General features: G+C 57.7%; 6 protein-coding genes across 26 annotated transcripts; 4 read left to right on the top strand and 2 right to left on the bottom strand.

The window, feature by feature from the left end:
- Window positions 1–14,352: 14,352 nt before the first annotated feature.
- Window positions 14,353–15,525, top strand: ISG15 (ISG15 ubiquitin like modifier). The gene is made up of 2 exons (XM_047870346.1): window positions 14,353–14,501; window positions 14,971–15,525. Exons 1-2 carry the CDS (start codon window positions 14,499–14,501, stop codon window positions 15,439–15,441), a joined length of 474 nt encoding a protein of 157 aa, XP_047726302.1. The 5' UTR covers window positions 14,353–14,498; the 3' UTR covers window positions 15,442–15,525.
- A 2,290-nt stretch (window positions 15,526–17,815) lies between these two features.
- On the top strand, window positions 17,816–52,633 carry AGRN (agrin). 6 transcript variants are annotated; one of them, XM_047870339.1, is made up of 37 exons: window positions 17,816–18,142; window positions 20,372–20,633; window positions 33,156–33,203; window positions 37,910–38,125; window positions 38,205–38,429; window positions 38,516–38,740; window positions 38,904–39,110; window positions 40,179–40,397; window positions 40,473–40,667; window positions 40,760–40,960; window positions 41,044–41,192; window positions 41,283–41,388; window positions 42,155–42,271; window positions 42,354–42,518; window positions 42,702–42,845; window positions 42,951–43,075; window positions 43,151–43,256; window positions 43,337–43,690; window positions 43,771–43,908; window positions 44,348–44,475; window positions 44,607–44,721; window positions 44,807–44,926; window positions 45,060–45,416; window positions 45,605–45,797; window positions 45,967–46,182; window positions 46,599–46,720; window positions 46,914–47,048; window positions 47,263–47,359; window positions 47,454–47,618; window positions 47,739–47,850; window positions 48,081–48,092; window positions 48,310–48,426; window positions 48,568–48,760; window positions 48,842–48,929; window positions 50,165–50,389; window positions 50,872–50,975; window positions 51,321–52,633. In XM_047870339.1, exons 1-37 carry the CDS (start codon window positions 17,936–17,938, stop codon window positions 51,476–51,478), a joined length of 6,066 nt encoding a protein of 2,021 aa, XP_047726295.1. In that variant the 5' UTR covers window positions 17,816–17,935; the 3' UTR covers window positions 51,479–52,633. The 6 variants fall into 6 exon arrangements, with proteins under 6 accessions (XP_047726295.1, XP_047726296.1, XP_047726301.1 ...); XM_047870340.1 differs by having other exon boundaries at window positions 17,818–18,142; window positions 43,355–43,690; XM_047870341.1 differs by lacking the exons at window positions 17,816–18,142; window positions 20,372–20,633 and adding exons at window positions 31,603–32,520; window positions 35,673–35,792.
- A 2,912-nt stretch (window positions 52,634–55,545) lies between these two features.
- LOC125174008 (tyrosine-protein phosphatase non-receptor type 11-like) lies at window positions 55,546–67,941 on the top strand. 8 transcript variants are annotated; one of them, XM_047873716.1, is made up of 15 exons: window positions 55,546–55,607; window positions 61,267–61,389; window positions 62,461–62,658; window positions 63,283–63,469; window positions 63,552–63,671; window positions 63,881–63,994; window positions 64,149–64,245; window positions 64,501–64,580; window positions 64,966–65,121; window positions 65,341–65,472; window positions 66,204–66,358; window positions 66,463–66,530; window positions 66,691–66,839; window positions 66,949–67,040; window positions 67,175–67,941. In XM_047873716.1, the coding sequence occupies exons 1-15, from the start codon at window positions 55,594–55,596 to the stop codon at window positions 67,200–67,202; spliced, it is 1,713 nt and encodes a 570-aa protein (XP_047729672.1). In that variant the 5' UTR covers window positions 55,546–55,593; the 3' UTR covers window positions 67,203–67,941. The 8 variants fall into 8 exon arrangements, with proteins under 8 accessions (XP_047729672.1, XP_047729671.1, XP_047729668.1 ...); XM_047873715.1 differs by having other exon boundaries at window positions 63,866–63,994; XM_047873712.1 differs by having other exon boundaries at window positions 66,463–66,839.
- Window positions 67,942–68,687: 746 nt separating this feature from the next.
- Window positions 68,688–71,585, bottom strand: RNF223 (ring finger protein 223). Its single transcript, XM_047872098.1, has 2 exons — window positions 71,454–71,585; window positions 68,688–70,004 (listed from the first exon to the last, which is right to left on the bottom strand). The coding sequence occupies exon 2, from the start codon at window positions 69,993–69,995 to the stop codon at window positions 69,234–69,236; it is 762 nt and encodes a 253-aa protein (XP_047728054.1). The 5' UTR covers window positions 69,996–70,004; window positions 71,454–71,585; the 3' UTR covers window positions 68,688–69,233.
- A 103-nt stretch (window positions 71,586–71,688) lies between these two features.
- On the bottom strand, window positions 71,689–106,002 carry CC1H1orf159 (chromosome C1 C1orf159 homolog). 8 transcript variants are annotated; one of them, XR_007154954.1, is made up of 11 exons: window positions 102,582–102,685; window positions 87,478–87,579; window positions 87,310–87,398; window positions 85,422–85,497; window positions 81,489–81,671; window positions 81,112–81,177; window positions 79,517–79,651; window positions 78,025–78,178; window positions 76,301–76,539; window positions 73,866–73,937; window positions 71,689–71,818 (listed from the first exon to the last, which is right to left on the bottom strand). XR_007154954.1 is itself a non-coding variant. In XM_047872092.1 (11 exons), exons 1-11 carry the CDS (start codon window positions 102,640–102,642, stop codon window positions 76,442–76,444), a joined length of 1,236 nt encoding a protein of 411 aa, XP_047728048.1. In that variant the 5' UTR covers window positions 102,643–102,685; the 3' UTR covers window positions 75,343–76,441. The 8 variants fall into 8 exon arrangements, 7 of the variants coding, with proteins under 7 accessions (XP_047728048.1, XP_047728052.1, XP_047728053.1 ...); XM_047872092.1 differs by lacking the exons at window positions 71,689–71,818; window positions 73,866–73,937 and adding an exon at window positions 76,902–77,270 and having other exon boundaries at window positions 75,343–76,539; window positions 78,025–78,055; window positions 78,153–78,178; XM_047872096.1 differs by lacking the exons at window positions 71,689–71,818; window positions 73,866–73,937 and adding an exon at window positions 77,178–77,270 and having other exon boundaries at window positions 75,343–76,539; window positions 78,025–78,055; window positions 78,153–78,178.
- Window positions 106,003–115,603: 9,601 nt separating this feature from the next.
- LOC125173067 (uncharacterized) lies at window positions 115,604–117,653 on the top strand. 2 transcript variants are annotated; one of them, XM_047871865.1, is made up of 2 exons: window positions 115,604–115,714; window positions 116,204–117,653. In XM_047871865.1, exon 2 carries the CDS (start codon window positions 116,204–116,206, stop codon window positions 117,236–117,238), a length of 1,035 nt encoding a protein of 344 aa, XP_047727821.1. In that variant the 5' UTR covers window positions 115,604–115,714; the 3' UTR covers window positions 117,239–117,653. The 2 variants fall into 2 exon arrangements, with proteins under 2 accessions (XP_047727821.1, XP_047727820.1); XM_047871864.1 differs by lacking the exon at window positions 115,604–115,714 and adding an exon at window positions 115,736–115,854.
- Window positions 117,654–125,862: the final 8,209 nt, after the last annotated feature.

Below are 125,862 nucleotides of genomic sequence, written 5' to 3'. Positions count from 1 at the left end.
CCCGGGACTGGCGAGCCTTAGTCCACAGGCCTCCCGTTTTCCTCCGCCATCGCCAGTCCCCACCGGGGCCTAGGGTCTCATCTGACCTGCCACGCGCTTAGCCTCCCGGGGTCCCCACGGCCTGCACACCTCCTCAAGGCCTGTGACACAGTGAACACCAGCCCCTGGGCAGGACAGAGGTCCGCTGCCCAAGGTCATGAGGCAGGCAGGGTGGCGTCACGGGACATTTAAATGGTGACATAGAACCAATGAGGGTACTGCCGCAGGTAGAGGGATGTCACCAGTCACGCAGGAAGATGTAAGGATGTCACCTGGTCAGTCTGGCGATGCCACCAGATAACAGAGGTGATATCTCTGGTGAAGGTACATGGTGATAGCCCAGACAAGGGGATGTCATGGGGCTGGCGATGTCACATTGGTCTAGATTACCCAACAGCAAAGTAGGGCTCACAAAAAATGAGGAACAGTTACTAAAATCTGCTTATTTCAGGGGTGCTGGGGGCTCAGTCAGTTGACCGTCTGACTTCCGCTCAGGTCCTGATCTCGCCTTAGTGAGTTCCAGTCCCACATGGGGCTCTGTGCTGATGGCTCAGAGCCTGGAGTCTGCTTCTGATTCTCTCTTTCTCTCTCTCTCTCTCTCTCTCTCTCTCTCTCTGCCCCTTCCCTGCTCAAACTCTGTCTCTGTCTCCGTCTCTCAAAAACTAAAATAACACATTAAAAAATTGTCTCTTTCTCTTAAAAAAAAAAATGTGCTGTTTCAAAGTGACATAGTGGGAAAAACAGGACTATGTTTATCTTCCTGTTCCATATTGTTTTCATTCTGGGGGCTTTTTTGATGGGTTTTGTTCTGGTTTGGCTTTTTGTTTTTTGTTTGGTTTTTGGTTTTTTAAGATTTTATATTTAAGTAATCTCTACACCGAAGGCGAGGCTCAAACTCACAAACCAGAGATCAAGAGTCGCATGCTCTACTGACCAAGCCAGCCAGGTACTGTGATATTATTTTCATTTTGAATTATATTGCTGGCCTATACTCTTTCGAGTACTCAGAGTCTCCAGTCCACTGTGGCCTGATGGCAGTGTTGCCATCCATCCCACAGACATTTCTGGGGCTCACTGTGGGCCTGGCCAGCCCTTGGGGTGGGGGAAGCCTATCCTGGGGCTTCTAATCTGGTGGATGACAGGGCAAGCAAAATAATCATTCCTTTGGAAGTGATAGAAAGAAATGGGTGGGCTGCTGGGAGAGAAGAAATCTTTCTTTTCACCTCACGTCAAGGTGGGATCTTCTGGCGAGAATGCAGCTTTGCAAGGCCCCAGGGTGAGGGAGTGGCATCCCTAGACTTCGAAAGGGACCACAGAGGCCAAGGGAGGAGGGGAAGGGGCGGGCAGAGGCTTCTGGCTCCAGGAAGGATCTGAGAGCCTCAGGGGCCTTTTCTGAGCAAGGCTACGAGCCAAATGGCAGCTCGGAAAGGGTTCCCTCCACTGTTGTGGGTCTCCATAGTGAGTGTCGTTGGTGCTGCCCCCTGACCCAACACCCATTCCCGGGGTCCCACTTTGGGGTCCCATCCAGAGGCCTTCGTCCCATTCCGAGGCTGATTCTAGTCTAGTGCCAGGCAAAGATTGCCCCTGCCCTCTACCGATGCCCCCCACAGTCGGCCTGGGGTGCAGGGATGGGGCAGGGGGCAGCTAAAGTTCTCCCCACCACACAGTCGCACATGGGCACCCAGATGAGGCTACCCATTCCCCTTTCCGGCCTCAGAGGAGCATGCGGGAGGAGTGGAGGGGGCATTGGAAAGCCGCTGGGGTCAGGCAGGGTTCTTCCGAAGGGGACCCCACCCCCCCACCCTGCTAGCACGAAAAGCCTGGGAGCGTGATTGGTCCGGCGGCACAGGCGCGGCTCAGACTAGTCTTGCTGTCGAGGAGGTGGAGGTCCTGAGGATTCCAGAGGCCAGAAGCCCTCGGCGGCCTCGGTGGCCACTGGCGCCTCCTCCTCTTTCTGGGAGCGATGGAGGAAGCTGTCTCCAGGAGGACCAGATGTGGGTGGGGTCTGGGAGGCCCCTAGCCTCCTGTGGAGGCCAGATAGGCAGGGGATTCAGACTGGAAGGAGAGGCCTGAGGAACTACGTTTTTGGCCATTCTTTCCCTCACTAGTCGTTAGATGGGCTGACTTCCCTTCCTATACCTGCGTCCTCGCCTGTAAAATCGGTCATCTTTCTATTTATGCCAGGATTATCGGGAAGATAAATGAGACCCTATTCTGAAAGCGCGCAGCACGTAGAGAGAACTGGGTACATGTCAGCTACCTTGTTGTTACTTCCCCAGGGGAGCAGGTGGGAGACAACTGGATGAGGGGAGACCGAGGCAGGGGGAGACAACTGGAGAGAGGGGAGACAGGCAGGGGGAGACAACTGGGTAGAGGGGAGACCCAGGAAGGTAGAGACAACTGGACAGAGGGGAGACTGAGGCAGGGGGAGACAACTGGATGAGGGGAGACCGAGGCAGGGGGAGACAACTGGATGAGGGGAGACCGAGGCAGGGGGAGACAACTGGGTAGAGGGGAGACCCAGGAAGGTAGAGACAACTGGATAGAGGGGAGACTGAGGCAGTGGGATGCCTGTCCTCAGCTTCATCATGTGCCCCACAGTGCTCTCTACACTCTGAGCACGCCCTAGGCTCATCCTCAGACACTGGCCAGAGAGGGAAGCAGGCCCCCACCCAGGGTCTCCAGGGGCCTGTGTCTTGGCCTTCCCAGCCCCAGCCAGCCAGGAGCCCTCTCTAGGGCTTTTCCAACGGCCTCACCACCTACATCCTCACTGTGTCTTTCCCACAGGGCCGCACCCCCGCTATCTGTATGGTCTTGTCTCTCTGGGCCATTGTCCCTCAGACTGCCTCTGCAAGGAAGCACAGACTGGTGCCATGGAAAGCCCGCAAGGAGAGGTCCCATGGAAAGGCCTGGCGTAGGTATTGTAGCCAATAGCCCAGTCGTCTCAGCAAACACGTGAGTGAACCCCTAACCCGAAGTTGCCATGCCACCCACTTTATGTTTTCCCAGCTGCCCTGTGTGCTCTGCTCCAATTGTTTTTAACTTTTTTTAATAGTTCATTTGTTTTTGAGAGAGAGAGAGAGAGAGAGAGGGAGTGAGTGAGGGCAAGTGGGGGAGGGGCAGAGAGAGAGGGGGACAAAGGAACCGAAGCAGGCTCTGTGCTGGCAGCATAGAGCCTGATACGGGGCTCAGACTCACGAATCATGTCATCATGACCTGAGCTGGAGTCAGATGTTTGCCTGACTGAGCCCCCCAGGCACCCCTCTGTTCCAATTGTTGATTCACAGGACGGTTGTTTACTATGACATCTTGGGGTCATTTGCTACAGTAGTAGGAACTGGGATAGCTGGATGGACCAAGCCCTGGACCCCGGGAGAGGGGCCCTTTCCTCCCGCCCACCTCTTCCTCGCTGTCCTCATTCCCTATTTTCTTCAGCATTCTTAATTTTTTGAAGTTTATTTATTTATTTTGAAAGAGTGAGAGAGAGCTCGCGTGCGTGCACGAGAGAGGGACAGAGAGAGAGGGAGAAAGAAAATCCTGAGCAGGCTCTGTATCAGCACAGAGCCCGATGCAGGCCTTGATCTCATGTGAGATCAAGGTCTGAGCCGAAACCAAGAGTCAGATGCTTAACCGACTGAGCCCCCCAAGTGCCCCTCCAACCCTTACAGAGGCTCAGTGGTTTTGAGCCCTGGCTTTCCATCTGATGAGGTGCTTCTTGGAGCCATCAAAGGTCAGCTGTCTGTCTTTTGTACCCAGGCCCAAGTGGGCCAAACCCCAGGTGGCTGATGGTCCAGCGGGCATCTCTGGGGCCCTCTGGTGGTCGTGCGGAGTGGGGGGGGGGGGGCAAAGCAAGATAGTCAGTGTGGGAGTTTGTGGGGAAAGACAGAGGTATCTTCTAGGCCAGACCTGGGACTCCAGCCTTGTGGGCAGGAGGTCTCACATAGGCCACTGTGAGCATTCCACGTGACAGTATTCAGCCAATGTCCCTTGAGGGCCTGTGAAGTGCTGTCTACTGATAAACAGCCCCATCCCCCTCCACCACAAATTTTGACATGGGATTAACAACTGTATTTACACCCTGCCCCTCACATTTCCTCTGGCGCATGGATTCCAGAACATCAGAGACACCACAGACCACCACCTGCCCCTGTCCCTACCCCCCCCCCCCCCCCCCGCCGTGTACCCTCCTCTCCTGCCAAGAGGCAGCAGCCCATTGGCTCAGGCAGCTGGGACCAGAGCTGTCCAGTGACCAGGCTAGAACTGTTGCAGTTTCTCTCCTGCAAGGTGGGAGTTAGGGGCTGAGTCTTTTATTGGTGTTTGCTGGAATTGTAAAGTGACAGAGGCCAGGGCTGATGGGATCCAGGATGCAAGATAGAGGTGGGGGAAGCATAATGCCCAGGACCCAGGCAGAGGCCAGGAGCACAAGCTGTGGACGCTGTTTTAACATTCCAGGACGACCCTGATCTTCTGTGGCCAGAGGGGCATCTTCCTCCCTTACAGGACCTGGAACTGACACACCTTCCCTCAGCTCCCAAATACTGCCCCCCAGCACCCGCTGAATGACAGCACCACCCCCCAGCACCCGCTGAGTGACAGCACTGACCCCCAGCACCCGCTAAGGGACAGCACCGCCCCCCAGCACCCGCTGAGTGACAGCACTGACCCCCAGTACCCGCTGAGTGGTCAGGGTGTTATCAATGCTTTCACCCAAATCTGAGCACTGACACCTCTCTACATTTGGGAGGTGACAGGAGCCCCTCCAAGCTCTGTCTGCATGGGACGCTGCCTGGCCCACTGGCTCCCCCGGGTGCTGCTGTTCATTCTTCTTGGACCGCTGCACCTGGTGAGAGGTGAGCTTCCTGGTGCCTCCTCTTTGGCACTTCCAGACCTGTCTCTTTCCTAGCACAAAAGCCCCAGATTTGAACCTCATATCGTCAGATCTTAACTTGTTGAAGTTGTCTGCATGCCTGGGGGCTTCCCTAAAATCCTTCCTGTTTTACTCCTGATTCCCTGTCACTTTCCCCAACCACTCCTGTCGTAGTTCCTGGTGATCTCAGAATCCACGGGGGATTCTCCAACCTTCTGTACATCTCCCCTTCAGCAGTCCCGTCACCTTCCCAGCTGGCCACTCGCTCCCCTGGCCAGGGTCCTTCTCACAACTGCAGCCTCTCCGCAGTCTAACCTCAAGGCCCACATTCTCTGACGAGTTCCCAGCCTTGCAGCTCATGCCCTCCACTCCCCTTTAGCCCCGCCGAGATCTGCGGTCCTTGGATAAGACCCAGGTTAGTACTTTCTCATCCCCTGATGGCCTTTCCCTCCTCTGTATCAAGAGAGACTCTCCGGATCAGCCACTGTGCCTGCTCCCTAACCCTACGCCCCTCCTCTTGCTTCATCAGATTCACTCGGCCGAACCATAACCCATGTTAAATCCCAGCTATCTTTGTGTCTTTGTTCCTTCTCACAGTTGGTGGATCTGGGTGGTGCTGGTGGCTTCCCCAGGGCCCCACTCGTGCTGTCAGCTGAGGGTCAGCTAGGCTGCGAGGATACAAGTGGCACTATGTATGGACACGTGGGGTTGTGGTCACTGGGCTTCTGGCGCTCTGCCACGTGGCCCCATCCTGCCCAAGCCGGACCAGTTTCCTCACGTGGCTTGGCCAACGTTGCAGAAGGGTGAAGCGGAAACTCAGGGTCTCTTGAGGCCTGGGCTACAGAACTCACACGGTGAAACTCCTGCCAGCATTTCATCAGCTGAAGCAGGTCACAAGGCCAGCCAGATTCAAGAGGGAGATGCCGTGGCCGAGTTTCTCTATCGGTCACGTCAATCTTCCGACATCCTGTAGCTGCATGTGGCCAGAGAGGCACCGAGCCACTGATCAGCCTTGCCTTACGCTCTGGACCACGGGCCTCTCGTGGCTCTGATGCTGCCCAGGCGTCTTACGTTTCCTGGCCCCTCCCCAGCGTGCTCCTGAACAGCTCTGGCACACTTTTGGTCTCTCTCCCACAGTGCCTCCTCCCTGTCCTGCTCTCATCTGATATGGAGCCGAGGACACACAGGCCTGCGGATCACACGTCCTTTGGTTGAGCCCCGTGCTCTGCGTGTACTGGTGCTTCCTGCACGAGGCTGGTACCTGGCACCATCCCCTCTCTCTGCACCCTCAGTCCCTCTCCCTGTGCATTCATTCCCACTTTGCTGTTCAGGGTTAGGAAAGCACACACGGCATCAACTTATCAGGTCCCCACCTCACTTTCCATCTGCCACTGCTGCTCTGTGGCAAAGATCCCAGAGCGACCACCTACCTCGGGAAGCCATTTCCTCCCCTCCCTTCTCTGCAACTCTCTCCCGGTCTGCCAAGACCCTATGGACACCAAGCTCACCAAGGTCACCAGGATGTCCCTGTGGCTGATCTAGTAGTGACGAGGTGCCTACACATCCCTCACTGCTTCTCAGACCTGTCAACCCCCGATTGCCCTCCTGCCTCACTGCCACTCCTCTGCCTTTCTGATTTCTCCATGAGTCCTCACTCTCTCTGCGTGTCCCCGCTCCCTTGCACGCCTCACTGAGGCTCCTGCTGGTGGCACTCCAGTTGGTATCCACAGCCTGGGCTTACCCCTGAACCCCAGGCTGTATCCTTTACCTGATTTTAAGTCTAATAGGCATTTCGACTGCAACATGCCCGTAACCAAGTTCCTGATAGTGTCCTGTGGTGTTGGATTTTGACCGATGCTCTTAGTTTCACACCCAACCTGGAGTGCCCACCCACTAGGAGGCCCTGACCACAGGGGCACAGGTGAGGAGGTCAACCTCCCTCGGGACTACTTTTGACCTGCCTCTACCCTGCACAGCCCCAGCCTCTTCTCTCTGGCCCAGCCTCTCACCTGCACTGACTAGCAGGTGTCTTCATGTTCTCCGATGTAGCCTCAGGCTTCTGATGCCTCGTGAATAAGTCTTTACACTAATTTCTCTGTTTAGACAACCGGGGCGGGCAGTGTCTCTGCCTGGTGATTGGGCCTGACTGAGGCTCCTTGCCTCCTCTGCGTCTGACCTTTCTTGGGATTCTCAGGCCAGCATTCTGCCGTCACGCTTAACACTTGGAGTCCACTCCCCACACCGGCCCATCAGGCCCTACTGCAGCTCTAGCTCCCTGATATATCCGAACGCCACTTCTGGCCATTTGCTCTCCTGCCACTGACTGTGTCACCGTCACCTTTTGCCTGGATTTTCACAGAATCTCCTGATTGGTCTCCAGCTCCCTTCCTGACCCAAGGTCTTCATGCAGCACTTCATGCAGCTGTCCTGATGATCTTGTCAGGCCTGAGTGGAATCAGGCCAGGACCCTCCATGGTGAAAGCCTGGTGTGTTCAGTGGCCAGCCACATGCCCTACTTCTCTGCATCCGCTCTCCAGCCTCACTGCCTCACTCCCGTGCAGACACACTCCTGCCTCAGGGCCTTTGCAGCATCTGTGTCTCCGCCTGGGAGGCTCTTCCCTCCCTGAGGTGTTTACTCAAAGGTCACTTTGGTATCTCCTCTCTGCCTCCCCCGCTTCAGGACTTACACTCCCCCCTTTCCTGCTCTTTCTTCTTCCCGCTTATCCCTGTCAACAACGTGTGCCATCTGCACCTCCCCATCCCGTGTGATGTCTGTCCATCACACTAGAACATGAGCTCCATCTTGCCCAGGGTAGTACCTGGCATGTAGCCTTGTACTCCGTAAAGACGTGTTGGCCAAATGAATGAGTGACAGAGAGGATATCTCCCAACATCCAGACAATGATGCCATCTTTTCCCAAAATCAGTGTGGTGACCATTCCACTGGCATCCGAGCAATGGAGGGATACCTTCCGATATCTGATGTCAAAATATGATTTTCAAGGCAAAAAAATCCCAAAAAGCAAACACGACTTCCAGGCAAATGCAGAGCGAGCCCCTGTCCAGTGTCTGTTTAGCTCACCAAAGAGGAAACCAACAGGTTCCAAGAGGCTTTGAGGGAGGAGTACGGGTCAGTACAACACTGGCAGATGTCACATGGGGCGACAAGACTGTGTTTCTCCAGGATTGACGTCCCCTGTGTCTGGTGGGACAGATGTCCACACCGTATTAACTTGTAACTTCAAGGATATCGGCAAAGGCACCTCCAGAGAGACCTTCAAGGATAGGAAGGATCCTTGTGCCTGATTTCCAAGTTTAGGATAATTTTCTTAACGCTAAGAACTGGTGGCCTCTCCCCCAACCATCCCACCTGAGTCTCCTCCTCCCCACTTTGGCCCCAAGGCCCAGATCCCAACCAGGTAGAGTGAAGGATTGTGTGGTGTGGCTCAGGGCAAGGGCTAGACTTCGTGGGGTATCAGGGCTTTGTCTCCTGAGGCGAATTCTGCACAGAGGGAGGATAAGATGACTGATCTTTCCTTCTCTTCCCCCTCCCCACCTCTTCCTCTTCCATCGAAAGCGTGTGCGGAACGGGTCAGGCCCACAGATGCGTCCCATTGGGTTTTCTGTTTTGTGCCCTTCACCATCAGCCTTGGGTTGGTCGGGTGCCTGCTGCTTCCCTGCTGGGTCTGGGGTGAAGGGATGAAAGTGTCATTTAGTGGCAAGGGACGTCAGGGAGCCTGGTTGGGCACAATCCAAGCCCCTCCTCCCCTCGACGGTACCTCCAGCGCACCGGGCCCTGGGTCTCCACACTGCAGACTCCAGGCCTTGTTTTCACGTGGTCCAGAACTCAGAAGACTTGTCCCTAGCACACAGGCGGCCACATAGGATTACAGGGTGTGTCTGGGTCTTGGGGCCGTGTGGGGCAGAGTACAGGTGTGCTTCTTCCTTGCCCTCACCAGCTCCCGTGGGTTTGAACTAAGTCCGGTGCCCCCCACCTTGTTCCTCCCATACCACAGCTCCAAGTCACTGCCTCCCCAGGTTAGCACAACCCCTGCATCTCAGGTCTGCCTTCTACTTCTCTTCCCCGCCCCCCCCCCCATAGGCCATCCCTGTAGCAAAAGGAATCTTTCTCATCTGCAGACTATCGCTTGACTTCCCTGAGGACCAACCACCCCTATCCCAGAATCTGTTTCGGGGGAGAACCAGACATGGGGCTGTTTGAGTGTCCCTCTAGGATAGCTGGTCAGTGTGGGGATAGCAGCTTTATTTCCACTCTCTGTCCTCCACTGAGTCCTGTTTTCCCCGGACACCCATTACAAGGAGCTGTGGCTAGGAGAGGGATGTGTCCACCAAGTGGGTGGTGAGGCTCTTGCATGAGAAGGGATGGGGTCCAGGACAGTGAGCTTGTGGCCCGGGTCAGGGGATCCTCGGCCTTCCTAGCGCTGGGTGGAGAAACAGAGTGACACTTTTCCCTCAGAGCACGGAAAGGAGGGGCTGCCTATTTAATGAGCTCAGCCAGCAGATATTTACAACTAATTAGACTTCAACAATAAGTGGAAATTTGGCCCACCCGGTGTCTCTGACAACACTTTTCCTGGTCAGCCACGGTGACTAACAAGCTCTGTGCCACTTTCTCAGCAAGTCGTGGTGTGCCTGGGCTTCCAACATCTGTCCATCAGGAGGTCTGTGGGGGCAGCCCACCCTCATCATTCCACAGCGCATGACCTTCGAACTGTGACCAAAGGCCCTTAGCTAATCAGACGTCATCCAGGATGATCGTCTCAGGGAGCAGTGATTGGCCAGGTGGAAAGGTAGGGGAAAGGAATCAGATCTGAATGAGAGCAAAGATTGTTGTGTCTCATTAAAAGGTAAACTCAAAAATAAAACAAACTCAAAATGGATGAAAAGGCCTAAATGTAAGACAGGAAGCCATCAAAATCCTCGAGGAGAAAGCAGGCAAAAACCCTTTTGACCTTGGCCACAGCAACTTCTTATTCAACACGTCCCTGGAGGCAAGGGAAACAAAAGCAAAAATGAACTACTGGGACCTCATCAAAATAAAATCTGCAAAGCGCTGCACAGTGAAGGAAACAACAAAACTAAAAGGCAACCGACAGAATGGAAGAAGATATTTCCAAATCACATATCAGATAAAGGGTTAGTATCCAAAATCTGTAAGAACTTATCAAACTCAACACCCAAAAAAACAAATAATCCAGTGAAGAAATGGGCAAAAGACATGAATAGACACTTCTCCAAAGAAGACATCCAGATGGCCAACCGACACATGAAAAAATGCTCAACATCACTTATCATCAGGGAAATACAAATCAAAGCCACAATGAGATACCACCTCACACCTGTCAGAATGGCTGACATTAATAACTCAGGCAACAGCGGATGTTGGCGAGGATGTGGAGAAAGAGGATCTCTTTAGCGTTGTTGGTGGGAATGCAAGCTGGTGCAGCCACTCTGGAAAACAGTATGGAGGTTCCTCAAAAATTAAAAATGGAACTACCCTACAACCCAGCAATTGCACTACTAGGTATTTATCCGAGGGATACAGGTATGCTGTTTCGAAGGGACACATGCACCCCAATGTTTATAGCAGCACTATCGACAATAGCCAAAGTATGGAAAGAGCCCAAATGTCCATCAATGGATGAATGGATAAAGAAGATGTGGGGTATATATACAATGGAGTATTACTCGGCAATCAAAAAGAATACAATCTTGCCATTTGCAACTACATGGATGGAACTAGAGGGTATTATGCTAAGTGAAATTAGAGAAAGACAAATATCATATGACTTCACTCATATGAGGACCTTAAGAGACAAAACAGATGAACATAAGGGAAGGGAAGCAAAAATAATATAAAAACAGGGAGGGGGACAAAATGTAAGAGACTCTTAAATATGGAGAACAAACAGAGGGTTACTGGAGGGGTTGTGGGAGGGGGGATGGAGTAAATTGGTAAGGGGCATTAAGGAATCTACTCCTGAAATCATTGTGGCACTATATGCTAGCTTGAATGTAAAATAAATAAATAAATAAATAAATAAATAAATAAACAAATAAACAAACAAATAAAAGGTAAAGGTGGTAGATTTCCAACTAATAGAAGAGTCTGGGCTGTGAGACTAAAACCTCTATGAGATAAGAACTGTGGACATTCTTGGAAAGGTTTTTTTTATGGTTGCAGTTTTTAGATAGTCAAGGGTTTAAAAATAAAATCAAGTATGTTAAATGACTTGAAAGGTTTTAAAGGTTTAAGGAAGTTTAAGTTCGTTTGTAAATGAGACAAAATATTAACTAAAGGTCCCCTTCTAAGTGACCATTATAATTTCATAAGTAGAATATTAATGTTTGAGACTAGAACTTATATATTTGTGGCCATATTATTAGGTGCATACAAGTTTACAGTTATTTTCTTTTACCAGTGAACTCAACCTTTTATTGTTACCTTCTGTATCTCTGTGACACTTTGCATATAAAGTTTCTTTGTTGATATGTTAATAAAAGTGTTAATATGGCTACAACTGCTTCATTTTAGTTAATAGTCATGTGGTATGTTTCTTCCCATCCTTCTACTTTCAAATTTCTTGTATCCTTGTGTTTCAGGTGATTCCTGTCTTCTGTAAGCTACATAAAATTAGATTATTTTTAACCAGCCTGACAATACTGGTCATTGAGTCCCCCTGGATTTCAGACTTCTTGCCATTGTTTCAAGCCCCCCAGTCTGTGGTAGTTGGTTATGACAGCCCCAGGAACTGAGACAGGTTCTGTCAGTTTGCTTCCTTAATGACTTTGCATTTAGTTCCTCCTATCAAAAGCAGGAAGACAACTGGTGACAATGGGATGAAGTAACTAAAAGAAAAGGAAGAGTCTAGTGCCATTATGTCAGTATTAAGAAATCAGAAGACATTGGGGCACCTGGGTGGCTCAGTTGGTTGAGCGTCTGACGTCTGTCTGCTCAGGCTGTGATTTCACAGTCGTGGGTTCGAGCTTCGCATCAGGCTCTGTGCTGACCACTTGCTCAGAGCCTGGAGCCTGCTTCGGATTCTGTGCCTCCTTCTCTCTCTGCCCCTCCCCCGCTCGTGCTCTGTCTCTCTGTCTCTCTCAAAAATAAATAAACATTTAAAAAATTTAAAAATATATTTTAAGGGATAAGGAAAAGGGAATTAAAAAAAAGTTAACACATCCTACTCTCACCATTTTGTAACCTGTTTCATTCAAATAGTGTATCATAAACATTTTTCCATATTAATAGATACTTTTATGCAAAACAATTTTTTAATGGCTACATGTGTTTCCCATAGCATAATGAATCCATTATAGTATAGAGGGGAATTTAGTTAATCAATCCCATATTGTTGAATATTTAGGTTGTTCCCCAATTTTTGCTAATACAAATAGCATATAGCAGGCGTAAGTTAGCTAAAAATAAATAAAATTTGGGCAAATAAGAAAGTAAATAATTTTTGAAATAAAAAAAGTAAAAGAGTGGAAAAATAAATGTTGTGAATATAAATCTTTCCCATCTCATTTCCCCATTTTCACCACCTACCTCCCAAATCTCATAGGGCTCCAAAATTGTGAACACACAAAAACCAGAGGGGTTTAATTTTTCTTCTTTTTATTATTTTAAGTCTATATCTTGACTCATTCCTTGAATAAGTAATATTGGTATTGTAAAAAGAAAACCACAAATGTTTATTGAGATAAAGAATACAGAATGTGAAAATCTCCCCCATCTCCCCCAAATGACCATTATTAAACATGGTATTGATATCTTCTGATTTCTTTTTTTTTTTTTTTTACATTTATTTATTTTTGAGAAACAGAGTGAGACACAGCGTGAGCGGGGGAGGGGCAGAGAGCCTGTCAGCACAGAGCCTGACGAAGTGCTCGAACTCACAAACCCTGAGATCATGACCGGAGCCGAGTGGGAAGCTTAACAGACTGAGCCACCCAAGTGCCCCAATGTGTGTTTTTAGCTTTGTTTTTCTGAGGTGAAATTCACATAACAAAAATGTATCCATTTTAAAGTGTATAATTCAGTGTCAGTATATTTACAACGTTGTGCAACCATTACCTCTACCTAGTTCCAAAACATTTTATCACCCCCAAAGGAGGCCTCATATCCATAAAGCAATCACTTCCTATTCCTGCTCTCATCCAATGCCTGGAAATCCCTACTGGGCCCTGTGGATTTGCTTATTGTGGGCATTTCATATAAATAGAATCATATAATATGTGGCCTTTTGTATCTGTCTTCTTTCACTTAGCATAACGTTTTCAAGGTTCATCCATGTCGTAGCAGTTATCAGTACTTTATTCCTTTTTATGGTTCAGTAACATTCTATTGTAAGGGTGTATCATATTTTGTTTCTGCATCCAGCTGTTGATGGATTTGGTTGTTCCCACAGTTTCTACCTTTTGTCTATTGTAAATAGTGGTGCCATGAACATTTGGTTACAAGTATTTGTTTGAACACCTGTGTTCAATTCTTTTGGGCATATACCTAGGAATGGAATTGCTGGGTCATATGAAAATCCTGTTTAACTTTTTGAGGAGTGACTACACTGTTTTCCACAGTGGCTGGGCCGTTTTATATTCCATCAGCAATACTATGAGGGTTCCAATTTCTCTACATGCTCCTCAACATTTCCTATTGTTCTTTTTGAATTATTATTGTTATACTAATATATTATTATTATTATAGTTATGCTATAATAATGGGTATGACATAACATCTCATTGTGATTTTGATTTGAATCTCCCTAATGGCTTTTCCCTAATGGCTAATGAAGTTGAGCAGCTTTTCATGTGGTTTTGGCCATTTATATATTCTACAGAGAAATATCCATTCAAACATTTGTCCAATTTTTAATTGAGTTGCTTATCTTTTTATGGTTGAGTTATAAGAATTCTTTATATATTATGGACACTAGACCCTTATCTGACATATGATTTCCAAACATTTTCTTCCATTTTGAGAACAATCTTTTCACCTTCTGGATAGTGACCATTAGTTCATTTTTATAGAAAATAAGAGATACATCTCTTTCATTAAAAAAAAAAACTATCTGAAGAAATATTGTCCTAAACCAATGGTGATTATCTCTGGGTAGTTTGGATTGCCACTCTTTTGTTATTTCTGAATCACTTGTGGCAACGTGTTCCATACTTACTAATTTTGCAAACTGGTAAATGGAAAGTGAAAGTTCCAATCGTTAGCTCATGTTATTGTGACTTCTGTGCATCTTGTAAAGGACCTGAAGTGATGGGCATTTAGGGGGTTTCTGAATGCACACAGGGGCAGGGTCCCGAGTGCTGGGGCAAGTGGATAGTCCCGGCTTTTACCCTTGTCATTCTGTTTTGTTTCTGTCACTCACGGGGCACACCTTGGGAAAAGGAAACTGAAACTGAAGCTGAATTCAGCCACTGGTGAGGCTCTCTTCCCGACACTGCCCCCTGACGTGCACAGCTCAGGTTCATAAAAGGGCTGAGCCACAGGGGAGCTGGAAGCTGAGAGGCAGCCTCTTCGTCTGTGCCTGTGGAGGACCTGGTGCCAGAGCCTACAGCCATGGTGAGGGGGGGTTGCCAGGTGGGGGCAGGGGGGCTCTGTACCAGTCGATTTTCCCATTTCATCGCTGGGGTCTCCCAGGGGTGGAGCACTCACTGTGTGCCAGGCAAGTGGAGGTGCTCAGAGCTCCCTCAGGTCCCTAATCGTGCGGGGTGGTGGACAGAGCTCCTTCTGACGCCAGGGTCTGGGTCTTGGAAAGTGTGTTTTGCCCAGTGTTTAACCCTGAGATCCCTGGGCGTTGGCACAGAGGGGCATCTTCGTGGGTTAAGGGAGGTGAGGTGATGGTTGCGGGTTGGCTGCCTTTCTTCTGGAAATGCTCCTTGCTCGCCTCCAGCACCTGGGGTCCATTTCCTGGTGGGTGGGGAGGAGAGCAGCATCCCCAGCCCCTAGGAGCTTGCCCTGTGGCCAATGCCATGCATGCAGTGGCTCCAGGACTGATGCCAGGGTCTGTAAGTCTGTGTGATGTCCACAGGGCGGGGACCTGAAGGTGAAAATGCTGGGGGGTGAGGAGTTCCTGGTGCCCCTGAGAGACAACATGCTGGCGTCGGAGCTGAAGCAGCAGATCGCCCAGAAAACTGGCGTGCCCGCATTCCAGCAGAGACTGGCCACCCACCCTGCCGGCACAGTGCTGCGCGATGGGGTTCCCCTCCTCAGCCAGGGCCTGAGCCCCGGCAGCACGGTCCTGCTGGTGGTGCAGAGCTGCAAGGACCCCCTGAGCATCCTGGTGAGGAACCACAAGGGTCGCACCATTGCCTACGAGGTCCGGCTGACGCAGACGGTGGCTGAGCTCAAGCAGCAGATATGCCAGCAGGAGCATGTGCAGGCCGACCTGTTCTGGCTGAACTTCGAGGGGAAGCCCATGGAGGACCAGCACCGGCTTGGGGAGTATGAACTCACACCCCAGTGCACTCTGATCATGAATTTGCGCCTGCGGGGTGGGTGAGGCAGGACCAGGACAGCAGCGCGGAGGGCTGCCCACCCAAGTCCCTGACCAAGTGTGGGTAATAAAAGTTGACGCAAAATTAAACGTCTCCTTCCGTTTCTGCCCTCCTCCTTCCCCCAGCACCCCTCCCTTCTGCACCCCTACTGATGAGGCTGGGGGAGGGGCAGAGGAGGAAGTGGGATAAGGAGACGCAGGGTCACCGGGTGGTCACTAGGCTGCATTTGCCAAGTAAGTGAAGGCACAAGTCTAATGAGATCAAAATAGTGACCCACTCCCAGCCACTCCTCGGAGAAACTGAAGGTGTCCCCTCACCTTTGAGAAATTAAATTCTAGAGAAAGAAGAGACATATCTGTTGGCGTGCACAGCCTACCTCCAGGCTGAGCCTCAGTCAGCCCCTGCATAACTGATTCCCATCCCCCACATCTGGGTCAGCAGACAGTACAGGGAGGGAAAGGTGTGGTCAGGTTCTTACTAGGACCAGCACCCCTGGAAGTGCGCAGAGGGTGAGGCCCTAGGGCCTGCCTGGCTGGGTTGTGAGGCAGGCTCCTCCACCGGCACTCATGGCCCTCCAGAACCCATCAGCCTGCCCTGTCTGGCCTGCACGGGTCCAGGGAGGGGTGTGGGCAGGGCCTTGAACACACACATTACCATCTGGCAAGCTGCTGAATGGAGACTATTCTCCAACAAATACACCTTAATGGAGAGACCATGGCCAGCAGGTGAGGGGCCCCCCTGGAATGCGCGATTCCTTCAGTCCAATGTGGAAGAGCTTGTCTCAGATGGAGGGCACGCACCTAATTTGACACAAACTACACCTGCTTCCACGTAGACTGTTTCTCTCTATACCAATTTCCCAGGAATTCCACGGGAGCCAGACTGAGTCAGCTTTGGACACAGGCAAGATGGGGGGTGGGGGGAGAGATACAGAACATACCCATACGCTTCTCTGGGCTAAAGTCCACGACTCTGGGGACTCAGACCTCAGCCTTCAGTCTGTTCAGAGTAATTTGGCTGGAGACCCAGAAGCCCCTTTCTGGTCTGGGGGGGGGGGCGGGCAGGGAGGGGAGGGGGCGGTCTGTATCTGGGCTGAGAGACTTCTAGGTCTTGCTCATCTGTGACCAATATGTGTAGACAGGCAGCTGTGTGTATATACGCGGGAGGGGTGCTCTCTTGGTTCCAGGTTCATTTCCTGGGTCCCCACCCTCACCTCTTTGTCATACTACAAATTAGCAGGTGTGAGCATACATCCTTGGGGCCATCCTCCTTCCCTGAACCCCTCCCACCAGGGTCGGGGAGGTAAGGTACCCTCTCCCAGAGGGGCTACTTCCTGCATTGCTTCTGGCTCAGAGATCTGTGGATGGCTTGGGGTGAGGGGGTGTGCCACAGATTCAGCCCTGGACGGACAGAAGGGGTCTCCTCCCCCTCCCCCTCGATCTTCAGCTAAGCTAGGCTCCAAATTGTACTCTCTGGATCTCAGTTGATCCCATGTACCTAGACAGGCTGGCTGGAGAAGGGCCCACCGCGGGGCTGAGGAGGGGGCGTGGCCGGCCGTCCCCTGCTGAGCCGACACAGTCGCGGCTGGACGACAGAGGGAGCCCTCCGCTCTGCAGCCAGGCCGGGGCCGACCCGGGACCGGGCGGTGGGCGGGTCTGCGCTCCATTCTGACCAATCACCACAGCCACCGGTCCACATTGGTCCTAGCCGGCCGGGGGCGCGGCCTGCTGGGGCCGCCTCCTCGCCCGAACCTGCTGGGGGTCCCGGACCCGGGCGAGTTTCTGTCCCCAGCTCCCGAGAGGGGCTGTGGTGTGCCATCGAGCTGTTCCCGCCAGGGGAGGGGCGCAACCCTGCAGGGTCCGAGGGGCGGCGGGGCCCCAGGACCTGGCAGCCCCTTCCCGCGGCCAAGGAGCTCCCGCAGCTCTGGCCCCGGCGCAGCCCGGAGCCCCTTGGAAGTCCCGTCACGTCGCCTCCAGATTATGCATTAACCCGATTGCAGCCGCATTTCCTGGGCGGGGGTGGGGGTGGGGGAGAGACGCCCGCGCAGGAGGGGGAGGGGCGTCCACGGGGGTGCGCCGCAGAAGAGCGAGCACCTCCCGGGCCCGCCCACCACCACCCCCCCGTCCCGTCCGCCCTCCGCCCTCCGCCCTGGCAAGTCGCACCACCCACCTTGGCCCGACCCAGTCCGACCCCCGCCCTCCCACCAGCCCGGCCTCCGCCCGGCGTCGCTGTCCCGACGCTTTGTTCGCGGCCGGCGCGGGACGCTGGGCGCCGGGAGGGTAGGGGACCCGCGCGGGCTGGGGAGCTGGGCTGGGGGGGGGGGGGCGGGAGGGGGGAGAAGGGGCGGGGAGGGGGCGGGGCTGCCCCGGGTCCCGCCCCCGCGCCGCCCTCGCCCCCGCCGCCTCCCGGGAGCTGCGTCCCGTCCTGTCCAGTCCCGCTCCCGGCGCGGCCAGGCCCGCGCGCTCGCTCGGCCGCCTTCCGCCGTCGTCGGCCCGCGCCATGGCCAGCCTGCGGCCGCCCGGCCCAGCCCTGCTGCAGCCACTGCTGCTGCTCCTGGTCGTGGCCGCGCGCGCCCTGCCCCGCGCCGACGGGACGTGCCCGGAGCGCGCGCTGGAGCGGCGGGAGGAGGAGGCGAACGTGGTGCTCACCGGCACCGTGGAGGAGATTCTCAACGTGGACCCGGTGCAGCACACGTACTCGTGCAAGGTGCGCCCCCGCCGGGACCCCTCGCCCTCGCCCCAGAGAGCCCCTCCTGGAAGCCGGGGCTGGGGGCCTCTTCCTCCGCCAGCCTGCGCCCCTAGCCCGGAGGCCGGCCACCCCACCCCACTGGGACCCCCATCCCAGGCCGTGGGAACGGGCACCAGACGCTCCGCAGCTCTCGCTCCCGCTCCCTTGGCGACCGCCGGGCCCCCGGGTGGGGCGCGGGGTCCCGGAAAACTCGCGAGTGCCGGAGGGAAAGTTCCTGCGGCACCGCTGCGGGCCCACCTCGTGGTGCCAAGGCCCGGGAGACCCAATCGTGTCTGCCCCCACCCCCACCTCCAAACCCACCACCTTACTGGAAACAAGTGCGCCGTCCCCCCAGGGAAACTGTATGGCTACCGCACCCCCTCCCCATCAGCCATAGGAAAGGAACGGGGACAAGGAGAGGTGATGCCTGCTGTTTGGGGTGAAAGTGGGAATTTGGCCTATGGTCAGTGCTGTCACTACTCCCTCCCAGAGGCCTTTACCAGGGCCAGAGGGCGGCGGGGGGGTGGGGGGGGGTTCCGGAGAGAGTGGAGTGCACATAGAATCTCCCACCCCCAGGCATCCTGGCGGCGGGTGCTGCAGTGACTAGGTGTGGGGACAGGAGCAGAAAAGTGGGTGGAACCGTTGCTGAGCCTCAGCTGTGGAGGGGTGCAGGGACAGGTGCCCCATCCTGCTCCTGGGAGAACTGGATCCCCCTGGCCACAGGGGAGGGGTGCTGCTCGGCCTCTCCCTCAGCTGGATCTGGGAGTCTCCTGGGTTAGGTATGGTGGATTTTTCCCATAACACGTTCCTAGGGAGGACTCAGGGGATCCAGGGCCCATCCCCGCTCTGGCCCCTAAAACCACCTCCCTGACCAGAAATCGGATCATTCCTTCTCCATGGAGATGGGGGTGGGGGGGGGGGGGACAGCTTCTTTCAGATTGGCCTGTGTTGGCTACAGCTGGGATCCCCCGCCCAGCCCCCTCCCCTCCACCACGCCAGGGCACTTTGCCAAGTCCCTGCAGGATTTTCCCGACTTCCTCCCCGCTGCTCCTGGGTGTGGCTGGGGTGGGGGGAGGCGAGGAAAGCGGCCCAGTCCTCTCCCTGCTGGTTATCATCCTTCTGGAGCCTACTGTGTGTCTGGGGTTGGGAGGGATAAGGTTGGACAACTGGGCCACTGGAAGGTGGAGGGAGTCCCTAAGATGCTGCCTTCCTGAGGCTCCCAGCAGGGACCTGGCAGGTGGGCAGGCCACCATTGTCTTTCATCACCCGTTCCAGAGGTCTCAGATCCCCAGAGCTCCTGAGGAAAGGGGCTTCTTCTCAGGGAATGTGTGGTGGACTCATGTCCCCTGTGCATATGTCCCCACGGATCTGTTCCTTGGAGAACATCCCAGTATAGCCTGCAGCTGCTGAGACCCTCCTGTACCCACCCACCCCCCTCGCTCCCCGGGCTGTGGGCGTCTCAGGGCTTGGTTTGTCAGAGCAGGTACCCTCAGGGCCCCAGGAGTGAGAGTGTGTAGGGTGGGGCTGCCCTGTGCTGCCCAAACTTGATTTTGTGGTTCGGAGGCTGCCTTGACTGCATTCACTGTAGGAGCCCGGCAGGAGGAGGGGTCTTTCGCCTCCTGGGGTGTGTGGGGGGAGAGGGTGTCTTAGCCCACCCACAGGGCTGCAAGGAGCCAAGCTGGCCCAGAGCCCTGAGCTCGGGGCCCATGGCCCTTACACCCCATTGTCCATGTTCGCTGCTCCTGGCTGTCCCCAGGGGTGGGCCCAAAGTAGTGGTGGGTAGGTGGAGAAAGTAAGGACATGGAAAGCAGGCACCCAGGCCAGGTGGGTCCCCTTCCCATTTCCAGCCTGAGCTGAGATGGACATTATAGGAATTGGGGTGGCTGAGGTCAGTTAGACCTAGTGGGTGGGAGTGCTGCCTCCTGGGTGAGGGCACACGTCCTTCTGTGTGACACGCACAGGCTGTGGCATCCATCAAGGGTGTGTGCTTCCCTGCAGCCCCCTCCTGCGGGCTGACCCAAAGATCTACGCACGTCTCTGCCCGGGCTTTGAGTCTACTCTGGACATTTGGCCTGAGCAACTGAGGTGGGAAGAGAAGAAAAAGCCCAGGCGCCCAGTCTGTACTTGTTCCTGGACTCTGTGGCCTCCTCTCCCCAGTGGAAAGAGGATCACTGATACCTGCCCCCCCCCCCCCCATGTCCACCCCAGGTTCGGGTCTGGCGGTACTTGAAGGGCAAACACATGGTGACCCAAGAGAGCCTGCTTGATGGTGGCAACAAGGTGGTGATTGGCGGCTTTGGAGATCCCCTCATCTGTGACAACCAGGTGTCCACAGGGGACACCAGGATCTTCTTTGTGAACCCTGCCCCCCCGTACCTGTGGCCAGCCCACAAGAACGAGCTGATGCTCAATTCTAGCCTCATGCGTATCACTCTGCGGAATCTGGAGGAAGTGGAGCACTGTGTAGAAGGTATGTGGGGACTTGACCAGGGGCAGAGGGTGACTGAGGCGGGCAGGCTTGGAGGAGCTCCACATCATGCCCTGGGGAGCAGAGGAGAGCTTGCTGTAGGCAGGAGCGCATGTGTCTTGTGGTAGTCTGCTCTCCTTCCTTCCTCCCTCATCTCCCAGCTGAGTCTGGCCATCGCAAGGTCACAGCTCCGATCTCTGACATTAGCAGGGATCCCCACTAACCACCCCCGGTCCCACGGTGCCACCATCTTTTGTCTTAGGGCCAAGCAAGCCCCGGTCTTGGAAAGGGGACAGGCTTCCTCCTCTTCTGCTTACCCTCTCCCTCCTGGTCCTTTTCTGAGTGGGAGGAGGGGACCAGGTGAATGAACACCAGCTGTTTATGTTCCTGGAGAAGCCCAAACATCTGTCTGGACGGGTCCCAGATGTTGAGCAAACCCCTCAGAGTGGGGCATAGGGATTGGAGGAGGGGCTGCCCCCTTATGTGTTCCAAGAGGCCCGTCATTTCTAGAAGGGGGAGTTTGTGTGGGGTGGGGACTTCTGGGGGTTTGAGTGGGTGTGAAATGCTCTAATTGAGTCGAAGAACGTTTCCATGTCTGCTGTCCACACAGCACATGCCTATTCTGAATGGCCCAAGAGCTCCCCTCCCCCAGCCCAGCCTCTGGGAGGTGAGCTGGAATCACATGACCAAGGGCTTCCCTGCCGCCCCCCCCACCCCCACCCCGTTGCCCCAGGAGAGTCGCAGTTGGGGGCTGAGATCCTTTGCTGGGGAATGTGGCAGGGAGAATGTAGGAACTGCCCCTCGCCCCCACATCCTGTCTGTCCTCTCAAGGCTGCCTGGGAAGGGGTGCATCGGAGGGGGGTGGTGGTGGAAAGAACATTTCCTCCTCAGGGCAGTGGGAAGGGTCTGTGACTTCCTTTCTCGGGAAGGCAACCCTGTCCTCTGATTTGTTCTTTTGGCCAGCAGGGAAGTCCCACTTTCTATCTAACTTACTGCTGTGATGCTGGCTTGGTTTTTGCGGGATCCTGGATGGTGGTCTGAGAGGGACGGTGCAGGGGTAGGGGCAGGACCTGAAATGGGGAGCCCTGTGGCACTTTGCCCCCGCTATGATCATCTGTTCCTGAGCCTGCTCCAGGGTCCTGGGCCACAGCATCACACAGAGAAGCCGGCAGGGCTGTGTATTCCCGGTCCCTTCCCAGCACTGGCTCAGATGAGGGGGACCCAGCCTGGCCCCCTCACACCTTACAACCTTGCCCTGCTCTGGGTGTTTGTGTTCTGGGGGGAAAGATGGGAAGGTGGCATGGAGATGGGGCAGGCTGTGAGATGGTGATACCCAGTTTGGGGGATGGGTGGTGGGGGGGGGGGCTAAGGAGAGGCTGGAGAAAGAAGGGTCAGGGTACAGAAAGTCCCCTGTCCCTATAAGATAGAGAGAGTGAATTATCAACTCTACAGCTGGGCGGGTCCAGCCTGAGGGTCTGTGACTCAGTAACTGTGGCCTTCTGTGGGGTCAGAGGGCATGTGGTGGGAGGGCCACCCTGGGCAGAACAAGGTTTGGCATCTTGCCAAAGCCTGTTCTACCCATGGCAGCCCCTGGCTCTGTATATGCCAGGCTGGGCACAGAGACAGCTGGAGAGGAGGGTACCCAGGGAGAGCCCCCCAACCAGCACTGGGTGAGACTTGACCTACTGTGTGCCCTGGGCAGCCAGCACTCAGGTACCAGGCCAGGACCTGAGCTCCAGCTGGAGAAGGGGTAGTGCTGGACCCGTAGGCCAGTGTGCAGCAACTGGTGTGCACCCAGGAGGGGCTGAGCCACTGGACTCTTCCTGGGGTGGGCCTGCTAGGGAGGGTGGTCTTGGGAAGAGGAGACCCAGAGAAAGGCATTTGCTATGACTGTAGCTGGGAGCCTTGCAGGTGGAGCCAGGTGGAGGCAAGAACCTTCTGGGGAGGGGGGTGGTGTAGATGGAGGAGCTTGGGTTCCACTGTAAGGTGCCTGGGAAGTTTTGAGCTGGGCGACATAGATCTCTACTTTGAAAGCAAACCAGGGTGCCGTGGTGGGGGGAGGCGGGCGGGGCGGGCTGGGAGGGCCAGGTGCTAGGACAGGGTTGCTGCATCCCAATGGGCCAGGGTGAAGGGGTGCCTCCCCCTTGAGGCTCCGGAGGCCTGAGGCACAAGATCCCGAGGGGCTAGGGCCAGGCTTGGGCAAGTATTAATCCCGTGCCCACCTTTCCAAGCTGGGTGAGGGTGGGAGATTGGCCCGCCTCCTATTCTGTGTTAGGTAAGGACCTTGGACCCCACCCCAGGACTCCACCCTAGGTGCTCTGGGAATCAAGGGCCTCACCCTAGTGAGGGAGATGGATGGACAGGGCTTGAGCTAAGCTGACCCCTCCCTATCTGACTCTGACCCCATTCTGTTCCCAGGGGCCGCATTGTTGTCCCAGCCCCAGGGTGAAGCCTGGGCAGCCCCCAATCTGCGGAAGTCACCACGAATCCACCAGGTCCCACTGCGTGCAGGAAACCCCTATCCCTAGCACACTTCCCTCCCCAGTGCCGCCCTCCCCCCACTCCTAAAGGCCCAGAGCAGCCAAGGTGGGGGACAGTGTCCGTCCAGGCCCACCTCCTGGGGTACACCCTGGGCTTGCTCCCTCCTCGTCACTGCCTGAGCACTGCTCCTGGCAGTGTCCTGAAGGGGAACCTGCTGCCACAGCACACGCCATCTCTAGGACTTGCCTTTCTCAGTTCCTCCCCCAGGGCCTACAGGGTCTTTCTGACTCTGCCAGGTCAGGCCCCCTTCCCCAGCCTCCAGCCCCCAGGAAGGCTCCTCCTCCCCCTGTCCTCCCGCCTGGGGAACCACATTCCTGGCATAACTGAGACAGGTATGTGTCCCTCCCTGTGCGCCACCTTTGGGTGAGGGAGGCCTGCTGCTCCGGGGCAGCCTCTGCCAGAGGGAGACCCCTGCCCCCTGCTCTGTCAGGGAAGTAGCCTGGCCTCTTCCAGTGCCAGCTGCCCACGCACCGCGAGCCTGCCCAGGCTGGCAGCTGAGCAGGCATTTCCCCCAGTGCTCGGCCACCTTGCCCGGGCCTGGACACTACCCACACACACCCACTACTCTCCCCACCCTTGCCTCAAGAAGACTGGTCCTGGGGCTTCTCCTGTAGCCCCGGGGAGGGACATAGGCCTGTCTGAAGTCCTGGGGCCCTTGCCTCCCCACTAGGAGCCAAGAGCAGAGAAAGGAAGTGTTGTCTGCCCTTCTGGGGCCCTGGCACGGGGACAGGGTCAGAGTGAGTCTGGCATTGGCCCAGCCCAGCCCTGCCCTGCCCAGCCCTGAAGGGGGTCCTGGCAGCAGCAATCCCCAGCCCAACCTGGCAGGCCTGATTCTAGTGAGCACCGTCCCTTCCTCCCTGCCAGGCCAGCTGTCTAGGGCCTTAAGGAGGGCAGTGCTATTGGTCCAGTTGGAGAGGCAATGGGTCCTGGGCCCTCTGACTTCTTTCAGGCACTACAGGCCTTGGAGCTGGGTGTGGGTGGAGACACCCCCAGACGGAGACCAGCTCTCTACAGTGTGGGGGCAGGTAGGTGTTCAGGGGAGGGTTCTGGGCAGTTAGCTTTTGCATTCCGCCCCCCCCCATTCATACCCTACTCCCCCCACATTCCTCCCTGCTGAAGTGGGAGGTAGCTTCTCCCTGTTCCTCTCCTGCTCTCTTCTAGACTGGGTTCTCACCCCACCCCCTGCAGACCCCACCCAGTGTCCTCCTGAGCCCCTCCCCCAGGCAGGTCAGCCAAGAGGGCTGAGAGAAGGCAGGCCCAGACTGGAGGTTGCCTGCCCTATTCTCCCTTCTTCCCTTCCACAGCTGGGGGGAGGGAGTCTGCCCAGGTGGGGGATGACCCCCCCACCGTGCAGTCCTGTTCCCACCTAGGGAGTCCTTGGCAGGAAGTCCAGTGCTTCCGGGGCACCTGCTGGCTTTGGCTTTGATTTTAGTGTACCTTCGCTGGGGTAGTCCCAGGAGTGGGCTTTGCTAGCTGAAATGGACGGCTGGCTCTCCTGTTACTTCCCTGGGATGTCTCTACTTCGGCAGGGCTAAGCCAGTGAAAACAGCTCTTGGCTTTTTCCAGACCCACCCACCCCCTGGCTCCCCACCCAGAGAAGAGCCCCAGCCCCTGCAGACTGGAAATGGAAAAAAAAGGTTGTTTTGGAACTGTCGTGTTCTCTCCGTCTGTCTTCACTGGGCCTCCCCGAGCTGGGCCGGGCCGGACATACTCCTGTAGGGCTGGTTATGCCCTTGCAGCATCTCTGTGGGTGCTGGGACTCCTGTGCACAGATGAGGAAATGGGAGATCACCTGGTCAGCACTAGCTGGCCTAGGTCTGGCGGCTACCCGCCCACACCCTACCAGTCCTCACAGGCCGAGTGCCAGGGTAGCAGAGGGGAGCATGGGTCTGCCCCAGGGAAGTTAATGGGACAGGGGCCCAGACCTCAGCACCAACGGTCCAGCACGGCCTCCTCCATCCGTCCTGGCTGTGCTGCTTCCTTCCTGAAGGGTTAATCCCCCACCCCCAACCCCATGAGAATCAGAGCCTGCCCCCTATCACCACAGGAGGGTGGAAAACAGCTGTAGAAACAGGCCTCCTTCTCCGTACCCCGCCCCCCCCCAGTCCCTTGCCTCTGCCTGCGGGACCCAGACCAGTTGCACCACCCTGCATGCCCCCCATCCCCACAAGTTCTACCCTTGCCCAGAGGCCTGGGCACGGGGTAGAGAATGGACTCCCTTTCCTGTTCTGCCCTCCTGGCCCTGGCACTCCCCTTGCCACTGGAATTGGGGAATCAAAGCTCCCACTCAGGTCACTGAGGCCTGGCTGGGGCTGGGCTGGAGGCTGCAGGCGCTCTCACCACAGTTGCCCACATAGTGCTGTATACCTCAGAGTCCCAGGAAGTTCTCACTGGAAGCGCTGACTGATAAGAAAAAGGGGGCTCAGAGAAACAAGACAGCACCCCAGTGACAGTTACCCTAATGATAGCGACAGCTCAGTGAAGGAGGGTAACGTGCCCCCCATGGTTCTACACTGGGGCTTAAGAGGGGTCAGGTTCGAGCCTGAGGCTGTGGTTAGGATCTAGAGAGGGGGTGACCTAGGCCTCTGGTGGGGAGAGAAGCTCCCCTAGAGGGGCCCCTCTACCCAGAGCAGACCCTGAGAACTTCCTCTGAGGAAGATCCCCTGCCAGGGGCTGCTTATAGCTGGATCTGGGAAGGGGAAGAAGGCCCCTCCTGGTCAACACTCCCCCCCCCCACCCCCCACGGAGCCGAGGCTCTGGAGAGGGGGAAACTTCTGTCCTCACATGCAGCCAGCTGTTTCCAGCTGTGTGGCCTGCACACGTGTGTATGCGTGTGTTTGTATGCACGTGTGCCTGCAACCACAGACCTACTGATCTGGGCACACGAGACTTCTGGTCAGAGCCCCAGCTGGTGGCTTGTGGTTTCTGCCACCCTTGTTTCCCTGGGCTTGGCCTGGGGTGGGAGCCCTGCAGGTGGTCTGCCAACTGGCTGGTTGCAGGCAACCTTTGCTTGTGTCTCAGGGGCCTTAGAACAGGACCCGGCCTCTGTTTGCTATGGCTGTCCCATTTCTTGCCTGCTGCCCACCCTGTGCCTGGCAAAGACTGGGCACCTCGTCCTGCAGGCTCTCCTCTGGGAGTGACCACAGTGGTTTCTCAACGATGAGATGAAAGGGCTGTGGTCCCTGGGGGCCACTCAGGTTCACTATCCCAGCATGTGGCTGTGGGACCCTGAGTCTGACACAGGGCTCTGGGGGTGGCAGAGTAGTTAAGGAGTCAAGCTGGGCAAGGAGTCAGGAGGGGCAAGTCTGCATCTGGCCTAAGGTGGGCCTGAGTCTTCCCCCCTTCTCAGTCACCCGACCACCTGCCCTGGGAGAAGCAGACAGCCTGGCGCGGCTGCTGGAGGCACCTGCCCCTCCGTCCACAGATACGAGAGGCTCCGGTGCACATCTGGGAGAAGTAAAAGCACAAACAACTGGGCCAGATTGTTGCCTGTGCCCACCTGCCAGAGAAGAGGGTATGTCTCTCTCTTCCTGGAGGAGGAGGCAGTGAGGCTATGCCCGTTCATTAATCCATCCAGTGGTTCCTTCCTCATCCACACATCCATTCACAGCCCAGCACCAGATCCTCACTGGAAGGTGTGTGTGGGGGGGGCGGGGGTGGGGGGGTCCCTGGAAGAAGCTGCTTCCACCTGCACAGGCCCTGCTGGGGTCCTGAATGGGCTTCCCATGGAGATGGGGTGAGCTCGGTGTTGGGAGGTGAAGGCAGAGGGGCAGGGGTGTTCTGGGCAGAGAGGACAGCACCAGGTTCAGTGGGTGCAGGGCATAGCTTCAGTGAGGGGTGGGAGCAAGCCGCCATAGGCGTGGTACAGGAGAAAGGGCTGGAACACCAGAACCCATTGCTACAACCGGCTGGCTGAGAGAGCAAGCTGGCCCTCGCCCTCTGAGCCTGCGCCTTCCCAGACGATGACAGCACGCCTGCAGACCCCATTCCTGTCTGCAGCTCTCTCCTCTCTGGGGCTCCTTCTCTCCGCCCCTTTGTTCTCTGAACCTCTCTCTGCCTCTCCCCGCCCCACCGGTGTCTGCCTGCCACTCCTCTGCATCCTGACGCCAACCCAATCATCACCTTCATAAAGCACCGCCACTCAGACCTTGGTGCCAGTCTGTGCACCCCCCATGGTGCCCAGTTCAACACAGCCGGGCCCTCAGCAGGAACACTCCCTGACTCACCTGACTCTCCTGACTCACCACGCACTGTCCACACTTGGGTGGCTCCCTGGATCCCCCAGCTCTCCTTTCCTCTTGGAGACGGGCAAGGCCTGACCAAAAAGAGGGGGACTTGGAGCCGTCCTGGAGAAGAGGGACAGAGGGTGTGGATCAGCCCCACTCCATCCCTACCTTCTTTTCTCCAGGCACCTACTCTCCTCCACCTCTGTTCAGATGGTGCCCCCTGGTGGCTACAGCTGGTATCCTGGCAGGTGTGCAGGCCTTGAACTGGGCGCCCTCCCCCTGTCCTCCCCAGGCCTGAGGATCTGCCCCTCTGGCTCCTTATCTCCTACTCCTAATGCCCATTACCTTCAGGCTTCACCACGCTGGTATCACTTGGTCTTTTGTGGGCCTGGGCCCTGGGCCTTTGTAGTTGCCTCTGGAAGCTCTTCCTCCTGGTCTATGCAAATCCCTCTCCGCATCATCCAGGTCTCTGTAGATGTCATCCCCCAGTCCCTCCAATCTAGGTCACCCCCCCCCACACACACACACACACTGTACCCTCCCTGAGGGCAGAGAACCTACCTGACTCGGGATATCCTCAGCCTTCCCAGTGGAGGAGCTCAGACAGGCTAGTGCGTACAGGGCCTGGGGCACCAATAGCGATGTGTAAGGAGCGAGGGTTGGGCACAGAGACTGCTGGTCAGGCAGCTGGCGTCCAAGCATCCAGCCGTGCTGACCCCCTCCTCAAAACTGTCATTTAATGCCACCACCCTGCAGCGTAGACCGCCCAGCGGAATTGTGGGCCTTGCCTGGTAGCTGGGTGGGTGGGCACACAGCCCGCAGAGTCAAACATGGGTACCTCTGGGCTGCACCTGAGGTGAGACTCAGGCTTGGGCCTGACGAGGCCTCCTTCCCAGTGGCTGGCCCTGGGCCAGCAGCGGCATCCCGCTGTGAAGTGCCCATTGTCTGCTGAGGCCCCGGGAGAGGGAATGGCTGCAGCCTGAGAGCAGACACCAGGAAGCTGGGGCCTGGGGGTGGGGCCGCCCTGTCTGGTCCTCTTCCCCTCCCCCACCAGGGCAGCCAGACACCTGTGACTCTGGGCCAGCTAGGTAGCCTATGTTCTCTTGCTGCGCTCCACAGGCGGCTGCGCACCAGTGTGGTGCGCACCTCAAGATCCCCGGGGACTGGGGGGGACAGACAGACTGGAGGTGGCACTGGGGCAGGGGTGGGGGCGGAGGCCTCAGCATTAGAGGTGTGTTTGTGTGTGGGCATGTGCGTGTGTGTGAGACAGCCAGTGTGTGTTCATGCCGGTGAGTTGTACACTTGTACCACGCCCAGTGCAAACTTGAGGGAGTGCGTGTACTTGGGTCTCTGCTTGGGTGACACCTGGAACACCGAATGTGTATGTGCACATGTGTGCGGTCACATGTTGCTGTGTGTGAGCCCAGAGACCAGAGGGGCCAATCTCTGGCTCAGAATATCCTCTGTTCCTTCCTAGGGCATGTGCCTGAGTGGGCTGGTCAGGGCTGAATGATTTTGAGTCTGAAGATCCCAAAATAGCTCTGGTAGCCTGCACTCCCCTCCCCCTACTGGGTCTGGGGCCTCAATGGCCCTTTGTCTCTCTGAAGGCATGGAGCCCCTGTGGGGGGCTCAGACTCTGACTGGGGCCAGGAAGGACAGGCTGCCTGCTGGTTTCCCTTCCCCCAAGCCAGGCCCTAAGCTTCCCCCCGCCTCCCGCCCCCCACCGTGCTGGCTGGGTGGACCAGTCTCTCCCCTTCAAATGAGCATCTGAAGGCCAGCCCACTTGCCCACGGAGACAATCCCTTGCCAGCCCCCACCCACCCCAGGTTTATACTGATCCCTGGGCCTACCCCTCCCACACCCTGGTTCCTTTATGCCCCTCCTCCTGCAAAGCCCACCCATGAAACTGTGGCGGCAGCAGACAGGGTCCATGTGTGGGCATGTGAACATTGCTTGGGGTTTGACCCCAGCACTGTCCGTGGGTCCTCTTTGAGCCAAGCTCCTGGGGGAGCTGCAGTGACAAGTAAATGAGAAAATGTGTGAACTGCCTGGGCTCACTACACCAAGTCTTTGGGCTCTGACCCAAGCCCTGCCCTGAGAAGATAAAAAGTCAGACCCTGCCCTGGGTGCTCCCAGTCCAGGGTGACGTCCTGGGGAGCTGCCGGCACTATCAGTGTGGTAAGCATTGCCAAGGTCCCATGAGGTGAGGTAGAGGGTGGGAGGCACCCCCGAGGTGAACGAAGGTGGGCTGACCAGGGGCCGGGGTCTCCAGGTGGTTTGACGGATTGTTGCTCTGGGTCCAGTGCACTGTGAGGTGAAGAAACCACTTTGTTTATTGGCTTTTCCTGCAAAGTTTCCTCAGAATCTCAGGCTCCAGGGCTCTAAGAGGTTTGAAGACCTCCGCTGTTGGTGATGGGGGACCCTGACAGGATGGGCTAACCCTTAGATGGGCTAACTAGTGTGCCTAGCCACCGGATGGAAAGGAGTCGAAGGAGATGGACCTCATAGAACTGGGTGCTGGCTGGCAGGTGGCTGCTGTTGCTGAGGAAGTGGGGGGGGGGGTCGGGCAGAAGGTTGGGTGGAGTGTGGAGGAGCCTACCTGACCAGAGGGGACGGGGCGGGGGGGGGTGGTGGTGGTGGTGGTGGTTAAGAACATGTTTATGTCACAGAGGAATACATCGTCGGGTGGAGGGACTTTAGGGAGAGTCCAGTTGGAGGCTTGGTGGGAGTTGAGGCACTAAGACACCTGTTGGTGCCCTGGGGTGGTGTTACTCTGGATGAGTGGAGAGTTGGCACCAGGAAGGGCTTGTTCCAGGGCAGAGGAGCCCCACAGACCTGAGAGAGGACGGAGAGGAGACCTAAGAGTGACCAGGGCGGCACTGGTGGCTGTGGCAATAGCGGTTTGGCCGGAAGGGGGACCTGCTGAGTTCACTTACAAATAACCCTGGGGAGTCCTAAGTGCAGTGTGGGTGTAGGTCTGAGTGAGTGGGCGGGTACGTGAGTCTGTGGAGTGCGGGACTATGTGTAGATGGGTATGATTGAGCATGGGGGTGGGTGGGGGAGCACTGGTGCAATTAACATCTTTTCAGCTGGGATAGGGACCAGAAGGGGTCCTAGGATGGGGCTGGGGGGGGGGGGGAGGCCTGATCCCAAGTTGAAGAGGGACCCACTGTGCCTTGGAGGCCAAGCTTCCTCCCCCTCTCTCCTCAGAAAGGGCTGGCAGACTCTAAGAGAGGGACAGAGGTCACTGCAGAGACTCAAGGGCCTGCGACCAGGTCCAGGCTGGAAGCGGCCAGCCGTGGTGGGTGTGGCAGTGGGCGCTTAGGGGTTCCTCCCAGAGGACTGTGGGACGTGAAGGGATGGGAGTGCAGGGCAGTGAAGGTGTTGGTCATAGAGATCGCCACCAATGGGATCCTGGCTGCGGAGGGTGACTGGTGTGGATGGTGGGGAAGGTGCGCGACCCCTGCCCCCCTCCCTCCCCAACCGGGCAGGGGCTAGGAAAGGGGCGTCCTCTGGGGGCGGATGTGGACAGGCCTGACTCCGGGAAGGACCAGGCACCCCCCCCTCCCCCGCCCCCGGCCCTGCTGTGACGTCACGGCCCCGACGTTCCCTGGTGGCCTCTGGGGGGCGCTCCAGGCTGGCGGGACGGCGCCGGAGTCCCGCGATTATTTGCATAACACTTCTTTACAAGAAACTCATTTGCATGTTCCTCTCCACGGCCGGAAGGGAGGTGGGGGGCACGCGGGTGGTCTGAGGTGTTGCCACCAATTCCCGGGAGGGTGGACCCGTCTTGCCCCCTCCACCCTCCACGTTGGGCGCAGCCCGCTCCCCACCTGAGCGTGTACCTGGGGACCCTTCCCCCACATGCGCGCGCCAGGGCGGGGCCAGCACAGGCACACGCGCCCGTAGCGTAGAGTGGGGGCCTGCGTGCGGGCTTGAGCTGCGTGCGCTCAGAACGACCCTCCGGCCCTCCGCCGCGCCCTCGGCCGCTTACGCACGCGGTACGGCCCAGCGCAGCCGGGTGGGCGCGGAAGGGGACCCGCCCCGCCCCTGACCCCGCCCCACACCTTCTGGTTCCGCCCACCCGGTTCCGAGCCGGGCCCCCACCCCCCAACCCCCGCCCCGCCCCGGCACCTGCCTCCTCTCCCCCCACCCCTGTTCCTTCCCGGCCCCGGCCCCGGCTCCCACCTCACCCCCCCCCACCCCACCCCACACCCCAGCGCCCCCGCCTGCCCCTGCTGCTGCCCCCGCCCGCCCTCCCGTCCTCTTCCGCGCGGTCCTCTGCGCCGTGAGCCACGACTCCCCACGGACACCGGGGTCCCCGGAGGCGGCTTCCTTTGTCTCTGCTCCCCGCCCTCCCTCCGCGGCGCCCCTCGCCCCTCACTCACCGCCCCAGCCCCGGCGAGGGCGACGGAGCCGAGGCGCGGCCCTCCGCGCACCCGCTCTTTATTCTCTGCCTCCCGCTCGCTGCCTGCGCCGCTCCCGCCTCTGCTGGGGACCCGAGACCCTCCGCGCCCGGCCGCCCGCGCCTCCCCACGGGGTCCCCGGGCGAGGGCCCGCTCGCCGCCAGTACCCCTCGGGCCGGCCCTTCCGGGGTCGCCCGGCGGGCGGGACCGGGGGCTCCCGGGGGCTCCGGGAAGACTGAGCACGCCGGAGAGCTGCGGGCACCTACGACTACCGGGCTGTGGATACAGGGGGTGGCCGCTGGCGGGCCCTCAGTTTCTCCTCCGCCTCCCTCTGAGCCCACATTTGGGGTGCTACTCCGGGAGAATTTTGCACATCTCCCATTATGAGCCTCAAAGGCTGCGGAGGGGTCCTGGCTCTCTGGGCTGTGACCGGCGTTGAACTTTGAGAACAGAGCTGCTGTCCGCTGCCCCAGGGGACCCAGCATGGGAGGAGTTGCCCCGAAGAGGCCCAAGGGCGCCCCTTGAGCGACCCGCTCACCCTGAGAGTGGGGGCTGAGGAGCCCAGGGCCATGCCTCCACTACCTCTGGAGAGGGACCCGCGGCAGCAGCGCGGGGTCTCCCTGCTGGTGCGGTATTTCATGATCCCCTGCAACGTCTGCCTGATCCTGCTGGCCACCTCTACGCTGGGCTTCGCCGTGCTGCTTTTCCTCAACAACTGTACGTGGCTGCGGGCATGGCCACCCCCCCCCTCCCCCCCGGGGCCGGCTCGTGTGACCCTCCTTCTGCTGGCTGAGTTCCCCTGCCTCAGCCACCAAAGACTGGGGGAGAGGCAGGGTCAAATAGGGGCGACCAGCTGAGAGGTGGCTCCGATGGGCCATCTGCATCTTTTGGGGATCAGGATCAGGATGAGTCATTCTCTGGACCCCTGGGCCTGTCAAAGCTTGTCCTTGCGTTCATGGGGAGCTGACCCTCACCCTGAGCTGCAGAGACAACTCATTCTGGGAGCTGGGGAGGAAGGGAGCGGCTGAATGCACTGCAAGTGGGGGCTTTGGCAGGGCCTGGGGCTGGGTCCCTATGGGAATAAGAGGCTGCCCACACCCCTGCTGTTGGAGCCCCCTGTCAGGTGTCCAGCCACACAGCTGAAGAGGCAGAGAAAAGCAAGGGCCTCTGCCTTTGTCTGCCCACAGGCTTTGGCCAACCCTCAGGGCTCAGAATGGGGCCGGGGTGGGGGTGGGCATGGGCATAGAGGGCAGGTGTGGGTGTGCAGGGGTGGCCCCTCCAGACTGGGCAAAGGGACAGCTATGGCAAAGCCCGCTCAGTGAGGCCTAACTCAGACATTTGTTTTCTTCCAGACAAACCTGGGACCCATTTCACACCAGCACCTCCAGTGCCTCCGGACGGTGAGTGAGTGGGGGGCCTCCGATGGTGACAGGCTGCACTTGGGAGACTGTGTCTAGAGGGACAGTGGCACTCTTGGGGATCAGGAGCCATTCTTAGGGTGTGCACACCAGACGTATCAGGTGTATCTGGAACAGATGAGGCTGGATGAGGGAGCCTGGGTCCTTCCTGGGATATCACAGTGGTGGACGGGCAGAGGGCGTGTCGGGTCTGGAGTCCTTGGGCCTGGCCCTGTCCTGGCCGGGGACCATCGCACACAAGCATGTCCCCAACTTCTGTGGGCCTTGCACTTCTTGGCCAAAAATTGGGAATGAGTCCTGGGGCCTGCAGGTTGTAAGATGGGTCAGACAACATGTGCAGAGCAGGGGGTGGGTGTGAAGGACTAGTGACTGAGGAGGGATTGGAGGGCCTGTCCCTGAGACCGAACAGCCTGGGCTTGGCCTTCCTGACCCACTTTATGGGCTGGCCTCCCTGAGAGGCCTGCTAGTCTGTAGGCCACTGTAATTTAGCTAATACGGGAAGGGGAGGGGAGGAAGCTGTTGATGCCACCAGAGAGGGCGGCTTGGGGTCCCCTCCTTGGGTGGGGACATGGAGAGCTACCAGGTTTGCTGTCAGCACTGGGCCCCCTGCTGGGCAGGTGCCTGGCCACGTCCACGGAAGTCACACGTAGGAGGGTATCCGTACATGGGATGGGCTGTGGGACAGGGTCCTGGAGCTGTCTGGATTTAAAGGCGGGGCTTGGGTCGGGAGGCACCTTCCCCTCTCCCGGTGTCCCCAGTCTCCTCTCCTAAAGCGTGAGAGCTGCGGCTCTGCTTTACACACACCCTGGTCTTCCCTGCAGCCGCACGCGTGGGCCCCCACACCCACACTCTGGTCCTACTGCCCCCTTGGGGACAGCTACGTGCCACGGCCGTCCTCATCCCTCCGAGGCACACACACTGCGTACTTGTGGCCATGGGCAGGGCGTGGGGTATCCAGTCCATCCCCCACCCGAGACCAGGAGAGGAGTTGAATATACTCCAACCGGCGGTTATAAAAAGCCGCTGCCGCCTCCAGCATGGCACGCGTGAGGGAGCCCTTGGGCGTGCGGGGAGCAAGACTGCGCGGGGAAGCTGAGTGGCCGAGGAAAGGCTCCTGTAGGAGTCTAGCCTGGGGCGAATGCGGCAGGACACGTGGCTCGTGGGTATATGGGTGCCCTGCCTGCCTTTATGAGGGGCAGTTTATGGGGTGACTAAGGGCTAATACAGGCGTGGCTCGAGTGGTGCCTGCCACATGCAGGGCACGGCTGTTGTGATGAGCTTGCCAGCAAACACGTGTGCACGTGTGTGTGCTTGTGCGTGTTTTATGTCCTATCAAGAAACTTGTCTTGAGCCTCTGTGATTCCCTAGACCCGGGGGGCGTGGAGAGCAGACATGGGGACGGGCAGTTGTGGAGCTGTATCAGGGCTACGCGCAGGAGCAGCCCTCGCCTGGCCTGACGGCCTGAGCACGGGTCTGGGGAGGGAAACCATTTCAGCCTGGCCAGGGTGAGCGCCGTGAACTCAGGCTTCTGCTCTGCCCACGTCACATCACCAAAGGCTGTAACTGTGCTGGGAGCCGCGAGATCTACCCCCACTTTGCAGCCAGGAGATGGCCCCGGGTGAACCGCCACTCTGACAGCGGCGTGGGCTCCACAAGGTGGTGGCAGGTGGGAGCGCTGGGGCCGGACCCGCCTGTGTGACTTGGGAGTCAGTGCGGGAGCCTGAGCTTGATGGCCCCCAGAGGCACCCTGGCCTCTCCTCTGCCCTCAGCCACCTTCAGTCCAACAGCTGGTTCCAAGGACCCTGTCCCCGAGACGTCTCTGGTCTCTGCCCCCAGCCCCCTCACCTTGCAGCCCATCACCCTCCCTCCACCTGACCCAGTGCCCCAGCCTTGCTTATCACAGGTTAGCTGCCATTGTCAACACCACCATCGCCCACTAGTAGCTATCTTGGGGGGACAAAGCAGAACCCTGGGCTGTGGAGGGAGGGTGCAGGTCTTGGTGGGCAAGGAACGTGCTGGTCATCCAGGCGTAGAGGTCTTTGTCCAAGGGGTGGGAGCCTTGGAGCGGTCTGGCTGGACCGAGGGTGATCAGACGGAGAGAGGTCTCAAACCAAGGGCACAGACACATGGCAGGCAGCCCAGGAACCAGAGGTGTAATGAGGTGACGACCAAGTCTTTGCCACAGGGTCCAGTACTCTGGAAGAGACCTTGGTCGGTAGGTCCAGTTGAAGCCAAACAAAACGGGCCGCTGGATATCAGCAAGTGCCCGTGGATTCTGCCCGGGGGGTCCCGGGGGCCTTGGGCAAGAAAAATGAGAGGAAGGTGCTAGGGGAGAGTAGATGGAGTTGGAGGGAGACAGAGAGTAAAGAAGGCTTGCGGGTAGATGGGATTTGAGTTTGGTTTGAGGCGGGACAGAGCGGGGTGCTGATGTAACGACAGTTCTTGTTACAGTCCGCGTAGAGCTACGTGCTGGGCGCCCTCCAAGCCGCTGCAGATATTGGCCCCACGGTAACCCTGGGAGGCACGTCCCACTGTCCCCACTCACAGAAGGAGATACTGACGCATGGCAAGGTGATAACTTGCCCACAGTCGCCAGGCGGGTGAGGGCAGAGTTGGAGGCAGCCTGGCTCTGGGCTCTGCAGGAGCAGGGGCTCAGGTGAGGTGGGGAGGAGGAAGACAGGAGTGTCAGTGGGAGGGGAGTCCAGGTGGCTGCAGGGACTCCAAGCTGGGGTGTCCCTACCGGCCCCGCCCTTGCCTCAGGCCTCGGTTCACTCAGCCTGTGTGGGGTGGGGGTAGGGATGCCCAGTCAGACCCGGAGGAGCCTGGGGTGGGCTGTTGCTGTGGCAACAGCCGGCTGCAGCTCCCTTTGGGGCCCTGCCCTCCCCGGAATGGAGGTGCTTCCCCCTCCTGCCCCACTTCCTGAGCCTGCTGGGAGGTGATGGGGGGAGCCACCCCACCCTCTGCACCATAACTTATTAATGATAATTGGAACCGATTAAACATTCATCACGTCTAAACAGCTGCAGCCTATATCGGGCCTGCACTCGTGTGGGCGTGCAGTCCTGGTGGGGGTCCTGGTGGGGGTCCTAAGCAGTCAGCCTACCTGGGTCTTCTCAGGAGGACCTGTCTCTGACGGCTCTGGGTTTAAATGTCCGAGAGCCTTCATTCCTCCAGTCCAAGGGACTGGGGTCCCTCACCGGCGGGGTCAGGAGCCATACTTCCTGGGGCTGTTGTAGAGAGTAGAGGTTCAGCCACAGGGTGTGTGCTGGGCACGCAACAATAGTTTTTAACTACAGGGTTAGGAACTGAAGTGTTTAAAGAGGAGGGTGACAGATCTGCAGAGCCCCTGTGCTCAGCCTCCCAGAGGAGGTCACGGTGGAGAGTATTGGGGGGTGGGCAGCAGGACTGGGGAGGAGGGTGAGGACATTTACTGAGATGGAGGCCGCAGAGGACAGACGGGGGAGAGGGAGGTGTGTGAGCGCCCGAGGGACCTCAGAGAGAGACCCCGTCAGCTTTCAGCTGGGGAGGCCGGGAGGCTGGGAGGGCCAGGAACCCTGGAGAAGGCCCTATTGAGAACGCCATAGCTGAGGGACCCAGAGAGGTGTGGAAGGTTCGCAGGGTGGGCCGAGAAAAGCCCGAGAGGCAGAGCTTACGTGGAAAAGATGTGGGGAGAAAGGAAACCTGAGGCAAAGGCCTGGGGTCGGGGCCCCAGGTTCCTGGCCAAGGAGGGGCCCAGAGCCAGAAGGTGGAATGTGTGGCCTGACCCCGGATACTTCCCCCACACTTGCCTTAGGGGCGCCTGGGTGGCGCAGTCGGTTAAGCGTCCGACTTCAGCCAGGTCATGATCTCGCGGTCCGTGAGTTCGAGCCCCGCGTCGGGCTCTGGGCTGATGGCTCAGAGCCTGGAGCCTGTTTCCGATTCTGTGTCTCCCTCTCTCTCTGCCCCTCCCCCGTTCATGCTCTGTCTCTCTCTGTCCCAAAAATAAAATAAACGTTGAAAAAAAAATTAAAAAAAAAAAAAACAAAACCAGGTGACCTCAGGCCAGAGGTGGCAGGGGTTGGGCTACTTTGGGACCCTGGAGCAGCTGCCCCCAGGAAGGGGCCAGGACCGGGGCTCTGAGGAGTGGGTCATGGGTCAGATGAGGGGCTTTGATTCTGACGTGGAGGCAGGGTGGGTTCCTGAGCAAACCTGGAGCCGGTTCCCTGTGATGTCGTCCTGGGGGTTGTAGGTGTGTGGCTCTGTGTGTAGGGTCCCCACGGAGGTGGGTCAGGAACAGGCGGACTTGATTCCCTGGTGCTGGTGTGAGATCTGGGGGATGCCCCCCTCCACAGCGGTGGGGTTTGGGGGAGGGGGGCAGAGAAGGTTCTACCATGAGGAAAGGCCCTGGGGCTGGGGGGGGGGGGGGGGGGGGGAAGGGGACTGTGGTGGGTGGGGCTGGAGAGGGGGAGGGAACAGGTCCTGTCAGCGTGCACGGATGTGAGTGTGCACGGCCGCGATGGACACACATACGTACGTCTCCGCGCGTGCCAGCGCGGACGTGTGTGGACGTGTCCGTGGGGCCAACGAACGAACACACTGAGTGCATCGTGAGGTCTCTGCGGATGCGTGGACGTTGGAAGTGTGCACCGGGGCCCGGGGGGCCGGCAGAGGCCGGGCCCCGACCTTCCCTTCTCCCGTCCTACGCCCAGCATGCCGAGGAATGTTGTGTGGCTTTGGCGCCGTGTGTGAGCCCAGCGCGGAAGGTTCCGGCAGAGCCTCCTGTGTGTGCAAGAGGAGTGCCTGTCCGGCTGTGGTGGCGCCTGTGTGTGGCTCCGACGCCTCCACCTACAGCAACGAATGTGAGCTCCAGCGGGCGCAGTGCAGCCAGCAGCGGCGCATCCGCCTCCTCAGCCGCGGGCCCTGCGGTGAGTGCGGGCTCTGGGTGCTGCCCCAAGGGCAGAGGGGACGGCTTTGTGACCCACCCCCCCCACCCCCCCCCCACAGGCTCCCGGGACCCCTGCTCCAATGTGACGTGCAGCTTCGGCAGCACCTGTGTGCGCTCAGCAGACGGGCAGACGGCCACGTGCCTGTGCCCGGCCACCTGCCGGGGGCCCCCTGACGGCCCCGTGTGTGGCAGCGACGGGGCCGACTACCCCAGCGAGTGCCAGCTCCTGCGCCACGCGTGCGCGCGCCAAGAGAACATCTTCAAGAAGTTCGACGGCCCTTGTGGTGAGCCCTGCCCCTGGGCGCGTAGCATGACTTCTGCGTGTGCGTGCACGGCACAGCACCCTGACCTCCGCCCTCCTGCCCTCTAGACCCCTGTCAGAGCGCCCGCAGTGACCTAAGTCGTATCTGCCGTGTGAACCCACGCACGCGGCGCCCTGAGATGCTGCTGCGGCCAGAGAGCTGCCCTCCTCGGCAGGCACCCGTGTGCGGGGACGACGGGGTCACCTACGACAACGACTGTACGATGGGCCGCACGGGAGCTGCCCGTGGCCTCCTCCTCCAGAAAGTGCGCTCCGGCCAGTGCCAGCCTCAAGGTGGGTGGCCGCGGGCGGGCCCAGCCTTGCCGCTCTGTGTGACCTACATCCCTGCCGGCCCCCACACTCTCCTGCGCTCCTCCCTGGTGCCCACTCACCACCTCCTGTACGAGTCCCAAGGCGGCACTCTGGCCGGTCTGATCCCCTTGCTCTGCCCTCCCAGACCAGTGCCCAGATGTGTGCAGGTTCAACGCCGTGTGCCTGATCCGCCGGGGTCGCCCCCGCTGCTCCTGTGACCGCGTCATCTGCGACGGGGCCTACAGACCTGTGTGTGCCCACGACGGGCACACCTACGACAGTGACTGCTGGCGCCAGCAGGCCGAGTGTCAACAGCAGCGCGCCATCCCTGCCAAGCACCAGGGCCCGTGTGGTGAGCACCGGTGGGTGGGGCCCACGCTGCAAGCGGGCTGGTCCTGCATGGGTCCCTGCCGGCTGTCATCACACACCATCCGCATCCTGAGTCACACTCCTGCTGGGGTCCTGGGCGAGAGCCGGTGACGGGGGAGGCCTGGCCGGGGCTGCTGTCTGTCGATAGGCTCTGGGGCGGTGGCTTCTGTTCGGAGGGTGCCGGGAGTACCCAGCGGGGAGTGGGTGGAGCCGGGTGCCCGGCTCCCTGGTGCCTGCGTGGGGCCGTTCCGCCCTCCAGTCCCCTGGGCCCCGTGCGGGCAAAGTCTCAGTCAGGCTCAGGCTGCGTGGCGGCGGGCCGTGGAGGGTGGAGACAGCATATACTGCTGTGGCTCTGCCAACCCCCACCCCGTGTCCGTCAGTCGGTCTGTCCGTCTTTCCGCTCTCTCTCTCTCTCTCTCTCTGCGTCTGTCTTCTCTCCTCTGTCCTTCCTTCCCTCTTGGCTCCGCCTCTTGTGTCTTCCAGCCTGACCTGGCAGGATGAGGTACCGCGCCTGCCTCCAGGAGCCCACAGCCCGAGGTCTGCCCCCGGCACAGCAGGGAGGGGGGGTGGCTCGCTGCTGCCTGGCCTTGTGGTCCTCAGAGCAAGTGGACAGACACCTCCTCCCCCTTGTGGCCCTGGGTGTGACTATGGGCTGCAGACTCCTCCCCCCCGTGGGGAGAGAGCCCCCCTACCTGTGTGGGTGTCCCAGGGCTGCTGGTGGCCAGGGGTCAGTGACCCGGATGGCTGCGTAAGCCTGGCCTTCCCTCAACCCACGGCAGTGGGGGGCAGTCAGGAAGTTCCTGCATCTTGGGGGCGGCCCCTCCCTCCACTCACGCAGGGGGCCGAGGCTGTTTGGGTCTGTGTCCCTGTCCGCGTCTGTCGTGTGTCTGTCCCTTTCTCTGCTGTGTCCTGAGCATTTCGGCCCTTCTCCCAGTCCACCTCCCCTCTGCTGTCCCCACCCTGGGAGAGGGTCTGCTGCGTGGAGCTGGGGGCTTTGTGCATAAGCCCGGGGGAACAGGTGGAGCTCACTGGGTGCCTGTGTCCTCCCCAGACCAGCCCCTGTCCCCGTGCCTTGGGGTGCAGTGCCCGTTTGGGGCAGCATGTGCTGTGAAGAACGGGGAAGCTGAGTGTGTGTGCCAGCAGGCGTGTTCGGGCATCTACGATCCTGTGTGTGGCAGTGATGGCGTCACGTACGGCAGCACGTGTGAGCTGGAAGCCACGGCCTGCACCCTTGGACGGGAGATCCGGGTGGCTCGCAGAGGACCCTGTGGTCAGTGGCGGGCAAGAGGGTCTTGCTAGTGGGTTGTGGGTCCTGGTCGCCGTGGTGACGGAGCCCCTTCCCTAGACCGCTGTGGGCAGTGCCGCTTCGGAGCTCTGTGTGAGGCTGAGACCGGGCGCTGCGTGTGCCCCTCCGAGTGCGTGGCCCTGGCCCAGCCTGTGTGCGGCTCTGATGGGCACACGTATGCCAGCGAGTGTGAGCTACACGTCCACGCCTGCACACATCAGATCAGCCTGCGTGTGGTCTCGGCTGGACGCTGCCGTGAGTGGGGCCGTGGGGGCCGGCAGGCTGTGGTCCTGGGTCTCCCCCTCGGCTGGGGTCCACTGACCTCTGCCTGGCTCCGCCCTCCACAGAGACCTGCGGAGACACGGTGTGTGCCTTTGGCGCGGTGTGCTTGGCTGGACGGTGTGTGTGTCCCCGGTGTGAGCGCCCCCCACCCGGCCCCGTGTGTGGCAGTGACGGTGTCACCTACCCCAGCGCCTGTGAGCTCCGAGAGGCTGCCTGCCAGCAGCAGACGCGGATCGAGGAGGCCCGGGCGGGGCCCTGTGAGCAGGGTAGGCTCGGGGATGACCGGCAGGGGCTGCCGTGCACCCGCCTCAAACAGGACCCCACGGGTGACCCGGCCCCCTCCCCGCAGCCGAGTGCGGCTCTGGAGGCTCTGGCTCTGGAGAGGACGGCGAGTGTGAGCAGGAGCTGTGCCGGCAGCATGGCGGCGTCTGGGACGAGGACTCGGAAGACGGGCCCTGCGTCTGTGACTTCAACTGCCAGAGCGTCCCGAGGAGCCCGGTGAGCAACCCCTGCCCCCCAGCCTCCCCCGGCTCCGGGCGGGCCGCGGGGAAGTGGCTGTGGCCCCCCACGCTGACCCCGCCCTTCCAGGTGTGTGGCTCCAACGGGGTCACCTACGGCACCGAGTGCGAGCTGAAGAAGGCCCGGTGTGAGCTGCAGCGGGAACTGTACGTCGCGGCTCAGGGAACCTGCCGTGGTGAGTGGGCACACGGGCTCCGTCTGGGTGTGTGTGGCCTGTTCCCTGTGTGTGAATGTGCTTTGGTGTGTGTGCACACACGTGTGAGGCATGTGGGTAGGCACGTCCCCGTGAGCGCTGCGCGTGTGCCGTGTGGGGCGTGCGCACACGTGAGTGTTTTAAATGTGCGGTGTTGGCGAGTATTCGTGTTTGTGTAGTTGCAGACGTGGCCGTAGGGTGCCTATCAGTCAGCAGGTGCACTGAGCACCCACTGTGCGCCAGACTGGGCTTTGGTGCAGGGAGGCCGCGTGTTAGGGAGGCCCACGCTCTGGACACTTTGTTTTGGGGGAAGACTGACGGTGATCCAGTAGATACGTCACGTTTATGTACTTCTACGTGTGCACGAGTGCTCGTGGGTGTATGCGCGTGGACTCCTGCACGTGTGTGCACACGCATGTCTGCGGGGTGTTTGAACGCGCGTGGTTTGGGAGGAACGTTGGCAAATGTGCACACGTGCGTGTGTTTGTATGTGTGTATGCCAGTCTGTGAAAACATGCTACCCTAAGCGTGTTTGGTTCCGGTTGTGTGTGTACATACGTGACCTTGGGTGTTCTGCATGCTCTTGGTCCCATGCGTCCAGACATGTTTTATAAGTGGTGTGGTCCGAGCCCCAGGTACCCAGGTCCTGGTGGGAGTTGGCATCAGGGGAGGTTGAGGCGGAGTGGCCAGGCCCAAAGCGGGCATCAGGCAATGCGTGACATCTGAACCCTCTGCCCCCTTCCTGCAGGCCCCACCCTGGCCCCGCTGCCACCTGCAGTTCCCCCGCACTGCAGCCAGACCCCCTACGGCTGCTGCCAGGACAACATCACTGCTGCCCGCGGTGTGGGCCTGGCTGGCTGCCCCAGTGAGTATTTGACCCCAACACTGACCCCCAGCCGGGTGGAGCCATGTAGCTGCAGTGACCTTATCCTGCCCTGGCCTTGCAGGCTCCTGCCACTGCAACCCACATGGCTCCTACAGTGGCACCTGTGACCCAGCCACAGGCCAGTGCTCCTGCCGCCCAGGGGTCGGGGGCCTCAAGTGTGATCGCTGTGAGCCTGGCTTCTGGAACTTCCGTGGCATTGTCACCGATGGCCGGAGCGGCTGCACTCGTGAGTGACAGGGGCGACGGTCAGTTCCCAGGTGGGCACTCCCACCTGTCCACCTTGTCACTGTGTTCCTCGTCTCACCTGCTCAGACCCTGGCCTGATCCGCACCAGGCAGGAGCTGGGCTGGGCTCTGGAGCCAGTGGGGAAACCAGGCGTGGACCTCAGGTTCTTCCCCCTGCCCCCCAGCCTGCAGCTGTGACCCCCGGGGTGCTGTGCGGGACGACTGTGAGCAGATGGCAGGGCTGTGCTCATGTAAGCCTGGGGTGGCGGGACCCAAGTGCGGGCAGTGTCCGGACGGCCACACCCTGGGCCCTGCTGGCTGTGAGACAGGTGAGGGCCATGCCTGGCACTGACCTTGGCTCCCTTTGCTGCGGGTGGGGCCGTCATAGGGGCCAGGCCTCCTCAGCCAGCAGGGCCCCCCCGTGTCTGCCCCAGACTCCTTGGCGCCCGAGACCTGTGCCGAGATGCGCTGCGAGTTTGGGGCATCCTGCGTGGAGGAAGCTGGCTCCGCACACTGCGTGTGCCCAACACCCACCTGTCCAGAGGCCAGTGCCACCAAGGTGAGGGGTGGGGCATGTGGAAGGTGGTAGGAGAGGTGAGGGGCCTTCCCCCAGCATCCTTGCCCTGTGCCCCAGGTCTGTGGGTCGGACGGAGTCACCTACGGCAACGAGTGCCAGCTGAGGACCATCGCCTGCCGCCAGGGCTTGGACATCTCTATCCAGAGCCTTGGCCCGTGCCAGGGTGAGGCCCAACCCACCGCCCCAGAACTGACCGCGAAGGCCTGACACTGGGCTGACCACCTGACCCAGCCCTCCACTCAGACTCTCTTTTTCTTGCAGAGGCTATTGCTTCTGGTGCCCGCCCAACATCTCCTGCACCCGTGGCCACCTTGGGGCTCAACGTGAGCAGGGCGCTGCCGCCCCCACCCAGCGCCCTCCCCCTGACTCCCAGCAGTACCCCTCACAGCCGGCCCACTCCTCGACCCTCACCGGGACCTTGGACCACTGCCCGCATCCCCAGGACAACCACGAGGCCCGTGCTGACCATGCCCCCCACGGCCCCTGCCACAGCCCCCAGTCTCGCCACATCTGCCTTTGGCGAATCTGGCAGTGCCGATGGGAGCGGCGATGAGGAACTGAGTGGTGACCTGGAAGCCAGTGGGACGGGCTCAGGGGGTGAGCATGGGCCCAGGGATGTGGGGGACAGGGCCCAGGAGGGCCACCCCTGGGGCTAGGCTTAGACCGTCCTTTCCCAGGACTCGAGCCCCCTGAAGGTGGCAGCGCTGTGACCCCTGGGCCACCCCTGGAGAGGGCTTCTTGCTACAACTCGCCTTTGGGCTGCTGCTCGGATGGCAAGACGCCCTCGCTGGACACAGAAGGTTCCAACTGTCCTGGTGAGTGGGTAGCCGGGGGCTGGGGTGGAACGTGAATGGTGGCCTGGACACAGCCAGGAATGCTGTCTCCCCCCACCGCAGACAGGAGGCCTGTCCAGCAGGTGGGCCCTCAGGGTTTACAGTCTTCTGGTCTTGGCACACACACGTGCGTGGTCTCGGGGCTTCGGTGTAGGCATGCACACGTGTGGCCTCGGCCCTCACGCACGTGTGGGTGCCTAGGACCCCGTGGCTAACTTCTTTCCTATTGCAAGCCGGCCTCGGGCACTGCTCCAAGAAGTCTGCCTGGTAACTGCTGCCAGCCCTGCCCCGGGTCCCCACTAACCTCATGATCATCTGACTAACCACCACCTGCCCTGCACCCCGTGTGGCTTGCGGCTGGGGCCTGTGCCCATGGCCAGCTCAGAGGCCAGGCAGGGCCTCACTGCCCCCTCCTCCACAGCCACCAAGGCGTTCCAGGGTGTGCTGGAGCTTGAGGGAGTCGAGGGGCAAGAGCTGTTCTATACACCGGAGATGGCTGACCCCAAGTCAGAGCTTTTTGGGGAGACCGCTAGGAGTATCGAGAGCACAGTACGTATGGGGCCCACAGAGCAGGGCTGCACTTCCCTCCCGGGACAGACCCAGAGAAGGGCTGCAGCGGGAGGGCCTGACAACCCGGCCTGGGCAGCTCCCCGGAGCCTTCACCTGCTCCGCACCCACAGCTGGATGACCTCTTCCGGAACTCAGACGTTAAGAAGGACTTCCGAAGCGTCCGCCTGCGGGACCTGGGGCCTGGCAGCTCAGTCCGAGCCATTGTGGACGTGCACTTTGATCCTGGTGAGTTCCCTACCCTGGGCCCTCCCAAGAGACAATAGGGGCGCCGTGTGGGGCTCCACCGTGCTCAGTGTCCCCTCCTTCTCAGCCACGACCTTCAGGGCGCCCGACGTGGGCCAGGCCCTGCTCCGGCAAATACAGGCCTCTAGGCGCCGGTCCCTGGGGGTCAGGCGGCCACTGCAGGAGCACGTGCGCTTCATGGACTTTGGTGAGTGCCCAGTCTGGCCAAGTGCTGTGGCTTGCCTGTCCTGTCATCCCCTGCGGCCCCGAGGACCCTTGTCCCTGCTGGCCCTCCCTGTGCTCTGCCTTCTGGGTATCCTGACAGTCTCCGTAACCCTCAGACTGGTTTCCTGCGTTCTTCACGGGAGCCACCACGGGAGCCACACCTGCCGCCGCCACGGCCAGGGCCACCACTGTGGCCCACCTGCCTTCTGCTGTGACCCAGCGGGCCCTCTACCCCAGTCACACAAGCCGGCCTGTTGGCAGGACCACAGCCCTGCCCACGACACGCCAGCTCCCCACCACTGCCCCCCGTCATGTGCCTGGACGCCGGCCCTTGCCCCCAGGCACCCAGCAGCCACCAAGGCCCTGTGACTCCCAGCCCTGCCTCCACGGAGGGACCTGCCGGGACCAAGACTCAGGTGGAGGCTTCACCTGTAGCTGCCCAGTGGGCAGGAGGGGAGACACCTGCGAGAAGGGTAAGGGTCATTCACACTGGAGAGAGGCAAGGGGCAAGGGTCGGGGCTGCACCAAGCCACCGTCAGGAGTTGGGGGCTAGGCACCCCTGAGCCGGGGACAGGGCTGGGGATCTCCAGTTGGAGGAACGCGCGGGGTGGGGCCAGGGTCTCCTGCACCCTGCAGCCGGTCCCTCCCCGTCCCCCTGCAGCACTGCAGCCCTCACTGCCAGCCTTCGGAGGCCACTCCTTCCTGGCCTTCCCCACCCTCCGTGCCTACCACACACTGCGCCTGGCGCTCGAGTTCCGGACGTGGGAGCCACAGGGGCTGCTGCTCTACAATGGCAACGCCCGGGGCAAGGACTTCCTGTCGCTGACGTTGCTGGGGGGCCGCGTGCAGCTCAGGTGAGCACGCAGGGCTGCCTAGGCCGGGGTGGGATCAGGGCCAGGGCATACTGAGGCGGGGGTGGTCAGGAACGGAGGTGAGGCGGCTCAGGGTTAGGGTGGGAGGCTGAGGTTGAGCAGTGGACCTGACTCCTTTTCGCTGTGCTGACCGCCTGCTCCCATCCCCCAGGTTCGACACAGGTTCGGGGCCCGCGGTACTGACCAGCTCAGTGCCTGTAGAGCCTGGCCGCTGGCATCGCTTGGAGCTGTCTCGGCACTGGCGCCGGGGTACCCTCTCAGTGGATGGTGAGACCCCTGTTGTGGGCCACAGCCCCAGTGGTACAGATGGTCTCAACCTGGACACAGACCTCTTTGTGGGCGGCGTCCCAGCGGACCAGGCTTCTGTGTGAGCATCAAGGAGGGTGGGGTGCCCCTGATCCTGGAGCCCTGACCTTGGTCCTGACCCTTGACTCCTGTGGGTGGAAGGGTGAGCGTGGATGATGGCAATGACCCTGATTTGATCCTGATCCTGATCCTGATTCTGTCACCCCTGGGGTGGCATCCCTGAGGACCAGGAATGGTCCTGCTGGCTGCTGTGTTACCACCAAGGAGGGGCTAGGCTGGCCCTGACCTTCCACCTTGAGCCTTGACCCTCAACCCACTTCTTGGTTCTGTCCTCTTTGTGGGACTAGCCATCTTGTGAATATCAGAGGGGCTGGGGCTGGGGATCCTGGCTGACTGGGGGGCGGGGGGCAGTGTCACAGGGGGCTGTGAGGGAGGATGCCTTTGGTCTCTGGCCTCTGACCCTCATCTTGGCGGCAGGGTGCTCGAAAGGACCTCCGTCAGTGTTGGCCTCAAGGGCTGCATCCGCCTGCTAGACATCAACAATCAGCGGTTGGAGCTCAGCAGCTGGCAGGGGACGGTAACCCGAAGCTCTGGTGTGGGTGAGTGCAGGGACCACCCCTGCCTCCTAGGGCCCCGTGCCAGGCACTGCAGGCTGGTGTGTTCCCCTGTCAGTGCCCACCCGGCCGCTGTGGTGAGGGTGGAGCCTGGGCCGGGTGCTGGGGCAGAGGGCACAGCTGTGTGTCTGTGGGCAAGGGTTCAAGTCTCCTGGGACCCCTTCCTGTCTCCTTCCAGGTGCAACCTGTAGTGATGGCGAGAACCCCTGTGAGCCGAACCCTTGCCACGGGGCAGCCCCTTGCCGTGTGCTGCCTGAGGGCGAGGCCAAGTGCGAATGCCCCCAGGGACGAGGGGGCGCCCTCTGTCAGACAGGTGGGAGCACTGGGCTGTCAGGGCTGGGAGGAGGGTGGGGAGGAGGGGTTTTGGATTGAGCATTAGGGTGTGGGTTCGGTTTGGGGTTAGGATCGGAGGTCAGGCTAGTGCTAGGGCTTGAGTTAGGCCTGGGGCGCATAGATGAGTGGGGTTCCAGGGAACCCCGGGGGTCAGGGCCCAGCCCCCTGTGTGACTGCTCTCTTGTCTTGCACAGTCTCCAAGCAGGATTATCCCCGGCCCTTCCTGGCTGACTTCAGCGGCTTCTCCTACCTGGAGCTGGAAGGCCTGCATACGTTTGCGCGAGATCTAGGGTCAGTAGGGACAGAAGGGGTGGACGAGGGGGAAGCGTCCCGCCAACCCCGTCCAGCCATTGAGACGCCCCCACCTGACCCCGCGTGACCCCAGGGAGAAGATGGCGCTGGAGGTGGTGTTCCTGGCCCGTGGCCCCAGTGGCTTGCTCCTCTACAATGGGCAGAAGACAGATGGCAAGGGGGACTTTGTGTCACTGGCGTTGCATGATCGATTCCTGGAGTTCCGCTATGACCTGGGCAAGGGGGCAGCGGTCATCAGGTGCATCCTCTTGGGTGGGCGTGGGGGTGAGACTGGGGACACTCGGCAGTGTCACTCAGGCTCCTGAGTGGGCAGGCTGGCAGGGCCCAGAGCCCGCTCACGGTACCCCCTCCTCACCAGGAGCAAGGAGCCAGTGGCCCTGGACACCTGGACCAGGGTCTCACTGGAGCGCAGTGGCCGCAAGGGCGCCATGCGTGTCAGTGACGGGCCCCGAGTGCTGGGGGAGTCCCCGGTGAGTGTCCCCGGGGCCATGGACCTCCCACCACCAACACCCCTGCCTCCTTCTTCCTCCTCCTCCTGGGAGGCATGGCAGCCCCCACCCCACAGCTGGCTCTCACTGAACTGTTTTCTCCCCCGTCTGTCCTGTGCCTCTGTCTGTCTGTCTGTCTGTCTGTCTTCTTTCTGCCCTCACTGCTCTCTGGCCCTTGCTCTGCAACCCCCACCCTGCTCTTCGGACACCAGAAGTCCCGCAAGGTACTGGTCTCTGCTCTCATCCTGCTCATTCACCTTCTAGAGTAGCCCCTACCCCCACTAAGTCCGCACATCGGCCGTGTTTGTGTGATTAACTGCCTCCTAGGCGGGCTGGCGGGCGAGGGGGGGTGGATCACTGCGGGCCAGCGGGGCTGCTGATCTGGGGCTCAGCGTCCCTGTCCCTGCCCAGTGAGCTCCCTCACCCAGCACCTCCCCTCAGGTGCCACACACAGTCCTCAACCTGAAGGAGCCGCTCTATGTCGGAGGGGCTCCTGATTTCAGCAAGCTGGCCCGGGCAGCTGCAGTGTCCTCCGGCTTTGACGGCGTCATCCAGCTGGTGCGTGGGGCAGGGGCAGAGGTGGTGGCGTCGTGAGGAAGGGCCCACCCGTCCCAGAGTTGCCTCTGTCCCGGGGCAGGGGCTGCCATGGTAGGGAGGACACCCGGCAGGACAGAGGTTCTCCGCCTCTTATCTCCCTAGGTCTCCCTGAAAGGCCACCAGCTGCTGACCCAGGAGCACGTGCTGCGGGCAGTGGACGTCTCGTCTTTCACACACCACCCTTGTACCCAGGCCTCAGGCCACCCCTGCCTCAATGGGGCCTCCTGCCTCCCTCGGGAGGCCTCCTATGAGTGCCTGTGTCCCGGGGGCTTCTCGGGGCTTCACTGCGAGAAGGGTGAGCGCTGCTTGGCGCTTAGCTGAGGCTGGGTGGGGTGGAGCCCCGCCCGAGGTGACCCTCACCCCGACTATCTCTCAGGGCTGATTGAGAAGTCGGCAGGGGACCTGGATGCCCTAGCCTTCGACGGACAAACCTACGTTGAATATCTCAATGCCGTGACCGAGAGGTAACGTGCCGCCCGGGAGCTGGGCACCTCCTCTGCCCTCTGTTGTGTGTCAGGTCCTATCTGTGCGTGCTGTGCCGGGTAGGATGCCCAGACCCTCCACAGCCACCCTCAGCTTTGTGGCCAAGAGGGGAAGGCCCAGCGCCCCCCCCCCCACCTCCCCCCTATCGACTTGGCCACCCACCACCTTCCTCCACCCTCCTTTCTCACCACCTCTGTCTCTTTGTTTCCAAGCGAGCTGACCAATGAGATCCCAGCGTAAGTAGCACCTTGGCCCCCATCCCCGCCTTCACTCTCACCCATTCTCAGTTCCTCATCCATTGGCAGCATGCCCCTTGCCCCACCCCCACTGAGGGCAAGGGCGAAACTTTCCACCCTGTTCACTGGTGGAGAAGAGTGGGGTTGGGCTGCCGTTCGTGCCATGGAAGGGTTAGTTCCCTAGCTTGGCAGTGGGAAGATCCCCATTCCCAGGACCTGTGCTGAAGCCCAGTCACCACGTCCACCCCAGCAGCCACTGCCCTTGACAGAGGGCCCCGGCAGAGTGTGCACGTGTGTGTGCGCATCCGAGTACCTGTGTGTCTGAGTATGTGGATGCGCACGGGTCCGTGTGCGGCGTGTGTATGTCACGTGTTTGGACAAAGGCCTCTCCCAGGCGGGTGAGCCCTCGGTCTTCATTCCACGCCACCCCGTGCCTCACCTGTCCATCTTTGGCCTGGGTCATCCCCGCCAGCCCCACGTGTACCCACATGTCACTGCCCCGGCTCTGTGGTGGGAGAGCCGATTCCCTGGGGTCCCGTGTATCTTCCGTGCGTGCTGGCTCTCTCACTCTCCACTGCTGGGAAGGGGACATGGGGCGGGGCTTCCAGGTCGCCCCACAAACCACCCCCCCCGCCCCGACCCTGCGCTACAGCCTGTCTGTCCCTTGCTCACCTGCTTCCCCTCTCTTCCGGCTTCTAAGTCCTGAAGCTCCGGATTCCGGGGCCCTCCCCAGGTGAGCAGTGACATCCCAACCCCCGCTGTCTGTCCACCTTGCTCCTCTTGTTTGTGTGTCTGCCTGTCCGGCCCCCTCCCCTACCGTCCGTCTCTCGGCCTGTCGGTTCCGTGTGGTTGTCCGCCTGCCTGCCCGTCCGGTCTCCCCGGTCTCATCACAGCTGCTGTCATGGCCCTTGCCCTCCCGCCTCTCCCATCCCATCCCAGGATGCCCTCCTGGAGGCGCTGACCAGCCTTCTGCCCCGCAGTGAGAAGGCCGTGCGCAGCAACCACTTTGAGCTGAGCCTGCGCACAGAGGCCACACAGGGGCTGGTGCTGTGGAGCGGGAAGGCCACAGAGCGGGCTGACTACGTCGCTCTGGCCATCGTGGATGGGCGCCTGCAGCTGACCTACGACTTGGGCTCCCAGCCCGTGGTGCTGCGTTCCACCGTGCCGGTCAACACCAACCGCTGGTTGCGGGTGAGGGCACACAGGTCAGTGAGAAGCCCGGGGCGCGCCAGGAATAGTGGCGGGCACTGCCTGGACTTGCCCAGCCAGGGCGCGCCCAGTTGCTTGTAGCCAGGGCACAGGCTTGAGGTGGGGGCAGGGCTAACTCACCCGAGGTCACTGCCAGTGATGGGGGGAGGGACCGGAACACACGGGAGAGGCAGTTATGGCCAGGGAACCCCTGATCTGAAAAGAGAGTCCCTGCTCTTCCCAGACGCTGTTTGGAGACCTGTCCATACAGCCTGAGCCTGGCCATCCCTTTAACAAAGTTTCACCCACAGGAGGCTCCCCTGCGCCAGCCACAGGGTGCACTCCTGGGGATCAGTGCCACCCATTCTGGCCCCCAGGGGTGATGGCAGCGGGCCCGGGGCAGGGCTTCTGGCGAGAGGGATTTGGGGGCTCAGGATCTAGGGGTGGCAGGGTGTGCCCTCTGGAACCACCTGAGGGCCTCACCCCACCACACCCCCAGGGAACAGAGGGAAGGATCCCTCCAGGTGGGCAATGAGGCCCCTGTGACTGGCTCTTCCCCGCTGGGTGCCACACAGCTAGACACAGACGGAGCCCTATGGCTGGGTGAGTGTTTTGGGGGAGGCCAGGGAAGGGGTACCCAGGGGTCTCAGAATCTGAGGGAAGACCTCATCCCTTGGGGCTGGCAACTCAGTGCCATCTGAGTCACCCATCCAGGACAGCCGACCCACTGGCTGGGATGGTCCTGTCCCCTCTTGTCTTAGGCCCTAGGCGGTTTTGGGGCCAGGAGAAATGCTCCAGCCTCCTGGCCACGTGGCCCCCCAGGGCACTGACAGGCCTCAGGTAGCTCACCTGTCCTTTTCAGTACCCGTGGGTCTGTCCGCTGGCTAGCGTCCCAGATTGCCCATCCCCGTGTCACAGTCGGGTGGCCTTCCTTCTGTCTTCTTGCAGGTGGCCTGGAGAAGCTGCCCATGGGCCAGGCCCTGCCCAAAGCCTACAGCACAGGCTTTGTGGGCTGCCTCCGGGATGTAGTGGTGGGCCAGCGCCCACTGCACCTGCTGGAAGATGCCGTCACCAAGTCGGGGCTTCGGGCCTGCGCCGCCCCGTGAAACATACGCCACAGCCCACCAGCCACCCTGCTGTCATTATTTTCTATTTTTGTAAACTCATTGCTTTTTTGATATGGTTTTCTTGCCTGTGTGTTGGCCAGAGGGACTGCTGGACCGGCCTCCCTACCATCCAGACAGACAAGCTACAGAGGCAAACTCTGCGTCAAGGGACTTGCAGGGGGAGGTGGTGCAGGCAGCACGGAGGGCTTGACTCCAGCGCTAGTCTCAGGACGTTCCTCTCCACCTCAGGCCACTGTGTCCCGGCCCCTCGTGCTGTGCCTCCCCTGTGTGTCCACCGGGCCTGTGTCCCCAGAGCAGGAAGGCGCTGCTGGGGCTTGAGGGGGCCTTTCCTCCTCGCAAGCCCTCAGGGGCCTCCTCGGTTCCCACTTGAGCTGCTCCTGCCCTTGGCGTGTGCGGTAGGCCGGGGCTAGCCTCGAGCGCAGACTGGCCCCTCCCAGGCCTCCTGTGCCAATACTGTGACTTAGAAGCAATGTTACTGTTGGGGCTATATATCGTACCCTTCCTTCCCGCTATGTCCACCAGTCCCAGAGTGCTGGAGAGCAGAGGCCAAGCCCAGGCCTGGTCAGGGCACCTTGGCCCTTAGTTGGCCTGCCTGTCCGTCCAGCCACCCTGGACATAGCTGTGTCCCCTCCCTGATACCCCAGGTCCCATGAGGAGTCCTGAGAGGGAGCAGGGCCGCTGTGTGACGCGGTTGATGTCCGCTACCTGCTTGTTTGGGCAGCCGGCATCCCCCTCTCAAGGATGGATGTTCGGGCCTGACCTCCCACCTTTATGCATTGATTTTATTTGACACGTGGAGTGACAGGGCCGTCGTCCTTCCTGTCCTGGCCCAAGGGCGGCTGAGGACTCCACACGGCAAACTCCCTCTCAGGTCCTGGTGTGAGGGTAGTTGTCATTGTCCAAGAATGACCAGGGGTCAGCCGAGTGTCTGACCGAGGCCAAGGGGTGGGTGTAGAGGCAGCAGAAAAAACCGCAACGTTACGCCGCGTCCTACCTGTCCCCCCCCACCCTCCCCTCCGTGGGGGTAGCAGCCCCAACACCCCCACATCTGGGACTGTGTCATGTTACTAACTCCGGTCTGTGTCTGTGTCTGTGTCAATCACCGTGAATTAAAGTCTGAACACTTTAAAAGAATTGCTGGCATCTGTCCACACCAGACACTGTGCCTGAGCCCTGCCTGGCCCGGTGATCACCCACCTGGCTGGCTTCTGTCCCATGGCTTCTCATTCAACTGTATGGTATAGCACAGGCTGCAAGTTCTCTTAGGAGGCTCTGGATGAAGGGGGGTGCCATGCACTGGGGATCAGGGCTGGTTTTCACAGAGTGCTGGTTATGATGGGGGTAGGGCCATGGAGGCCAGCCTTGGATGTGACACCTTGCGGGCAGCAACCCCCGTGTGTGCGCGCGTGTGTGCGTATTTGCACATGTCATCTACGTGCGTGCGTCTGTGAGCACAGGATGGGAAGGAGGACCGTGAGGAGAGGGGGCAACGGGGTGGAGGGGCAGCGTAGGTGGGGAGGGAAGCAGGGGGGTCTGGGGGTCAGCCAGGGTGGGTGAGTGGGGCAGGCTGCCCTTTCCACTGGCTCAGGAGGGAGGGCAGCCGTTGGCCCTCCTGTGAGCCCTAAGCAGGAAGCCTGAGCCATGTTGGTCCTGGGGAGCTGTGACCGACCAGCCCCCCCAGCTGCTGAGAGCCTCTAATGAGGAACGGGAAAAAGGGAGAGTCGAGTGGCTTTCCCTCTGGAACTCCTGACTTTTATTAAAGATAACTAAATGTTCTTTTTTTGTTTTGCGTTAATAGAAAAAAACCCACAATGAATGTAAGAAAAAAAATACCCATACACACAGGACCCGGGTGACCTATTAGCCCTTGGGCATTCACATTTTCATCCATTATTCTTTCACTGTTTTGTTCAGGAGACGTGTATGGAGTAGATGCTGTGTTCCCATCACCCGGTCACCTGTCAGGTACTGGGGATGGAGGGGAGGGAAGCCCTAAACCCCCAGTGCTAGGGAGGGATTGGCAGGTGAGATGGAGGAAGGGAGGGCGGGACTAGCCTGGGGCTCCGTGAAAGTTCCAGGAGGCCTGGTGCTCAGACCCCGGCCTGAGGATGAGCAAGTTGCTGGAGCAAGGGTGTAAAGGCCTGAGGTGGAAAGAGAAAGTGCAGGGCCAGCCCAAATAGCTGGAGGCCACACATGCAGGACCGTGAGGCCGACAGCCAAGCTGGTAGGAACAGGCGAAGATGGACAGGACAGATCTTGGGGGGGTTTGAGCCGGCGTTGCTCGGACTTCGTGAGAAGGCCTCCTGATGTGTGAGAGAGTGCTGGGTCCCAAGTACTAATAAAAAGCAGAGGGGTGAGGCACCTGGGTAGCTCAGTTGGTTGAGTATCTGACTCTTCTTAACTTTTTTTGAGAGAGAGAAAGAGTGGGGGGGGAGGGGCAGAGAGAGGGAGACAGAGAGAGAATCTCAAGCAGGCTCCACACTGTCCTGCTGGAGCCCGCCGAGGGGCTCGAACTCACAAACTGTGAGATCATGACCTGAGCCATAACCAAGAGTTGGACGCTTAACTAGCTGAGCCACACAGGTGCCCCCAAGCATCTGACTCTTGATTCCAGCTCAGGTCATGATCCCAGGGTCGTGGGATCGAGTCCCACATTGGGCTCTGTCCTGACAGCGCGGAGCCTGCTTGAAATTCTTTCTCTCTTCCGCTGCCCTTCCCCCACACATGCACGCATGCTCTCGCTCTCGCACTCTCTCTAAAAAAGAGAAGAGAGGGATTTGGGAGAAGAGTGGATAGGCCTGGGCTGGGCTGGGCAGGGGACACTGATGGAGGCCCTAGGGCGCCTGGGTGGGCACCACCCTGATTGCATGTGGAGGGGCCGGGCTTGAGGAGCTGAGAGCCACCTGAATGGAGCCCAGGAAGCCATGTAGTACCAGGTGGGAGGGGTGCTGAACTGAAGTCCAGCACATAAGGGAGCAGGTGGACTGCTCTGGGCGTCGAGTGAGGGGAGAAGAGGACCTCACACCAGGAGGTTAAGGAGAAGGTGGGCCGGTGAGGCCGGGAAGACCAAGAGTGTCTGGGAGCCGATGCTTCCAGAAGGAGGGGGCTCTCAGGGTAACTGCTGCTGAGGGTCAGGACCCGCAGGTGGCCAGGTGAGGTGACCTGGGTGAGTGGGAGAGGAAGCATGGTAGCCAGAGCTGACCTGCTCTCCACCTTGGTGCGTAGGGATCTAGGAACAGGGGTTGGAAGCTGCAGAAGTTTCCATGCCTTGGTGTACCACTCCTGAAAAGGTGGCAGAGGGGAGTTGAACAGGAGAGGGCCCCAAAATTCCGAACGAGGGAATCTCAAGGTTGAGAGCCCAGATAAATTAGGGTGGTGCTCCCCCGCGAGAGGCTTATGAAAGGTGGTTTGGCCAGTGGGGGCAAGAAACAAGCAGACAGGGGGCAGCTGTAGCAGAAGCAAAGGCTCTGAGGTGAAGGGGGTGTCAGCATCACTTAGGACGTGCGGAGACTGTCCGGTGTGAGTGGCAGAGGTGGAGGGGGGCGAGGGAAGCCCCGTTAGGTAGGAGGGGTTAGAGGAAGATGCGGTTATCACAGTGGATCCAGTAACCCGTCCTCCACCTCGACACTTCAGGGGTCTCCTCCTCTGGCTCCGAGTCCCCAACCCCCACTCCCCATGAGGGGAGCACATCCCCCCTCCCCCCCATTAAGGAGGCAAGGCAGGAAAGGTCTGCGGGTTCTGGGACACGCGGGGGCCGGGACTGATCCGCTTGTCGCAGAGCGGCGGAGGCGGCTGGCCAGGCTGGGGGCCACCCGGACCCCTGCCGCCCGGCTCCCTCGTCCTCCGAGCCCGGGACTCCCGCGTGAATCCCCTGGTTCTGAAGTTGGGCGCCGTCGAAAACTTTTGCTTTTATCCCAACTTCTCCCAAGCGCGGAGAGACGTGTGGGCGTGGCGCCTTTAAGGAAGCTCAGGGACTGGGCTCCGAGTGGGCGGGGCTCAGCGTGGGCGGGGCTCCTGGGGGCGGGGCCTTCTTGAAGAGGCCCGAGGGCGCGGCCGCCTGGACCCGCCAAGCGCCCGCCCAGCGTGGAGCAGACATGACCTCGCGCAGGTGAGCCAGGGCCGCTAGGTGGCTTGACGCCGCGACCCCTGGAGATGTGCTTCGGGTCCGACGGGCACCGACGGGTTAGCGGTGACATGTCCCCAGGCCTGACCTCCTGGCGCAGCCTCTCTCCACTGCCAGGCCCTTGAGGCTGGGCCTCACCCAGGCAAATGAAAGGACTCTTTCTTAATGGGAGGTGAGGGGCTGCGCCTGGGTGAAGGTCAGAGGTACCCTAACTCTAGGGAACAGAGGATGCCCTGCAGGTGGTGGGTAACAGTCGTTGGAGCCTAGAATGGGCGGCAGGTGTAGACCCTGCCCAGCTCCTGACTCTGTTTGGGCCATTGGAGCTGTTTTCTGCCAGGTGGGGGCTACCTCTTCCTTCCCCGGGCCTGAAACCCAGGGCAGTAGCACTGAGGGGTCCTGCAGGGTCTAGTTTCCCCTGCTCTAGACTCGGTCCCTTGACCCTGCCTCACTGTAAGGACCAGCTCCCCCTGGACAGGCTCGTCTTTGCTCTAGACCCTCCTGGGGCCGGGTTTAGGGGGCAACCTTCGCAGAAGGGATTCGAGAGCCTAAGCGGCCGCAGGTCAAGCCAGCTTCCTGCCTCCGTGGAGAGGGAAAATGGGAAATGTGACAGGAACTGGGCACTTCCTGCCCTTTCTGCCGGATCCCTGCTATCTGGATGTGTGCGCACACGCATGTGAGCTCAGACTCTAGCGTGCATGTGGATGTGAGTGGGGAGTCATACAGGTGTGAAACACATATCACTAGGGGCTGGATGAGGCCAGAGGTCACAGGAGGGGTCGTGCTAGGACGCTGCGTGACTCCCTAGATCAATGAGGGGCTGGACAAGGTCTGGGCTTCAGGGTCCAAGGGTATCTCTCTGCCTGAGCAAGATCCTTAGCCCAAGGCGGACGCCACTGCCTCCCCACAGCTCCCACAAGCAGTGCCTCAGTGATGAGGGTCCCGGGATCCCTATGAGGGATGTGGTTAGAAAGCAGCCAGGCACAGAGGCCTCCATCAAGGTCATAGGCTCAGGAGTAGTGGAAATCGGAACTTGTCAGCTCCAAAGCTCTGTGATAATAGCCCAAATTGAGGGAGGAGGAGGTTTTGAGGTCTGGTTGGAATGACCTCTCAGACTCACCTCAGCCTCACTCTTAATTGTTCTCCAGGCAAGTTCTGGTGCTCAGAGAAGGCCCCGTCTGTGTCACATGCCTGTAACCTTGCTCCAGCCTGGGAAAGCCCCGAGTAGGGCTCTGCCCGCCCTTGCCAACCCCTGTCTGCCCCACCCTGTGGCGACCATCTGGATTGTCACTCCTCTGGCCCCTGGGCCCCTTACACACCCCTGTCAGGCCTGGGCAGGTCTGAATAAAACCCATGTAAGATCTATCCCCCTGTGCCCAACTCCACCTCGTGTCCCCTTCCAGTCACCCTCTGGCTTGTGAGCCAATGGGCACCTCTGTCAGCTCTGCTCACTCAGGGGCCTCTAGTGCTGTGGGGCAGAACTGGGTGCAGGTACATTGGTACTGATGCCTGGGAGGGGGCTGGATCCTACAGTGGGGTGGGGGGCCTGCTACACCCCTCAGGCTTACCCTCTGTTCCAGGAGTTGGAGAAGAAGGTGCATCTCTGGTTAATTTAGTTCTATATAGACAGGGTGGACCTTGGTTCAGTTTCCTCTTGGACCAGAAGGGTCAGGGTCTGCAGATGGGGCGCTGGGAGCAGGGAGAAGGAGAAGGATTATTGGCTGTGCTCTGGGGTCCTGAGGCCTGCAATTCTAACCCAGAATCCTTCTCCACTGGCCTGTGTATTCCCCACCGTCACAACAGCATCTGCCCTGCAGGAGTGTCCAGCCACTGTATCGTGTGTGTAGGCGTGTTGACGGGCTGTTTGTGTGCCTTCCAGGGTTCCGAGGTTGGAGCAAGGCCACACAGGGAGCCAGACCAGCCAGTGCCCTGTCTGGGTTCAGGCTGATCCGTTGGGTGACACGGGCTGTCCCTGGGCTCCAGAGCACCGACGGGGCTCAGCTGGGCTTGAGGAGTCCGAGCCATTAGACCTGTTGGGGGCCCAGTATGCCTTGCTCACCCTGCTTGCCCCCCTTCCCTGGGCCTGCAAGGACATGTCACCAGGGCAGAGCTGAGTCACTGACCCATCACAGAGCAGGGAGCGCTTTGGCACAGAGGTGACCCTGGGCCCTGGCACAGAGAGGGTATGGGACTCGGAGGTGGGGACCTGTAGCCTCCCCACCTCCCCCTCCCCCTCAGCCAGGGGCAGCAAGCCTCCTGGCCTCCCGGGCGTCAGCTCCACCTCGAGGCTTGGTTGGGGGGATGTGAGGCCCTGCCTCGGCCTGGGATTCTGGAGGGCGGTGGTGTGAGTGGCCGCGACCTCTCAGGACGCCCCACCCCTGGAGATTTCCACCTGATATACCCAGCGGCAGTTTGTGGGGAGGAGAGGGCAGTGGAAAGTATGACTGAGAGTCCCTGGAAGGACAACAAGGTACCCTGCACCCCTCTCTGTGGCTTTGACTCTGGGCCTCCACCCTCCACCCCTGTCCCCACGCTCTGGGCATTGCCCACCTTGGACTGGAATCTGAGGCTGCTGTGGCCAGGGGGAGGGGGCATCTGGGCACAGGATGTGGTTCGGCAGAGTAGGTGGCCCAGGGTGGAGGGGTGGTTGGAAGCTTTCTCCTGGGTTCGGGTCCCCCCCGCCTCCACAGTATCTCATCACGGGTCCAGCGACAGCACAAAGCCATTGCCCTCTTCCTGGTGGCCTCGCCCACTCTCCTGTGATGGGCTCTGGAGGTCGCCATGTGGCATCTCCTCTTCTAGGAGGCCTTCCCTGGCAGCCTCACCTGCTGGGCCGCTTGGCCAAAAATTGCCCCCAGGTCTGGCTCCCCTACAAACCCACGTCAGGGAGAACTCAAAACGCTACGCTCAGAATGTGCTCAGGAAGCGCCCGGACAGCGGTAACCCCCACCCCCCAGGGAGAGTGAAGACCGGAGAGTCGCTCAGGCTGGGTGGCCCCAGGCAGGCCACCTGAGCTCCCAGGCCTCTCGGAGCCAACACGTGGACCCTGGGGAGCCATCAAGGTCAGAACTGAGCCTGCCCTCAGTGAAGACAAGGCTGACACGAAAGTGTGGGTGGAGGTGCCCGTGGGCTGTTAACAGATGTCCTGTGTAGAAGGGAGGACAGCGGTGGGGCTGCAGCGAAACGCAGAGAAGGCGAGCCGTGCCCAGCAGGGGCGGTTGGCTCTGGGAGCGTTTGGAAGGTAGGACAAGAGGGCTCTGGGGAAGAGAGCACAGAGGGGCTCGGGTTGGTGACCAGAGCTGTGAGGGGTGGCGGCTCCCTTCGCTGAGTGAGGACCATGTAGAAGAACAGGGGCTTGTGGGCATGGCCAGGAGTTTTCAGCTTTGCACGTTAAGACAGAAATGTTGCTACGCTTCCAAGTAGAGATGCCGAGGGGAGAAGTGCCTATGCGCCCAGGTGGGGCTGGAGGTGTAGAGGGCGCACGGGTGCGTAGGCACACGCAGGGCACAGGTGGGGAGCTCTGACATGGACAGGTCAAAGAGGAGGGCCCAGCAAGGGGTCCTGGCCAGGTGAGGCAGAAAACCAGGGGGGAGCGGAGAACATGTTTCTAGAAGGAGGCAGGGTGCCCGTGTCAGTCAAATGCTGCTGAGGCCCGAGGCCCGACCACAGGTCCCCGAGCCCGATGGGCACCCTCAGTGCTGAGGTCTCAGTAGGGCCGGAGGGCAAACAGGTCTGCGAGGACTCAGGCGAGGGCGGACAGTGGAGAGCAGCGCCGAGCAAGGGAAGTATCTCCTACCACTGTCAATGGTCCCTGGAGCCACACGTGGCCCCCAGCAGTGAAATGTGGCCGTGTGGCTGAGGAACCAGGTCTTGACTTCGCTGAACCCTCATTCATTTACATTCACATTTCAGCGGGCCGTAGGCTGCTGTGCTGGGCACGCCCGTGCAAACTGTGCACACAGACAGCTCCTTGGAGGCGTCAGGACAGGCCCTGAAGGCAGGAGTGAAAGGAAGCCTGACGGGCGAGAAGAGCCCGGAGGAGAAGGGTCCTGCAGCTTTAGACACCTGGTCTAATTTCCATTGTAGAAAAGCCTCCACGGGGCAGGCCCATCGTTGCTCCTATCGTTGGATCAGATCTAAACCTGGGCCCGAAATTCCTGCCGTAACAGGGAAGCAAAAGCTATGAGGGCAAAGAACACAGCAGCTCTGACCCTGGACATGGGCTTATGCACAGCCCTGAGCGAGGGCCCTCCTGGCCTGTCCCCCACTTCATGGCAGAGGCTGCGAAGGAGGACAGTCCCGGGAGGCAGGGCGGGGGGCAGAGGCGGGGTCCCTCTCAGCCTACACTCCGCCCTCACCTCTAGTCCTCTACCAACACCTGCCTCAGTCTGTATCGGGCCCCACGGTTGGCAGAAGGAACACAGCTCCTGACCTGACCCGCAGCTGCCCAGGCCCTTCTCTCAAGTGAAGCCCATCCATCCACCCATGCCCCCACCATCCATTTACGTATTCATTCACTTCTTTTTTTTTTAATTTTTTAAAACGTTTTTGAGAGACCGAGCACGAGTGGAGGGGCAGAGAGAGGGAGACACAGAATCCGAAACAGCCTCCAGGTTCTGAGCTGTCGGCACAGAGCCCGACGCAGGGCTCGAACTCATGAACCGAACCATGAGATCGTGACTTGAGCCGAAGTCAGACGCTCAACCGACCGAGCCACCCAGGCGCCCCACGTATTCATTCACTTCTTAATTCAAGTACAGTCACTAATACCCAGGCACTGTTTTCGCCCCTGGGATACAGCACGGCACAGAACCGTTTCTGCCCTTTGGAGCTTAAATCCTTAAGTGGGAGATAGACAGTAAACCAATAAATATATCATGTGTCAGAAGGTGACAAAAACTATGAAGAAAGGTAAAGCAGAATAAAATAAAGGAGGAGAAGTGAGAGGAGTCCTCAGCCATATGGATGTGGGCCAAGGGAGCAGAGAACAGCTAGTATAAAGGCCCTGTGGTCAATGACCTCACGTGAGTGAGGAGCTAGGGCTGGGAGAGGGGTCGGGGCAGAAGGTAGGCCTGAGCCTGTAGGCTGTGCTTTTGTTCTGGGGCGGGGGACAAGGGTGGCTGGGAGGGCTGACTAAGCGACTAACACATTATGGCGCGGTTCCTGGGGCTGCGGCCGGTGCCCCTTGGGAGAAGGTGGTAGCCAACACCACACCGGAAGGGGTGGAGCGAACAGGGTCTGTCGATGGGCTCTGAGGGCAGGAAGGAAGCCCTGGGTGACACTGGAGCACCCGAGTGCCTTTGGCCTAGCTGGGATGCCCTGGCAAGGCCGGAGGGACCAGACACAGAGTTTGAGGCGAGGCTCCTAATGGTAGCTGTGTGCAGGTGCTGGAGGGTGTCTGTTCCACCCCGCCCCAGCTGCAGGGGTCTGCCCAGTTGTGTCCCTAGGACCCCATAGCCCCACCTCCTTCCACACAGGCCTCAGGCCCTGTGGTCATTACCCATGCGGGTTTCGCGCAGGGGGGCCAAAACAGGCACCATGGGTGGAGGTTGGATGTGGGCCGGGATTTTGGGGGGCGGGGGAGGGGGCCGGAGTGTTAGTGTCACCCCAGCTGTCTGGGATCACCAACTTGTGGTCCTCGTGCCAGGTGGTTTCACCCCAACATCAGTGGAGTTGAAGCAGAGAGGCTGCTCCTGTCCAGGGGCCAGCACGGGAGCTTCCTGGCAAGACCCAGCAAGAGCTGCCCAGGGGCCTTCACACTGTCTGTCAGGTGGGTGAAGGTGGGTGGGTGCTACGGCCAGGTGTGAACGGGCCTGAGGCTCCAGGAGCCTCAGCCGTCTGAACACCCTCAGCTGGGGGACAGGTGGGGATCAGTCTCCCTCTCTTCCCAGAGGGGTGTTGGGCATCATCCTGGGCAGTAAGGATCCCTGCTGGGGGCTGGACATCCAAGAATCCGGGTCTTGTCGGGGGGGTGGGAGCCAACGGTTTGGCAAGGGGTGGGTGGAAGTCTGGCATTCCTGACCAGATGGCTTCCGAGCAGGAGGGAGTCATTTAGAAGGGCCTGGTGAGGTAGAGAGTTGTCAGGACCTCCCTCCTGCCCTCCGAGGTGTCTGGCGTGCTGGACAGGGGCCTCGGTGGCCCTGATTATGATCCCGTGTCCTGGGGATACTCGCAAATGCTGCCCACAGGGGGTCTGGCTGGAGGCCATGAAAGGGCCACTGCGTAGGGAGGAGGAATGGGAAAGGGCTGCAACCAGCAGAGTGGTGATCAGGGCTGGGGGGGGGGGGGGGCTTCCAGAGGCCTCTAGATCTTTCCAGTTTCTCTGCTAAAACTGAGGCAGCAGGCATCATGATGCCAGCCCTCAGGATGGACTTCCTCCACCTCGGAGGGACCGAAGGTTCTCCCTCCAGGCCCTTCCCTGATAGCATCACATGCTGTGACCCTGGGGAAGCCATCTTGAGGGCCCTGTCCCCAGTCAGCTGGAGCCCCTAGGCAGGTGGTCTGGGGTGAGGCAGAGCCCCTTGCGGAGGGCTGCTTTAGCATCTGCCTCCAGGCCGAAGGAGAATCAGGCCTATGGTCTGCAAGCCCAGTCCTGACTGCACGGTGGGGAGGAGGCAGCGGGGGTGGGGTGTCCGCCCCCTATGGTGGGGCCCCCACCCTAGCTGGACACGGAGGGGCCTGTCCTTGGCTGTTCCTGATGGAGGAAGAGCACACAGGCAGAGATGCCAGGGCTGGAAAAGCTCAGGGACTGTTCTGGAAACTGAGGGCGGTGATGGGAAGAAGGGGGTTGTGGGGACAGACCCCCCCCCCACAGCAGTGATTGGTGCGCCCACCCTTCCAGGCGCCATGATGAGGTGACACACATCAAGATCCAAAACACGGGCGACTACTATGGCCTCTACGGAGGGGAGAAGTTTGCGACGCTGGCCGAGCTGGTGCAGCACCACACAGGCCAGCACGGGGGGCTGCTCCGCGAGCGTAGCGGGGCCCCCGTCGAGCTCCGGCACCCACTGGGCTGCCGGGACCCCACATCTGAGCGGTGAGCGGCAGGCATCTGCATGTTTGTGAACGTGTGCGTGTCCGAGGGGCGCGGGGTGTGCTGGGCACGGCCCCCGGGTGTCCTCTGCCCTCCACGGCTCAGGCTCAGGCTTGGGCACAGCTGCAGCAAAGTTGAGGGAGTGTCCCCTGGGGTTCTGGGCACTCGCTGCAGGGGTGGGAGTGTACAGCAGGAGCCCTGTAGCCAGTCTTGTACCTTCCCTCTGGCTGGTGACTCACGTGGGCAGTTTTCTCCAGCCTCAGTTTCCCTGCCTGCCCTGCTGAGGCCTGAAGAGGCTGCATCTGCCAGGGAGGGGGCATGGAGCGGGTCTGGGAAGGTGGCCCTGCCCCTCCTTGCTGGGGACCAGGCTGCCACCTGGTGGCCACCCTGGGCCCCGCAGAGCCCACCTGTCTTGACTCCTGCCTTCTCCTGGGTAGGGTGAGAGTCAGAGAGCTGGGCAGGGCAGGTGTACTGCCGGGGCCCTTGAAGTCTGAGTGGGTCTGTCTGTCCCTGTGTCTGTGTCCTGGCTTGGAGCCTTCTGGCTGCAGGTGGGTCCGTGTCCCCTCACCTGGCCAGGCCATGGCCTCCAGTCTCACCTGCACCCCTTCCCACCTCCACCTGGGCCAGGTGGTACCATGGGCACCTGTCTGGACAGGAGGCCGAGCAGCTGCTGATGGAAAAAGGACGTCCGGGCACCTTCCTGGTGCGGGAGAGTCGGAGCAAACCCGGGGACTTCGTGCTGTCGGTGCTCACGCAGCCGCCGGACAAGGCAGACCGCCGGCCGCGGGTCACACACATCATGATCCGCTTCCAGGTGGGAGGTGGCAGCAGGGGTGAGGTAGGGGTGTGACTCTGGAGGCGGGCAGCGGCCGGGCCCCTCATCGCTGCCCCTACAGCCAGACGGCACGTATGACGTGGGAGGTGGGGAACGGTTCGACACCCTCGGAGACCTGGTGGAATGCTACAAGAAGAACCCCATGGTGGAGAAGTCGGGGGTCGTGGTGCACCTCAAGCAGGTACGCCCCAAGGCACATGACCCTTAGGATCCGGAGCGAGCTGCACCCCTGGGGTGGGAGGGCCCCAGGGGCAGTGGTGCCCAGGAAAAAGGATGCTAGCCAGTGCCGAGGGCAGGGTGGCCAATCTGGGGCCGGAGCAGCCGCCCCTGGGGGGCGCTGTGGGGTCTGCTGGACCCTGCTAAGCCTGGACGCAGGCCTCTCCGTGCCAGCCCCTCAAGGCCACGAGGATCAATGCCGCAAGCATCGAGAGCCGAGTACAGGAGCTCACCAGAGCCACTGACGCCGGCGAGAAGGCCAAGCAGGGCTTCTGGGAGGAGTTTGAGGTGCCCGCCCCTCTCCCCACCGCCCGCTCTCCCACGGACTCCCGTCCTTTGGTGCTGGGGTGAGGGCCAGCAGAGGGGAGGTAGGTCAGTCACTGAAGGCTCTGGGGGAGGGTGGGGCAGCAGGCTGAAACTTCTGCCCCCGCCCCCCCCCCAGATGCTGCAGCAGCAGGAATGCCAGCTCCTGTATCCCCGGAAGGAGGGACAGCGGCTGGAGAACAAAGCCAAGAATCGCTACAAGAACATCCTTCCATGTGAGGGCCAGGGGCGGGGGCTCCGTTGGGGGCCAGAGCTCCATCCACTCCATGTGGGGCCCATCTGGCAAGGAGGGGCCCTGGGGAGGGTGAGGCCGGATGTCACTTCCCACCACCGGTGTGACTTTTTCCCTCTTGCACGTTCAGGGCTCCTTCCTCCCTCCTCCTGCTCACCATGGGGTCAGCGGGCAAGGAGGCAGGTGGGTCCATCCCCCCCACCCCCCGGAGACCCGAGCAGTATCTTCCCCTTCCCAGTTGATACCACTCGTGTCACCCTGCATGACGTGGACGACAGCGTGCCTGGAGCCAACTACATCAACGCCAACTACATCAGGGTGGGTGTGCGAGAGACAGGTGTGTGTGGCCGGCCGTGTGCGTAGTCTTGCATGGATCCGACAGACATCTTGAGCCACATGTGGACACACCAGTCACCCCATCCCCCTATTAGGAACCTGGAGCTCTTTCTGGCGGGCCCAGGAACGACCCATGGACCCTGACAGGACAGTAGACGTTGTTGGAGAGGGACTGTGGTGGTTTCCAAGGAGTCCTCAGAGTGGGCCGGACTAAATATTGGTCCTAAGCTCCTCCCTCACCTAGGGCAGGAGGGGCTGTGTGTGAGCCACCTGCTGCTACTTTGCACATCGTTTGCATAGACTTGCATCGTCCTCTGGCACTTTAAATCCTGGAAACTGCAGACACCTGGCCCCCATCCCCTTACAGAGTGATCCAGAAGAGAAGCCAGGCCATGGACAGGGCAAGGTATACATCGCTACCCAGGGCTGTCTGCAGACCACAGTGGCGGCCTTCTGGGCGATGGTGCACCAGGAGAACACACGTGTCATTGTCATGGCCACAAGGGAGGTGGAGCGAGGCCGGGTATGAGCTTGGGTTTGACAGCCCTGTCCCCACCACGTGTTCGTGTGGTGGCTGGCCCAGCCTCTCTTCTCCTGCAGCCTTTGGGAAGCTGGGGGGAGCAGCGGACGACTCTGGAAAGCCCCTGCGGATGCATGTGCATGCATGAGTCCCCACAGGGCACAGGGGCAAGGGCGCAGGTGGCCTTCCAGCACAGCTGATGCAATGCACCCTCCCTCCCAGAACAAATGTTTCCGATATTGGCCAGAGCTGCATGGCCGCCAAGAACATGGCCGTGTGTGTGTCTGCAACTTGGCTGAGTACCAGGCCCAGGGCTACTGTGTGCGGGAACTGCAGGTGTGGCGGCCAGATCAGGTGAGCCTAGAGGGCCACAAGATATGCAGGGCCAGGGTCACAGTGGTCAGGAAGTCCCCAGGTCTGCGCTGGGGGTGAGCCCTGTGCTGGGAGAGAAAACCCACCCACCCATGTGGCTCCATCCAAGCCCATTGGCCTTGGGGGTATTCATATCCCTCAACCCAGTGGGCACAGTCCTGGCCTGGGCTCTACTGGGCAGCGTTCACAGGCAGGCCACAATCTCAACCTTAGGCCGCTGGTCCCAGGTGCCCGACTCCAGGGTGGCCTCACACCCACACCGCCTCGCCCTCCCCAGTCTTTCCCTGCGCCAACTGAGCAGGTTCAGTGCCCTTCATATGCCAGTGGTACCTATTTTCGTGTCAGGCACAGATCCCTTCCCATGGCCCACCCCGTCCCTTATGTCTAACCATCCCTTTGGTTCTTCCCAAATGGAGGTCGTTGTCCCTGAAACTTGCTCCCTCACCCCATCACACCCTCTTCCTTCCCCTAGGGGCCTGAGCCACCTGGGGCCATCTGAGGGCCCCCACGCCCTGAATTCCCTATTTCCCTCCCAAGCCTTTCTGCTCAGCCTTGACCCTGCTGGTCACTCCTTATGGCAATCCCCGCCTCCTCCCAGCTCATGCCGTGGGGGTGCGGAGGTCACAGCAGTGCCACTCTGACCCTGTGGCCCGGCCCCACCTGGGAACTGCTCATTCTGGCCTGGCTGGCACTCACCAGCCCGCCCTGCCCAGGGGGAGCCACCGCGCACAGTGAAGCACTACCAGTACTTCAGCTGGCCAGACCACGGGGTCCCGGCCGAGCCGGCCAGCGTCCTCGACTTCCTGGACCAAGTGAACAGGGCACAGAGCAGCATGCCAGGGGCCGGACCCATGGTGGTGCATTGCAGGTGCGATCGGGGATGGGGTGGGCGGGCAACGCAGGTGCAACCCGAGGCGGGGCCGCGGCCTTCTCCCCTAAACTCTTCCCAGGCCTCCTGGTCCGTCCCCACAGCGCCGGCATCGGACGCACTGGCACCATCATCGTGATTGACATCCTGGTGGACATCATCCGCAGGCAGGGTGAGCCGCGCGGCCCCCTCCCGCAGGCCAGCCCCTCCTATCTGGGCCCTCTCCTCCCGGCTACCCCGCCTCCCCGGCGCCGGCCCCGCCCCCCGTCTACGCCGCCGCAACCCCCCCCCCCCCCCCCGCCCCGTTCCGCCCTGAGCGCGCTCGTGCCCAGGTCTGGACTGCGACATCGATGTGCCCAAGACGATCCAGCTGGTGCGACGGCAGCGCTCGGGGATGGTGCAGACCGAGGCGCAGTACAAGTTCGTGTACCTGGCGCTGCAGCGGTACATCCAGGACGAGCAGCTGCGTCTGCGCGAGCAGGTGGGGGCGGGGCCGGGCTGGGGCGGGGCCTGCGCCGACCGCACCCTGGTGACCGGCGGGTGTCCCCCCACCCCACCCTCACCCCGACATCCCCCCCCTCCCGCGCCAGCCGCCAGAAGAGCACGACCATCTGAACGCGGGCCTCGCGTCGGCAGACCCGGGCCGCAGCCCTGGGCCCGCGTCGTCCCGGGCACCGGCGGCGTGAGTGGGGCCGTCAGGGCGCGGGCCCGGGGCCCGGGGTGGGGGCGGGACGGCGTCGTCTCCGGGAGTGGGCAGGCCGTGGGGGGACGGGATCCCGCGCGCCTGCGCCTGCCGAACCCTCTCTCCGCCCGCAGGACCCCAGAGGGCCCCGGCGGCTTGTAGAGAACCTGCGGGGCCTCGGGCGGCGGTGACGGTCTTCGCGTGCGCCGCCCCCCACCCCCACCCCCCAGGACCTGGAGCCGCGGCTGGAGGCGGGAGCCAGCAAGACGCACTCCTCAAAAGACTGTGCTCAGCACTGTACAGCCCGGAGCTTGTCCCTGAGTGCTGGGGGAGGGGTCCCGGAACCCTCAGACCCTCCCTGGCCTGGGCCTGGATGCCTAGAAATGGGGAGGGGCAGTCGGGAGCCCCGAGTGCCCCTGCCCTTTCTGGGGCTCCCAGGTGAGGGAAGAGGGGGAAGCAGGGCTTCAGGGCGGTGGTTCGACGCTCACCGGGGGGCCACCAGTCACCACCCGCACAGCACAGTGACCAGTGCGACCCCACGTGTGAGTGTCGGCCTGTATGTGTGACGTGAGTCACCGACGAGCAAGTGGCCAGTCTGTGCTTGACGGGACTGTAGCCGTTGGCCTTGTGCCTAGCTCCCCTGTACCCCAACCACCCCCCTTCAGAGCTGGTCTTCAGCCCGACCCACAGCACAGGTTACATGTGGAAAATGCTTCATCAGGGAATGTGCGAGATGCCCGTGTGAGTGCGTGTGCGACATCACGTGCCTGGCGTGGGTCTCACGTGTGGACTGGTGTGTGTGACGGGTGTGATGTCGCCCGCATGTAGTCTGTGGCCACACCCTCCCATCTCGGAAGGCCCTGTGGCTTTGTGGGATCCTCAATAAAATGCCTCGTTCTCAGTTCCGCATCTTCGTTGGGGTCTGGGGCCCAGCTTCTCGAGGGTCTCCCTGAGCACCCTCCCTATCCCAGGCCGGCCAGAAACCCCGCTGGTTGGAACAGGAAGTCCTGGGCTTTGGGGCGAGGGGTGAGGAGTCTGAGGCCTGGCGAGCCGGAACCAGCCTGGCCTCTCTTCACCGTGCAAACTGGCGGTGCGGGATTCCTGGGGCCGACAGCAGGAGCGGGTCCGGGCGGCCTCCCGCCCATCCCTCCAGCCAACGCACCTTGCGGCTTCACCAGCCAGGCCGGGCCCAGGGAGGGTCTGTGAGAGATCTTCAGGGACACACTGGGGGTCACTTCTGCTTCTGTACACCCTTAGGCCTTGGTTCCCAGGAGCTCAGTCCTGGGGTTCTACGACTTCTTGGGGTGCCACCTGCTGTGTCCATAGTGGGGGGGTTCTGAACCACGCCAGGGCCCCGCCCCACTCTGGCCCAGCTGCTCCAGCCCCTCCCCATCTTCCTGGGGGAGCCTCAAAGTTCTAGGGGAAGGGCAGGACTGCGCCAACCCATCCACAGCCCAGGGAACAGGAGTTGGACACCCTAGAACCTGGGGTCTATCTGCCCTGGGGGCTGCTGGGAGTTCAATCCAATGGGGGTGTCCGCTTGGCTTAAAGCTCTCTGAGGCAGAGGCAGACCTGGCTCTTCTGGGAGGGAGAGGCTCGGTGGTGCAGGGAGGAGGGCTTACAGGGTGAGGACCCCTTACCAAATGTGGATACAAAATAATTTATTTAAAAATGTACAGTTTAGGAGAGGGGGGTGGGCACCAGGGGACCCGGCCTCTTGTTGCTGCCCTCTGTCCCCCTGGTCGCCAGCCCCCCGCCCTCCCCGCTTCCCGCACAATGGAAGGGGCCAGCCCTGCCTGGAGAAGGGGCCATGGGTGAAATGTGAAAATAAAGATGGCGAGTCCCCTCCCTTCTCAGCCCAGGGCTCCCACTGCAGGCGGTTCACCGCGTAGAGGGAGGGACCTGACCAAGGCCGTCTCTCCTGGGCCCCGGTGTCCATCTGCACCCTGGGAAAGAGGAAGGTGGGCTCTGGGATCCGTGGGAGCCTGTGATTCTTGGAGGCTTCGGGGACCCTTTTATTCATGCTGTCGGGACCCAGCACCACAGAGTGCAAGGAAGGTGAGTCGAATGGGAAATGGGGTCCTCAGAGATGTTGGGGCTCCTCCAGGGGGCCAACTCCCAAGAGCTGCTGCACCTGTGACCCAGCGGGGGGCAAGGGACCCACGCGGGCAGCTGGGGCAGGGGTGGCTGACCCTAGTTGTCAGCCAGGGGCCCAGAAGAGAAAGCGGTGGCCGTGGCCGTGGCCGTGGCCGTGGAGGGCTGAGGAAGGCAGTGCAAGTTCCCAGTCTTGAGCGCGCACTGCACGGGCCAGAGCACCACACAGGAGAGCACCAGCAGCAGGGCTGTGACCAGCGCCACCCGCCTCCAGTTCCTGCAGCGGGCCCAGCAGCGGGCCAGGCGGCCCCGGTGGCGCGCGGGGTCTGGAGTGGGCATGGGTGCGGCGGGCTGGGCAGGCTTGCTCAGGCCCACGTCCACACACACGAAGCCAGGCTCGGGAAGGCCCGGCGCGGCGGGCGGTGGGCGGCAACACAGCTTCGTGCCCTCCAGCCACACGGGCTCCTCCCGCCGCAGGTGCACCGGCATCCTGGCCTGCAGCCGGCGGCTGGTGCGCAGCGCGGGGGCCCCGGCGGCAGGCACAGCCGTAGGCTGCCGGCAGAACGGGCAGGGCACGGCCTCGCTGCCGGGCTGGCCGGTTGGCTGGGCGGCCGCCAGCCGTGCCAGGCACTCCAGGCAGAAGACGTGTGTGCAGGAGAGCTCCTTCGGCGTCTTGAAGAGGTTGTCGTAGCCCGAGAAGCAGATGGAGCATTCCAGTGGGGAGGCCGCCTTCTCTGAGCTCGGGGTGCTGGGGGACCTGGGGCTGCTGGCTGAGCTGGGGGACCCGGGCACCGTGGCTGCAGGGCTGGTCCAACCGGGGGCCAGCATGGCCGTATGCCACGCCTGCTGGCCTGACGACATGCCTCCGAGCTGTGGGACGAACGGAGTGCGCTGTGAGTGACCACAGGCTGCCCCTTCCCTGCACAGTCTGCTTTTCACCCTGTGTCTCTCTCACCCACACCGGCCCCAGAGATCTCTGCTAGGCTCACTCTAGAAAGGCCCCGTACCCCAGTCAAGGTCTTCCTGTTCAAGTTGTAATCCTGCCCTCCCCCACATGCCGAGTCAGGGGTGAGCATCTGCGGGTGGGGGTGCTCCAGGTCTGACCGGCCCACGGATGGCCTGGCCACGGAGTCCGTGCGCGCAAGGGCATCGTGCTGACTGCTTAGCGGACGCCACCTACGGGGCCTGTCCTACCTGGCTGTGCCATCTGAGCAGAAATAAAGTTGATGACAATGGCCCACAATCGTTACTATTGACATCTGGGCTCTGCCACACTGGGTCCAGGTCACGTGACACAAGAGCCACGGTATAAAAAAGGCACCTTAGAGGGTGGAGTGACTCAGCCAGGGTCACCGGGCCAAGAGGTCGGCAGGGCCTGGGCTCTCGCTGGAAGAGTGTGACTCTGGGTCAGACGAAATGGGTTTGAACATGGATCCCAACACGGGGATCTGATTTGTTGGTACACATCCAGTTTTCGGGCAGGTGCGTGAGGGCAGGGTGCCAGGCCCAACTGGGTGAGAGTCCGGACTCGGTCTAGGCTCCAGGATGAGCTGGTAGGCTGCGGGAAGTCAAGCAGGGCCGGCCGCACAGGGGTGGGGGCCGGCGTCCTAAGGATGGTTCGTTTCCCAGCCTTGCCCGAACCGGTAGGGCCAGCATGTCCGGCTGGTGACGAGGGCTTTCTGCTGGCCCTCGGGGCCTGGAAATGCACCTCAGCCCGGGAGCCAGAGGTGGAGGAGCCCCAGCCATCCTCCAGGATAACCCGGCCCCCTGCAGGGTCCCGTAGGCACACGGCCGCCACCCTCCTGACCCTCCTGACTCCCATTTCCATAGCAGACCGGGCCTCTGTTCACCGGGGAGGACTCAGGTGACCTGCCTGCTGCCCAGGGCCCTGCCTGGAGGAGGAAAGGCAAGGAGGACAGTGGACAGACCCCATGGAGTTCAGAAGGAATCCCCCCCGCCCCCAAACGTGACCCCTGACCCTGACTTGCTGGTTAATCCAGGTGGACCAGCAGAATGACTCTGTGGTGATGTGTCCTGAAGGTTTGGGTGTTGCTGCGTGATGACCGTGACCACCGTGAATCATGGTGAGGTCACCGTGATGTCACGAGTGCTCCCAGCATTGCAACATGAAATGTCACCACATTTTGGGGGCGGCAGCAGCCTCGGCATGGTCTGGGAGGGGACCGCGGGCTAACCTCTTCCAGGCCAGCGTGCCCCCACATGATCAGTTCCTTGGCACTGAGGTCCCGGCCCTCCTCAGAGGCACCCCACCCTGAGCCTGTACCAGTGAGGCGTGAGTGCCAGCCGAGCTGGCCTTACCTGGTGGCCGGAGTTCAGCAAGGGCTGGGCATGATCCTCTTGGCCGGGCCACGGCCAGGCCCTGAGCCCTCCTGCCCAGCAGGGCCGGCCCGTGCTCCACCTGGCAGGCGTCCCCCTACGGAAGAGGCTGCCAGCAGCTGTCCTGGTGGCACCGGTCTGGCAAGCGTGCCCTCTTCTCTATCCCAGGCAGGTGGGGCTCGGGGGAGCGTGTGTGCTCTTCCAGATGCAGAGCACCGTCTGAGCAGGTGTGAGTTCTCTGGGTGTGGACTCCTGGCAGGTGTATTTATACACTCGAGGTCATGCAGGCCAGGGGCGTGGCCTGGGGCCTCCGGGATTGGCTGGCCTCCTGTCCTCACCCTGGCAGGCTGGGCAGCGGCGGGCAGGAAGTCAGAGGTGAGAGATCAGAGTCTGGGGTGAGGCTGGGGGTCGGCGTAGGCCTCCATGGTCGGGCCGGATGCCTGGGTAAAACCTCCCCACGCAGCAGGCCCAGGGATACTGGAGGAGCCGGTCCAGAAACCGATCCACTCACTAGCCCTGTTTAAGGCCCTGGTGCACCTGAGCTACTAGGTGGGCCTCCCAGGAGGGCCTCTCCGAGGAGCCCCCCACCCCCAATCTCAGCCTCGCTCATCACCCCCCACCTCATCCACACTGCCCACTTACATGCGTGTGCCACCCCAACGTACACACCCACGAGGGAACTTCCTGCTCTGGGTCCAGGGAGTGGGGCGAGAGGTCGGGGCTGGGCACCCCCGGGGTGGAGTCAGGGCAAGGACAAGTGAGGGATCAGACTGGCCATAGGACTTGTTTTGGATGAGTGTCTGCTGGGGACACCCTCAGTTACACACAAGGGCAGGGATATTGGAGCACAAGGAAGCCCGGACACAGCCAGGAGGCCTGGAGATCTTCCTGCGGGGAGGGATAATGGCTTCAGCCAGTGTGGGGTCCTCGCAGAGCCCAGGGCCAGCCTATGCAAAGGCCTGGGGCTAAGGCAGGGGGGCTGAATGGAGGGCCTGGGGGCCCGGGTGGAGGACGTGGGGGGCTGAGGCCCAGCCAGTGGTACGGCTCGTGCCCCTCCTGGCCACGTCGCAGCTGCTCTGACACACAGAGGTGTGCTGGCTGGCCAGGGGAGGGGGAGCTCAGCCAGGGGGTAGGGACCCAGAGAGGGGGTGGAAATTCAGAGGGCTGGGGGCTCAATGTGGGGAGCTACTGTGTGGGCCTGGCCCAGCGTCTGCGTGACAGGGTGCTGGTTCCCAAGGGGACCGTGACTCAGGGCCACATGCTGCCTCCAGGAAGTGCCCTCTGTCTCTCTGCTCTGAGAACACCCTCCTGAGGGCTTCTGGGAATATTCAAGCTCTGAGATCACTTGAGCTCCTCAGTGGACAAGTCAGTGCCCAGAGGCAAAGGGAAGACCCGAGGAATGTGCGATCTGGGGCGGCGGCCAGGCCTGACTGCACGGGAGCAGGGTCCAGACCCTGGCACTGGGATCTCGGCAGCTCAGGACCTGGCTGACCCAGCTGGTACCCACACCCCTGCTCATACTCCACCCAGCGACGGGCAGCTGTGCTGCGTGGATGCGGGGCCACACGCGCTCTCTGTGTGCCAACAGGCCAACCTGGCTGTGTCTGAGCACAAATGTGTCCCTCGGGTGCAGGTGCACACACACACATGTGCAGGGAGCATGGCTTTCAGTGTGTGACCCCACAGGCCTGGGACTCGCTGTGCTGAGGAGAAGACAAGGTCCCTAATGAGCACCTCACCCCTGTCCATCTGTGGCTTTTGAGATGTGGGGTTCCCCAGACACCTAGGAGTCCTGGGCTGGACACAGACGTTGTCCTTGGCCAGATGAGCAGGGAGGACTGTACCCCAAGGGCCACCTCGGCTATGGGCCCACCCCCCCAGGACTGGGACAGAACAGGCTTCAAACCCCAAGTGCTGTCAAGGACACATACAATGGCCGCTGCACGAAGAGGCCCTTCAGGGCTCACCTGGGGCCCAGGTGGCCTGGGGGTGTGAGGGCTGAGCCCCCCAACCCTACCTGCCCAGTGTTGGCTGATCTGTCAACTGCTCTGCTGCCCCATCCCTACCAGCTAGGGACAGTGATACGGGAGAGACTCTGGGACACATCCGGGCTGCGATTCTGACATGGGCAGAGAACGGGCCCTGGGCTCTGGATGGGCTCAGCACTGCCCTGTGGGCATGAGGAAACCCTGCCAGGATGTCCGGTGGACTCAGCCAGTCCTGTCCCTCTCATGCCCAGCATGGAGAACCGGGTCCCCTCAGGTCAATCGGCCAGCCCTCCCCCATCATGCTGCGGCCAACTCCTTCTGGGGTCTTGTGCCCAGGCTCCTGGCCAGGACCTCTGCACTCACATTACCTCCTTGCGCCCCACTCGGTCCTGCTCTGTGCACCCACCTCCTAATGCTGCTGGAGTGCTTCCTCTTGCTGGCCTCTGACCTCTTCCGGCTTTCAGTGATTCTCCTAGTGCTGAGTGAACGAATGAATGAATGAGCTGCCAGCTATGACCCGGGGACCGTGCCAACTGCTCACCGCCCACACCACGCTCACCTCCCAGGGTGAGGGGGATCTCCAAAGCAATTGACATGGTGGGGGGTCAGGAGGTGACAGGTACCCCACCTGCCTTTGGCCTGAGCGATGACCCCATAAATCGGCCTCGTTTTGGCTTCTTACACGAGAGCTGGGATCCAGGGCAGGGCTGGCTGCGGCCGGAGCTCAGGAGGGACATGGGATTGGCTGCTCAGGGCCCCACTGGGGATGCCTTGACTCTGCCAGCTAACCCGCCCCCAGCTCAGGTGCCCCCATACCCTATGGCACCCACTCACTCACAAGCTTTCTAGCCTGAATGCCCATTAGGGTCATGGAACTGGTCCAGTGACCACACTCCCCACTGGGGCCTAGAGAACAGTGGCACGCAGGCCCCGGGGTTCCAGTGGCAGAATCTTGCCTCTGCAGCTCCTGGAAATCTGTGGTCTCAGGCTTGGGGGCAGGGGCTCAGCTGGCGTGGCTGAGGGCCACAGAGGCCAAGCCACCCAGGCCTTGAATGTCAGGGGAAGGTCATCCTGAGTGTAGGAGCCGGAGGGGTTGCAGGGTGAAATACAGACTTGCCTTTGCTGCCAGGGATGGGGCAAAGCTGGGGCTGGGGGCTGGGGGTGGGGGGAGGACTCGGAGATGTTAGAATGGCCCCAGGTTTCCAGTTGGCAGCTTAGGGTGGAGGAAATAGAGAAGGCCACCGGAGGTGGGGTTGGGGGCATCTGTGCCCAGCCTGGGCCTTCAGGGCCTGACTGGCTGTACCTGCTGTCCTGGTTGAACATGGCTCTTCATTTCCTGTTTTGTCCCCAGATTAGCAGCAAGGGTTTGGTGCAAATGTGGGAACGGGGACGAGCAAGTGTCTTCGCACGTCTGCCTCCCTCCCCACAAGGATCCACAGGATGGGATGGCCGCCCCCCCCCCCCCCCGCCGCCCTCGGGGGCCACAGAAACCAAGGGAGTCTGGACGGTCCTGCACGTTCTCCCCTGGCTCTCAGCCCCAGCCTCCCAGCCTCCGATCGGCACAGATGGGCAGTGGAGTGTCACGTCACTTCCCCGTGGTCCCTGAAGCTGGGCGGGGGGGACCCTGAGCCTGGTCTCCCCACCGCCTTCTGGGTCCCCTTCTCCTCACACCAAGGGGACAGAGGAAAGAACAACAGTGCCCACAGGGACCGGTCACCATTCCTGGAGAAGTGAAGGAGTCCACGTCAGCCTGGCTGGGGGCCCGCCGTGGGGGACTTGGCTTTCTCGGCGCCCCTAGGTCTCCCCCACAGTGGGGCAGGTGGGGCCAGGCCACGGCGGGGCCTCACCCTTACTGAGGAACAGAGGACCCTTGGCGCAGTGAGGATGGGGAAAGCCCTGAATGGTTTATTGACACTGATTTTGAGCTGCGGCGCCCCGCTCAGTGCTGGGCCCGTCGCGGGTTCAAGTCTCGAACGAGCTCGTACCCATAAACTGTAGACGCGTGGGCCACGTGTCACGGTGCAGAAGGGCACAGCAGCTGAGCACACAGGCCCTGCGTCGGGACCCTGGGATGTGGACCAGGTGCTGAAGGAGCCATCATTCTCGACTGAGAATCTGGGAAGGACAGTGCCGAGCCCAGTGCGTGGGAGGTAGCCACAATCGCTCCTTTCTCCTCGGGAACCCCTTTCTGTGTGCAAGCAGCCAGGGACAGCACGGCCCTCCACAGGTCCATCCAGACCAGGCTACCCAGGCAGCAGTCACAGGTAAATGTGACCCTGGGTGGACACGTCCCTCAGGGGGCCTGGCCTTGGCCTCCAGAGCTTTCAGGTCAGTCCCTGGGTGGACAAGTCCCTGCAGCACGTGGGCCCCGTGTGGGGAGCAGGTGATGAGCAGGAGACAGAGAGGACAGCAGGGCCCCTCCGCCTTTGCTGCTTCAAACTGACAGAAGTCAGTAGCAAACCAAGAAACTCGCCTCTGCAGCTCCTGGAAATCTGTGGTTTGGGGCTCGGGGTGAGGGGGCGGGGCTCTTGGCTACAGGATGGCCCTGTAGGCGCCTCAGCCTTGGAGGGGCCAGTTCTCATGCCCCACCTCCCCTGGGCCGGACACCGTCCGGGCGGGGAGGCCAGGAGGCCGACTGGCCTGGCGGTGCGGGGGATGTCTGCCCGCTGTGGGCTCTGATAGGCAGGGTGGCCGAGCTCCCGGCTTTGCCAAGCACGGAGAAGCCCGGCAGTCCTCGTCTCTCCTGAGGGGCCCAGACCCCACATGGCCACGCTCTGGAGCCCGCCTCAGGGGCGCCTCCCCCTCCATTACACTGAGCAGCTGTGGGGTGGGAAGAAGCACCTTCCAGCAGCTGGGCGGGTTCCAACCAGGCATCTGTCGCTGGGAGACGGTCAAGCTGAGCCAGGGGCCGTGTCCAGACCTGCCCTCAGTGTATTGGGCTCTCTCCGAGGCGGTGTGCAGAGTTGCGGGTGGGTCCCCGGGTCAGACGTTGCTGACCCGGGCCTCCACCGAGGAGATGGCAGTGGGGCCTGTGTCCCTGTCCAAAGGCCGCTCGCGTCTGACATAGCGCGGCTTTCGCACTGAAACAGGGTCAGAAACGGGCAGGGTCAGAGGGGGGCCTGGGACGGGAGGAATGGCCCCCGGTGTCGGCTCTCAGCACAGCTCACAGGAGTGGGGTGTGGCCGCAGCCGAGGGGGAGGGAATCCCACTGAGCTCCAGCTTGTGAGCGGAGTGGCCGCAGCTGAGGGGAGACTCTGTGACGAACGCTCCGCTCATTTGGGACACTCGGTGCCCCTGCACCCCAAGCACCTTGGCCTGGGCGAGCACCTTGCTCTCCCGAAACACAGAGGCCAACAGGTCCCATGAGGCACAATAGGACTGGATGGTGTCCCCCCAAATGTGTCCATGTCCGGAGCCCCAGAACCTGCAGATGTGACCTTACTTGGAAAAAGGGTATTTGCGGATGTGATTGAGGGTCTTGAGATGAGATCCTCCTGGATTATCTGGTGGGCCCTAAATCCGATGGCCAGCGTCCTCACAAGAGGGAGGCAGAGAGAGGAGACCCAGGAGAAGTCACGTGAAGATGGGGGACAGAGGCTGGAGTGGTGTGGCCACGAGCCCAGGGACGTCTGGAGCCACCAGAGGCCGGAGGAGGCAGGGCAGACCCTCCCCTGGAGACTCAGGAAGGAGTGCCCCCACCCCCACCTTGATTTCTGACCTCTGGCCTCCTGAGCTGGGACGGAGTGCATTTCTGTCGCTTCAAGCCCCGCAGTTGCAGTTCGCGGGCATTTGTTATGACGGCCCCAGGGTGCTAATGCAAGGAACTTACATTCAAGATGCCTGTAGATGGTACTGCTTTAGAGACATCACAGACAAGCGTTGTATGGGGCAGGGAGGAGCTAGCCTTGACCAAGTAACTTCTTTGTGCCCAAAGAAGAGGGACACCCACCCTGTCCCCACTCCAGACTTGTGCACAGAGGTAAGAACAAGACTGGGAAGGCCAGGAGACTTGCTGCATGGCCTGTGGCTGTGTGACCACGGGCCAGTCACTTAACCTCTCTGTGGTCATGGCGTCATCTATAACAGGGTTCATATGTGTACCGACTCCCGGAATCATCCAAGGTGGGGCACACCTGACCCAGTAAAACTGAAGTGCCAGCCACCCGGAGGGGCCAGCCTGCTCCCTGCACCTACCACCCAGCTAGAGCTGGGACTTGGGGAGGGCCAAGCAAAGGCTTCCGGGGATGGCCCCAGACCCTCTGCTGGGTATTCTCCTTCTCTCCCGACAGACTCAGCATGTCAGGAACGAAAGGAAAAGGCATGAGAGCTGCAGTTGACCATGGGGGAACCCGGTGTCCGTGGCTGACGATGGGGGAACCCGGTGTCCCGTGGTTGACGACGGGGGAACCCAGTGTCCCGTGGCTGATGAGGGGAGAACCTGGTGTCCCGAGAACTACAGGGGCGGGTGCCTGCAGAGCCCAGTCCTGCAGTGGTCCCTGAGGGCGGCTGATCCCAAGGGAGGGACAATTTTGAAATCTTTCACCCTGAGATGAGGACTGACGTACCTGAGGACTGTGGCGGGGGAATCATAGCAGCCTTGAAAAGGAGAAAAGGCACAGTGAGAAGTGCAGGTGGCCCCCAGCACAGAGGCCCACGACACGGGGGCACTCAGCCCATCCTTCTGGTTACTTACAGCTTCGCCAGGCTGCAGGGCAGGGGCTGCGGGCAAACACAGGCGTCACCTGGAGGCCACATAGCTGCCTCGCCCGGGGCGGGGGTCCCTCGCCTAGGGAGGGGGTCCCCAGGGCCCGCAGAGGCTCTTTCCCCGCTCCAGGCTCAGCCCAGCCCCACCTCCACACACCTGCCCAGCAGTGCCCTCAGCCTAGCAGTGGTCTGTCCGGCCACACTTCCCAGATGCACTTGGGGAGACGGGCCCCCAAGCACCCCAGGGAGAGCCGCCCTCCCAGGCCCTCTTGGCGGAGCCACAAGCCAGCCCTCAGCAGGCACATTTCTCTTGGTCTCCAGCACCGTCAGGAAGACAGAGAAGGCTCTACCCTTGCCTGCATTTCCAGGTGAGGCCCAGGGCTGAGGGCCCGCCTCAGAAGACCACCACAGTGCCCACTTCTCACCTCCGTTGGGTAGGCCGCTATGCACCCCTGCGCTCTGGGTGGGCACCTAGGCTGCCCAGGAGCAGCTCTGGGGGCGGTAGGGAGAAGGCTCGGAGTGGGAGTGCCCCGGCCACTGCACTGACACACCAGGACCTCCGTGGCCACTGCAGTGGAGCAGCCTCCCACGGTGGACTCGGAGTGCCCATCCTGACTGGCGTGGGGGCCCGGCCCCCGGCTCTCAGGACCTTCGAGCTACAACAGCCCCTCGGAGGCCCCCAGCATTGGCCATCAGCGGGTGGACAGGGTCTCACTGAGGCCAGGTAAGGAAGCTCTAGCTAATCACCCCCAGCACTGTCCACTGTAGGATCAGATCCGTCGGCCAGACCATCTGCCCGGCACACCCGAGGGCACGGCAGGAGTGACACCCATATCTTCGGGAGGGAGGCGGGTCTGCAATCCAGTCCGGGGTAAGCTGGAGTGGCATGGGGCCCCACTGTCCCTGCACCAGCCTGCCTGTCCCCCCCAGTCCCAGGGAGGCAGGACAGGGAGAGGAGACAGCTGGCTGGAGGAGCTGCAGGCAGGTGGCCCCTCGACCAGGGATGTCACCCCCTCCCCACACCCCTCCCACCCCGCATCAGCGACCCCGCTGTGATGCCCTGAGGTGGAGTCTCGCCAACACCTCCACCCTGAGAGTCCCACAGAATCCACACGGGAGCCTCCCTAGGAAGTGGCTGCCCCTCTTACTCTCAGACACAAGAACCACGTGACAAGCCAGTCCCCTTCCTGTCGTTCTGTGAGGAGTCTTCATTGCTGGGCACCCTGGATCTCGCCACCCCGGCCCCCACTTCTCCGTGCCCCCCAGGCAGTACCCGCGGCTCCGTGCGGGTGTGTGCACTGGGCAGGACCCTCTGGCTCAGCAGGGTGTTGCCACGGTGGCAGGAGGAAATACCTTTGTTTCTTCCGTAGAAGACCTTGGGGAGTTTACTGGTTCGCTTCAGATAGAAGAACCCAGCCACGGAGAGGATGAGGCCAGAGCTGATGAAGAATGTCCCCAGGAAGAGAGAGGCTGCCACTTGAGGGCCCCCTGTGAGCAGAGTGAGTGGCAGCCAGTGGCAAGCCTGGACAGGCCTCAGGGGACCCCCCAGACCCCTGTTCCTGAACACACCTGGGCTGTGGGGCTGAGGTGCTCAGCCTCCCTCCACCTCAGGCTTCTCACAGCGGGGTGGGATATGGAGAGGGCTGAGGATTCCAGCCCCCGAGAACAGCAGGCCCCGGGGTCCCCGTCTCCTTCCCAAAGGCTCGGCACGGACTGTGGGCTCCCGTACCCCTGGCATCCAGGTCAAAGCCCTCGACTCAGAGGCAGCGGTTCCCACGACATCCTCCCCTCCTGGGGGCCGCTCAGCAGAGGGGACCCTGGGCCCACGATGCCTGCCCATCTTTACCTACACGGGTCAGCAGGACAGGCTGGCTGGGCCCGTGGGTGGGGGCTCTGGATGGCAACTGTGGGGAAAGTGCTCTCAGACTGCCTGTGGACAGGCATGAGGCGCGGCTGTGGCTACACTGGAACCTAGAAGCGGGGATGAATTCCAGCTCATTTGGCAAGGGTGTCCCGCCCCAAACCTGCTGCAGGGAAAATGGGCCCGACAGCCAGACTCGCGGCCTTCCGCCATCAGCACCCCCACTGCTAGGCCCGGCACGGTATCCCAGGAGGCTGGGGCCGTCTCTGCTGACCCCGCCCTAAAACTCCTCCTCTGGTGGCTGACCTTGGTGGTCCAGGTCAGCACAAAGCCACTTGCTTCTGGTCCTGAAACTTGTGCAGAAGGCCAGAGCCCTCTCAGTCCACGTACAACGTGTCCTCTGCTGAAGGCCCAGCGTCTGCAGGTCACGAGACCCCGTCACGACCCGGTCACCTCAGAAGAGGCGACCACTCCCGGGGCCGGTCCTGCTCCCCGACTGCAGTGGCCCCAGCGGCTGGGGTGCCACACCTCCGTGGCAGGACCGTGCCGTATCTCGGACGGGATGGGACGCCCAGTGATCAGGAGCAGGCTGAGGACAGAGTGTGCAGGAGGGGGGCCTGTGTCTGGCCCTGAGGACCGGGTGGTGTGATGGGCTCTTCGGCCTGGCACGCAGTGTTTGCAGGCCAGACCCCACATCCCCAGAAGAGCCACAGCGGAGGGAGGCAAGGGGACCTCAGGGCACCATCCAGTCTCCAGAGAACCACACACCCAGAGTTTCTGCAGACTGAGGGGCTGGGTGGGCCAGGACTGAGGCCACGGGTGAGGTGGCCTTCCACTAACTAGAACCTCGGGGGCACGTGTGAGTGCTGTGGCAAAGGCCTCCTGCCTGTGCTCACTGACACCAGCCCCGCTCTGTGATCGGGCAGGGTTCTCGCACATAGATCCCTCGGCCGGGCTGCAGTTCGACCTTGGCCTTAGCCGTGGCCCTGCTGAGGCCGGCGTAAGTGGTCACGGGCACTAGGAATGCCCCCTTTTCCACCGAGACCTGGCAGAAGCCCCGCTCTGGGCCGGTGAGCCAGAGACTTACCGAAATGAGGCCGCCCCGGTGTCCCTGTGCTCCTGTTCACCGGGAAGTGCGTGCCCCAGCCAGCGGCTGTGGGGAAGCAGACGTGTCAGTGTGCCGGCTCCCGGGCAGCCCAGACCCACGGGCAGGTCTGGACCACGCACGGGGACCCAACTGAGGACACCCAGGGGACCAGAGACACAGCTCAGCGGGGAATCACAGGCCAGAAACCAGAAAGGGAGGTGGCCATGGGGACACAGCTGCCCTCGCCCCATGGCCGTCCCGCAGGGACAAGGATTTGGGCACAGAGGGGACCCGAGCGAGGGTGGTCACTCGACGGCTGGTGGTCCCGGGCGAGGTGGGCCACCCGCTGCTGTGGGAACAAGAAAGGCAACTCCCACCCGTTCCTCCAGAACTTGGAGACGAGGCCCCTCGGCGGGAAGCAGGCCAGGCGGGCCCGGTGGGGGGTGCCGCGGGGCGGCCGGGCAGCGACGTGCGGCCTCTGCATTCGGAGCCGTGGTAGGTGCCATTTCTGCATCGGACGCAGCTGACACTGCCGTCTTCGTTCCGGTGCCTGTAGCAGCCTGCGCAAGAGACAGTGACTCAGCTGCGAGTGACCCACGCCAGCTGTCTTCAGGGGGCTTTTCTGTATTCTGACTTGGAGAAATGAGAGTTCGTCCAAGAATGTGTGTTCTGCAGGTCTGGATGGAGCGGCATACCTGCTCTCAGAAAAAGAAACAAACTCGACGGGAGCCGCGGCGAGCTCGCTCACCCAGGGGCTCCTGCGGGCTCCTTTACCGGACGTCTCATAAAATCCTGCAGGCGGGCGCCACGCACGGCCGTGGGAGGACCACGATGGCCTGACCGCCGGCCCTCACCCTGCCCCGTCAGTGGCACTGCCTCCAGCCCAGGGGTGACCCTTGCCCCCGTGTTGTCCCCGCCCTCCGCGCCCTTCCCCGGGGAGGTCCCAGACTGATGTGCCGGCCAGCAGCCTCCCCCTCCCCCGGTGCTGGGAGCAGCCCAGCTCTCACCGGCCAGCGGTTCATGGACAGTCTGTTTTGCCAAGTAGCCAGGGAACCCCTTAAGGGCAAGAATTGTGTCTTGTACCTTTATTTTTTCTTAACATCCCCAACATTTAGCACAGAGGCTAAGCAAACACATGCTCGATTGCAGGTACTGACCTGGGCCTAAATGCTAGCACTGGCCGCTGGGGCAGTGTCCAGGGACAAGCCCCAGACTCAGGTGCGACGTTTAATCTACACAATGTGTCACTGTGAGATGACGCTAAGTGGATGGCAGGCCTGAAGACTGACCAGCGGTTACTCCTGTGGTACCGCGGGCAGACAGGCCCAGCACCACACCAGGAGGCCTGGGAGCATGGGGTCCCGGAACAGACCCGGTGCCGGCGAGGCCATTCTTCTGGGAAGCACTCCTCCAACCGGCTGCAAGTAACCGGGCAAAGCGGTGCAGGGCTGCCGGCCCCAAGGAGGCCCAGGGCTGGGCTGCTTTGTGCAGAGACAAGGCACAGTTAGAGAGCCAGGACTGGTGACCAGACAAAGGAGCTAAGGTTGACTTTATGAAGCCAATGAAGCCGCTTTTGAAAAACCACAGGAGGGGTGCCTGGCAGACTCGGTCAGCGGAGCGTGTGACTCTTGATCTCAGGGTCATGGGTTCAAGCCCCACGATGGGTGTAGAGATTACTTAAAAAAAAAAAATCCGTAAGGGAAGGGAAGGGGAGATAAGAGGCGAAGGGAAAAGAGGGACGGGAAGGGGAGGGGAGGGGAGGAAAGGGGAAGGAAGGAGGGAAGGAGGGAAGGAGGAAGGGAGGGAGGGAGGGAGGGAGGGAGGGAGGGAGGGAGGAAGGAAGGAAGGAAGGAAGGAAAACCACCTGATACTTCCCAGCCTCACTTATAGGTGAGTAAGGAAGCTCACTTCCTGGCCAATCCAGGAAACTTAAGGGTATTTTGACCTTGAGAAGAGGGGAATTCAGGGCGCCTGGGGGGCTCCATAGGTGAAGCATCCAACTTCTGCTCAGGTCATGATCTCACAGTTTGTGAGTTCGAGCCCCACGTCGGGCAGTGCACTCTCAGAGCCTGCTTCAGATCCTTTGTCTCCCTCTCTCCCTGTCCCTCCCTTGCTCGTACATACTCTCTCTCTCCCTCTCTCTAAAATACATAAACATAGGGGCGCCTGGGTGGCGCAGTCGGTTAAGCGTCCGACTTCAGCCAGGTCACGATCTCGCGGTCCGTGAGTTCGAGCCCCGCGTCAGGCTCTGGGCTGATGGCTCAGAGCCTGGAGCCTGTTTCCGATTCTGTGTCTCCCTCTCTCTCTGACCCTCCCCCGTTCATGCTCTGTCTCTCTCTGTCCCAAAAATAAATAAACGTTGAAAAAAAAATTTTTTTTTAAAATACATAACATAAAAAAAAGGAGAGAGGAATTCACCAACATCTATAGGTACTGCAGGTAAGGTCTGATGGCGAGTCCTTGGCTTGGCTTCCCAGCCTTGAGAGTCCAACCTAAGATTCCTTGTGAAAAGGTCCAGCAAGGCAGACTTAAAAGTCTAAATGGTTAATCACTATTCTTGCTGCACTTGGCTAGGTAATCGGGCCAAGTTTAGTGAGGCTAGACTTATTTTAAAAACAAATTCAATTCGGGGCGCCTGGGTGGCTCAGTTGGTTGAGCATCCAACTCTTGGTTTCAGCTCAGGCCATGATCTCATGGTTCGTGGGATCAAGCCCCACGACGGGCTCCGTGCTGAATGTTTATTATTTATTTGGAGAGAGAGAGAGAGCACACGTGCACGAGTAGGGGGAGGGGCAGACAGAGGGGGAGAGAGAGAGAATTCCAAGCAGGCACAGAGGCTGACGCAGGGCTCGATCCCACGAACCGTGAGATCGTGACCTGAGCCGAAATCAAGACTCGGATGCTTCACTGACTGAGCCGCCCAGGCGGGCAATAAACAAACATTTAAAAAAAAAAAAAAAAAAAAAAAAAAGAACTAAAACTGCCGTCTCCCCAAAGCCCTGAAAGCTGAGGCTGGACATCTTGACACGAACCTTGCAGAAGTCACCTCGACACCTCACGTGTGGACAACCTCGTGCCTGCTGCCGTGTGGGCCACTCGGGAAGCTCACGAGAAGCCCCACGACCTCACCAGAGACACTCGCCGCGGTGCAACCCGGGAAATCCGTCAGACTGCCTCTTGCTGTCCTCACCCCCCAAACGGGCTTTGAGTGCAGCATCCAGAAAGGTACTTAGAGACTGGCCTCTAGACTGAAAAACCAGGTTTGTAACTCGCTACCACCATTCACATCGTTTTCTTTTGTTTCCCCAGAAATGCCTCTGACTACACACCTGCCCGCTCACGCCATGCCGAGGCCTCGTTCCGGTGGAGGCCCGGCCTGAGCATCGGTCTCACCGGGCGGACGGCCACCAGGACACCGAGCCCGAGGCGCGCCACCAGGGGCTCAGACCCGCTCTTTCCTGCCCACTCCACTACGCTCTTTCTCCCACTGCCCGTCCCTTATCTCAACTTCCAAGCAAATCTCCCTCGGCTACCAGCTTGGCTTTTAATGTGTGAAACGTTCTGAGGATGAAGTTTCAAGTGGGGGCTGAGGGAACCCGAACGTCACCCCAAAATATGCCTCTTTCACACAAAAATTATTTTGAGCCAAAGACCCTCAAAACACAGGACCAAGAAGGGCTCTGGCGTCCCTTTCTCTCCCTGAGAAGCAGGGACAAAGGCCCCACGTGGAGGACGCCCACGCAGCAGGGGGAAAGGAACGCGCGCATCGCCAGGGACCCGAGCCCGGCGGACCTCGTTAAGGTCGCCCTCACCTGCCTCCACCCCACACACAGCCTACTTTCCCGCAGTCGCCTCTCCCTGCTCAGCCTGGCGCGTGAGCGCTCCCGTCTTGGCTTTTTTATGAGGCTCCCGTGTCACATAAAGCTTATGTTACTCGGGCTGGGGGCTTGTCCCCGCGAATCGTCCGGCCGGACACCCTAGGAGGAGAGGTAGAGTCTCGCTTCCCCCACACCTCCCACTGCCCGGAGCCAGTCTCCTCACGGGGTCCTGCCCCTTCTGCCCAAGAAGAGGCAGCCGGGCTGCTGGCCAGGAGGGAGGCTCAGACGCGGTCCTGTCCCCTTCCTGCGGCTTCTGTCCGCTCTCCCAGCCCCTGGCCCAGCTCCCAGGCCTCTCCAGCGTCCTTCCTGAGGGGCCGTGTGCCCTCCTGCTCACACCAGGCACGGTGAGCTCAGCAGAGTTCACATGAGCACTGTCCTCGTCACCACGCTGGTGATGACCGGTCAGGGTTGGCTCATGCCAAAGCAGCTTACCTGGGCCACACGGGCTTGTGCTCTGGCAGGTGGTGTTGACATCCACCAAGTCCACACAACATTCAGGCTGCTGGCCCTAGAGGGGAGACGGTGATGAGCTGCCAGACCCCACAGCCGGACGCTCGGGCAGGACAAGCAGGCCAGGCTGGGAACGGCCCTGGCCTGGGGCAGCGAGGAGGGGCAGGGAGCGGTCCCGGGAACACTTCTGGGACCGAGGTTTATGTTGTCGCTTCCCTCCACTGCCTGCCCGGCTGACCACCCAAGGCCTCGCCTGGGAGGTGGTGGGGGCCGTGGCCCTTTCTCCAGGTGGGTCTCGGGTCCGGGGCGGAGCTGCTGCCGATCGCCCGGCGGACCACAGGCGGATACACTGTGGGGCACTTCAGTCCAAGAAATGATTGACGGGCTTTACTCAGAGGTACCGCGGATTCAGTTCCAGACCACAATAAAGCGCGTCAAGTGAATTTTCTGGTTTCAGGTATGTGTACAAGTTACGTTTACACTACAGTCCATTAGGCGTGCAATTGCGTCGTGTCTAAAACACAATGTACGTGCCTTAATTAAAACTGCTCTGCTGCTACAAAATGCTGGCCGTCGCCAGAACTTTCAGTGGGTCATAATCACTGATCACAAGTCACCGTAACAAATGTGATAGTAATGAAAGAGTCGAAATATTGTGAGAATCACCAAAACGTGGCACAGAGACACGTTGTGAGCAGATGCTGGTGGAAACGTGGCACCCACAGACTCGCTCAACGCAGGGTGGCCGCGAACCTTCAATCTGGAAAAATGTAGGGTCTGCACAGCGCGATAAAATGAGGTGTGCCTGGCTATTCGCCACCTGCCAGACGACAGAGGTGCTAAACCCTACTGCAGGGACACATGTGGACTCCTTCATGAAAAAAGGACACACACGTTTTTCTCGGCTATAATAAGATATGAAGATAAACCCAGGCGGCCCTGGCCTCCCTGGTGAGGTGTGTCTGCCCCTCACTCCCAACAAAAGAGTCACCCCCTGGGTCCTGGTTAGTCCACCGATGTTCTCAGAAATGCTACGGATGCCTTCCACCGGGGGTTTTCAGCTTGGCCATCAAAGAGGAAGTGCCCAGACCAGGGCAGGCTGTGGGGTATGACCTCACACCTGCTGGGTGAGCACGCAGGAGTGCACCACGCGGGGGACAGACATGCCAAGCGCTGGCGTTTACGGGACCAGACTTGAGGGGTTTCCAAGGGGAGCTCGGCGCAGTGTGTTTATCGTAGCTGAGCTTTTGTTTCTTGCGACAAGACCACAGTGAACAGTAAGGCGTCTAAGGAATGGCACGGGGTACCCACACCACCACGGGAAGTGTCGAAGGCCGGTTCACAGCTGAGGCCCAGCCCACGAGGGACACCCCAGCCATCCCATTCCACCCAACCCTAGCAGAGGCAGAGTGGTGGAAGGCCCCACCTGGCCTGGATGACGTGTGGCTTGGGAGAGCCAGGGCACCTGGTCACAGGAAGCCTGGGGCAGACCCTGCCTTATGCCACTGCTTGCCTGGAGTAAGCAGTCTCCAACCACCCCGCTGTCAGGCAGAAAGCCCGCAGGCTCCATTCAGGGCCAGTGGGGGGCAGCTGTGTAGAGACCCTATTTCAGCTACAGCAACAGGTTCACTTTGGCAGAGACAGAAAGGCGGTTCTAGGGGACATAACAGAACAGGTGACAGTTGGGGGCATGTGTTTGCTGACCTCCATGTGGCACAGGCCTCCCTGACCATGACAGAGGGCACAGTCAGTGTCTCTGGGGCCAGAGCAAGGGTGACCCCCAAAGGTCGAAGGGTGAGGCCCCTCGGGGCAAGCAACTGGGAAGACTGTACTTCCTGGCACCCATGCTGCCCCGTGACGCGTCACCTACCACACTTTCTGAGGATTTGCTAGCAACTTCCACCAGGAGACCCGCCAGAAGGACAGCGCGCTGGAGCTCCATGTCCCAGAGCGCAGGGTCTGCAACAGACAGGGGCACTGTGTGGGTGCAGGCACCTCCTTCTTGGGCACCGTGGGGGCCGAGGTGCCGGACCCTTACCTGGCCTTCTGGGATGGGAGCTGCAGACATCCAGAGCCTGTCGCCCAGTGCTCAGGGGGCAGGGTGGGGTTGCTAAGAAGCCGCAGATCCCTGGTCCCGGGCCTGCAAACCAAGGCACACAGTTGAGGCCCGTTGTTCCCAGGTCGACTGGACTCACCACAAGGAGCCCCCGGAGCTGGGGGACTGGAGGGGCTGTGCTCAGTCCGTCTGGAGCTGGAGCTGGATAGACTCACTGCTTCCTCCAAAGCTTTCAGCCATTCACTGCCTCCTGAAAGGACTAAGCACAAGGGGGTTCTGGACCAGCCCGTCCTACTCATGAGCTCAGATGGATGTTGTCCATCTGCCATCTTGTTCTGTCCTAGGGAAACCCCAACTCAACCATTTTCACCAAGACACAGAACACCTGGGCAGCGAGGTGCCTCTGGGGCCAGCGCGGGCCAGTTAGGGACCTGCAGTCATATAATTTTCTGCTACTCACCCTGTTCGTGTCATGGAAACTGCAGGAAAGATGTCAGCTTGGGTGATAAAAGTACTACCTAAAACCACAACTTGAGGACAACTCCAGAGCAGAGGACTTCTGATGGCTGATGGGGCCCCACGCAGTAGGTAAGTTTCCTGACACTAGCAAATTCAAAACTCCACAGCCCGTGAGATGTGCTTACGCTGCCACACTTCCAATGTGGTCAGAGAAAACCCACTAACCCGCACAACCCCTGCAGTGAATTGTTTCAGTTTTGAACAAATTTCTGTTAACTTACAGGGTGGTAACCATAATTATAATCTGTCCAAAACACAGCTGGCTAAATATTTGGACATAGAAAAGTCAACTCTAAAAGGACTTTTTATGGGGTGCCTGGGTGGCTCAGTCGGTTGAGCGTCCGACTTCGGCTCAGGTCATGATCTCACGGTTTGTGGGTTCGAGCCCTGTGTCGGGCTCTGTGTTGACAGCTCGGAGCCTGGAGCCTGCTTCGGATTCTGTGTTTCCCTCTCTCTCTGCCCCTCCCCCGCTCATGCTCTGTCTGTCTCTGTCAAAAATAAATAAAACATTAAAAAAAGGTTTTTAAAAAAAATAAAAGGACTTTTTACTTGACAGAAAGAGCCGCTTATTCAGGGAACCTGTTCAGGTTCCTGGAGATGAAGCTTCCACAGTGGCAAGGTGGGTCGGCAAGGAACCCATTTGGAGCCGGGGAATGAGAAACCACCCCCTCAGCCAGCCGAGGGCCCATCAAGACCAGGCGGTGGGCGAGCTCCTGGCTGGGGGTCCTGGGGAAGAGCCCCACTGCCGAGGATGGTTGACAGGCCCCTTGCACTGTGGGCCCCAGGGTTCTGAGCGCGGCGGGGAGGGAGGGTGAAGGCAGGATGACACATTCAGGAGGGCGGTATAGGAACAAGGGCGGGGCTCCGTCCTGTTATCCGCTTCATGCTAGAAGCCCTACACAGGCAGAAACAACTATCAGGCCTTGTTAAGAGCCCCCTTGCTGCCCCTCATTCATGCCATCCATTCAAAACGCACGCTTTATTCGACATGCACCTTCTTTCTAGGACAGCAACTGCTGATGTCACAGACGCACTGACCCTCATCTACAGGGTGTGATCGCATCTTTTCCATTTTTGCCCATGTAAGGTTGGCTCAGTAGAGGCCATCTATCTCTCCGTGCCTTGTGGAAACTCTAAATGTCATGGGACCTTCAGCTCAATCTGTGGTTAAGAGGCAACCCCAGGGTCATACTAAGTCACAAAACACCCTTTCAATTCAGGAATCAGAAGTACATATTTTAACCAACACTATCATCTGCTAGTCAGTCAACCTCTTAGGGTATAATTCACACACAATAAACCGCATCCACATAGAGCACACAACTCGGTGAGTTCGGACACGCTGTGCAGGATGTCTCTGCCACCCACAGACGACGCCTGAGCCCCTCTGCCGTCCTTCCCTCAACCCTGGCTTCATGCACCCACGGGGCTGACCTTTGTCACTGCATCGGCCTGCACTTTCTAGAATTCTACGTAAATGAACACAGTGTGTACACTTGTGTGCCTGGCTCCTTCCATTTGAAATGATAATCTTTAGATTCATCTGTACCTCGTTCCTTTTATGGCTGAATGATACGCAACGTTGCCTTTACCCAACCACCTGCTGATGTTCACCTGGACTGTTTCTGGATTTTAGTGGCTGTGAATAAAGCTACTGTGGACATTTTTATACATATCTTTGCGTGGACATTTGCTTTAATTTCTCGGGTAAGCACTCAGTACTGCAGCAACGGGGTCAAGGGAAGTGTAACCTGCCGGTCAGTCTCCCGCGGTGCCACGTGCGCTCCCACCAGCACGGTGTGAGGGCTCTTCGGCTCCACATTCTCGCCAACAGTGGGCATTGTGTCGGTGGCTGTGCCGTGAGCATCTCACTGTTGCTTTAACTTGCATTTCTCTGGTCACTAATGATGGTTCCTCACCCTCATATGTCTTCTTCAATCATTTGTCCATTTTGTTTAACTGGCTGTCCTTCTATCACTGGGTCATAATAGCTCTTCACACGCTCTTTGTCAGATATGTGTATTTTCAGATGTTAGTATATTGCAAGTATTTCCTCCCATCTGCGGCTTGACTTTTCATTTTCACATGGGATCCAGAAGAACAAATGTTTTCACTTTGATAAAATCCAATGCATCCATTTTTTCTTTTACATTTCTTGCTTTTTGTGTCCTAAGGTTAATCTCTGCCTTGACCCGAGGGTCATTCCTGCGTTTTATTCTAGAAGTTCTAGAGTTTTAGGTTTTACACTTTGAGTTACTTTTGTGTATGGTTGGAAGCAAAGATCAAGGTTCATTTTTCTCATATGTGTGTCCAGGGGTTATAGCACTGTTTGATAAAAAGATTATCCTTTGTGGGGGTGCCTGGGTGGCTCAGTTGGTTGAGAATCTGACTCTTTTTTTTTTTTTTTTTTTTTTTAATTTTTTTTTTCAACATTTATTTATTTTTGGGACAGAGAGAGACAGAGCATGAACGGGGGAGGGGCAGAGAGAGAGGGAGACACAGAATCGGAAACAGGCTCCAGGCTCTGAGCCGTCAGCCCAGAGCCTGACGCAGGGCTCGAACTCACGGACCGCGAGATCGTGACCTGGCTGAAGTCGGACGCTTAACCGACTGCGCCACCCAGGTGCCCCGAGAATCTGACTCTTGATTTGGGGTCAGGTCATGATTTCAGTTTGTGGGACTGAGCCGCACACTGGGCTCCACACTGAAGTTTGGAGCATCCTTGGGATTCTCTCTCTCCCTCTCCCTCTGCCCCTCCCCACTCATTCTCTCCCTCCCTCCCTCCCTCTCTCTCTCAAAATAAATTAATTTAAAAAATTAAAATTAAATTAAAACAGCCTACCTGTCCCTGGGATTTTTTTTTTTTTTTAATATTTTCCTTCTTGGGGCACCTGGGTGGCTCAGTCAGTTGAACATTCGACTCTTGATTTCAGCTCAGGTCAGGATCCCAAGGTCGTGGGATTGAGCCCTGCTTAAGATTCTCTCTCTCTCTGCCCTCTCCCCCACTCATGTGCACTCTCTCTCTAAAATAAAAAAATAAAATTGAACACCTGGGTGGCTCAGTGGGTTGAGCATTCAACTTCAGCTCAGGTTATCATCTCTCAGTTTATGGGTTCAAGCCCTGTATCGGGCTCTGTGCTGACAGCTCAGACCCTGGAGCCTGCTTTGGATTCTCTATGTCCCTCTCTCTCTCTCTCTCTCTCTCTCTCTCTCTGCCCCTCCCCCGCTCACACTCTATTTTTCTCTGTCTCTCTCTCAAAAACATACATTAAAAAAAAATTTTTTTTTCAACGTTTATTTATTTTTGGGACAGAGAGAGACAGTATGAACAGGGGAGGGGCAGAGAGAGAGGGAGACACAGAATCGGAAACAGGCTCCAGGCTCCAAGCCATCAGCCCAGAGCCTGACGTGGGGCTTGAACTCCCGGACTGCGAGATCGTGACCTGGCTGAAGTCGGACGCTTAACCGACTGCGCCACCCAGGCGCCCCTACCTTTTTTTTTTTTTTTTAATGTTTTTATTTATTTTTGAAGGAGGGAGAGAGAGAGAGACAGAGAGAGAGAGAGACAGAGACAGAGCATGAGCAGGGGAGGAACAGAGAGAGAGGGAGACACAGGATTCGAAGCAGGCTCCAGGCTCTAAGCTGTCAGCACAGAGCCCAATGCGGGGCTAGAACTCACGAACTGTGAGATCATGACCTGAGCTGAAGTCAGACGCTAAACCGACTGAGCCATCCAGGTGCCCCAATCTCTACCTTTTAATTGGAGAGTTCAGTCCATTAACACTTAATGTAATTATCACTATTGTTAGACTTAGGTCTACCATTTTATTGTCCGTTTTCTGCTTGTGCCTCTATTTTGTTTTAATATATAAAATATTTTTAGAGCAGTTTTAGGTTCACAGCAAAATTGAGCAGGAAGTAAGCAAGTTCCCATAGTCCCCCACCACAACAGAAGCAGAACCTCCTCCACTATCAACATCCTGTAATTTGGTATAATCAACGAACCTATACCGACACATCATTGTCACCCAAAGTCCATATTTACACTATGGTCACTCTTGTTTTTCTAAGTTTACTTATTTATTTTGATAGAGAGTGTGTGTGCATGTGTGCATGTGTGAATGGGGGAGGAGCAGAGAGAAGGAGAGAGAGAATCCCAAGCAGGCTCTGTGCTGTCAGAGCTAAGAGCACAAAACCCAACTCGGGGCTCAAACTCACAGACCGTGAGGTCAGGACCCAAGCCAAAATCAAAAGTCAGACGTTCAATCAACTCAGCCACCCAAACACCCTTATGGTCACTCTCGATGTATATGTGGGCTTTGAAAAATGTATAAAGACACTATGGCTACTATTTTGTTTTCTTTTGGTCTCTATGGTGTTTTATTCCTCTGTTCTCTCTTTCCTGCTTTCTTTTATATTATTTGAATATTTAAAAAATTCTTTTCAGTTTATCTTTTGGTTCTTTGCGTATTTTTATAGCTGTTGCTATAGAGACTGCAACATACAATGCTTCCTTTTTCACAGCCTAATTAGAATATGGCACCACTTCTACTAAAATGTAGACACTGCAGGGGTGCCTGGGTGGCTCAGTCAGTTAAGCATCGACTTTGGCTCAGGTCATGGTCACACAGTTCATGGGTTCAAGCCCCGCCTCGGGCTCTGTGCTGTCAGCTTGGAGCCTGGAGCCTGCTTCAGATTCTGTGTCTCCTCTCTCTCTGCCCTTCCCCCACTCGCACTCTGTCTCTCTCTGTCTCTCTCAAAAATAAATAAAACATTAAAAAAATTTTTTTTAATGTAGACACTGCAGAGTGCCTAAGGGGCTCAGTCAATTAAGCACAGGACTCTTGATTTTCACTCAGGTCATGATCTCACAGTTCATGAGATTGAGCCCTGCATCAGGCTCTGGGATGACAGCATGGAACCTGCTTGGGATTCTCTCTCTCCCTGTCTCTCTGCCCCTCCCCTGCACTCTCTCTCTCAAAATAAATAAACTTTTTAAAAAATCTAGAAACTTTGCAACTCTATAGGTTCGTGTATCCTTTACTATTCTTTGTGCTACAACTGTCATACCTATTACATCTGCATACATTGCAAACACAAGAGATGTTTTAATTTTTTAAAAAATATGTACTTGAGGGGTGCCTGGCTGGCTCAGTTGGTTGAATATCCGACTTTGGCTCAGGTCATGATCTCGAGGTTCGTGAGTTCGAGTCCCACATCAGGCTCGCTGCCATCAGCGCGGATCCTGCTTCGGATCCTCTGTCCCCTTCCCTCTGCCCCTCCTCCACTCGCACACTCTTGTGCTCTCAATAATAAACATTAAAAATAAATAAATTAAAATACGTACTTGAAAGAAAGAAAACATTTCCCCCAGATATTTACCATTCCTGATGTTCATCATTCACTCATAAGATCTGAATTTCACTTTGGTATTTACCTTCAGTCTACAAACACTTCTCTAGCATTTTTAGCAGTACACATTTGATAGCAACAAATTCTATCAGTTTTCCTTTCTCTGAAAATGCTTTCATTTCACATTCAGTCTTGGAGAGTACAGAATTCTGTGTTGACAGTTCTTTCTTTTTAGTATTTTAGGGTGCAATACCACTTGACCCTGGCCTCCATGTTCCCTGATTCAGTCTTTGCAATGCTATACTATTATGTGATATGCTGCTTCTCTCTGCTTTCAAGATTAAAAAAAAATTGGGGTTAGGGGGTGCCTGGGTGGCTCAGTCAGTTAAGCGTCCGACTTTGGCTCCAGTCATGATCTCACATTTCATGGGTCCGAGCCCCACGTTGGGCTCTGTGCTGACAGCTCGGAGACTGGAGCCTGCTTCAGATTCTGTGTCTCCCTCTCCCACTCACATGCTCTCTCTCACTCTCTCTCTCTCAAAAATTAAAAATTTTGACTAATTAAAAAAATTAGTCAACATTTGTTATTTCTGTTTTTTTATAATAGCCATTCTCATGGATGCAAAGTAGCATTTTCCCTGATGATTAGAAATGCTAATCTCTACTTTTTATTTGGAGTATTTAATCCATTTACATTTAATGCAGTTATTAGAGTATTTTAGTTTAAATCTACCACCTTAATGTTTGAATTCTGTATTTCCCCTCTGTTCTCTGTTCTTCCTCCCTTTTTCTGGGGGGGGGGGGTGAGTCAAGTTTTTAAAGTCCATTTTATTTCCTCTACTGATTTTTTAATTCTCCCTTTTTATGCTATTTTTTAGCGGTTCCTCTACAGACTAAATATGCATATCAAACTCATCATTGTCTATGTGGTCTAAAAAATACTCTTGTACTTCATGAGCAACGTGAGAACCTTTACAGCAGGCCCCAGACCACCTCCTACCCCTAGAGCTCTTGTTGGCATGTCTTTTACTTCTACATATGTGAGAAAATTCTACAACAGACTGTATTATTTTTACTTCAGTTAATAGTCTTTAAATAATAGTTAAAGATGTATTATATATATTTTTTTTTCAATTTTGGGTACTTTCACTTGTTAAATTGAGAATTTCTGTAGAACTGCATCATACTTGGGCAGATGTGTAAAACATATTATTTGTTCAACGTTGTAAAACAAGCCATATTCATCGGCTCCAGCTGAAAAACTCTCAGATGCTAGTTTAGTATGGTCGGTGAGCAGAGGTTCTAGAGCTAGAGGCCAGGCCCATTCCTTACCCTGCCTGTACTTGCTGTGGGATCTGCTGCAAACCTGTTTTGCCCTCTTTATTTTTTTTTTTTAATTTTTTTTTTTTTCAACGTTTATTTATTTTTGGGACAGAGAGAGACAGAGCATGAATGGGGGAGGGGCAGAGAGAGAGGGAGACACAGAATCGGAGACAGGCTCCAGGCTCTGAGCCATCAGCCCAGAGCCCGACGCCGCGGGGCTCGAACTCACGGACCGCGAGATCGTGACCTGGCTGAAGTCAGGCGCTTAACCGACTGCGCCACCCAGGCGCCCCTGTTTTGTCCTCTTTAAAACAGGTTGATAATAGGCGTTGTTGAGAGGGTAAAATGAGTTCTTGTATGTAAATCACTCAGAGTGGTCCTCGGCACACAGTCAGTGCTATATAAGCATTGTTCTTGCTGTTGTTAGATAGTGAACAGATTCACGTCCCTTGGAGAACCAGGATCTACAGCAAAAAGAGACTTGTTTTTTTTAATGTTTATTTATTTTTGAGACAGACAGAGTGCAAGCAGGGGAGGGGCAGAGAGAGAGGGAGACACAGAATCTGGAGCAGGCTCCAGGCTCTGAGATGTCAGCACAGAGCCGGATGCAGAGCTCGAACTCCTGGACCGTGAGATCATGACCTGAACTGAAGTCAGATGCTTAACCGACTAAGCCACCCAGACACCCCAACAACAAGAGACTTCTTGATACTTCTCAAACCAATATGGCATGAAAGGCCAACCCTAGCTTCACATACAGTCTCTAAGGACGTAAAATAACACTTCATAGGAGACTAAATGTCAGAATATTATTTATTAATTTGGTTGTTCTTTGAAGAATGCTTTAAAGATAAAAGGGGCTATTAAAGTAAGGTAAGTGCAACTTATTATCTCAAATTTATCTTTTTGCAATTAGATTCATATTCTTATCCCATAAGAGTGTCTTTTAGCATGCATCCTTAGTTTACTGTCCTGAGGCCCACACGAAGCCTGTCTTTATCTAATTCCTGCCCAGTGAAGATGATATTCTAGGGGCACAGCAGTTCCCTGCAAGTGTTCTGTTGCTGACAGCTGTAGTGCTTAGGAAACGGCACCTGTGCCCCCCATTTGGAAACTAAAGTGGCTTTGGTTTCTGAATACAAAAGCCATGCAGTTCTATTTCCAGTATGGAAGAATTGGCTTCTAACAAAATGACTCTCCCACTGGTAATTATGCATTCTGGACAAAAACAGCTACCTGAAGGCTCTGAACAAAAACAGGCAGATTTTGAGGGCAGTTTAAACTTAAAGGAAGTAGCCCGGAATGCATTTCCTGTTTTCGTGTCTTTACCCCGAGGGCAGCACAGTCATCACAGTGGTGGTATTAGGTGATGAAAACTCTGATAGAAAGCCCACTATCTTTCTTGGTAGAGAAACCAGGAGAAGGAGCTGGGCAACCAGTGCTGCTAAAGAGTGAGAGGAGAAATCTGAGAAAGAGGGATTCTGTGTATAAACTCTGCTCAGATTTCCAGCCAAGTCTTGAACTGTCTGTGTGCAGTCCGGGCTGAAAAGCCATCTGAATTGAGATCTGAGCCAGAACTTATCACAGGTGTGACAGAATTTGCATTTTGAATCTAATGAAAGTAGTTGCATGCTTAGGCAAAAACATTAACTCTCTTCAGAGGAATATAATCAAATCCAGAGTCTCCACAACATAACATTTGCAGTATATAGGATACGATCCAAAATTATCAAGCATATGAAGAACCACAATAACATCAGCCATTCTCAAGGGAAAAGGCACACAACAGATACTAATTATATTATGACCCAGGTATTGATCAAACACTTTAAAGCAGACTTAATAATTATATCCAATGAGATAAAGGAAAATACACTCAAAATGAATAAAAATATAGAAAATCCCAGCAAAGAAATAGAAGATATATATGTATATGTACACACACACACACTTTTAATGAGCAAAATGGAAATTTTAGAACTGAAAAATATAGCATCTGAAATAAAAACTTTACTGAACAGCTTAGTAGAATGCGAGTGACAGGAAATACTTGGTAACATCAAAGATTGATAGAAATCATAGTCTGAAGGAAAAAAAGAGAAATGACTGGGAGAAAACCATGAAGAGCGCCAAGAGGGGTATAGGGGCCAATACAACTGTATGAAACATCTAACACATGGGTAATTATACATTCCAGAAGAAGAGGAGAGACACATAGTGGAGCAGAAGAAATATGTGAAGAAACAATGACTAAAACCTTTCCAAATTTGGTGGAAGACATAGATGGGACAAATATAATAAAGCCATACTTAGACACATCATTTTCAAATTACTGGAAACTAAAGATTAACTTTAAAAATCTTGAAAGGAGGGGCACCTGGGTGGCTCAGTCGGTTAAGGGTCCGACTTCAGCTCAGGTCATGATCTCATGGTTCGTGAGTTTGAGCCCATGTTGGGCTTTATGCTGACAGCTCAGAGCCTGGAGCCTGCTTTGGATACTGTGTCTTCTCCTCTCTCTCTCTGCCCCTCCCCTGATCATACTCTCTCTCTTGCTCTCTCTCTGTCTCAAAAATGAATAAACATTAAAAAAAAACTGAGCCACTCAGGTGCCCCAAGAAGATAAGTCAATTTCAAATACGTATGCACTTAATAGAAGGCTTCTAAATACATAAAGAATAAGGTGGCAGAGTGAAAAGGAAAAAGACAAATCTACAACCATGGTTGAAGACTTTAACATCCCTCTTCGAATAACTGATTAAGTAGAAAACAAAATTAGTAAGGATATAAAAGATTTGGGTAAAATTCTCAAGTAACTCAACTCGTAATTGTAGAACATGACACTCCACAAAAATGGAATACACATTCTTCTTAAGTGCAAACAGAATATTTACTAAGAGATCACATGCTAAACCATAAACAAATACCAATGAATTTCAAAGGATCAAAATCATAGAGCATAGTCTCTGATTACAATGGAATTATATTAAAAATCAATAACAAAAGATATTTAGAAAATCTCCAAATATTTGGAAATTAAACAATAGACTTCTAAGCCAGTCACGGATGAAACAAAGGTAATTTCAAAACATTTCAACAGAAAGGGGGGAGCCTGAGCGGCTCAGCTGGTAAAGCATCTGACTTTGGCTCAGGTCATGATCTCACGGTTTGTAAGTTCAAGCCCCGCATCAGGTTCTCTGCTGTCAGCGCAGAGCCTGCTTTGGATCCTCTACCCCACCTCTCTGCCCCTCCCCCACTTGTTCTCTCTCAAATAAATAAATAATAAAAACCCATTTTAACAGAAAGATCATGAAGTGTAACATATCAGATTTTGTGTAAGAAGCTAAAGCTATGCTTAGAGGGAAATTTATAGTTTAAATATTTATGTAAGAAAAGAAGGCACATGTAAAATAATTGATCTATGCTTCCATCTTAAGAAGATGAAAAAGATCAAATTAAACCCATGTTAGGGAAAAGAAAGGAAATAATAAAAATAAGAGTAGAAATTAATGAAATAGAAAATGGACAAAAATTAGAAACAAAAGTAAAATCAAAACTTGGATCTGTGAAAACATCAACATCACTAATTATCAGGCAATGCAAATCAAAACCACAACGAGAGATCGTCCTACATCTGTCAGAACGGCTACAACAAAAAAGACAAGAAATAACAAGTGCTGGTGAGGATATGGAGAAAGAGGAACCCTGGTGTACTGCTGGCGGGAATGTAAATTGGTGCAGCAATTGTGGAAAACCGTATGGAGGTTCCTCAAACAATTAAAAATAGAACTACCATATGATCTAGTAAATCCACTCCGGGGATTTGCCCAAAGAAAGCAAAAACACCAGTTCAAAAAGGTGCACGCACCCCATGCTTACGGCGGCACCAATTACAAGAATTACAATAGCCAAGGTACGGGAGCAGCGCAAGGGTCTCCACGGGTGAGTGGAGAAGGAAGGGGGGAAACGTGCACAATGGAATATTCCTCGGCCATTTGCAACAACACGGATGGAGCTTGCGCAAATTACACTAAGTGAAACAATCAGACAGAGAAAGACAAATAGCATATGATTTCACTCATATGTGGGATGGAAGAAACAAAACAGTGGAAGAAAAAAGAAAAAAAGAGACAAACTCAGACTTTTTTTTTAAGCTTGATTTATTTTTGAGACAGAGACAGAGTGTAAGTGGGGGAGGAGCAGAGAGACAGAGACACAGAATCCGAAGCGGGCTCCAGGCTCTGGGCTGTCCTCACAGAGCCCGACGCGGGGCTCGAACTCACGGACCGCGAGATCATGACCGGAGCCAAAGTCGGACGCTTATCCAACTGAGCCACCCAGGCGCCCCAACTCAGACGTTTAAATATAGAAAACTGGTGGTTGTCAGAGGGAGGCAGGTGGGGGATGGGTAAAATAGATAAAGGGGATTAACTTCCAGTTACAAGATAAGTAAGTCACCGGCGGGAAGTACAGCACAGGGAACGCAGTCAATAGATTGTAGACGTGTTGCACGGGGACAGATGATGACCTCACTGACTGCAGTGAGCACTGACACTGAGTAACATAAGAATTGTTGAATCACTACACTCTGCACCCGAAACTAATATAACACTGTATGTTAATCATACTTCTATAAAAATAAATAGATAAAACTGACAAACCTCTAGCAAGAATAATCAAGAAAAAATATCAATACAAATTATCTGTATCAGAAATGAAAGGGGAGAAATCACTATAAATCCTACAAACATGGCAGGATAATCAGACAGTATTATAAACAACTTTAAGTCAATAAATTCAACAATTTACATGAAATGGCCTCATTTATTTAAAGATAAAAATTACCAAAAATGATACAAGATGAAGCAGAAAATATGAATAGCCTCATAGCCATTAAAGAAATTGAATTCACAATTGTAAAGCTTCCCCCAGAGAAAACAACCCAGACAGTGTCTTCACTGATGAAGTCTATCAAATATTTAAGGAAGAAGTACCAATATTACACAAAGTCCTTCAAAAAACAAAGAGGAAACATGTCCCAGCTCACTTACAAGGCCAGCAAGACTCAAAGATAGTCCAATATAACCCGGATGGAAATCAGACAAGGACATTACAAAGAAAAAAGTACAGACTACTATCCTTCATGAACATCAATCCAAAAACTCTGACAAAATATCAGCAAACTGTATACAGTAACACATGAAAAAGGTGATAGAACGTGACCAAATGAGCTCCTTTCGGGACACGAGGCTGGCTTGCCACACAAACACCGGTTATTACAATCCAATGCTTTAACAGATTAAAGAAGAAAAACAATCATGTGACCTTTTCAGTAGCTGCAAAACAAGCTTTTGACACAATTTCAGGATCATTCATAATAAAAACTCTCAGCAAATGAAAAATAAAAGGCAACACCCCCAACCTGATAGAAGATACCTATAAAAAACCTACAGCTGACATATTAACAGTGAAATATCGGACATTCCCCCTGAAGACTGAAGGAATCAAGATAGCCAATATCCTTGGTGCTAGTCCGTAGAATAAGGAGAGAAAACAAAGAAACTGTCTCTGTGTAGATGGCATGACTATTTATATGGAAAATCCTAAGAAATCTATAGAAAAAAGCTAGTATAAGTGAATTTAGCCATGTTCTAAGAACACACAAATCAATTGTTATTTCTATATACTAGCAACAACTATTTGGAAAATGACAAATAAACATAATTTACAACGGCATTCAAAAACATAGTTTGTGGGAATAAATTTATTTTAAAATATGTAAGACCAAGGGGCACCTGGGTGGCTCAGTCGGTTGAGCGTCCAACTCTTCGTTTCAACTCAGGTCATGATCTCAGAGTTCACGGGTTCGAGCTGACAGTGCGGAGCCTGCTTGAGATTCTCTCTCTCTCTCTCTCTCTCTCTCTCTCTCTCTCTCAAAATAAATAAATAAACTTATTTTTTAAAAAATAATAAAATACAGGGGCACTTGGGTGGCTCAGTCGGTTGAGCGTCCAACTTTGGCTCAGGTCATGATCTCGCGGTTCGTGGATTCAAGCCCGTGTCGGGCTCTGTGCTGACAGCTCACAGCCTGGGCCTCTTCAGATTCTGTGTCTCCCTCTCTCTACCCCTCCCCCCGCTCATTCTCTGTCTCTCTCTTCTCAAAAATAAATAAAAACAGGGGCACCTGGGTGGTTCAGTTGGTTAAGCGTCAGACTTGGACTCAGGTCGTGATCTCACGGTTCATGAGTTCAAGCCCCACATCGGGCTCTGTGCTGACAGCTCACAGTCTGGAGCCTGCTTCAGATTCTGTGTCTCCCTCTCTCTCTGCCCCCTCCCCTGCTCATGTCTGTCTGTCTGTCTCTCTCAAAATAATAAATAAGCATTAAAAAAAAAAAACTGGACCTGTACTCACATAGTATGAAAACTAAGAAATGGATCATGAAGCTAAATGTAAAATCTGAAGCCAGAAAAAGCCCCTAGAAGAAAATATAGGAGAATATCTTGGTGACCTGGTTAGTCAAAGACTTTTAGAAAGGACGCAGAAAGTATGAACCAAGAAAGAAAACCGATTCATAAATTAAACTTTATCAACATTAAAAACTTCTGCTCATCAAAATACACCATCACAGTGGACACAAGACTAGGACTTGTCAAAAGCCGTAGGATCATGTATCACAGAGAGTAGAGTCTAATGTACACAAATCAAACACTGTTGGGGATCTCGAGACAGAACACAGACTGCGGCCAGTGGTTCTAACTGGGTCACAAATATATGACAATACACGGAAGGGGATGCAACACAAGGAGCTGACCTCAGCACCCCTGGAAAACGGTGTTTGATTAAGAAGCTAAAGAGCCAAAGAACCACACTTAAGCTGCGCTCAGCTTGGTGAATTTGTTTCTTGTCGGGTGGAATGCGGGCGAGCAGTTCTGAAACTGCCTCTGTGTGCACCTTGGGGCTAGAGATAAGAAACCGATGGCGGCTGTAGGAGCCAGGTTCTCACAGGAAGGTTACACACACACACAGATCACAGACACGCACACAGATCACAGACACGCACACACAGATCACAGACACCCACACACACACACACATCACAGACACACACACAGATCACAGACACACACACACACACAGAGACCACAGACGCACACACACACACAGATCACAGACACACACAGATCAGACACACACACACAGATCACACACACACAGATCACACACACACATACACACAGACAAACAGTCGTACACGTTATCTAACTTCATCCGCCAACAAGACCTCAGGCCATGACAGCTGCAGCAAGGCGCACACCAGTGCCCAGATCTTGGCTTCTAAACACCGTCCTCCAATAAAAGACACCAGGGCTCCTTGGAGACGTGGCTGCGCTACGGCTGAGGCGGGCACACGACGAGATGAACCTGGAGCCCCCGGCAGGGCCACAAAGTAAGGCGGTGCCCCCGAAACAAGCAAATGAAAGAGCCCCCAACGGCCAGGGCAAAACAACACAGTGCGGGACTGGACCCCAAGTACACGACACACATCCAGGAGTCCCTGCTGGTGGAGGGGACCGCTGAGAAACGTGAGCACGTGGGGGAGACAGAACTCCTCCCTCCAGAACTCCAAATACTACAGCGGTTCTTCCCCCCCGCCCCCCGCCCCCCGGTCCCGGGAGGGAGGCACAGCTTCGTCCCCAGCCCCGCAGGGAGACCGCCTCACTGAGTGGCTGCTGCCCAGGAAGACAGGAGGGACACCCGGCAGGCACCACCCGAACCAGGTGACCGGCCAACAGGACCCCCTGATAGGATGTGACAAGAGGGCCACCTCACCTCTGGGGTGTCCTTTCCCCAAGCCACAACCCCCTCTGACCATGAGAAAACACAAGAGACAAACCCGAAACGAGGGACATTCGACACAACACCTGTGCGGTCCTCCTCAAAACTGTCAAGGTCATGACAAAGCAAGAGAAGCTGAGAGACACATCCCGGAGGGGACAAAGAAGCTGCGACAACTCAGCGCAGTGTGGGACCCGGACAGGGACGCTGCGGACCTGAGTGACACCTGCTGTCTGGAATGTGAGCACTGCTATTCTCAGTTCTGAAAAATGCACCATAGTCACCTAAATGTCTGTAGTAGGAGAAACTGGCTATCTTTAACACTTTCCTGTAAATCTAAAACTCCTCCAAAATTTTTAAAGTTAATTTTTAAAATGTAACATTAATAAATGAATAAGCAAGTCAAAGAACGAGAGATATTTGCAATATATATCTGGCAAACCATGTATCCAGAAGATAGAAAGGACTTTCACAACTTGGTAATTTTTTTAAAAGGGCAAAAGACTGGATCAGACATTTCAGAAAAGAGGTGTGAGCAGTAATGAGCAGGTGGGAAGGTGCTCAGCATCACTAAGCTCAAGGAAATGCAAATTAAAGCCACCCCGAAACACTGCTCTGCTCAGTAGACCCAACCCAGCAGCGTCACTCCCAGGGATTTTCCCAAGAGAAAGGAAAGCACACCCACAGATGTGCACAATGTCCATAACCTCTTTAGTCACCTAAGCCAAGTGCCACCACAGGACTGATAGGTGCACTGTGGCACATCCCAGGAGTGCTGACACAGCAACACGGAGGGACTGGAGCCAAGACTCCAAGATGCCGGAAGATTCCAGAGATTCCGTGTCTGGCTCAGCCTCCTTCCCGTCCTGCAGATGGTAACTTCTTTCGGTGTCACACAGCCTTCCCTGTGCCTGTGACCAGATTTCTCTCTTCTCTCCTAAGGGCACTAATCCCACCATGGGGTCCATTCTCGTGCCCTCATCTAACCCTGACCACCTCCCAAGGGCCCCACCAGCGTCCAAATACCAAAACACTGCAAGTTAGGGCTTCAACATATGGATTTGGGGGACACACCATTCAGTCCACAACACGAGAGACCTTTCCAGGATGACAGAAATGTTTTCTATCATGATCGGTGTGCAGGTTACACAGCTGGGGGCATCTGTCAATAACTGCATGTGAATTACACCTCACTAACCGACTGACTAGATGTGATTCGTCCTGATCGTATCAGAGCGAAAAAGTTAAGTAACTGGATAAAAATATTTCTACGTGGCAATGAAAAATTTGGTGAGAATTAATTCATTTATTTTAAAAAAGTTTTTAATGTTTATTTTTGAGAGAGAGAGAGAGAGAGAGCAAGCACGAGCGGGGGAAGGGCAGAGAGAGGGAGACACAGAACCCGAAGCAGGCTCCAGGCTCCGAGCTGTCAGCACAGAGCCCAACACGGGGCTCGAACTCGGAACCAGGAGATCGTGACCTGAGCAGAAGTCGGATGCTCAACCGACTGAGCCACCCACGCACCCCAAAACTTGGTGAGAATTTAAATTGTACTGTATGTTCTCTCACAGCTCATTTTTCCTTAGAAGAACTGGTTTCAGTGAAGAAATAAAGCCTCCAGGCCGCTGTGACCCTAAGCAAGTAATGTATCAGGGCTGACTGGGTGGGGTTATCTTCGGTCCCTCCATAAGGAGTTAGGGCTGGGGGGAGGACCCTGCAAAAGGCTCTTCAGCCAGAGTGAGCACACAAGTGCTCAATGCAGCTCGGTTCCCTGAGCCTCCAGGCAGCTGTGGCCGGACAGGAGAGTGGGGACAGGGGGTCACCAGCTTCGGGCTCTGAGGCACTGATGAAGCACAACACAGGCCCGTTGCCCACCCCTCCCCGCCAATCAGAGTAGGTATTGCCGATGGTCTTCTCAGCAAGCAAAGGAAGCCATCGTGGACCTCGTCTCTCGGGAAGATAAGAACCGTTGAGAACTTTCGAACATGCTTCCCGATCTAAAAGTCCCATCTCGAGCTGTGATGGAAAGTAAATGCCGTCCACGGTTTGACCGGATAGAAAGGAAACATTCTGGTCTGTTGACACGTGTGGCCGATGCCACGAATGCCACGTGGCACCCACTGCCCACCATTCTGCGGCCTCTGCACACCTCACAGGGGTGTGGACCCCTGCAGCCTCCGCCTGGGGTCTGCATGCGGGAAAACCACTCAAAGGCATCCCTCACCTTGGAGGTGCGGAACTCTCAGCGCTGTGGTGACTCCTTCATGCTTCTGAGTCACGTGATAAGTCACAGCTTGTCTTGGAGGACAGAAGTAAGCGAGGGGCTGGGAGGTGCCTTTGGGGTCCTGCGGTGCCCCTGTGGACCAGCCCACTCAGGTGATCACCCACCAATGCATCTGTTTGCTCTGCTCTGGGGAGGACTGTACCAGGGCGGGGGCATGTGTTACGAAAAGAAACTTTTTGGATAATTCAGATTCTATCTCCTTCTAAGAACTTCTGAAAACAATGTGGCCATTAAGATTCTGCCTGAACACAGACTACTTATCCAGTGGCTCCTGGCTGGGAGTGGGAGCGGGAGTGGGAGTAATCCAGGTGGGCTCCCTGACCACCCGGTACGGGAACCCGTCCAGGCCTTCCTCAGGTTAAAAACCACGAGAAAGATGAAGACCTAGGTCAGCATTCTCCTTATAATGTAGCAATACTAAGAAAAACACAAAACGAAAAACGGGGCCAAGGTTGACACCTTCGAATCAAACGAAACCGTTAAGAATTGTCAGAAAACAGGTTTTTGGGCGAAGCTGCATTTGCCAAATGCTACTCCTTCAAACCCTTGAAAGGCCGTATCCGAATGTACCCTAGTGACCTGCTCTTAAGTTACACCGGAACTAACACATCAGTCAAATTGTTACGGTGGCAACACACTCCTCGAAAACCTGCATAACGACTCAACCTTGACAATGTCGTGGCGATAAACGGACTAATAGATCCCGCAACCTCCAGGGAGAGTGCCGGTGTGAACACGGCTTCCAAGGACAGCCGGCGGCCTCACACTCCCCCCACCCACCCCGGCCTGCGTTCGGTCCTGAGGGCGAGACCTCCTGGGGCTCCGCGGCTTCGGGGGCGGGGGAGGGGGCCTGAGTCCAGCTACCGACGGCCTCTCTCAGATGACGACTCCTGCGGGAGGTTCGGTAGCCGGAGGGGAGCCGGGTCCCCGCGGACCTTTGTCCGGGTTCCGCGCCCCACACCGCGCCGGAGACCATCCGGCCCGGGCGTCCGCGCCCCAAGGCCGCCCCCGGTCCGCCCCCGGTCCGCCCCCGGCCCTGCAGACCGCGCGCCCGCCCCCGGCCCATCACTCACCCCGGCGCCCTTCGCGTTCGTCTTTCGTACCCCCCGCCCTCCAGGCGGTCGCGCCTCTCCCCCTGGGACTTGTAGTCTCTCCGCCTTCGTAGTCTCCGCTCAGCCTTGTAGACTCCTCTGTAGTCTCTCCTCAGCCTCAAACTACAACTACCGGCGGTCCTCGCGAGAGCTCCCTCTCTCCAGATGGGTTCCGGCACAGGGTTCTCGCGAGGCTGTGGGAGGTGCGCGTGGAGCAACCTAGGAAGTGTAGTCCAGGGCACCTAGGTCCTAATAGCTGAGCCATGGACAGAGTGGAAAGGAGGGGAAGAACTACACTCCCCAGGAGTCCTCGCGCGCCGGCCATCTTTGGCGTTGCCAGGAGACCGGGAAGCCCCGGGATGCAGGCCAGCAGGTGGCGGCGCGCGAAAGGCAATGTGTTCCGCGGCCCCGCGTCAGCAGGGACGGGTGCGGGGAGTCAGCGTCGGCGCGTTACCCTAGAGGAAGTCCTGGATAACCGGGGCTTCGGCCCATCTCCGCTTTAGCGGAGGCTGCCTGGAAATGAAGACCGCCACGTCCGTCCCCAAGGCGACAACGTTTATCAAATACTGTCGGTTTTAGGCGGGGGATAGAGAGCTCCAACGTGTGGCTGATTCTAGGGCTACCTTTCGGTTTTACGAGAGGAAATGAGAACAGGTGTGACCTTACACACATGACAAGGTTACGTGACAGGAACATCCGCAGAGGACAATGCAATTTTATGATTTGTCTGGAGAGTAAGCCTACTAGCCCACTGAAAAGCAAAAACTCCTTTGGGAAGCGAAGATGTGTCTCCTAATAAGCCCGCTGTAAAATCTACACTTCCTACCTCAGGTCTGGGGTGCCCCTTCAAGACCTTTCAGACCCCTGTGTCCTGGCTGTCTGGACGAGAGGCCAGCACTTGGCCCCAGTGAAGAGCTGGGGAGAGACTAGGCCTTTGAAATGTTTGCTCTTTGTGGAATTCTTGATGTGAAGCCCTAGAAAGGAATCTTTGTTCTTGGCTTACCTTGCAGACCAGTTTTGCTGCTTTAAAGACCTTGGTCAGCTTTCATGGGTGATGCAGAGCCTTTCTCACAGGGTGGGGTCGGGATTAAATAGGATATCTTAGTGTTTGGTCCATACCAAGGCTGGCCTTTCAAACCCCCCCCCCCCATCCTCCCGCGGGCATGCAGAGCTGGCCCCTGGAGAAAGGGTATGCCAAGGAGCTTCCAGGAGAAAACGGAGTAAGACTGCTCCCCTTTGTATGTCCAGCATGGTTATACCTTCCTGATGGCCCTCCAGAGCACAGCAGACAGGAAAGGACAAAGGGGGGGGGGTCATCATGAATAAAGAGTGGCTGCTTTCCCATGGGGCTGAGACCGGTTTTCCTCAAGGGCCTGTAAGTGAACCGGGAGAGCTACGACCTCAGCCTGAACCAGGAAGGGCACCCATTGCCCAGCACAGGCACAAGGAGGCACCCAGGCCTCACCTGCACTTGCACCTCGCTGCGGATAGGAATAGATGGAAAAGAGACAGGTGCCAGCCGGTGGGGCCAGTCAGACTGGTTACTCTTCCCACTAGACTACCCTGCAGCCATAAGGACTCATGGATGGGGAGGGGGCTGTGACTGCTCCCCACAATGAGTTCCAAAGTCCATGGGATCTGTGTGTCTAGTGTGCTGGGTTCGCTCTGTGCCAACAGGATGACCCCGTGGCTGGTGGAATTTCCACAAGTGTGGTCTCAGGCTCTGCTTCTGAGCTGCCCCCGGACAAAAAGAACAGTTGTGTGCATCCTGCACACTCACAGCTTTTCAACAGATAGAGTCTCTCGTGTGCTAATAAAAGGGTTTGGAGCCTGTCAGCCTTCCTAGGGGTGTCTGAGTGAGAGGTGAGTGTGGGTCAGGGTTAGGAGTTGCAAGTGTACTGGGGCGTGGGTGCCACAGGACTCTGGCACCCGGGGCTCCCCAGCTCCGGGACATCCATGCGACCTCCTTCCCAGCTGGCCTCTGTGCCTGCATCCTGGGTGTTCTCTTCCCTTCAGAATGCACCTTAGGACATCCTTCCCAAGTCTGAATGCCCAGACTTTTCAACGAAAATAGAGTGCTAGCCTTGCAGCATAAGGATATTTCCAAGCAGGAGTATTGAGAACAGGAGGGAGAGTCCTTTTGTGTCTCTTTCTTGGAAGATGGCATTCTCCGAGCCTCTTTAATTGGAGGTGGGAGTGCTGCCCAGGGTGCCCCTCGGGGGCCTCTGTGGCAGTTGACGTGTTACAGGCACGGCTGTCGGGTGTGCAGGCCAGTGTTCCAGGGACAGACTTGCCGTGAGAGCGCCAGGGGCCGACGGAGCTGGCCAGAGAGGCTGCTGTGGGAAGGTGAACGCGGGCTGTTCCTGCTAGGCCCAGTGGTGGGCTTCGGCCTTTCTGAACATTCTGGTCCTGATTGGTTCCAAGCTGGAGGGCAAGGTCAGGCCCACGGCCCCAGGAAGCTGGTGGAGGTGTAGGGGGAGGGGTCCCATGCAGGAGCTATACCCAGGGTCCACCTAAGGGTTAGGGCTCTGAGGGCAGGAACTGACCACAGGGACCCTGGTGGGGGCTGGGCCATAAGCCAGGCTGACTCCCAGCCAGCCATCTGGTTCCTCACCCGAAGGATTCTCCATCACCCAGTCCCCCCCGCCCCCATCACTGCCGGTTCCCACAGGCTCTCCCTTTGCTCAACGGCAGGACAGAGCTCAGGACTGACTGTTTCTCTGCCCCACGCCCCTCAACTCGCCTAAATTCAGCCCCTGCCAGACCCCACCTCCCTCCCAGCTCAAGCCTCTTCCCCAGGCTTCCTGGACATCCCTTGGGGTGGTCAGGGAACCCGGCCCCTGGGAGGGACCAACTTACTTCTACATCTTGCCTCCTGCCCTCTGGCTGTGGTCCTGGATGACTGTCTCTGGTTCCCCACGTGTCCTTTCGTGGCCTTGCTGTACGAGTATCTCCTGTCCCCTACGTCATTCAGGCACTGAGGGCAGTATTCTCTCCAGCTCGTGTCCTGGCTGCCAAGCACCTGCAGGGTGGTGCGAACCGCCACCCCCCCAGTGCCCCCCCTCCCCACCCAGTGCCCCTCCCTCAACCCAGTGCCCCTCCTCCCCACCCAGTGCCCCTCCTCCCCCCCAGTGCTCCCCCAACCCCTGCCCAGTGGCCCATCCTCAGCCCAGTGCCCCTCCCTCCTGTGGAAGGCAGGCAGGGGTTGCCCGGCACCTCCTAGGGCAGGGGAAGGCCAGCAGGATCTGTGAAGCTGTTGTCAGTGAGGGCACCCAGCAAACACTGAGGAAAAGTCTGCATTAGGTGAAAATTCTGATGGGCGGCGGCCCCCTGTGGCCCAGAAAAGGCCAAGAGAGACATTCTTGGAACATTTTAAGTAACCCCATGAGCTAGACAGTGCCGAGAATATGAAAGAATGTAAGATTTTATTAGGCTAGGGGGATAATACAAGACATCTCCTTAGGAGCCCATAAAGTTAAAGAAAGTTCTCTAGGCTAAAACAAGAGATATATTTACTATCTTAAGGGCCAAAAAGGCAAAATCTCATTCAGCAGTCATGTGGGGAATGCTCCCTGCAGGGGACAGGGAGCAACACAACGTGGGACGTGGGCTGGTGCCCATAAGAACCCACCACGGTCAGGGGGTGGATCCCGCCAGCATCCTGCAGAGACCTCAGAGTGGGGGCACGGCCTTGGCCCGCTGGGCTGGCTGTGTCCCTGCATGAACACCTTTCCATCCTGGAGAGATTTCAAATTCAGCCTGAGAAAGCCTGGGACAGTCAGTAAGTCGTCATGCACAAATGTGTGTGGCATTGAAACGGAATCAGAACACGTTTTGTGTGTGTAATGCCGGAGAGAACTCATCCCACGAGAGGGTCGGCTTTGCCACCGAATCCTGTTCACAAGACGAAACTTCTCAGACTTTGTGTTGTAAGGTGAAATCCTGCTGAACTTATCTCCAGTGTTGAAAAAGCTAAGAGACGTTTTGGAATAACCTGTGTATAAGTTTCATACAATTTAGCTGGATCTCATGAGCATTTGCTGGGGGAAAAAATCCAATCCAGGAACGGCATGGATGGCGAGAAGGGGCAGCAGGAGGGGTCTCCGTGGGGCGGAACCCTCCGCGTCTCGATTGCAGGGAGGTCACAGGAATCCCACGTGGGATAAAATGACAGAATAAACACACTCCCAGGTGGTGATGGTTGGCCAGCCTCCCTGGAGAGATCTGAAACTGTCCCCAAAGCAGAGGGCAGGCGAGACAAAAGAAAGAGGCAGGACGCTGGGTAGGTGGCCGCTTTAATAAACAAGGGAACTTAGGTAGAGGCTAGTCTTGGGCAGCCCCAGGACAAATGCATCCCCGCCCCCATGCACCGAATCTTAAAAGCGTATACAGAGGCCTTCAGTGACTCTGTCACGCGTGCAGGCGTTGTCCACACCTCACCACCTCCAAAGTGTGTCCTCGAGCGGCTGCTGGGAGTGGGGAGGCCACACTCGGGGATAGGGGGCAGGAGAGGAGCCTCAGTGGCCAGGTCAGCTCACGGCGCACGCGCTTGTCTTCTCAGCCGTGATGTGCCCCATGTCTTTAGGAAGGTCCTACTGCTGGGGGGGCCCGAGTGCCGGGCGGTACCTGCAGCTGTCTGCTGCTTATCGGCCGGCCGTCTCTGGGTCATCGGTTTCCGTTCTGTCTCCTGAAACCCAGTCACCTTCCTCATGCTCAGCTTTTTCCTATAATGTGGCTATTTGGACAAAGGGGGCCTGTGGCTCCTGAAAGACGGGAAGCCCTTGTTGAGCTGCCAACAGAGCCCCGGACTAGCCACACTCTCTTGGGCCAGGATTGTCCCAGAGGAGCCTGAGCAAAACAGCCAGCTTCCCAGGGGTTGCAGGAGCATCTGAGGCCTTTCTGATGTTGCTTCAGGAAGGAGGTTCCTGGGCCAGCCTGAGGGAAGAGGCATGCCTGGGCTCATGGCTCCAGGCGGGAAGGGGGGGTGGGGAGGGGGAGCAGGCCTGCTCCTCCCAGCTCCTGGGCTCCGTTGGGAGAGTGTCCCTGCAGTTCCGGGGAAGGTGCCCTGGCTTCCACACAGCTGTTCAGGGACGTGTGCGGAGGTGGGCAGGCTCAGGCCCCTCTGCCTGCCTGGTGCCCCCATCCACCTCCTACCTGCACAGTACCGGGAGCAGGCGAAAGTTGGTGGCTCTTCCCAAACAGCCGGGAGCTGGGCGAGGCTCAATTATCAGCTAATTAATTGCCTGCCATTAGAGAGGGCCTTAATTGCAGTGTTTACAACACCCCCCACCCTGTCCTCCGCAACCAGGCCCATTTCCCTAGGCTGTGGGGTGTGTGAGGAGCATGCGTGCAGAGACCAGGGGGGGAAGCCGAGCTGGACGCCCCAGACTGCCCTACCCTACCCTGTCTTTGCCTTTCGAGGGTGTGAGCGGAGGGGGGGCCTTGCTGGGATGCCTACCACTCGAGGAGTTCAGCGGTGGCCATCAGCAGGCCTGGCACCTACGACAGGAACCCAGCACGCGGCAGTGCTCTCCCCCAGGAGCCATGGGCTACGAGGACACAGTGTGAATACTTGTCCTTGAGTCAGCCACAGGGCTGGGTGGGGACAGGGCCTGGAGAGTGCTGGCCTCACGGATACTAGGCCTGTCAAGATGAGCCCCCTGGGTCCCGAGTGCTCCCTACTCACTGAGCCAAAGAGCATTTCAGCCTTGGCTGGAACTTTCTCAGAAATTCAAGAAATCAGCCTTGCAGGGAAGCCAGTATCCTGTTTGCTATTAGCAAACCTCTGAAGCTGGAGGACATGCCCCACCTATGACCAAGGTCACGCTGCCTTTAGGGCTCGACCACCCCCTAGCTGGGGCCTGGGCCCAGGGATACTGCCCTGGTGACCTCGATCCTTGGTCTGCGGGGCCTCACCTAGCCACCTGCTGCGGGGCTGAAATGGGACCCCATCCTCCCTTTGGTCTGGGGCCACGGGAGGGATCTCGTCTGCCAGCACTGGATTGCCCATCCCCGGGGGCAGCACGTTCTCAAGTCTGCCTGCAGGTGGCGTCCCTGTCCAGTGGGAGTCCAGCCTGGACCCCTGACACCATGCCATTCTGATGCACAGGTGAGAACCTAGGCCCTTTCTCAGGGAAGTGCTCAAATGGGGGTTCTCAGGGCCTGAACGCTGGCCCCTCCACAGTGAGGAATGTCAGAGTGCTCCTGAGGTTGGCGGGGAGGAAGGGATCCTGCCTTCAACCTGTAACACCCAGAACCTCCTGTCCCAGGCATCCGAAAGCACCAGATCATGGGTTCCTGCCCCCCTCCCCCAAACCCTCACCAGCACCTCAGAGGAAACCTGGCAAACCCGGGGCCATCACACTCCCCCCGCCCCCCACACACACACTCTGAGCACCTCTGCAAGCACGTGAAGACTGCTCCTTCTCCAGGGAGCCTGTCTTTCTGCTTCTGGAAAGCCTGCTGAGGCCCCTCTCATGACCTGAGAAACCCAATCTTTTCTCTGAGTCACAAGGTGACCCTCACCCCCCAGAGTCGCTCACCAGCCCCTGGGCCTGGATGTGAGGCTGATGCACAGGTCTAGAGTGGCTGGCATATCTCTGACCCGGGGGGGGGGGGGGGGCAGTGTGGGCGGGATAGATACGCTGGACCCCTGAGGCGGGCAGGCCCACCCCCCGTCCCTTCTGCTCCATTAGATGAGCAAGATGCAACCCACCGTCAACCACTCACTGGGAAAGTATGTGTCGGGTATGTGTTGGTCAAGGTTCTCTAGAGGAACAGAACCTGTATAAAGATCTACTGTGAAGAATGTGCTCATCAGATTGTGGAGGCTGAGAAGTCCCAAGATGCACTTGGCAAGGCAGAGACCCAGAAAGCTAAAGCTGCTGCTTTAGCTCCAGGCCCAGTGCACAGGCAGGAAAAGACCTATATCCCGTCTTGAAGGTGATCGGGCAGCAGCGATCCCCTCTTAGTGGGGGAGGGTTGGCCTTTTTGTTCTGTTCAGGCTCTCAGTGGATCAGACGAGGTCCACCTTTGCTGGAGAGGACCATCTGCCTTACTCCCTCCACCTCTACAAACATTAATCTCATCCAAAATCACCCTCACAAAAACACCTGAATAATGCTTGACCACGTATCTGGGGCCCCTCGTGGCCCAGCCAAGGTGACACAAAACCAACCCAGATTCTGGCTTGGCTTGGAGACTCAGGTGCTGCAGAGTGACCGAAGTACAGTATAAACGGATGGAATGACCACACACGGGGCCGTTCTTATGAAATTGTTTAATGCTTGAAAAGACCAGATAAGGACAACGTGTGCCAACATTTCTGTAGAACAAGATGTTGTCAGACAACAGGTAGCAGGGACCTCAGTGTGCATGTGGGTTCCTGGGGTCTCTGGAGAGAAGGCCTGTTCCCAGTTGAATTTAGTTGAAATGTGTATCTTTTCGAAACTCCTCCCACTTGACAACCAACCAATCACAAACAAGCACACCCATAAATGAGATGAATGGCTTCCAGGAAAAAGCAAAAGGAAACAACAGGGAGTGGGCAGTGATCCTGACCAGTGGCTGTTCTGAATGGAAGCACCCATGGTGGGCAACCTCCAAGCCGCCTCAGGCGTCCCACTGTGAGGTATTTGTCCCCTGTGCCGCCCCTCCCCTCCCTGATCCCGCACTTACCTCCAGGTGGACACGATGCAACATAATTCCGAGGGCAGCACTTTCCAGATTGGTTCTGAGAAGGCTGCAGCCTGTCTCTGGGCTCTCTCTAGGACTGCCCGCCCTGGGGGAGCCTCCCACCGAGCTCTGAGGTGATGCAGCCCCGCCCCATACCACAGTGCAGCCTCCCCTACGGCCACTGTTCTGCTCCCTGAGCCACAGAAAGAAGACAGATGCCTGTCCTTGCACACACAACACGTGGGATCACTTGTCATGCAGTGATAGGTAGCTCATACAGCCACAGGGACACAGGTCAACATGGAGGCCCCTTTACTACACTCTGTTCACCTGTGGGACCTGCCACCTGCTGGCTGGCCTCTGGCATGGATGATGGCTTCCTGTGCCCCTCACATTCCCCCCCCACTCCGATTTCCCAGTGCCTCTGTTCTGCTCAGTCCCTTTGCTGGCCTTTGCCTGATGCCGGGTCGGCTGAGGGGTGACCTCTGCCTTCCAGTCTGAAGAGGGGGGCCCAGGATGTGGCCTGACAATACATCTGTCATCTCCCATGCTCCCATGGCCGCCGGGCCCTTATACGGCTGCCACAGGATCCTCTGACTTTAGGCCCATTTAATACTTAACCCTGAGCACCAAGCCCCACCCTGGGCAAATATTTATTTGGCAATTAAGGGCTCACCAGGACGAAGGCCGCAAGAAGCTTCTCAGAGCCATGGCGGCAGAGCATGAGCAGGAAGTTTGTCAGGGTGGGGGCAGCGGGAGGGCGCCGGGGGATGGGAGCAGGAGGCCATGGGGACGGGTGCTCGGACACCTATCCCCTGTGCAGAAGGTGTGGGGCGTCGTGGTGCTGGGAGGTGCCCAGTGGCCTGTGGGGGACAGGACGTGTCCTGGTGCTGAGTCTCTGTGTGCTGATGATGTGATAGTGGAGGCGAAGGTGATGAAAGGGACCCGTAGCCTTCATCGTACGAAGGCTGTGGTCTGGAAAGACGCCTGAGGCTGGCCCTCAGTGAAGTATTGCCTCAGGTGCAGCACGGCTGCCCTCACCCCAGAACTGGGGAGCAGTGGGAAGGGGGCCGTAGGGCGTGTCCAGTTGGAGCCCCTGGGCACCCTGCAGGCCTCTCCTGGTGGCACCACGTGCTCACCTTGGAAGGGGCGGTCGTGGCTGAGGTGTCTTCTAGGGACCCCGCCACACAGACTCAGCAGCTCCTGACCTCTCCCTAAGCCCGTGGGGATCTCCTGGGGCCTGCCACGTGGTCAAGACCTCGTTCCTCTCTGCTCTCTGTGCACACGGAGGGGACATGGCACGAGGAATCCTGACTCACATTCCTCCAGAGAACTGTGCCGTCCAGGCAGGGAGGAGCCTGGTCCCAGATGAGGGTCACTCTCCTGCTGACAGAACCACCCCCCCTGCAGTTCCCTGGCGCAGACATGAAGCACACAGCCGCCTTCAAGTTGGCAAAAGCCTGGGGCAGACCCCACAGCTGGTCCTGACCCACCAAGGCAGCCGTCCTGCTGAGAAAAGGGAAACCGGGCAGGGAGGCAGAGGGCGCAGGTGAGGAGGGGTCGAGGGAGGCCCCACAGCTCTGGCTGAGAGCGGGGACCCTCGGCCCCCCCAGAGTGCCGGCCTTGGGCAGGTCTCAGTGGCCCCGAGGAAGGCGTGGGGTCTTCCCCTCCATGGGGACCCCAGGACATGGCCAGCCGGCAGAGCTTGGGACCAGGTTCTCGGTCCCTGCCCCCGGCCAGACCTGGGGTGAGCAACTCGGCATCCCCGTGGCTCATCTCTAAGTCGACAGAAACCGGCACACCGGCTGCCCAGGGTGCTGGCCCTCGGAACTTGTCCCTAGAATTCTAACCTGAAACAAGAGATGAGGCGCTCGCCTGACACCCCAGAAACCAACTTGAGCAAACCCTGTTGTGGGCAGATGATATCATGACAGGCAGCTACTCAGCCATGTGTGCTGAGCATGTCCTAACAAAAAAGGGAGAAAATCTAGTGCGGTCTTGAATGCAAAAAAGCGTGATTGGTTTTTAACCCAGTTCTTGCGTCAACGTGTAGAAAAAGTTTATGAGGAAAGGCACCAAAGTGCTGGTGCTGGTGCCTGTTAGGAGTGGATCAGCGCTGGTGTTGACTTTCTTCTTCCGCTTGTGAGTATTTCCCATGTGATCGGGGGACTCCGTGCGCTGGCGCATCTTGTCTGGTGCGCACAGCACACGCCTGCCCGCCGTGAGGCTTCCAGCTTTGTATTCCAGTGGGACCCCAGCCGGTGACTGGTGACCCGGCTCAGGTAAACATGGGAATGGCTGGCCGCTTTCAAGAGCTGGTGCTGTCCGCCTGGGGCCTGCAGATGCCCTCCCGCCAGGGCTGGCCGAGCTCAGCGGTGTGGGCCGAGCGGGCTCTAAGGAGAGCTCACGGCGAGCCTCCCACGTTGTGCCATTTGTGCAGTTCTGGAGGCGGCTAACGGCTGGGAGCAGGCTGTTCCCTTCCGGGCGCCCACAGCCGACCCCTGACCACCTCGCTGACGGCCACCCAGGAGGCGCCCTGGGGCCGAGGGTGGCCAGCGTCGCACTCCCCTGAGTCTCCCAGCACCTGCGTGGGCTGCGGGCGTCAGGTGCCTTCCTCTTTGCTCGGTGCAGATGGGCCTGGCTTGGTGCCGTTCCAACCCGCTGTCTCCTGGAAGCCACACATCGTCAGAGGGCAACTTCTCTTCGTTGGCTCCCACACGTCACAGGCATCCCTCCCATCTTGAGGACAATGGACGGCCGTCAGCTGTGAGCCCCCCGCCTTTTGAGGGTGCCCCGCACACCGGGGCCTGGGGCGGGGGGAGGCATTTTCCACCCCCAGTCAGCGGCTGCCCCACCAGGGCCTCCGGGCCCTCCTTGGCTGCTTTGGTCCCTGCAACTGCCCCGGCCTGTGGATTCTCACGGTTCCGACCTGTGGCCAAGCCCAGGCTCCCTGAACTCCAGACAGCCTGGGACCTGGGCAGGCTTCCCAGCAAAGGGCTGGACCTGGTCCTCTGTCACCTCCCTGGAAATGTACGTGGGGTGGGGGTGGGGGGACACCACACACACACACACGCACGCACAAACACACACATACTTGCACACACACACCCAGCAGACCCTTTCCAAGGCAGTCCTCCCAGGGCGGTGTTCCCACCACCATACATGCTGGTGGGTGTCGGGAGGTCTCTCCCCCGGTGTCCTGGAACTTCCTGGGGGCTGAAAGAGGCTCACAGCTGGTGCTGCCCTTCTCTCCTCTGGACATGTGAGAGGCCCCTGCTGGTGGGGCACACACAACCTCTCTGGCCCCTCAGCTGCCTGGGGATGTGGTCGGGGTTCCAGAATGACTGCTCTCCGACCCTCTCTGGCTTGGGCCTGCTCGTCGCCCCCATCATCAGACCTGTTCCACGGAAGCACGGTTCCTCCTGGCCTGTTTGCTGTCCCCATTTGTCACTCCTGCCAGGCATTGGGACGTCTCGTCTTGTGTCAACCCTGTACATTCGTGGCTTCCTCACATCCAGCCCTTGGCCCCAGCCAGTCGGCAAGGTCCCACACGCTCTGGCCCTGCTCCCACCCCAGCAACACGTGTCACCCGCCGTACCTGCTCCTTGGCCACGCCTGCCTTCCTGGGACATAACTCTCTTCCCAAAGCCTTGCCTGGCCTCCTAAACTGTACCTGCCTTCTCCCCCACCCCCTCCACTTGCTCACTCAGGCCATTTCCTAAGACCCTCACCCCCTGCCTCCTTTTCATTGCTCAGTCCACATGCTGCCCCCTGACTAAAGCCGCCCCATCTCCCAAGACCTGCTCTCTGTCCTTTAGGGACACAGCCTCAGTGCCTGGCACTCACTGCTCCTGGTCAGAGCTTGTGGGTTCCATCCGGAGGTAGTTGGGGTCCCCCTCTGCTCCTCTGTCCCCTGCGTGGTCTTACTGCTGCAACATTGGTGGGCTTTCCTGAGAGGCGGGCGCGAGGGTTCCGATTTGACAGCCGCCAGCAGACACCCCAGGATGCACCCCGTTTGGCGTATACTTTTTACATACACTCACAGCGGTGTTAGTGTTTGAATAAACTTGAACTCATGGTGCCTGATGCTTCTGTGCTTCTCTAACTGCTGGCGCTGGACATTTTCCCAAGTGTGCCTGCCGGTGCTTCTTTTGAAGAGGAGTTCCTGTGAAAGCCTGAGAGTTCTAACTTCTCAGTCCTTTAAATGTCTTATGTGAAGGACACTCGGCTCTTTTTCTGTCATATTTTCCCTTGGAAAGGGTGAGGTGTGTTCCCTGCTCCCTGCATGCTGGAATGTTCCCTTTGTTGGATTCCCCGAGAACCTGCATAAGCATTTAAATGTCACTAAATCCACATCTTACCACACACACACACACACACACACACACACACACAGCACCTGCTGTGGCTACGAGGACGCTACTGATGGTCCCCCAAGTCTCCGGGGGCCTCACGATGCCCCCAGGATGGGAGGGAAGGGACCTCACGCCCAGTGCCCAGCACAGGGAACAGAGGCAGCAGGGAGACAGGCCTCCCCGTGTGCTTCGAAGCCTGGGGTTTGCTTTGAGGTTTCTGGACCCTGCCCCGACCCAAGAGGGGGAAGGCCAAGGGGAGGTCAGGGCAGAGAAAGGTCAAGCAGTGCCCATGGGGAGGTGGCCCTGCTGCGCGGGCCTGTGGGGCAGGGATGCAGCCTTTGGCTCTCAAAATGGAAATCCTCTCCGCAGCTAATCAAATGAAACAGTGTATTAAAAACAATACATCACGGCGCCTAGGCACCCGGGTGGCTCAATTGGTACAACATTTGGCTCTTGACACCATGAGTCCAAGCCCCACATTTGGGCACAGAGGCCACTTAAATTTAAAAGAAGAAGAAGAAGAAGAAGAAGAAGAAGAAGGTTAATTTTATGTTATGTAAATTTCACTTCATTTTTAACAATGAAAAAAACCAATAGTATTCTATAAACTAGCATTAACCCATCAGGGAAAACAAAGAACTCACAACAGCAAGGAAAACGATCAAGTATCTGGGAGTCACCTTAGGAATACACACAGCGTCTGTGGAGAGAACAGCAAACCTCAAATAAAGCCTGTGGACGCTGATCTGAACCAGCGAGAGGCTCTCTGTTCTGAGATGGGGGAAGTGAGCGTTATACAAACACAAGTTTTCCTCATTAATCTCCAAAGTCCATGCAATCTTATTCCAAATTACAGATGGAGATTTTTCAGGAACTAGATATGAAAAAAAAAGGATAACCAAGCAAATATCAAAAAAGAGGGAAAGGGGGGGCCAGCTCTTCCAGGAGTTAGGGGCACTTGGCAAAGCGACAGCTTCACCAGCCAGCTGGTTTGGGCAAAGAGAGACACAGCGGCGGGGGGAGCAGCAGCCGTACCCCCGCCAAGTCAGCTGGGCCGGGGCAGGGGAAACAGGGTTACCACGTGGCGCAAGACAGGCCAGAGAACTCGCTGATGCCTGGTGGCCTGGGAGGGACAGAGACGGAGACCCTAAACAAAACCTCAAATGTACAAATGTACAAGACATCATGGCAAAAGTGGATGCGTTTGATTATATCAAGGTCAGGGATTCCTGACCAAGGGACATGACGGGACCTGCGTTCACCGAAATGAGTAAATCCATAGGGACTGCTGTCTAAGGTATATAAGGAATTCTGCAACTGAACAGGAAAAGAATAGAAATCCCACCCCAAAAAAGTGAGAAAAGGAGCAAAGGCTATGAGTGTTCCAGAAGAGGGCCTTGAGCCCGGGGCCGTGTGGGGAAGCATGTTCCAGAAGAGGGGGTCCTGAGCCTGGGGCCCCGCGTGGGGAAGCATGTCCCAGAAGAGGGGACCCTGAGCCCAGGGCCGTGTGGGGAAGCATGTCCCAGAAGAGGGGGTCCTGAGCCTGGGGCCCCGCGTGGGGAAGCATGTCCCAGAAGAGGGGGCCCCGAGCCCGGGGCTTGACACGGTCAAGCACATTAGCAGTTGGCGACACGCAAAGTGAATCACGAGAATTCACCACCAGACTGTCCAACGTGGAGCGTGTGGGCAGGTGTGGACGAGGCAGCCTGGCTGGGGTGTGGACAGCAGGGCGTGGGCGTCCCTGCCCTGCTGTCAGGGAAGCGGCGGGCGCGTGGGTGGGCAGCCCCAGAGGGCAGCATACAGGGCTGGGAGGCTTTCTGGAAGCTTGAGGGCTAACCGACACATCCTGAACCCGGTGCAGGACAAACACAGGTGGAAGGACAGCTCAGCACACTGGGGGCTGACAGCGCCCACGCTTAAAGCAACCCTGTGGCCCATAGGCAGTGCGGGGAGTGGTGGGGGCACGACCTCTCCCCTCACCCGCGGTAAGAAGGACCAGAGCTCTCCTGTCCGAGGAGCCCCAGCCACCTGCGGCCTGAGCCCACACCCCCACAGGTTACCCCTCAACCGTCGGGGATCCTGGCCTGTGGCCTCGCCCGGGTTTGCTGTGTCTCCCATTCCTTACTCACCCCTTGGCATCCAGCGTGCAAGAGGGCGTGTCCTGAGGGGAGCCCCTGCTCCCCATGCATGTTCCTGAGGTTTACTCCCAACACGGGCCGGGATGAGTGTCCGCCCTGCTCGGACACAGGGCCTGTAGCTGCCATGATGCACATGCTGGGTCATTGCAAAATGAGCTTTCTGCTGTTCCTGAGCAAGCCTAGGGGTGTCCAGGGACCACACAGTGTTTTGTGAAGAGGCTGGGGAGCCAAGGTGGGGAAGGGTGGTGGGAGCCAGCCCCTCCTGACCACCTGCCCAGGACCCTTGTATCTGGCCCCGCTGCTTGACCCCACCCCCAGAGGCTGGACCTAAGCCCCTTCCGGGCGCAGTCCCTCCAACACGTAGGGTTCCCTGTGGCGACTCCCAGGGAGCTGAGCCTGTGGCCCATGTGGCAGAACAGAGCTGGGCCCCCTGGATCCCCACCCTCTGCAGTGGATGGTGATACCACCTCCTGTGGCAGCCCAGCACCCTCCTGCGTGGATCTGTAGGCCTCTCCCGGGACGGGACGTCGAGGGTGTCGGTCACGCCTGTCTTGGAGCTGAAGAAAGACTCGAGGTCTTTGAAGGAAAACTTTGGCCTCAGGCTGTGAGTTTCCCAGCTCCAGCTTGCTGTATGATGGTCACTCTGGGCAGGGCCGGCCAGGCCGTCCCCTCTGCCATCGTCCCCAGGGCCCACTGGAGCTCCAGGCGGCCTCTGTCTCCTGCAGCCACAGGATTACAGGCCCAAGCCTTGGAAGAATATAGAACTAATGCCAGGAGTATGGAAGTCGGGGTCTGCAGGTGGCAGAAATGGTGCCTGGCCCCAGCACTTCCTGAAATCCGAGGCCGTTGAGAGAAATCAGTCCTGGGTGAGGAGTTACAGGCCGGGGGAGGTGGGGGGATGAGGGGTGGGGGAGCGGCCGTCAAGCCGGCTTTGTACCCAGAGTGTGAGGGAGTCAGCGCCCCGGCTTCACCACAGAAGGGGAGGTAAGACCTGGCCTGTAGCCCAGCCGAATGGTCCCTAAGCCCCTGTGACTGCTTTCTTTTTCTGTTCTTTTCTCTCTTTTTTTTCTCCCAAGGCAGGTTTCCTTGTTATTATTGAGGTATTTACTTTTAAGTGAAAGCCGCTTGGCATTCCTATGTAGACAGACACTATATACAGCCCTGGTTTTTTCTCAGAGCAGAAGTTAAAAATTATTCAACGCAAAATTCCTGGGCTGTGCTGCAGAGGCCGGTTGTACCAGGCAAAGGTTTCCACCACATTCCGCCCAGCCAGGCCACGATAAGGCAGCCCTGGGAGCCGAGCCTGCCGACCTGCCCACCTGCCCCGCCGCCCGGCTGTCCCCACAGGGACCAGGTAGGACCGAGGCTTCTGGGAAAGCGTCAGGGAGAGGTTTGTCTCGTGGGGTCTACAGTGACCTCATCACTTGTAATCGGAGCTGGTCTGAAAGTCCCCACCAACCTGAACTTTTTCTTTCGGAGCTGTGGTCCAGCCCACAGTCTCTGGGATGTCCTGGTGCTGCCGATGGCACTGAAACATGAGGGACCATGGGGAGGTCCTAGCCCATGAGCTTGCAAGAGAGAAATAGTGGGGGCCTTTGGAAGGGGCTGCGTCAGCTGAAGGGGTCTTACAGAAAACTGGTGGTGTTTCTACTATTTGTTGGGGGAGGGGGAGGGACTGTGCCCAAGGCCCATCTTTGGGAGTGTTGGAAGATATCTGGGGGGGGGCGGGGGGGGGGCGGAGGGGGCACTGGGCCTGTGCTGGCCGGGCAGGCTGCCTGAGATCCCACAGCTCCGTGACCTGTTGGAAATCCAGCCCCATGTGGCTGCATACAAAGGCCATGAGGTGACACACAGTCTCCCCAGCAGAATGGGGGTCTTTGCCCTCTGTGAATGGCGTGGGTGTTTTCGAGCATCCTCCGGGAAAGAATGATTGTTAAGTCCCTAGAATGTTCACTTATTACCTGGCCATCTCTGAAGATGACAGCCAGGATCCTGGGGGCCCAAGGAGAAAGGGATCAAGACTGAGATCATTCCTGTTTCCTAGACGTGACAATGGCCAGAAAGTGCCGGCAAGGAAACCAAAGTTATTCCATTTCACAAGACACACGTGTACTATGCGTAACTACTCTAAAGGTGCGGAATTCACGACTGGCTGGGGTAGGGCCAGCTTCCTCCATCAAAGCTGAAATTGAACCCTGCTGAGATTCGGAGCCCAGGGTGTCACGGTAACGTGAGGACATGAAACAAGACGTGGCCTAAAACACAGGACGGTCCACAGTAGGGCTAAGCCTTGAGTGGCCTCATGACAAAATGGGCAGAATGTGGCGGAGACTATGCCTGCCCAGAACGGTGGACTCAGGGTGGGAGCGCTAGACTCCGTGAGGCCCCATCACGGGGAAACGGATGTTGTCCCTGCTGAATATCAACTATCAAAAGAGGAGTGGAGAGTGTGACAAGGTCACTTACCGTAGGAGAGCAGAGAAGTTTGAGCTTTAATTACAGGTCATTCCAACATTACTGAAGTGGTTGCCAGGCCTCACAGGGTGCAAAGTATACCGACTGAATTTTTATTTCATTTGTTTAATGTGTATTTATTTTTGAGAGAGAGGGAGAGAGAGAGAGCATGTGGCCGTGAGTGGGGGAAGGGCTGCAGGGGGTGGGTACACAGGATCTGAAGGGGGCTCTGTGCTGACGGCAGCAAACCGATGTGGGGCTCGAACTCACGAACCATTAGATCATGACCTGAGCCAAAGTTGGGCGCTCAACCAACTGAGCCACCCAGGCGCCCCTTATTTCATTTTTTATCAAAGTTATACTTGTGTGTAGCTTAAGAGTCAGGCATTCCTATGAGGCTTGGACAAACACAGCCTCCCAGTCACCCCCTATGCTGTCTCCAAAGACAACTTCCATATTCCAGATAACTTTTGTGTTATTTACATGCATCTGTGCAACAACATGATTAAGCCACAGTTTCCTGGTGTTTCTGTTTTAGGTATTTGTCCACTGAATTCATTCTATGGACGATAGCTTTTACTCCTTCCACCTCTCCCCACACTTGTGCCCCCTGTTTTCAATGGAGTTATAATTTTAGTTAGCTCTGTACTCAGGGATTAGATTTGTATTCATACCAGGCCTGTGGCATGCCATGGTTATTGTTCCACCCCACACACGTGTTGTTTTCCCTGGAGTTAATAATCACCTTTCTTTTCTCATGCTTGCTGAGTTTTCTCTGAACTCATTGCTAATTCATCCTTAGATTCTTGCCAGTGGCTTAAATTCAAACACACGGAGTATTTCTAAGGAGCCTGGTCAGCTCTCCCTGGGTCCACGGCAGGACTGGCCCCTCAAGAACTCCTTGATCTGCATCCTGAAGATTCCTTTTGCTGCTCCCCTGGGTTGGATTTTCCTGGATCTGAGGCTTGCCGTTTCTTAATTAGTCCCTGTTCTAGTGGAGCACGTCCTTCAGTAGCTTCCTGAGAAAGGGCACATGGCAGACACAAGGCTTTAAAATATCTTTAATCCACTTGTGTGATAGTTTGGTTGGGTATAGAACCATTTTCCCTCCATAATGTGAGAACTGTTTCAGTGTCTCCCAGCTTCTGATGCTGCTGTGGGTAAAGGCGACGTTGTTTAAGTCCTGATCTGTGGTATGGAAACCGCTTGTTTCTTCTTGCTAGAGGTGTTTAGGGGCTTCTTTTTGTCCTGAGTGATCTGACGGTTCATGAAAATGACCTTTGTGTGGATTCACTTCCATCCCTTTTGCTAGATGCCCGGTGGCTCTTTTGGTCTGGGAATTCCTGTCCTTCAGTTCCAAAAAATTTTCTTGAATTACTAATTTTAAATTATTTCTTCTCTTCCCTTTTCTCTGTTTCCTCTTTCTGTGGTAAATATCAGGATCCTGGGCCTCTTTGGCAGGCCCCTAATGACCTTTCTGAATTCCTTTTCCCAGTATTGTGGCTTCACTTTCAAGGAAATGCTTTTATTCCGTGTTCCAACTCCTTCATCGAGCTTTTCATTCTTCTGTAATATTAATTTCCAAGAGTACATTTTTGTTCTCTGAATATTTATTTCTACAGCATTCTGATCTTTTACTGTGGTCACACTATTTTCTCTCATCTCATTGAGGATATTGACAATCTCTCCTTTTCAAGTTTTCCTCTTGTACAGACTCTGAAGAAACATGATAAATACATTTCTGCACCTATTTCCTTCCAGTCATGCTTGCTATAGCAAAGTTAAATCAGAGTTGAATCAGAATTAAGAACTGATAAATTGTCAAGCAAAACACAAGATAGGGACGCCTGGGTGGCTCAGTCAGTTATGCATCTGACTTCAGCTCAGGTCATGATCTCACAGTTTGTGAGTTTGAGCCCCGCATCAGGCTCTGTGCTGACAGTACAGAACCTGGACCCCACTTCAAGTTCTGTGTCTCCCTCTCTCTCTGCCCTTCCCCCGCCCCTGCTCACACTCTGCCTCTCTCTTTTTCAAAAATAAATAAACATTTTTAAAAAAATTTTTTTAAAAAGAAAAGAAAAACACAAGATATTCTATGGAAAGATAGGAGTGGGCCATGGCCCAGTGAGCCAATGATCACATCCATGGGCCATCAGAATTGAGAAAAGTTCAGATTCACTAGTTCTTGGGAAGGCAAAACTCAGACACTCGCTCATTTTCTGGAAGCAGAGCCTGGGGCAGGGGATCCTGTGCAAGAGGAGTACTGTGGGGAGGGGTGCCTCAGAGAACAGAGAAGCAAGACTGGGCAGAGAAGGAGCTTCTGGCCTTGGGGAGCAGGCCAAGCTACCCTGCAGAGTATCAGTCATCATTTTGAGGGTGACAACCCCCAGGAGGCAGCTGAGAACCCTGGGCGGTGGGGACTGTGCACCTGTTGTAAGGGTTCCTGGGTGGGCACCTGGCTTCATTGGAGGTGAAGTGTCGCTTGGGAGGAGTCATACTTGCAAAACCGAACAAGTGAAGCACCAACAGCTACACAGGCGCCTGTGGGGAGAGCAAGCTCTCGTGCTATGGGGGATGCAGGAATCAGGAGCACTCCACTGGGAGCCTGCAAGGAGGCCCGAGGGAAGGTGTCCTGCGGCAGCTCACAGCGTGTGATGGGAGGCAGAGAGAGCACTCGCAAGGGCTGGCTGGGCGCGTTGAGTGTGTTCAGTCTGTCCATGGTGCCCGGGAAGGGGTTCTGGTCTATCTGTAGTGCCCCCGGTGGTGGGCCAGGGTCTCCCGTCTTTGGCTGTTGGTGCGTCCTTCCCAAATGGGGTCATCGCAAGCGTGACGCTCCTGTGTGCACAAATGTCATCTTCTCTACTGCTCAGGGAGGCCATGAGTGAGAGGGGCTGGGAGCTGGAGGCACATGACGCCCTCCCCACTAGCCCAGGGGCTCGGTAGGTCCCAGTGTCAAGCTGGTTGGTCCCTGCGGGGGGGCTCCTGCATTAGATTCAGAGTCTCTGCTCCCAGGCAGTGGTGGGAAGGCAGCCAGTGGGACAACTGGCCTTGCATTTGAATGTCTCACTCCTTCCCCTGCTTGATTAACCCTGGGTGGGGCTTTAACTGTTTCTGTAGAAACCTGTCCCCCCCCCCCCCGCCCCCCACCTCAAGGAACAGAACAATGGCCTTTCCCTCTAATCTGTCAGGTCTGTGCCAGGGTCAGCAGCAGGAACTTTGGGGACACCCACAATGTCTGTCCATGAAATGATTTGACAGGCTAGGCTAGGGGTTCCTGGGTCTGTTTGGACAAGCGTATAGTTTTCTGGAGTTTGACCCAGTGGGTCATTGGTCTTGGGAGAGG

This window comes from Prionailurus viverrinus, chromosome C1 (assembly GCF_022837055.1).
Source record: "Prionailurus viverrinus isolate Anna chromosome C1, UM_Priviv_1.0, whole genome shotgun sequence".
Lineage (NCBI taxonomy): Eukaryota > Metazoa > Chordata > Mammalia > Carnivora > Felidae > Prionailurus > Prionailurus viverrinus.
This window is presented reverse-complemented; position numbering and strand designations above follow the sequence as displayed.

Coding starts and splice junctions, on each gene's coding strand:
- AGRN (XM_047870339.1), top strand. CDS start 17,936: ATGGCCAGCCTGCGGCCGCCCGGCCCAGCCCTGCTGCAGCCACTGCTG. Junction 43,076..43,150: donor CAGAGGCCAGTGCCACCAAG/GTGAGGGGTGGG, acceptor CCTGTGCCCCAG/GTCTGTGGGTCGGACGGAGT. Junction 45,798..45,966: donor GGGGGCCGCGTGCAGCTCAG/GTGAGCACGCAG, acceptor CCCATCCCCCAG/GTTCGACACAGGTTCGGGGC.
- LOC125174008 (XM_047873711.1), top strand. Junction 66,359..66,462: donor CCCATGGTGGTGCATTGCAG/GTGCGATCGGGG, acceptor CCGTCCCCACAG/CGCCGGCATCGGACGCACTG. Junction 67,041..67,174: donor TCGTCCCGGGCACCGGCGGC/GTGAGTGGGGCC, acceptor CTCCGCCCGCAG/GACCCCAGAGGGCCCCGGCG.
- RNF223 (XM_047872098.1), bottom strand. CDS start 69,995: ATGTCGTCAGGCCAGCAGGCGTGGCATACGGCCATGCTGGCCCCCGGT.
- CC1H1orf159 (XM_047872091.1), bottom strand. CDS start 102,642: ATGACCTTGACAGTTTTGAGGAGGACCGCACAGGTGTTGTGTCGAATG. Junction 81,672..85,421: donor CACAAGCCCGTGTGGCCCAG/GTAAGCTGCTTT, acceptor TCTCTTGCGCAG/GCTGCTACAGGCACCGGAAC. Junction 78,056..78,152: donor CCCTGCAGCCTGGCGAAGCT/GTAAGTAACCAG, acceptor CTCCTTTTCAAG/GCTGCTATGATTCCCCCGCC.
- LOC125173067 (XM_047871865.1), top strand. CDS start 116,204: ATGGGCCTGGCTTGGTGCCGTTCCAACCCGCTGTCTCCTGGAAGCCAC.